This window comes from Phoca vitulina, unplaced genomic scaffold (genome assembly GCF_004348235.1).
Source record: "Phoca vitulina isolate PV1807 unplaced genomic scaffold, GSC_HSeal_1.0 scaffold19, whole genome shotgun sequence".
NCBI classification, from domain to species: Eukaryota; Metazoa; Chordata; class Mammalia; order Carnivora; family Phocidae; genus Phoca; species Phoca vitulina.
In genome coordinates, this window is record NW_022589722.1 from 30,204,594 (window position 1) to 30,346,580 (window position 141,987).

The 141,987-nt window shown below is 55.2% G+C and overlaps 1 protein-coding gene across 2 annotated transcripts; it reads right to left on the bottom strand.

Moving 5' to 3' along the window:
- Positions 1-12,060: 12,060 nt before the first annotated feature.
- On the bottom strand, positions 12,061-101,408 carry PHF21B (PHD finger protein 21B). 2 transcript variants are annotated; one of them, XM_032416400.1, is made up of 13 exons: positions 101,276-101,408; positions 100,304-100,369; positions 34,981-35,073; positions 32,188-32,538; positions 29,851-29,991; positions 22,438-22,489; positions 21,193-21,269; positions 20,457-20,511; positions 19,705-19,727; positions 17,471-17,629; positions 15,966-16,041; positions 15,528-15,631; positions 12,061-14,156 (listed from the first exon to the last, which is right to left on the bottom strand). In XM_032416400.1, the coding sequence occupies exons 1-13, from the start codon at positions 101,327-101,329 to the stop codon at positions 13,938-13,940; spliced, it is 1,470 nt and encodes a 489-aa protein (XP_032272291.1). In that variant the 5' UTR covers positions 101,330-101,408; the 3' UTR covers positions 12,061-13,937. The 2 variants fall into 2 exon arrangements, with proteins under 2 accessions (XP_032272291.1, XP_032272292.1); XM_032416401.1 differs by lacking the exon at positions 101,276-101,408 and adding an exon at positions 100,554-100,656.
- Positions 101,409-141,987: the final 40,579 nt, after the last annotated feature.

The following is a 141,987-nucleotide window of genomic DNA, read 5'->3' on the forward strand; positions in this document are numbered from 1 at the left end:
CAATATTTGTTCTTCCAATCCATGAGCATGGAACGTTTTTCCATTTCTTTGTGTCTTCCTCAATTTCTTTCATGAGTATTTTATAGTTTTCTGAGTACAGATCCTTTGCCTCTTTGGTTAGATTTATTCCTAGGTATCTTATGGTTTTGGGTGCAATTGTAAATGGGATCAACTCCTTAATTTCTCTTTCTTCTGACTTGTTGTTGGTGTATAGGAATGCCACTGACTTCTGTGCATTGATTTTATATCCTGCCACTTGACTGAATTCCTGTATGAGTTCTAGCAGTTTTGGGGTGGAGTCTTTGGGATTTTCCACATAAAGTATCATATCATCTGCAAAGAGTGAGAGTTTGACTTCTTCTTTGCCAATTTGGATGCCTTTGATTTCTTTTTGTTGTCTGATTGCTGTGGCTAGGACTTCCAATACTATGTTGAATAGCAGTGGTGATAGTGGACATCCCTGCCGCGTTCCTGACCTTAGGGGGAAAGCTCTCAGTTTTTCCCCATTGAGAATGATATTCGCTGTAGGTTTTTCATAGATGGCTTTTATGATATTGAGGTATGTACCCTCTATCCCTACACTCTGAAGAGTTTTGATCAAGAAAGGATGCTGTACTTTGTCAAATGCTTTTTCTGCATCTATTGAGAGGATCATGTGATTCTTGTTTTTTCTTTTGTTAATGTATTGTATCACGTTGATTGATTTGCGGATGTTGAACCAACCTTGCAGCCCAGGGATAAATCCCACTTGGTCGTGGTGAATAATCCTTTTAATGTACTGTTGGATCCTATTGGCTAGTATTTTGGTGAGAATTTTTGCATCCATGTTCATCAGGGATATTGGTCTGTAATTCTCCTTTTTGATGGGGTCTTTGTCTGGTTTTGGGATCAAGGTAATGCTGGCCTCATAAAATGAGTTTGGAAGTTTTCCTTCCATTTCTATTTTTTGGAACAGTTTCAGAAGGATAGGTATTAATTCTTCTTGAAATGTTTGGTAGAATTCCCCTGGGAAGCCATCTGGCCCTGGGCTTTTGTGTTTTGGGAGATTTTTGATGACTGCTTCTATTTCCTTAGTGGTTATAGGTCTGTTCAGGTGTTCTATTTCTTCCTGGTTCAGTTTTGGTAGTTGATACATCTCTAGGAATGCATCCATTACTTCCAGGTTATCTAATTTGCTGGCATAGAGTTGCTCATAATATGTTCTTATAATTGTTTGTATTTCTTTGGTGTTGGTTGTGATTTCTCCTCTTTCATTCATGATTTTGTTGATTTGGGTCATTTCTCTTTTCTTTTTGATAAGTCTGGCCAGGGGCTTATCAATCTTGTTAATTCTTTCAAAGAACCAGCTCCTAGTTTCGTTGATCTGTTCTACTGTTCTTTTGGTTTCTATTTCATTGATTTCTGCTCTGATCTTTATTATTTCTCTTCTCCTGCTGGGTTTAGGCTTTATTTGCTGTTCTTTCTCCAGCTCCTTTAGGTGTAGGGTTAGGTTGTGTACTTGAGACCTTTCTTGTTTCTTGAGAAAGGCTTGTATTGCTATATACTTTCCTCTTAGGACTGCCTTTGCTGTATCCCAAAGATTTTGAATAGTTGTGTTTTCATTTTCATTGGTTTCCATGAATTTTTTTAATTCTTCTTTAATTTCCTGGTTGACCCATTCATTCTTCAGTAGGATGCTCTTTAGCCTCCATGTATTTGAGTTCTTTCTGACTTTCCTCTTGTGATTGAGTTCTAGTTTCAAAGCATTGTGGTCTGAAAATAGGCAGGGGATGATCCCAATCTTCTGGTACCGGTTGAGACCTGATTTATGACCTAGGATGTGATCTATTCTGGAGAATGTTCCATGGGCACTAGAGAAGAATGTGTATTCCGTTGCTTTGGGATGGAATGTTCTGAATATGTCTGTGAAGTCCATTTGGTCCAGTGTGTCATTTAAAGTCTTTATTTCCTTGTTGATCTTTTGCTTAGACGATCTGTCCATTTCAGTGAGGGGGGTGTTAAAGTCCCCCACTATTATTGTATTGTTGTCGATGTGTTTCTTTGCTTTTGTTATTAATTGCCTTATATAATTGGCTGCTCCCATGTTAGGGGCATAGATATTTACAATTGTTAGATCTTCTTGTTGGATAGACCCTTTAAGTATGATATAGTGTCCTTCCTCATCTCTTATTACAGTCTTTGGTTTAAAATCTAATTTGTCTGATATAAGAATTGCCACCCCAGCTTTCTTTTGGTGTCCATTAGCATGGTAAATGGTTTTCCACCCCCTCACTTTCAATCTGGGGGTGTCTTTGGGTCTAAAATGAGTCTCTTGCAGACAGCATATCGATGGGTCTTGTTTTTTAATCCAATCTGATAGCCTGTGTCTTTTGATTGGGGCATTTAGCCCATTTACATTCAGGGTAACTATTGAAAGATAGGAGTTCAGTACCATTGTATTGCCTGTAAAGTGACTGTTACTGTATATTGTTTGTGTTCCTTTCTGGTCTATGTTGCTTTTAGGCTCTCTCTTTGCTTAGAGGACCCCTTTCAATATTTGTTGTAGGGCTGGTTTCGTGTTTGCAAATTCCTTTAGTTTTTGTTTGTCCTGGAAGCTTTTTATCTCTCCTTCAATTTTCAATGACAGCCTAGCTGGATATAGTATTCTTGGCTGCATATTTTTCTCATTTAGTGCTCTGAATATGTCCTGCCAGTCCTTTCTGGCCTGCCAGGTCTCTGTGGATAAGTCTGTTGCCAATCTAATGTTTCTACCATTGTAGGTTACATATCTCTTCTCCCGAGCTGCTTTCAGGATTTTCTCTTTGTCTCTGAGACTTGTAAGTTTTACTATTAGATGTCGGGGTGTTGACCTATTTTTATTGATTTTGAGAGGGGTTCTCTGTGCTTCCTGGATTTTGATGCCTGTTTCCTTCCCCAAATTAGGGAAGTTCTCTGCTATAATTTGCTCCATTATACCTTCTGCACCTCTCTCTCTTTCTTCTTCTTCTGGGATCCCAATTATTCTAATGTTGTTTTGTCTTATGGTATCGTTTATCTCTCGAATTCTGCCCTCGTGATCCAGTAGTTGTTTATCTCTCTTTTTCTCAGCTTCTTTATTTTCCATCATTTGGTCTTCTATCTCACTGATTCTTTCTTCTGCCTCATTTATCCTAGCAGTTAGTGCCCCCATATTTGATTGCACCTCATTAATAGCCTTTTTGATTTCTACTTGGTTCGATTTTAGTTCTTTTACTTCTCCAGAAAGGGTTTCTCTAATAACTTCCATGTTTTTTTCAAGCCCAGCTAGTATCTTTAAAGTGATGATTCTGAACTCTAGATCTGACATCGTACTAATGTCCGTATTGAGTAGGTCCCTGGCAGTCGGTACTACCTCTTGTTCTTTTTGTTGAGGTGATTTTTTCCGTCTTGTCATTTTGTGCAGAGGAGAATAGATTAATGAGAGAACAAAATGCTAGCAGGGTAACAACGTCCCCAGAAAATATACTCTAAACAAATCAGAAAAGACCTGAAGCAGTGGGAAAAGAAAGGGAAAGAGAAAAAAGAAAAGGAAAGAAAAAAAGAAAAAAGAAAAAGATAAAGATAAAAACAAACAAAAGCAGAACAAAACAAAACAAAACAAAAACAGAATGTGATCAGATATGATCAGGCTGGATTATAGATCAGTGCCACACACTAGATTTTGGGTGTATTTTGGTCTGTTAAAAGAAAGTCCCTCCCAAAATTTTAAAGAAAGAAAAACTTATATATGTACAAAAATAAGGGTTGATATGATGAAGGGATGGAATATGACTGTAAAGATGGAAATTATAAAAAATTTTTAAAAAGGATTTGATAAGTTGTTTGAAAAAAGAAAGAAGAGGATAAAAAAAAAAAAAAAGAAAGAAAAAAGGGAGAGAATGTGATCAGGCAGGGGAGTAGAAAAAAACCATACACTAGAGATTTAGAGTATATTTTGATCTGTTAGAAGAAACTATCTCAAGATTTTAAAGAGAGAACAACTTATATATATATGCCAAAAATACGGGTAACTACTATGAAGGGATAGAATATGACTTTAAAAATGAAAAATAAAAATGTTTTTTTTTTTTAAAAAAGGGATTGATAAGATGTTGGTTGAAAAAGGGAAAAAGAAAAATTCAAAAAAAAAAGAAAAAAGGAAAAAAGAAAAAAAGACAGTTAAAAAAAATAATTAACTTTGAAAGACTAAAGAATCATGGTAAAAAAGCCATGAATTCTATGTGCAGTGTTCCCCTAGCGCTGGAGTTCTGCCGTTCTCATTGATCGGTAAACTTGGTCTTGGCTGGCTGTTCTCGCTGATCTTCTGGGGGAGGGGCCTGTTGCCGTGGTTCCCAAATGTCTTTGCCGGAGGCAAAATTGCCCCGCCCTTGCCGGTCCGGGCTAAGTAATCTGCTCGGGTTTGCTCTCTGGAGCTTTTGTTCCCTGCAAGCTCTCCGTACAGCTTTGGAGGCGGAGAGTGAAAATGGCGGCCTCCCAGTCTCCGCCCCGGTGGAGCCGAGAACTCGGGGTCCCGCTCCTCAGCGAGCCCCCAGAGAAAAGCAGTCAGTCACTCCCGTCTCCCCGGTCTCCGGCCACACTCCGCGCTCACCCGGCCTGTGACCGAGCGTTTCTATCTGGCACCCGACCCCGGGTGGAGTCTCCAAACCCAGCAGATCCCCGCGGTGCGCTCCCGCACCTCTCCTCCCCGGGGAAGAAGGTGAGTCTCCCCGGATCTGCCACCTGTTGGGTCCCTGCTGGAGGAGCAGTGGCCCGACTGTGCCGCGGATCACGGTCTATGACAACCCCGAGCTGAGAGCCCGCGCCTGGGCTCCGTCTCTGCAGCCGGCTTCCCCGCTCCGATACCTGGGAGCTCTGCCGCACTCAGGCACCCCCGGTCTTTCTGTGACCCCGAGGGTCCTGAGACCACACTGTCCCGCGAGGTTTCCACCCCCCACTTCGCCACCAGAGTGACGTCCCTCAGCGGAGCAGACTCTAAAAGTTCCGATTTTGTGCCCCGCGGCTCTATCACTTGCCAGAAGCGGCCGTGGGAGGCCCCTCCCCCGCCGTCTATCCTCCCGAATATCGCCTCGGATTCACTTCTCCGCACGTCCTACCTTCCAGAAAGTGGTCACTTTTCTGTTCAGAGAGTTGTTGCTCTTCTTTTCTTTGATCTCCTGTTGAGTTTGTAGGTGTTCAGAATGGTTTGATCCCTATCCAGCTGAATTCCTGAGAGGAGACGAAATCCAGGTCTCCTACTCCTCCGCCATCTTGCTCCCTATGAAAAAAATTTTTAAAAGAAAGGGAGCCACACTTCTAAATAGTTCATGTGTCAAAAAATCATGATGGAAGTGAGAAGATAATTTGAACTGAAGACTAATGCAAAATATCAACATTTGGGAAACAAAATAGTAGTTGGAGGAAAATCTAAATGCTTATATTAAAAATAAAAATAAAAAACAGTCTAAAATCAACAACTAATGTTCTAACTTAAACTATATATAAATATATACACTGTGTGTATATATTATATATATGTGTGTGTGTGTATATGTGTGTGTATGTGTATTTGACCCCAACCATGGTCACAGTTGATTGTCCAGGGGGTGCTTCTCACTGTAATGAGCCAATCTGATATACATGTATATCAAAGTAACCCATTCAGTAAAAGGAATAAAATAATAACAGAAATTAAAAAAACAAAATTTAAAAAGAAAATTAAAGCCAAAAAAGTTAACTTTTTTGAAAAGAGAAATTCAAGAACTTTGAAAAGAGAAATTCAAGAACCCCTTGCTAGGCACATTAAAATAAAAGAAACTCCAAATTAAGAATGAAAAGGCAATTATCACTTCGGAGTCTACAGATAGTAAAATAAGTAAAAATGTTATGAACAGTTTTATGCCAAAAATTCAATGTAGAAGAGATGACAGATTCCTTGAATAATTCAACTTAACTGAACCTGACCAAAAAAAAAAAAAAAAAAAAATGGAGTATAAGATTCTAGTAGCCTTGTATAATATTTACATGGAAACAAAAAATACCTCCCCACAAATAAAACTCCTGGCCCTGATGTCTTAACTGGTGAATTCTAACAAATATAAAGATGCTCTTTCAAAAAATAGAGAATACTTTCCAACTTGTTTAATACCATAATCTGACAAAGACATTGCAAAGAAAAATATCTATAGATCCATATCCCTCATAAACAAATACAAAAATACTTAGCAAATATTAGTGAATCCAGTAAAGCAATATGAAAGGATACTACACAATGACCCAATAGAGTCTATTTAAGGAATTCAAAGTTGGCTTAACATTTGAAGATTACTATAACTCACTGTATTTACCGAATAAAGGAGAAAGCTCACATGGTTTTAAAGAAATGTAGTTATAAGCATTTGACAGAATTTAATCTTTCAGGATTTTTAAAAAGATTTATTTATTTTAGTGGGGGTAGGGAGCAGAGGGAGAGAGAAACTGCAGAATCCACACTAAGTGTAGAGCCCTACAAAAGGCTTGATCCTATGACTCTGAGATCATTATCTGCACTGAAACCAAGAGCTGGACGCTTAACTGACTGCGCCACCCACACACTCCTATCTTTCGGGATTTTTTTTTTATTATACGCAAACTAAGAACTACTTTTATCTACTAAATAATATACTTCATGGTCAAACTATTGACACTTCCTCTCTGGAATCAGAAACACAGGGATTCTTAGTCTCACTACTTTCGTTCAAATTCTATTGGAGGTCCTGGCTATTGAAATAAGGCAAGAAAAAATAACAGGCACGAAGATTGGAAACTGGAATAAGACCGTCTCTGCAGGGGACATAATTGTTTATGCAGAAAGCCAAATAGAATCTACAAAACAGCTGCTATAACTAATGGATTTAGCAAGGTTTCAGAATATAAGGCGTATCAGGGTTCGATCAGGGAAACAGAAACCACACAATAATTTGAAAAGTTAGTATAAACATCACTAAGTATAAGAGGGCAGGGCTGCATGAGAGTAGCCAAGGAAGGTGCAGCTTGGGAGGACTCCCCCTCCCTGTGGCTGAGATTCGAACTCCTTTGGAGAAAGTGTGGTCATAGCCCTGTGGTTGGTAACATGAGCTGGCTTGCCTGGACAGAGCCGGCCCACAGTCACTCGGCACGCAGGGAACACCCCTGTGGGCTGCAGGTGAGCCGAGGCTGGTGGAGAATCATACAGAGGGAATTGGAGCTTCAATTAAAAGTTTAAAGAAAAAGAAAGAAGGCCCTGAGGTATTCCAGGCTCACATGGACTTCGAGAGCCAGATGCTTCTTTCCTGACGTGCCAGTGCGGTTCCTGGGGAGCTCTCTGACTGCACGGTCTGCCTTGTGTGGCCTCTCCTTTCACGAATCCATGGAACTGGGGTGGGCCCAGCAATCTTGAGTTTCGGCCAGTTCCCCAGGTGATTCCAATGCTCGCTCGAGTTGGAGAAATGCTCCTCTAGAATGACATTAAAGACATGCCTTCTGTCCAAATTTTGGGTAATTTTTTTGGTCCCCCCAAAAGGCTGGTCTAATTGTGGTTTTGTGTTATTTGGCCAGATTCAATTGCCTCCATGCAGGAAGAGGTGTTAATTATCATATGTAAGCCTCCTTGTGAAATCGGTGTAATTTAGAGCCATCCGCTCCTGGTCAACTGCTAAATCCAGACAGCTTGTCTCTGGAGATTAGGTAAGGAATCTAGTGCTGCATTTGCAAACACAGCACCTTTGGCCAGTCCTGGGCACGAGCGTACTTTGGCACCACACCCCTGTATCTCTGTCATAAGCACCCACGTGCACACACGCCTTTGCACGCGAACACACACGCACACACAGCAGTGTGCTGGTGGGTTTAACTACTGGCTCTCTAGGAATGTCAGGCCCTGATTTGTAGCGTTTGCCCATTTCCGCGGTGTCAGTACTCCCGCCGCGGACAGTTTCAAGCTACCGACAACGACGTCACCGGACACGGATTTGGGAGGAGATGCGTACCAATGGTGCCCTTCCTGGCCAGGCTTCCCTTCCAGTTCTGGGCAGTGCCCCGCCAGGGCCCCACCTGGGGAGACGGTGAGGACCACTCCTGCTGACTTAACCCTGGGTGAGAGAGGAAGCTGGGAGTAGAAGCGTAGCCGCCCGCGTCCTCCTGCAGCCCGCCTTCCCTTCCACGGCCCCATTTTCTTGCACCGCAGGGAACCACCTGCTGCCACTGGAACAAACTGATCTCTGTCCCTTGACCTCAAAATGGACCTGTTTGGAGCTGCACTGTCCTGTAAGTGGGTGGGAGGCCCTCTGTTCTGTCTGCAGACCGGGGATCCTCGGGGGTGGGTGTTGGGGCCTCACCATACGGAAGGTGGCCAGGGCAATAGCCACGGCCAGCCCCCTCCGTGGCCTGGTGTGGGATCCTCCCTGCGGTCCTGTACCGGGGGAGAGACCCCTTTCCACCCAGCTGCCTGAGGTTTGGCTCTGCGGGTGGTCTCACACTCTCTGGTCTGAGACTTCTCCCCGGGATGAGCCCCAGCCCCGTGCAGACATGCTGTCACCAGAACCCACCCAGCAACACCACCCAGAAACTGTAGCATTGTTTGGGGAGCCTCGGGGGATTCTGAGAGCTGGGGTCGGGGGCAAAGCCGAGCTTAGTTTAAGAAGCGCCCTTCCCCCACTGGGGGACACACAGGGTGGGCAGGGGCTGGGTTCCGTGCCGGCCTGTGTGCTCAGCAGTGCTTAGTTGGCTTTATCGGTCCCCTTGCACCTGTGCATAGCGTCACCTGGGTCGCCATCCGCAGCCCCAGACTGGCGAGGTGGCTGGGTCAGGAGTGTGCGTGCATGCGGCTGGGCAGGGCGGCCTGCAGCGGTCCACCTGTGCCCCGAGAGGTGCCCGGGGTGCAGCGGGCGGAGTAGCAGAGGTGCTGGGAGCGCGGGCACAGGGCCACAGCCCCGGCGGAAGCCGCCTGCTGGCTGCGTGACCTTCTCGAACAGGCAGAGAATTCATTCTGTTGTTAAATCGCGTGGTCTGTGGTGCTTTGTTATGGCAGCTTCTGGAAACAAAGTGCCCCCGGGGGGAGCCCTCTGGGAAGTGGTGAATCCTCATCACCATAGCTGATGACCAGCCCCCGGGAATCTCCCACCCCTGAGCTTGCTTGGGGGGCACCGCAGAGCTATGATGGGCCCTGCTCCCCGGGGCCAGGTCAGATGGAGCCGGGGAATCGGAAGGCGCTGGGGACCGCTGTTGAACCCCAAGTTTTCCAGCATGTGGGCACAGGGCCACCTGGGCGCCAGGAGGGACTATAGGCGTCCACACGCTTTGGGGCCCCCTTTTTTTTTTTACGATTTTATTTTATTTTTTTATTTGACAGAGGGAACACAAGCAGGGGGAGCAGCAGAGGGAGAGGGCGAAGCAAGCTTCCCGCTGAGCAGGGAGCCCGATGCGGGGCTCAATCCCAGGACCCTGGGATCATGACCTGAGCCGAAGGCAGACGCTTAATGACTGAGCCACCCAGGTGCCCCGGGGCTCCATTTCTAATGGCAGAGCTAATCCATGGAGGGGCTTCCCCAGGAGGGAGGGAGTTCTCATCGCAGGGGGCGGGGGCGCATCTAGATTTGCAAGGAACTCCTGCTCTGTGTTGGGGCGCTGGAGCCCCCCAGGCCCCTGCCTCTCTTGATGGGAGCCGGGCAGGCCGTCCTGGAACCCCCTGGGGATTAGAGGACAAGGATATGGTAGAGTCTGGGTTCACCCCCTCTGCAGCAGCAGGGTCCCTGGAGATCCTACCCCTCCCCAGGCTCAGCTTCCTCACCCCCCAGCCCCCACCCTCACTGGGCAAGTGGACCTGGCAGCTGCACTGGGAACAGGGAAGCCGTGGGATAGGACCCTGAGCTGGGATGGAGGCAGCCGCAAGGCCCGGCAGCTCCGTCTCTCAAAGCCTCCTTCCTGTATTCCACGAGTCTTTACTGAGCACCTACTTCCTGTGTGCCTGGTATTCTTCTAGATGCTGGGAATTGGTGAGTAAAACTGACCAAGTTCTCTGCCTTCGTGAAGCAGGCAAAACCAAAAAGATAAGTCACAGAAAGTTGTTAGTCTGAGGAATCAGGGGCGCCTGCGTGGCTCAGTCGTTAAGCGTCTGCCTTCGGCTCAGGTCATGATCCCAGGGTCCTGGGATCGAGTCCCGCATCGGGCTCCCTGCTCAGCGGGAAGCCTGCTTCTCCCTCTCGCACTCCCCCTGCTTGTGTTCCCTCTCTCTGCTGTGTCTCTCTCTCTGTCAAAGAAATAAAATCTTTAAAAAAAAAAAAAAGTCTGAGGAATCAACAAGGGAGGAGAGGAGATGCTAAGTCTTAAGGAGGGTGGCTGGGGACAGCTGCACCTTGAGGGAACTGTGGTCAAATTCCCAAGCAAGTGGGGAAGCCAGTCCAAGAGACAGCAGGGCATGCCTGGTACAGACATAGCCGTGCAAAGGCCCTGTGGCAGGAGCATGCCGAGTGGGTTCCAGGTAGAGCAGGGAGGCCGTGCAGCTGGAACAGAGTGAGGAAAGTGAAGAGAGGCAGGAAGGGAAGTCAAAGGGCCAGAGAATGCAGTGACTGCAGCCTTGGAGGACTTGTTGCTGGGCAAGACGGGCAGTGACAGCAGGGGTTTAGCAGAGGCATTGTCATGCTGGCGGCAGCGGGATGGGGGAGGAGCACGTGTTAAGGCCACAGCTGCAGTCATCCAGCTGAGGTGGCGGGCTGAGACCAAGGTGATGTTGGTGTGGGTGGTGACACATGGCCACCCTCTGCTTATATTCTGAGCGCGCTGCCGATGAGCAGGTGTGGAGGGTGAGATCGCTGGGCTGCTGGCCCATGTATTAAGAAGATGGAATCTCCCGGAGATGGGACAGGTGCAGGAGGGCTGGCCTGGCGGAGACAGACGCTTTCTGATGCCCAACGGGCAGAGGCCCAGCCCTGGAGAGAACAGCTAGGGAACAGTCAGCATAGAGACAGAGAACCAGGAGGCTGGACAAGGTCAGCCTAGGAATTCAGGAAGAGAGGAGAGGTCAGAGCACAGACCCAGGGAAGAGACAAACTGGAACAACCAGGTGAGTGGGGGTCCTGGGAGTGTCCTTCAGCTGGAGGGCATGGTCAGCGTGTCCCCTACTAGATCTGGCCACAGGGAGGTCACTACTGACCTTGAATTGGGCAGCTCCAGGGGAATCATGGGCAGAGGGGCAGCCTGGTTGGAGAGGGACCCGAAAGGGTGGGAGGAAATTAGGAGACTGAGAACGACGGGAATCTGAAGGGAATATTGAGTCCTCTGAGGCAGGGCGGGCGGGGGGCTCCTCATGGGTCCCCGGGGCTGAGACTGGGCCGGCTCTCAAGGAGGCAGAGGGGCGCTGGAGGAGTCAGCCGGGGGTCAGGCAGAGGCGCCTTGAACTCTAGGCCCCACCCAAACTATGTGATTCTGGGCCCACTTGGAAACAGGACAGGACTGTCAGAGACCCCGCCGGCTGGGCCATGCAGCCCCGCCCAACCCTCCCCTGTCTCTGGGTGCATCCCTCAGTCCCCGGGCTCCAGTGGGCCGTCCCTTCGTATTTGACCCCACCGTTGGCCACATCTGGTGGTCCAGAGGTGGGCTCCCCACCTGACTGGGCCGACTGGAGGCCTCTGAAGTGTCTGGAGCCAGGACGCAGGGGGTCTGGCTCCCCAGTTTGACTGCTCTCTTGAAAGGCCAAGGACGAAGACCCAGGTGGGTAGGTTGTGGGAGCTCATGTGCAACAGAAAAAGCAGGTGCTGTTGATGGGCTGAAAGAAGCAGGAGTGAGTGAGGGAGCAGTGTCCACACCGCACAGCGCCTGGCCGGGTGGGTTTCTGTTGCTCCTGATCATCCACTGGGTCCCAAAAGTTGCACCTGCCACCTCAGGGTGGGGGTGGGGGGATCAGCACGTGGAGGGCGCCCATGAGCTCTCTCCTCCCTCCCTCCCTCCCATCAGGGGCAGGACCCTGATTTTCCACCTCTCCAATTTCCCCCTCCCTGCCCCTAGCGCTCCCAGAGGCCTCTCTGCTGAAGGCAAAGCAAACCACACGGCTTTGAAATCATCAATCGAGTTTAATACATCGTACAGAAGGAAAACTACATTGGCATATTTAAGACAAACACTTTTTCTCTATCCTCACTATCCACTGGACGGTCCTCCTTGGTCCAAAACACTAAGTCTTCAAGACACGTCGGCAGCTACCCCTCCCGGGTCCAACCTTCCATATCCTCCCATTACATTTTTTTTTTTTTTAATTTAATTCAATTCAATCCATCCAAGAAGAAAAACAAACCAACAAAAAGGAACCTGAAGACATTTACATCGCAAGCCACGCGGTAATGCGTAATTGGCATCTAGAGTAACCAATATAGAAGAGTGTGTCTCACAGTTCACTTTGTTCATCAATAAAAGAATATAAAAATCTTGTTCAACCCAGTGTTAAGTGTATTAAAATAGATCTGTATCGTACAGCACAGTTTCTCCCGGAGTCGAGAAGATGACAGGAGGGACCATGGCAGTCTGTGGGGTCCTGGCCAGCTTCCCTGCTCTGCACCTGTCTGCGTGCGTGTGTGTCTGGGGCCGCGTGCGCACACGCGCACCTGTGTTCAATGCAGTTCGGCACCGTGTGATATGCTGGGGTGGGAGCCCGGTGGCTTCCGGATGCTTATCCTGTTGTGCTACGTCCCTCAGGACTGGAGAAGCTGGTGGGTGGACATCCCACCCCAGGGCGCGGGAGCCCTTGTATGACGCGTGCGCGCCCTCAGCTCTCACGAACGCAAGGAGACAGCAAGAAGAGGGACTCTTGCGTCTCCGAAGGCCAAACCCTCCCGAGGCCACTGCCCCCTCTCCCTCCCCGCCCTCGCCCCCCCTTCTGAAAGAACCCTCTGGATCTCTCCAGTTTGGCAGTCCCGCAGGAGGGGTTTTCGCATTCGTACCTTGCAGCAGAGACCACTGTAAGCAGGAAAAGAAGTCGGCAAGCATCCCCCCTTCACATTAAATATCTTACAATAAAAACGCCATACAAAAATGTAAAGTTATTTTTTGGCATAAGTGTCTGTACTGGCAAGAAAAGAGGAATGGAATACTTTATCGGCTCTTCGAAAGGAGAAAAGAAAAGGCTTCAGTCGTAAGTTGAATGATTCAACCCCGAAGAGAAAACCCGCCAAAGGCCCCCCCTGCATGCTTGCAGCTCCATCTTGCCCAAAAACTCCATGAGAAAAATACATCGATGGCAAAATGAGTCCAGAAGGTCGGCAAAGGGCAGGAGGCGTACAGAGCGGGCGCTCCAAAGACTCGGGGGCACGGGGAGGCCCTGGCAGGTGGAGACTGCAGAGTCCCTCCCCGGAGGGACCCGCCTCATAGTTTCTTTCAAGTTCAACGGCTGTGACTCTTAATGCTAATAATACTGACAGACAGGGGCCCGTGTTCTGGGAAGGCGCTGGAGCGTCCCGGCCTCGAGCCCCGGGGCCCCTGAGCGGGAGGGGCGCGGAGTCCTACCTAGATTCGCTACCCACTGCTCGTCCCAACTACCGCTACTACTCAGCTAGGTCTTCGGGTTCTTGGCTCCCCTCCCAACCTCTGCCCTTCTCTCTCCCGGGGGCAGCACGAGGCCGAGGAGACAGCTGTGCCTGGAAGCCGGAGGCTGGGCAGCCCCCCAACAGCCAGGGGCTGACTGTGCGCCCGGCCGTCAGGCGCCCCCCTGCCTTCCTTGGTGTCCCATCTAAATGTGGAGGGAGAGGACTCCATCCCCACCCATCCTGGCTCTAGGACTTCCGCCCAGTTCCTTCTCCCTTCTTTCCTCTGTCTCTCTTGGTCAGGTTTTATTTTCATCTGAAATTCATAGTGTTTATGAATTAAGGCGGACAGAACCCTCAGGTCTGCTGAGCAGGGTCCCAGGAACCTTCCGTGGGTGTGAAGCGGCTCCCGCAGGGTCAGTTGTGCCCCTGGGGGTGCTGGAGGGCGGAGCGCATGGCTGCCGCTGGGGGCTTGGTCCAGGGCCCGGCCAGCAGTGGGGCGGGGCTGGTGGTCGTCATGGTGACCTGCAGCATCTGCTCGCCCTGTATCAGTCTCAGGAGGGCCCGCAGGCGGTCCAAGGATGACTGGGTGCCCCTCTGCCGGGCCAGCAGGCTCGTCTTAAGCTCTAGGCATTTCTGTCGGGGGGAGAGAGGGGCGAGGTCTCAGAATCCCACCGCGCGGGCATCCTGGGGCTGCCACCCTCTCAGCCCTCCCACAGCTCCTCCCCTCTTTCGGGCAGAGGCCTGAAAGCAACCAGCGCAAGGGCCTTCCAAAAACCAGGCAGCCGCGAAAAATGGAATTGCAGCCAGACACACAGGAGAAGTTTGTTTTAGAGTTCAGGGCTAGAAATGGCGTGCCTGGGTGGGAGTGTGGAACATTCTTCCTCCCGGCCATGACGCTACCTCGATGATCAGGTCATTTCTCCTCCTGCTGAGGAAGCTGGGAGCCAGTTCTGGCTCAACCACTGCAGCTGCTAAAGATCTGCAGATGGCCAGCCAGCTCTCCACTCTGTCTGCTGCCTGCCGTGCTCCTGTCTTCCGGTTGGCTTTATACGTATCATGGCAGGGCAGGCAGCAGTCGGGATGGGGCCCAAGCTGGAGTGTAAGCTACTTGCTGCTCAGGGAACTAATCACTTATACTCCCTGACACTGCACCCAAACTCTGATACAGGAATAATCACAGAGCCTCCTCTTGGGTTATTCTGAGGATTGAATGAGATACTATGTGTAAAGAGTTTCACTAGGGCCTGGCATTGCCCTTACCATCATCATCACCACCACCATCATCACCACTATCATCATGACCATCACCACCATCAACATTGCTACCACCATCATCACCATCACCACCACCACCATTGTCATCACCACCATCATGACCATCACCACCATCACCATTGTCATCACTACCATCATGACCATCACCACCATCACCACCATCATCACCATCACCACCATCATCACCATCATCATCACCACCACCATCATCATCACCATCACCACCATTATCATCGCAACCATCATGACCATCACCACCATCACCATCATCACCACCATCACCACTATCATCATGACCATCACCACCATCACCATCACCACCATCATTGCCATCATCACCATCAGCACCATCATCACCATCACCACCATCATCGCCATCATCACCACCATCACTACCACCACCACCATCACCATCATCACCACTGTCTTGTTTACCACCACACTACAGAAGAGAAATCATTATGTTCACTTTACACAAGAAGAAACTGAGGTTCAGAGACAGGGCTTTGCCAAAGATGAAGAGCTAGGTGGGGCAGAGCTAGAGGCTCAACTGCTTGATAACTATTTGTTGAATAGATCACAGAGCTGCAATCTCTACCTCCTGGCTCACTGAGTGATGTTGGTGAGTCTGTCTTCTCCTGTAGCCTCAGTAACAGGACAGTGAAGCTTTAGACTTACATCTTGGGGCTCTAAGGTCCCCCATTCTCCGGCCCCCCACTGCCAGTGCACCTTCACTGCCGAGGCCAGGCGCCGGTCCCGCTCCTCCAGCTGCTGATGCTCACTCTGTAGCTCACTGCCTCTCTGTAGCAGCTTCTGCTTCTCTTCTTCCTTGACTAGCAAAGAGAAGGCCAGGTAAGCAAGCAAGGTGAGCAAAAAGCCTGGGCCGTGCGCGAGCGGGAAAAGCAGAAAGAACCCGAGGTCTACGCCTCTAGGCCATTCGGGCCACATCCTCCTGCAGAAGCCATTGGCCCTGGCCGCATACACAGGGGCTGGAAATGCCATCCCCCCACAGTAACTGCCCTGCGCACAGGACCAGTCCCAGTGTCCCTCTTTGCAGAGCTCTGGCTGGGAACAGCTTCAGATGGGCCCAGAGTGAGTCCCGAGGATGGGGGTGGGGATGGAAAGAAGGGAGGAGGTGCCCTTCTCCACTCCCCGAGGCTGTCTTACCCGTCTTGTGGGTGACGTAGGAGTGCACAATGGCCAGCATCCCGGTCCAGGGCACGCCATCGTCTTTCTTTAAGGCCTAGAGGGCAGACGGGTCGATGAGCAAGCGGACAGGCCAGAACATGCCACGGCCTGGCCGTGCAACCCTGGACAGGGCGGGGGGCGGCAGACACAAGCTTTCTGTGCGGTAGGTCCCTCAACTGTGATGGCATGGGGGCTGCCCCTGGCTCACGGTCTGGCTCACAGAGCTCCTTGAGAGCAGGAACTGCTTCTTGCCAGGGCCCCACTCGGTGCTGGTGTGGAGGAGGCCCCAATTCTTGACTGAATGCATCCATGAATGACCACCTGCCTTCTTTACTTGTCCTGGGGACCCGAGAGCAGCTCCACCGAGGGCCCAGGGAGCCCCACCATCATGCTGAACTCAGGAAGACAATCCTGTGCCCTCTCTGTCTTCCCTCGAAGAGCTGTGAGCCTCAGGCAGTCACAGCTGGTGGCCCCCACAGGAGACCGTGACATAGGGCCCCCTGTACCCACCCTCTCCCTAGGTCCCCAGGATGACACGAACCCACGAGAATCAGTGTTTTCTGAAATAAAGATGATTCCCCTATGATTTTACAAGTAACACATATGCATTATATAGAAAAACATCCTTCACAAAAAAGCACTGTTACTTCCCACGTGATTCTAACATTTGGAAGTATGTCCTCCACGGTTTTTATTCTACCTGCAGCTTTTCTCAGGGGCTGATGATTAAACCATACAGCCACTATAAAGCCTGGTGTTTTCTTTTTTAAAAACTTAATTCCACATAGAGAACAAGCCCTAAAGAATCACAAACTCTTTGTAAAGATCATTTTCAATGACCACATAACATCACCTTGCGTGCACATGCCGGAATTTATCTCACTGCCTCCTATGCTGCAAGGTAGCTCTATCTCTTCCTTTATAAATACGGGGCGAGGGGCTTCTTCGTGCACAGAACTGTATCGGTATTTGGATTCTTTCCTGAGACCACATTCCCCAAAGCTAGATTCTGCATTAAAAAGATATATACATTTTTAAGGCTCTTGATAAGACTCTGCAATGCGGAGAGTGTCTGCCTCCCCGCATCATCACCAGAAGGGAGTGTTACTGTTTTTTCGAACCTGCTAGGTTTTCATTTGTGTGGCGGCAAGGAGAAGGAACGCGTTAGCTAGCACTGTGTTTGTGGTTTGCATTGCTAGTCCTGGTCTCCCCAGGGGGAATCTGGAGTTCAGAGGGGGAGTCACTGGGTCAGGTAGCTGCACGGGGACACCTCTGCTCAGTCGTCACCAGTGGGCCTCCACGGGCAGTGTCTGAGATCTCAGGCCACTATGGGGGTGCTCCTGGCATCTAGTGGGCAGAGGCTGGGGCGCTGCTGAGACCCTACAGTGCACGGGCCCAGCCCAGCAGATTATCCAGCCTCAGGTGCTGTGCCGGGGGAGGGTCCTTCGGTGCAGGGAGAGAGTCGGCAGCACAGCCTCCCATACCTTCTGCTGGCACTTGGGGCACCGCCACATGCCCTTGGGCGCCGTCTTGAGGGGCGGGTCCAGGCAGCTGAGGTGGTAGGCCCCCGGGCAGGTGCCGCAAGGCTGCAGGTTGGCCCCTCGCTTGCAGGCAGCGCAGTGCTCGGCGTGGGTGACCTCACTCTGGAAGAGAAGGGAGGGCGGGAGGCGGGTCAGCGGGGCTGGGACGGAGCTGGGGGCCCCCGGGCAGCTGCCGTCCTGAACTGCTTGTGACCCACTGTTTCTCAGCAGCTCCGAGAGAGAGAGGGACAAGCCTTGGAACCGGGAGGACGAGCAGCTGCCTGTCACGTGGACTCTAGGGCACCACCTGGGCCACGTTTACTAGGGACACGGCCACCGAGTCAGAGTCAGGCGGGGTGTGGCCCCGGCACCCTGATTCATCCCGGCTGAGACCTGGACACCAGGTGTGGGTAGCGGGGCAGGCAGTCCTGCTGTGGCTTAGGAAACCGTCCCCCTGGGCCCCCAATGTCCCACAGACCAATATCCTGGGGAGAGGGCAGGCAAGTGCTCACAAAGCCTCCCCCGTGCGTTCTTCGCGCGTGGCCTCGGGAGGTGCGCGGCCACGGTTCTCCCCAGTGCTCCTGACAACACCTCGGTCTAATCTGGCCTCTCCCAACATCCCGGGTGGGTTCCTGTGCTCTTCTGTTTCCACATCTGTAACGTGGGCTAGTGACACCTGCCCCACAGGATGCTGGGAGGGCTCAACAGGACTCGGCGCACAAAACACAACCCATGTAGGAGCCTGGTAAGGGGCGGCTTCCTCTTTCCCTGGGATAAAGGAACTTCAAATGTCTCTTCCAGAGTCACCCCCATTTGGTGGTTCAGCCTCTGCTTACACAGCTGTGGGAACAGGGAGCTCACTACCTGCCCAGCCAGCCTGCTGCTCTGTGGACAGCCCTGGCAGAGAGAGGAGCCTTTCACAACCCCACGCCTCCCGTGACCTGCAAAGTCGGAACGGTTTTCCACCACCCGCTAGAAAATCTTCTCCACGCGCGGGACGTCTGTTCTCCACCCACGTGGCAGCAGCCTTCTGACTTCGTGGCTGTGAAGGACCAGAGGGCTCTCATCTGGAACGGCCCACGCCACGAGGACCCTGGGCCCCAGGCTGCCCGACGGAGGGGGCAGCAGACAGAGATGAGGCCTCAGAGACGCGCTGTCACCTCTCATCTCAGTGCAGGAGCTCAGGGAAGGCGAGCCCCGCGCCCGGGATGGCTCAGTGAGCTGCAGCTGGACGCGGGACCAGCAGCGGGGTCTCCCGCCTCGAAGCCACGGCCCCCCAGGACTGGGGCCTGCGGGAGCGGAGCTCAGGCTCCAGGCACGTCCTGTGTCCGCGCTGCTTAGACAAGCCACCAGCACCCGTCTGTGACACTACACGGTTCTGGCGGCAAAAAGCCCGGTATCACCCGAGGGCAGACCTGTCACCTGCTGCTTAGTGGCCCGACCGTTACAGGCATGTAGGGGCGACAAATTCTCCTAGCATTAGATCCAAAACTTAGTTAAAAAAGGAGGTCACAGGGCGCCTGGGTGGCTCAGTCGGCTGAACACCTGCCTTCGGCTCAGGTCATGATCTCAGGGTCCTGGGATCGAGCCCCGTGTCGGGCTCCCTGTTCAGTGCTGAGTCTGCTTCTCCCTCTCCCTCTGCCACTCCCCCTGCTTGTGCTCTCTCTCTCTCTCAAATAAATAAAATCTTAAAAAAAACCACAAGGTCACGACCAGCTTGTGTCCTGGGAAGCAGGGACGCACTGTGTGCTCGGGGAATTGGGGTCTCACAAGATCACAGAAAGGGGAGTCCTGAGGGGTGAGACCCTGGGGATTACCGGGTCTAGACCCTCGCAAGGCGGGCAACGGGGACCTGAGAGAGGCAGCTCCCCCTGGGGTCACACAGCAGGGCCGAGCAGAGCCCCGTAGAGCCCGGCCGGCAGCCAGCGTCAGCTGCCTGCACCTGGGCCTTCTTGGCTCCCAGGGTCCCTGCGTCCTCAGCCGTGGGTGGAGAGAGCTCGTGTTTGAGCAGCCTGTGGGCTGACCCTGTGGGGACGCCCGACTCTGCCAGGCAGGCTGGACAACGGCCTGGCTGGGGTTGCAAAGCTCTCGGTATCGAGCACGGAGCCCGAAGGCCCTCCGCTCCCTCGCTCGCCCCTGCCTGGAGCGCCCACGCCTGCGCCCGCCCCGCCCAGGTGTGCCGGCGAGGGGACACCTACCTTCCAGCAGGGGTCCTCATTGGCTAGCACGGGGAAGAAGGGCGGAGAACATGTTAGTGGGCGTTGAGGAACACCAATCAGGACCGGAGGCCACGAGGCCCGTGGGGCAGGGGTTCCCACCCCAGGGCAGGACGGGAGCATCACGGGCCCCGGGACACCGTGTTCTCACCCGGGGCACGGCGGAAGCAAGGGTCTCTGCCCTGGTCGGGGCCGGGACCCACCATGGGGCGGGCAGTGGGCTGCCCTGCGGGGGAGCCAGCATTCCAGGGACCTCTCAGAGTGACTTATTTTCAATTGTGGTTTTTGGGTTTTTTGTTTTTTTGTTTGTCCATAACCCACTCTCCTTCCAGTAAGTGATGCCAAACCACACATTTAATGATCACAAAACATGGTTTTCCTTTTAGTCGCTGGCTCAGAGCAGTCCGCAGATGACACCGTCCGAGGGAACACGCGAGCATTTACCACGGGCCGTCACATCCAGGCCTCGCGTCATCGTCCCGGCTCGGAGCCCCGGTTCTGACACCGGTCAGAGGGCAGCAGGCTCCGCCGGCCCACCTCCTCCCCAGAGAGGATATCGGGGCGAAGGAGGCCGTGGTGTGGAGGGCCCGGGAGCCGGAGTGCACCATCCACCAGAAAGCAGCTCTGTCCCGCTGTGGACGGGCCGGGCCAGCCCCACGCAGGCCAAGAGCGGAGGGCCACCCACGCCGACTCGGCCTCAGGCCCCAGGGCAGCCACGGCCCGCGGGCACCTACCTCTCGCTGTGAGGAACAGGGGGGTGTTGAGATAGTTGGACGCCAGCCGTTTCCTCTGCAGGGGACCGAAAACAAAACAAAAGCAGCTCACGTGGAGCCCTCCTCGGTGACACTGCTCCTGCCCGGGACGCACCCGGGACAGGCACCCCACCCAGGGCTCCGGAGGTCGCAACGGGGACGGACGCGCAGGGCAGAGGAGCGGCCGGTGAGTCAGCAAAGGCGCTGCCCTGAGGGAAGCACGGCCTCCACCCCTGAGCGAGCTCAGGAAATCAAGGAGGAAGGGAGGGGTATAAAGATGGACCCTTCGGGGGCGCCTGGGTGGCTCAGTTGGTTAAGCGACTGCCTTCGGCTCAGGTCATGATCCTGGAGTCCCTGGATCGAGTCCCGCATCGGGCTCCCTGCTCGGCAGGGAGTCTGCTTCTCCCTCTGACCCTCCTCCCTCTCATGTACTCGCTCTCTCTCATTCTCTCTGTCTCAAATAAATAAATAAAATCTTTAAAAAAAAAAAAAAAAAAAGATGGACCCTTCGGGAGTGTTCTCTGAGCAGGGGCTGGGGGTATAAGCAGAGGGCAGGGGCGGCCAATGACATTCTGATCTCCTGCGTCTGTTTATCAACTGACTCTGAACTCAGGAGGGGAAGAAGGACATCATTTATTGTCGTGCCCTGAACTCTAATGCCCAGAGGGGCAGGGGAGGGAAGCAGCCGCAGGGCAGGTGCGCGAGGGCGGGGCCCCACCTCCGTCTCCAGGAGGCCACTGTACGCAGGATTAGCTGTGCTTCTTCTCTTCCGCTCTTGGCGTTTGCTCTGGATTTCTGGAAAGGCACAGACACAGCCGTTACTGGATCCTTCCTGGCCTGGGAACCCCGAACTCTTCCTCTGCAAGCCCCGGGCGTCCCTGTCCCCTCCTGCCCTACGGCTTCTGTCTGCCCAGCATCCCCGCCCCAGAGTGGCCCCCCGAATTGCTCCCTCCGAGGCAGATGGATGGGCTGGCTTCGGGCTGGAGAGTGGCAGGTACCCGCTCTCAGCACGGGGTCCCCCATGTGCCATGATCCACCCCAGGGACGTGTCTCGTGGGATGTCTGCCGGCCAGATACTGGCCCGGCCCAGCTGCACAGTGAGGCTCAGGGCTCCCGCAGGAACCCATCCACCTGCCGCTCAGGTAGGCTCTGCCCACATAAAGCGTCCAGCACGAATCCTTCTGGGGCCCCCAGTGTGGTGTGCTTCACATAGTGACAGTGACCACCCCACAGGAATGGTCCCCGCCTTTCCTTCCTTCTGTTTTGCCTGCCGGGTGGAACCTGGGACCTGTTTCTCTGAAAACAGCTGTTTTTGACATTTTTTCCTAACTTGTCTTTTGGACCCCCAATTTTTCCTTTTAAATCTTCGCAGTATCATTCATGTGTTTCCCGTAAGGCACCCCAGACCCTCTGTGGAAGACAGGGTCCAAATACATAAATATTTAGGGTATCAGGGTTAGAGAATTTTTACAAGGAGGGCTATTTATAAAAATCCTAACAGTCACGAGAGTATCAGGAAAGCTTTTTCATCCCAGTCCTCATGACAACGCTGCAAAATTTCACGGTGCAGTCTTCCTCGTGTTACAGAAGAGGAGACTGAGGTTCAGAGTGGAGGGAGCTTGCCCAAGGTCACCCAGCAGACCTTCGGACATGACCGGGAGGGCCCAAGCCTGAGTGGTTAGCAAGTGGCAGGACTGGGCAGTCTGGCTCCGGCAGCCACTCCCCTGGGCTGCGTGCAACGTGGGAGCAGGGGGCCCACACGACTCCTTTGCCAAAACGAGGAAGTGGGTCTCTGCAGACTGCCATGGAGCCAGGAAGAGCAGTGAGGCTTTCCTGGTCTTTGTGCTGACAAGCCTCGGCACTTGGGACAGACCTCCTAGAAGGCAGTTCACTCATGTGCGGCCCTCCCACCAGCCAGCACCCCATGGCCACCACCCCAGCCTGCCACCATGCAGGTCCTTACCTTCCAAGTGTTCCGTTGTGACCAGGCCTAGAGCTACCATGAAGGCGATTTTCTGAGGGGAGGAAACAGAGAAGCGTTAACACAGCCTTCCCCGTTCGTTGACTCAGTAAACATTGGCTGAGCACCGCCGTGATGGGCCTGGCTTCTCTGTTTCGGGTTTCCCTCGTTTTTACCTACTGTCCGTTCTCTGTCCCAGGACCCCATCCAGGATCCCACACTGCATCTAGTTGCTGTGTCTCCTTAGCTCCTCTGGGCTGTGCCAGATTCTCAGGCTTTCCTTGTTGATGGTGACCTTGACCATTTATTTGGAGCTTGGGCTGGTCAGGCAGGACGCCCTTCAGTTGGGACTGGTCTGACAGTTTTCTCATGATTAGACTGGGTTATGGGCTTGGGGGCGGGAGACTACAGAGGTGAGGTGCCCTTCCCGTATCCGGGGTACATGTTATCAGCGCGACTTCTCACTTGGCCGCTGCCCTCGATCACCTGGCTGGGGCACCGCCAGGCTCAGCCTTCTCCATGGCAAAACCCCTCTCTTTCCGCCGTCCACACTGTCCTCGTCGGGAGGAAGTGGCTGTGCACCACTCACACTTCAGGAGGTGGGAATGATGCTTTTTTTGGCCATTTAAACGAAAAAAACTTGTATGTAGTAGAAATTACCAGTGTTCTCTTTCTCATTGTTTGGGTTTTTGAATCTTAGCTACAGACTCAAGTTATAAAGCAAGTTGCTTATGTTCAATTGTAGTACCTATAATTTCACTCTTTACATTTATTTTCTTATTATTTTTAAGTAGACTCCACGCCCAACGTGGGGCTCAGACTCACGACCCTGAGACCTGGAGTCCCATGCACCACCGACTGAGCCCCTCACTGTTCACATTCAAATTTTGGGTCCATTTGGAATTTACCCTGGTGTAGATGGTGTGAAGGATGGATTCCTTTTATTTCGTATGGCTACTACTCGTTTGTTCCAATCCCACCTATTGAAAATTCCATCGTTCCACTTTTCACTGGTTTAAGGAGCCCCTTTAATCATATACTGAATGATCAGGGGTCTACGTGGTCTCTTTCTGTGCTCCCTATCCCATTCCTCCAGCGTTTCCTTGGCTCTTCTTGCTTATGTTTTCACGTGAAACTTAGAAACCATGAAGGAGACCGAGGTCTATTTCCTGGGATGTAAAAGTTTCCTTTCCAGAACCATGGTGCGCCTCTCTGTTCTTCTGCCTTTAGGGGTTTCAAACTTCCCCTCCAGTGGGTATTGACTGTTAGTGTGCTTATCCTAGATTTTTATTTTTCTTTTAATTTTTTTTATAGCTTTTAAAAAAGATTTTATTTATTTATTTGACACAGAGAGACACAGTGAGAGAGGGAACACAAGCCGGGGGAGTGGGAGAGGGAGAAGCAGGCTTCCCGCGGAGCAGGGAGCCCGACGCGGGGCTCGATCCCAGGACCCTGGGACCACGACCTGAGCCGAAGGCAGATGTGCAACCAGCTGAGCCACCCAGGTGCCCTAGGTTTTTCTTTTCTTTTTTTTTTTTTAAAGAAAGGTAGAAAGAGATACCTCTAGAGAGAGAGGCAGAGGGAGAGAGAATCTCAAGCAGACTCCCTGCTGAGCACGGAGATGACACAGGGCTCGATCTCTTGACCCCAAGATCATGACCTGATGAAATCAAGAGTCTGGACACTCAACCGACTGAGCCACCCAGGTGCCCCTATTCCTAGATATTTAATCTGTTTGTTGCTACCGTAAGTAGGGCTATCTGTAAGGCTTCTAGCAGGATGCTCTGCGTTTCTGTGACGATTATCAATGGCTTGCATTCGTATTAACCCTGCCGTGCCAGATTCTGTCTGCAGTTTTGTTTTTATTTTTTAATTGATTCTCTTGGGTTTTCTACACCATTTCAAATAGTGACTGCCCACTGTTTCTTTGCATTTTTTTTTTTTACTTCTACGCTGTTAAAAATAGTTCTCCTCCTCAATCTGTCAGCTTTCTGTGATCTTCTTTGAGTCACTGAAAACCTCGGCTACTACAGAGGAGACTGGCCGAGAGCTCACGCTGCCTCCCACCTTCTCCCGCACTCTCCCTGCGGAGTTAGAGGTGAAGCCTTTGGATGTTGTTGGAGAACTTAGTATCTACGTTCTCAGCTGACGTGGGGGGGAGCCAGGCCCACGGAGCCGCATTTCCAGAGTTCTTGGGCAGATTTAAACCCTCCTATGTGCAGCCTTTCAGTTTGAAGGCCAGCTGGGCTGGACATAAAATCCTCGGCTCCTCCCTTCTTTCCTCAGGATGGTGTAGATAATGCTCTACTGTATTCTGGACTTGAATCCTGCATGGAAAAGCCAGAAGCCGGCTGTTTTCCCTGCAGAGTGACGTGATCGCTTCTGCCTGGATGACTTCTGGATGCTTCTGTGCTGCGTTATGTGTCAGTATTGACCCTTCTCCCCTGGTGCACACGTTCATTTTCCCTGGTGCCCAGTACCGGGGACACAGTCCATTAACACGCACACAGTCTCCTTTGGTTTCAGTAAACTTTTCTCGAATCATATTCAAAAAATCAGGAAGCACAACCACACTATGAAAAGTGGGGCCCATTAATTCTATCCTGGAAGGTGTGTGCTCACACGAATGCAAGACTAACAAAGTGGTTAACGTGCCCACAGAGGGGATTCTGGGGCCCGGCAGATTCGGCCGATAGCTGTCCAGGCTGCGGTTTGGGGCCACCTGGCTTCAGCGTTGTTTCTGAGCCCCAGGGCTGACTGCATGGTGGCAGGGACTCTGGGGGACCCCCCAGTACTGGCATCTGCCTCGCTGACCCCACCTGGAAAGACTAGGCTGAGCAAATACCAGCAACGTGGAGACCAAGCTCCCCCTTCCTGCCACCCCTTCTTCCACAGGAGATAACCTGAGCCCACATTCACTTGAGGACAAGAAATGGGACCCAACCGCCTACACAGTAGAGTCAAACCCACATCGCCACGGGCAATGCAAAGTATCACTTCCTCTACTTGGCTCCGTAATTCTGGGATCCGTTCCAGAAGCCTCAGCTTACACATCGGCTGTGTCCTCTTTGCTTGTCTTTGTCGGGATCACTCTTGACTATTTAAAAACTCATTCTTCCTTTTTTATTGTGTGTACTTTGCTCGCTCGCTCCCGCCTCCTCTGTGCCTGCGTCCCCTGTCCTCGGCTGTGTCTAGGGCCCCCTGAGCTCATCCACTTACAGATTTATTTCCGGGAATGATTCCAGCTCACGCTTCGTTCTCTCTGGTATGGTGGCCACTCAGCCATCTCCTCCCCTAAGCCTTGTAACTTCTTCCTTGGTGGTGACTATTTTACTGTTCTCTCTCTTTGAATTCATAGTAAGGTGTTGATTTTTTTTTTAATCTAATGAATATTATCTTCTGGTAAAAAAATGCTTCTCTTTTCCCTATTTTTCCTTAGGGTGGCTTTGCAATGATGTTATGCCCCATGCCTCCTTTTATTAAAGGTCACTGAAGGAGCTGAATGTCCCTGGACCAGCTCGGTGCAGAGGATGGTGGGAAGCGGTTCAAAAGCATCTGCCCAGTGAACTGACTCCATTCCATATAGATTATAAATTACTGCTTCTTTGTATCTCTGTGCTATATCCGTGGGTGTATTCTTTTTTTTTTTTTTTTTTTTTTTTGGTGGCATGGGTAGAACAGAGGAAGAGGGAAAGAGAAAATCTTAAGCAGGCTCCACGCCCAGCGCACAGACTGATGTGGGACTCGATCTCATGACCCTCGGATCATGACCTGAGCTGTAATCAAGAGCTGGATGCTTAACCGAATGAGCCACCCAGGCGCCCCTGTGGTGGTGTATTCTAAAGCACTAATTATGCCTGTTCGTTCTGTCTAGTACCTTTTTAAATTTCAACCAATTACCATGTTTTTCATTCCCAGTATTTTCAATTTTTATGTTCACCTGATCTTACTTTACTTTTCATATTTTTTACTTCCTTATTCCTTATTGAATTCAAGTGGATGTTATTCCTTTCTGAAAAAAACTTGCCTGATACCCCAAACGTACTTATGTGTCAGTCGTTGCTAGAGTATGCCACAAAATTAACTTCCTCTTGAATCAACTCAAGTTCCAGATGCTGACTCTGACTGCCATCCTTAGGGGTTGCTGCATGGATTCCGGAATTCTGTCCACAGGGTCATTTTGGGTACAACTCCTTTTTCTCTTTATTCTGCATTTTTATTTTCTCTGCCTCCTGCTCACACCTCCCTTTGGGCAGGACTGCCATCACCCTGGCCTTGCCCCCCACCCGGGGGCAGCTGTGGCCTCAAGCTCAGATTGGCGCCTTTCTTTCTTGGAGAACTTCTGGGACCTCTGGCCACATGTGAGCCATGCCCTTCCTGGTCACCCTCACTCGACTCTGTCTCTGGAGCCCGGTGGCCTGGGCATCGGTCCTGCTCACTGCTTGTGTTTCTGGGACACAGCAATGCATAGCTGCATCTCTGTGGTCTCTTCCTGTCGCCAGCTAGACCCCAACACTTGACCTTGACTCCGTCTCCGTCTTACATTCTTCCTGAAGCTCTTCTTTCGGACTTAGCTCTTAACTCAGGCAAACGAAACCCGAAACCACCCCTCAGGGGATGGCCCCTGCCCAGACCACTCGGACCATCTGAACTAAACCTGGCTCGTGCTTGCACAGATGGGCCACGGAGCAACAGGACTCCGTTACAGAACTAAAATCATTACAGTGCTAAAATCTCTGCTCACGGAGGGACCTCACCTGCGTTTACATAACATACAATGTAGGCACAGGTGTGTTTCCCTAACGCGCATGCGCGACCTTATGCCCACCACTATGAAGGATGACAAGGCTTCCCCATCTAAATATTCATCCTAACCCTAATCAAAAGGTACCCATTCACCCCATCTTGGGGAGTCAGAGCGTTGGGAGCGATTCCCTGTGATCTCCTTATTTGCCGCAAATAACGTTTACGTTGTGCGATCACTCCGCCTGGCGTATCTGACTCGCCAAGAAGCGAACTCACGTTCGTTCGGTTACGTTCCTACATTTTATCTGCTGTTCTTGTGCATTTGCAGCGGAGCGCTACATCAGAAGCCCGCCCAGGCCGCTCTTGATGGGTTTCAAGAAGGGGGGTGACTCGGTTATTTCTGAATTTTAGAAAGATCCTTCTAGCTGCCGGGAGAATACACAGGGGGGAACCCATCCAGGGGCAGGGAGGGATGGGGCAGGAATGGGGGCCGTGGTAACAGGGGTGGCGTGGAGAGAAGGAGCATCTGTGCACACAAGTCTTGCCCAGGGAGGTGGCTGGGCCTGGGGTTGCAGTCAGCGCTCATACGGGGCTGGGACCCTTGCTCTGGATGCCCCCCTGCAAGGCACATGCTGGTCTCAGGGTGGCCAGGCTCAGTCAGATGCTGCCCGAGGCCAGGATAATGGGTGGCACAGAAAAGGCCACAGTTCTGTCCTAAAGAAGGCCACGAGCCTTCAAACAGGGAAGAGCGGGCAGAGCCTTGGAGTGGTCCCGGGGTGCTGGTAAACCGGAGGCTCCTTTCCACCACCAGGCTGGCCCGCCACGGGCAGCTTGAGCTGCCAGCTGCGGGCGCTCAGGGCTTGCTCGCACAGCCCCGGGAGCCACCGATTGTCACCAGCCACCCCAGGGCTCCAACGGGCTCATCTGATGAAGTTTCTGGGGCAGCTGCCGCTCTGGCCTCAAGTGCTCCTAACTCGGGCTCTTCGTGAACACGTTCCAAAGGGCGCACAAAGCCCCGCGTCTGCACCACACAATGCTCCCAGACCTCTTTAAAAAGAAAGTTTAATAAGGATTTTTACACCAGGACATGTTGTAATTACAAGTTCTATTTAAGTCATTACACGTATTTACACTAATTATGTAGTTAAACGTAATTATACTAATTGTATAAACGCACAATAACTGGCTATGATATACTTTGAGAGAACACAGAGAATCCACCCAGAAAACCCGCGAGGACACGACGGGTGCAACGTAACCGCACGGGAGGACAGAGGGGTGAGTGTGGGAGCCTCAGGCTGCGAGCCGGCCCGGGGCTCACCGTGCATACAGCAGGTGCTCCCACGGCACCAAGGAATGGAACTGAGCGCCTCTTGAAACAAACAGGGCCCGGGGCTACACACCAGACTTGGTTCCATCTCAGCCTCAGCGAGTAGTGGACTCTGACTCTCTGCAGGCTTTCTGGACACCTCAAAGCACAATAATCAAGTCACTCTCCTGCTCAAAGATATTCTGTGGTTCCCCACTGCCCAGGGAATAAAGGTCCACCTTGGCGGCCTGCATGCAGGTCCTCCAGGATGAGGCTCCAGCGTCCCTCTAACCCCGTGCTCAGAATTTCTCAGGCATCCATGCTGCCTGCGATCCAAGTAGACCAGCCGACTCTCCTGGGCCTGCCAAGTGCCTTCCCACCTTCCATGCGTCGGTCCAGGCAGGGCCCTCTGCACCACACGCCATCCCACCCCACCCCCCCGCCTCTGCCCCTCTGTTGAAGCCCCACCTGCTCCCCCAGGCCCTGCTGATCCCACCCCTCCTCTGCAAAGCCTTCCCCAGTCCTTCTGCGTGCAAACATGCTCTCTCCTTCTCCCTGCACCTCCCACAGCTCTGGATTTGTAATTCTCTGCTGATGCTTGAGATTTTTTTAGCCGAAGTTGAAGTCTTAGTGGTTGTGCCAAGAGCAGTGGGGTCCCCTAGGGCTAGGACTCCATCTGCCCCAGCTCGGCATCCCGACCCTCGGCACAGAGCCAACTCTAAGATATGTCTGATGAATAATGAATGGATGAAAGACTGACTTCTTTCGATACTGACAGCATGTTGATAAAAAGAATCCTAAGGAGCTCTAGGAGCCCCGAGGGGCCTCTTCTGCCCACCGAGGTGAGGTGGTCAGGGAAGGCTGCCTGGAGGAGAGGATGTCTGAAGTGAATCTTATAGGATGAATGAGAATTGGCAGCTGTGTGGGAAAAGGCCCAAAGTGTTGACTGTGGCCCGGGATGGCAGAGGACGCAAGCAGTAACATAAGAGGGGTCACCTGCTGGGACCAGAAGTTAACAAAGAATGACTTTGCATTAGCTGCTGGCCTCTTACGCCCCCACAGAGCAGGTGGTTCTGTGTTAGCCACGGATTAGGATGGCACCATGAGGGGGATGGTGGGGGGTGGCACTAATGTGCAATTTCTGCAAGGTTCTACCCATCACCCTGCTAGAGCACTGGCCGCACGCGGTGCAAAGCCAGGCTCCCTGGTCCTAGAATCCGTGCTAACCCCTGCCCCACACCACCACGCCGTGGGCAAAGTAGACCAGGACGCGGCTCCCGGGCAAGTCCCCACCAGGAGCTCCCACTGCACAGGGTGGCTCCCGGCCTCCTACAGCGACCCCCAGAGCCCAGCCATCCTACCTCGGGGTTCTCCTGGCTCAGGGGCCGGTCCTCCTTCTTCTTTTTGGTCGCCTGAGCTCCCTGAGATGGTTCCTCCGTGGGCGGCCGCGACTCTGCCGTGCTCTCAGGCTGCGTCTGCACTTGAGGCTGGATGATGATGACCTGGAAGGTGTGGCAGAGGGGTGGGGGTGAGGGGTAGCAACTGCGGAGGGGGAGGGGAGCCAGGGGGGCCAGAGTGGCGAGGGGCCTGGGAAGTTGGGATTACAGAGGAACGAGGAAGCCTGCACCCAGCTCTCTGGTCCATGGGGCGCCTGCACCCAGGGTGTGCGCCTCCGGACAGCCCCTTATACCATGAGGGCTGCCTGAGTACGAGCCTGGTTTAGGAACCAGAAGAGCCTGGGTTCAATCCTGTGCTACCACGTCACAGCTGGGTGGCCTCAGGGAGGTCACTTTGCCTCTCTGAGCCTCAGCTTCCTTGCAATCCTACCTCCAGGGAGGTGGTGAAGATTCGGGAAGCAAAGACTCAAAAGACATTGGTTTCTTTATCTCCAGCTCAAGTGCAGGGAAACTGAGGTCAAGAGGGCTCAGATTTGCCACCTGAGCTCATCAGGGGTTTGTCTGAGTGCACTGCCCAGCCTGTCCCCTCCCCAGCCTGTCCCTTGGGCCCCCAGGACACTATGTCCGAGGCTTTCAAACCTGGTCTGGGCAGGGTAGGGGTGGAGAAGGGGAAGGTGGGTTCTGGACCCTGCTCAGCAAGGCCCAGAGCGGCCCTACTTCAGCCAGCTGTCATCGGGGTTCACGGCTACCATTTGGTTTGATTGAAGGGTCTGAGGCTGAGAAGTCTGAAAGCAATTTACGAAGCCCAGCCCCTCCCTGGGTGGGAGTCCCCTCCATCTGTGGCTCAACTACTTTATTAATTTTTTGGATGGGATATTGGGAAAGAATCATTATCTTTCACAGATCCAGGGGAAGGAATTCACCAGGAGCAGTCAGCCAGGGTCTCGACCAAGCCAGGAATAACTTGAACTTGTATTTTTCCCCCTAAGAACGTGACTATCTTGTGAATTTGACGCTCCTAAACAGGAAGAAAAAAATGCATGTTTTTCTGCTGGCTTAAGGGAGGGCTCTTTGTTCTCCTTTGTATCACAATTTTAAAACCCCAGAATTCTCTGGATGGAAAAAAAAATGCCCCTCTTTATATTCATGGGAAGAAAAACATTAAGATCCCCAGTAGAAAACAGGGCAAAAAACATTCTCAAACGAATCACACAGAAGGAGACAGAATTCTTGAAAAGTATGGGGGAAACATTCAAGCTTCATAATAACCAAAGGAATTCAACTTTCAACAGCGAGCATCTGTTTGTACCGATTAAATGAGCAAAAAGTGTTTAAAATGACAGTACTGAATGCTGGTGAGCTTGCAGTGAAAAGGGTACACACATCCCACAAAGGCATCCCACAAACACCTGCGAAGCACCGCCTGGGGACCGGGTGTGGTCCTGAGGAACACGTCTCCCCATCCGACCACATCCTGTGATGACTGAGCATCCCCGGGGCTCCCGTCCACGGGTGGGAGGGCCCAGAAGCATAACGCTCCCAGACATATGCTATGTGCAGTAAAATCCAGGTGCACGAAAGTGGAGCACCAGTTTTCAGGCTGGAAATTAGGAGGGACGCTGGCCCCAGATAAGAGCGGGGCAGCCTGGCAGGCCCCAAACTGGGCACAGAGGAAAGGAGGCTGAAGAGATGAAGCGGTACCTTTCACGCAGCCCTGCAGCCCCAAAGGCCTCAAACCTCCCAATCCCCAAGGGGCTCGGAGGGGGACAGGGAGAGGACCTCAGTTTCAGTTTTAAATCTCGGCAAGAAATCACAGATTTTCCATTCCGGCACCGGGCATCCCCCAAAGTCCTCAACCACCCAACTATACCAGCCAGAGACCGACCACCAGGACGGGCCTCTTCTGGGAATTCATCCGGCCACACATCTTACTGGTTAATTCATGATTCCAAAGAGGGAAGTAATTCACTCATTGACCACTCATTCTTTGTCCACCGATACCAATCCATCCAGCCATGTGTTCGCTCAATCGCACACCCATCCATCCGCACCGCGTCATTCACGCGCTGATCCATTCACTTCCCCTCCCGCTCACACCGCCAGCCCTCCTACCGTGGGGTCGCTCGCTCGCGGGGTCACTCCTCCGCAGCCCACCCCCTCCAGCGCGGACGCACTCACGTGACCGCTCATCCACGCCTCGCTTCGCACCCCACTCATTCGAGGGGCTCCTGGGTCCTCCCGCCAACCACCCACCCGCTCTGCTCGGGCTACCGCCTCCAGCGTGAGCGGGCGCACACCCACCTTCTTGTCGGCACTGATGAGGAGGGGCTGGACCTTGACGCTGTCGCTGACCACAGACACGGCAGTGCTGGGGGCCACGGCGGCGGCATTGCTGGGGGCGGTGGTGAGGATGGCGTAGGCCACCCCGGCACTGCTCAGGGGAGAGGCGATGGCGGCGGGCTCAGCGAGGGCCTGGGGCTGGCTGCCGGGAGCTGGCGCATGGCTCACGGTGTTGTTGGCGGTGGGGAGGGCTGGGCTGGGGTTCTTGATACTGACCACGGTGGCCTTCTGGAAGGTCGGGGGCTGCTTGGGCGGCCGGTCCCGGCCCGGGGCGACGGGGAGGCTGTCTGGAATCAGAGTCTTTGGCCTAACCTGGGGAGGGAGGGACAGGTGCATGGTCAGACAGATGCCCGAGCAGGTGGATGGGCGGCCCTGAACACAGCGGGGACTGGAGCACTGACGTGGCCGGGCTCTGAGACCTCCCATGTTAGACGTGAGGGGACAGCAGCGGAGAGGCCCTGGGGCTCAACTCTGGGCCCGAGCCCCTTCCAGCCGAACTCAGATAAGACGGTGAAGAACAGGGAAGGAGGGGTGGGAGAGCGGCACGTGGACCAGTGAGGTCCCTCTGACGTCGGAAGTCCGCAGAGCGCTGTCGCTGGGGCAGGGACCGGGAGGGCCGTGGGGGCTCCTGGCCCCGCTCAGTCGGCTTCCTGACCTGGAGGGGGCTGCCGCTGCGCTCCCCGTGAAAGCCACCGTGCTGTGAGCAGGAGATGGCGCACGTCACCCCTGAGAGGCCCACACGCAGGGAGTTAAGGCAGGCGCAGGTGGCTAGGACGTGGTTCTGGCCAGGGCTCCGGACGGCTCGTCTGCGGCCCATCCTGCCCCTCTGGGGCCCGTGCGGTCTCGGGCACGCACCTCATCTGGGCGCTGGGGGCGGGGAGAATGCACAAAGTGATGCGTGCATCCCATCTGTCAGCTGGCCCCAGCATCCCAGCATTCCTGCAACCAGAAAGGAGCCTCACGCCAACCCCGCGAGATCTGCGCTGGCGCCACCTTCTTAGGGACGAGGAGGCAGAAGAGGACGCGCCCTCTCTTACCTTATTTGAGCCCCACTGTGACTGCATTGTGAAGTAGGTATTTGGCCTATTCTACAGATGAGCAAATCGAGGTCTGGAGAGGAAGGGACTTAGCCCAGGAGAAAAACGACGCCCCAGACGTCACTGTTGGGGGAGCGGAACTCGCACTCAGGACTTCCAGAAGCCTGCCTCGGTACCCAGCACCCCCACCACGGCCAGTGGCCCTCGCGGAGGGAGGGGCTCAGGGTGGCTCCCACGGGGCTCTGTGACCTCGCATAGGTCACCTCAGTGCCGCGTGCCCCTCAGTCAAGCTGGTATCATGTCTGTCTTCTCCTCCCCAGCGTCTGCCGCGGAGCCGGCCTCAATTCTAGTGATTCTAGTGTCCTTCCCTGGGCCCCGCCAAGTGGGCCCTCCACCACGAGGGCCTCCCCCCATCAGGGGACCCGCCAAGTCGTATGATCTTGGCACGTGGGGTCAGGATCAGAGCCTGACACCAACACCAATACTGAACGTGGGAACCTCAGATGGCCACCAGCTTGGGGACTGCTGCGCTCTGCCTCTGCGGAGGACGGGTGAGGACAGATGGGGCGAGTGGTGGTTAATGAGGATCCCCCGCTACGAGGTCAAGGGAAGCCGTTCTGTGCTGTCGGCAGCACCCCCCCGCCCCGCCCCCGATCAGTTTGGTTCACACTGGCCGGGCAACACCATGTAAGCCCAGCTCTGCATGTGGGGGAGCCGTGCCCAGACCGCAGGGGCTGGGCTCTGAGCATGGGGGCCTCCAACCCAGAGAAAACCTATTCGGGGGACCCCAGAGCTCATGACTTTCAGCCGGTGCCACTTGGAGACGAGACGTGTGCAGACCCAGGCCGGGCCTCCTCCCACAGGGGCCTACAGAGCGCTGTCGCTGGGGCAGGGACCGGGAGGGCCGCGGGGGCTCCTGGCCTTCCCCACCCTCTACGCTCTCTCCTTTCTCCAGGCCTGTTGGGATTCAGCACGGGTGGGCGCTCAGGAAAGGTTGTCACCAGGACAAGAGCTGCCCTTCATCATCCTCGAGCGAGGGGCATCCGTCGGGCACTGTCCTCCCCCCGAGCCACCAGGGCATGCACAACCCTCGCTCGAGGCTGAGCACTGGTTAACCACTCGCAGGCATGGACAAAAAGGCGCTGTGCCATCGGATCCAGCCTCGCGGCCACCAAGCACACACCCACATCAGCCCCTCTGCAGGAGGGGAGCCTCGGTCAGGTTAAGAGGCCAGGGGAGTTGTCCGAAGTGCAGAGCCCAGTCAAGGATGCCGTGGACCGAAGCCAGGGCGCCTGGCTCAGCATCTTGCTGCCTCCCCGAATGAATCGTCTTATGCAGAGTTTCTCGCACTGTCTTGACCCACGGTTTAAAATCTTTATTACCTCATGACCCAGTCCAGAAACCAGCTATTCAAGAAACCACATTTAAGGTGCATCTTGATACTTTCTGTCCTACTCTAGTTCAGCTTCGTTTATTGCATTAAAGAAAAAAAAAAAAAACCCTGGTCCAGACCCACTAAAATGATTTTGCAATTCCTCATCATAAAAACTGGGTCTTGTCGGAAAGTCTGCCTCCTCCCGACAGGCAGACGAGGCAGGAGGGGAAGGGGCATGCCCCAGCGGGTCCTTGCCCAGCGCAGTGCTGCCCTAAAACCTCAGTGCTTGAGGGGCTGGGGATGCCCAGACAGACCCCCCGGGGCCCACCACGGGCTGCTTACCTGAGGTAGCACCGTCACTCCTTGCCCGGCCAACCTCTGCAAGGAGCTGACCTGAGGACCCGTGACAGGCACTGCAGTGATGGCTCCCAAAGCCTGAAAGACAGGAGGGGGCGCTGAGCCGGGACCGGGGACACTGCGCTGAGGTCACCGGGGCCGCCCAGCAGGTGCGCGGCTCTCACCACCTGGCGGAGCAGGGGGACGGCAAACTCGGCTCTTCCCTTTCTCCATCAGGAGTTCACAACCACAAAAGTATGTTTTCATCACGCAAGACATTTTGGATACCAGAGAAAGAAACAGGATGGCATCGTCCAGAAGACAGTCCTGGGCTTCCTTTTTTACAAGTAAGGTTTTTTTATATTGATACCCATCTACTAAAAGCCAACAAAAATCAACATGAATCCATACTTTGCACAATTATTTTTATAAACAATAAAATGAATCCAAGACCTAAAGGTAAAGCCTAAAACTAGAAAACTAGGAAAAAACCACAGGAGAAAAATCTGTGGGACCCTTGGTTAGGCAAAGAGCCTTAGATATAACACCAAAACCTGATCCATAGAAGAACAGTTTAACATACTGGACTACAAAAGAATTTAAAAGCTCCTGAAGCTTAAGTGTGAACAGAGTGAAAAGCCCCAGACTGAGAACACACACTTGCAAGTCACCTCTCTGATAAAAGACTGGCATCTGGACTATATAGAAGAACTCTCAAAATGCCATCATCAGAGCGGCGCCTCGGTGGCTCAGTTGGTTAAGTGTCTGCCTTTGGCTCAGGTCATGGTCCCAGGATCCTGGGTTAGAGCCCCACATCTGGTTCTCTGCTCAGCGGGGGCCTGTTTCTCCCTCTCCCTCTGCCCTCCCCCCCCCCCCGCCCCCAAGCTTCTTCTCCCCCCCTCCCTCCCTCTCTCAAATGAATAAATTAAAAAAAAAAAAAACCACAATCATCAGAGAACAATCCAATTAAATAAAGGAACATAAGATTTGAACAGATACTTCACGAAAGAAGATAGGCAAATGGCAAATAAGCACATGAAAAGATGCTAAGCAGCATTAGTTGTTAGGGAAATGCAAATTAAAACCACAATGAGCTACCAGGCCACCCGCCTACTGGATGGCTGCATTTGAAAAGATGGATCAAATCAGGAGCTGGTGATCCTATGGGGCAGCTCATCCACTGCTCCTGGGAACATAAAATGGGACAAGAACACTGCAAAACAGCTTGGCCCTTTCTCATAAAGTTCAACATACATTTAGTGCTATGGACTGAATGCTTATGTCCCCCCACCCCAATTCCTGTGTTGAAACTAAGGCCCAGGGTGACGGGGTGTGGACAAGGAGCCCTGACAGGTGATGGGTCATGGGGGCGTGTTTCCTCTCTCTCTCTGTCTCTCTCTCTCTCTCTGTCTCTCTCTCTCTCTCTCTCTCTTTCTCTCTCGCAGCAGGAGGATGGAGTAAGAATAAGAAGGTAACTGCTGTGCTCTCCTTCCTTGTGTCTCCCTAAAATCACATGTTGGGGGGCTCAGATGGTTAAGCGTCTGCCTTCCGCTCAGGTCATGATCCCAGGGTCCTGGGATAGAGCCCCACATAGGGCTCCTGGCTCAGCGAGAAGTCTGCTTCTCCCTCTCCCTCTGCCTCTCCCTCTGCTCATTCTCTCTCTCTCTCTCTGTATCTCTGCGTCTCAAATGAATAAATAAAATCTTAAAAAAAAAAAAAAATCACATGTTGGAATCCAGGCTCTCGATGTGGGGGTGTTAGGAGTGTGGAGTCTTATGAATGGAATGGTATTAGTATCTTGTAAAAAAAGGCTCCAGAGGGACCACGAGCCCTGACCCCATGTGAGGATGCGGCGAGAAGTCCCCCAGCCGGAGAGGGCCCTCGTCCGTGCAGAGCGGCGCAGTGATCTGGGCCTCGCAGCCTCCAGAACGGCGGGCAGTGAATGTCTGTGGGTGCTCTGCTGTCCCGACTTGCCCGGGAATGCCGGCCGCAGCTCTGCCCACAGCGGCCCGGCTCGGGAACAGGCCACAGCCGAATGGCCAGTGCTCTCTGCACCCAGTGGACTATCGCTCAGCGATCAAAAGGAAGGAGCAGCTGATACACGCAACCACAGGGAGGCACCTCGGAACGGTTTGGCTGAATGAAAGGAGCCAGGCACCAAAAAAAAAATAAATTAAAAAAAGAGAAGGAGGACATACTGTATGATGCCATTTCTATAAAATTCCAGAAACAGTAAACTCATCTCCAGGACCAGGAAACAGGTCAGAGGTTATGTGGAGATGAGGGGATGGGAGGAAGGGATGATCAAAGACACCGGGCACTTTGAAGGGGGAAGGATGTGTTCACCATCTTGATTCTGGTGCTGGTTTCGTCCGTCCCCGGAAGACATGGCGGAGGGTCCACGAACCACAGAGCTGCTACTCCTGATTGTGGGACGGCTCCTCCCGCCTCTCGAATTTGCCACCTGCCCCCGTAGGTTCACGTCCTTAAGACAGCTGCCTGCCTCTCTGCGCAGAGCCAAATCCCCCACATTTAACTGGAAATCCACTGTGGACAATTGTCAGAACAGAGCTTTACGTGCAAAGCAGAGAGCATTAAAGACAGACGTGGTCCATTTGTGAGGAAGGTTCTCGATCCATCGCACCATCTTCCGTCTCTCGCCAGCACGGTTCGGTAAGCAGTGCTAGAAGAACATCCCAAGCACGCCCGATGCCCACATTTTAAAAGATTCTGCCCCACCTTCTGCAAGGGAATGAGTGTACAAGGTTCTGCCCTCCCCAGCCCAGGCCTGCAGGCAATCAGCAACACCATCGGATCCCTGCGCCGGCCCGGGCGGGGACAGGTGGGGGCAGGCACGGAGCCCCATCTGATTAACAAGCTTCCAGGGGATTCTGCCAACCTGGAGACCACAGGCTGAGAGGAAGCCGGCCTGTCCCTTCGCAGGTTCTGCATCAGAGACCCACATGGGCGCTTGATGTCACCAATGAGTGAAGCTGTGTGGTCCCCGGACTGCAGGGATTCCTGCGTAGATGGGGGCCGGCCAGAAGATCCTAGGGCCGCAGAAACACATGCCCAACACCTATGGGAGCCAGAGAACAGGCGTCAACCGACTTTCCCTGGGAATTCCCTGCTGGCTTAGATGCCCCCATACAAGCCCTCCGGATGCCGCCAGCCTGTGGGGAGGGGCTGGGCAGCCCTTCCAGATGAGGGGTGTGCACCCCCTGCGTGTGCATCCAGTCTTCGTGCGTCTTTGAGCCCATCAGTGCACAGGTGTGAGGGCTGCCATGTGTGTCCACTTTGGGGGTATTCCTATGCACCAGCCATTCGTTTCTCTGGGTGTCCACTTTGGTGCATGTGTCTCTGTTCTGGGCACTTTCCTGATTCTCTGTCCATGTGCCTTGTGGGCTCGAAGCCTTCATTCCTGGTCGGCACTTGGCTCTCTCTCATGCGTTGTCGGACTTCCGTCCATGTGCCTTAGGAATTTACTGTCCGGGAGGGGAAGGGCGGGGACCCAGAGAGACTCAGGTGGATGGAAGCTGCTGGAGGCAGAGACCCTGAGGTCGGGGCGGGGGGGGGGGGGGAGGGAAGGACAGGGGGAGCTTCGCTGACCTCATTCTCCACACTCAGTTACCAAGAAAGAGACACAACGTGCCACAGGGCAGTGACCGGACGCCTGCAGGCCGCCCACAGAACAAACAGCATTCACCTGCTTACGCCATCAGCGAGAACACTCCAATAGTCAGGGGCGCCTGACCGTGCTACGGTGTGTCGGGATCCCTCTGTGCCAGGGCATCGGGAGGAGCCCCGAAGACAGGATGGCTCCTGGGTCAAAGCCCGAAGTCCCGGGCTTTTAGGAGGAGTCTGCTGCCAATGGGGCTGCCAAGCTGGGCCCCCCACCTCCCGCTTCCGGGGACGGTGGATTTCGTCCCAGGACACCCGCGTCACCTGCCACCACCGCCCACTCCCCATCTGCGCGAGGCAGGCTTCGGGGGCCCCTCCAAGCCCCAGCTACTTGCTTCTCTCTGAGGCCTGCCCCCAGAGTGTGTGCTTCCACGTCCTTATAAAGCTTTAATTAACAAGCTGAAAAGGCATTTTATTTGGCAGGGGCTGACCTTCCTGCTCCGTGTCAGAATTTATCGATACCAGCAGAGAATCATCTTGGTGGCTCCTTCACGAGGACCACGTAGTTTATAGCCACACTTTCGTCAAGATAAATGAGCTCCTTATGACTACGCTTACAGCTCTAAGCAGCTTAATAGGAAGAAAAAGGGTCATAAAAGTCAAAGATAACTTCAAATTTTTCCTGCATCGGCGGAGTCCCTGGGGCAGCCTCGGAGAAGCTCAGGTGTCAAGTGTCACTGCCCGTCCACGTGCTGGGGACAGACCGGCTCTGACACCAGCGGCGTGGGGCCCCCTGGCTCTCTGTGCCCAGTCTCCTCATCCGCAACAGGAAGAGATCCCGCTGCACGGGGCACGCGAGGGGCAGAGGGAGTGGGCGCCGTGCGGTCCGCATGCTGAGCACTGGGTGGTGGGGCAGGGGAGGGTGCATCCCATCCAGCCTGCCCAGAATGAGGGAGGGACAGGACTTGTGGCATCAGCCTGTCCGGGTACCAATCCTGGCATGGCCCGTTTCTTGTTGGGCAAACCTGGGGAAGCCTCATCCGCATCCCCTGACTCTGAGATGGGATGTGCGTACTTGGCTCCACCCTCCATCAGAGAAGAACACCCGGGGGCCCGGCCGTGCGAGTAAGTAGTAAAGGAAACCAGCACTACTGTGACTCGGGCTTCCAGCCTGCGCTCCCATCAGCGGTGTTTCCTTCTGTGTCAGAGGACAGACAGCGGAGCAGGTCTGCCTGCTGGGCTCCCCTGAACCCCAGGCTGGGGTGAGCCACGGGGCCACGCCCCTACAGGGTGGAGGTGCTTTCAACCTGCCTTGTGGCGGGTCCCGCGACCGTTGCCAAGACCCCCCTGGTGGCCTCCCTGGACCTCTGGGCAGCACCGGACGCCCCACCCCCACGGGGACCCCCTTGACTCCCTCGGTCGTTCAGCAAACGTCCTGGAGCACCCACTGGGTAGCTGGCCGGCAAGCTGCTTGGCCCCGGGAACTGGGTGGTGGGCCCGGCCTCACAACGGCTGCTCCCATCCCAGCCCCTGACCTGATGGATCAGAACCGGCTTGCACCTCTCTGCTCCCCTGCGGGACTGCAGCTCCCGGAGTCGCCAGCCCAGGTCCTGGCCCGAGCAGGAGCCTGGTGAAGGTGTGTGATGTCTGCCATCAAACAAGGAGGGTCTCAGGCCTCCAGCGTCCAACCCGGGGACCCTTCCCGCGGTGCTCAGGAAGCTGCCGAGGGACAGGGGGCTCTTCCTTCACACCTGCAAACACGGGCGGCAGACCTGAACCCGGTCTCCACACACGTGCAAACCTGCTCCCCGACCTCCGGGCCTTGGTTCTGGTTCCTGCGCCCAGAACGACTCCAGACCTCACAGAGCTGCCCTCTCAGTGGGACCAAGGGGGTTTCTGAGGTGGCCCCGTCCAGGCCATGTCAATGTGTTCCCGAAGCAGACAGAAACCCAGCGGTGGGGGCTGGCCCACCTCCAGGATGGGAGGGCATCTCCCTTGCAGCACCTTGAGCCAGGCCCCGTCCTGCCCGGCTCCAGCCCACCTGACCCCGCAGGTCAGCCCCGAACGCTCAACAATGGGAAGAGTGACCGTCACACCTTCTACCACATCCGGGCACCGTCCATGGACAGGTGTCCACCTGTGCTTTCCTCACGGCCCCCCAGCAGGGGCCTGGCCCGCGGACAGCCGGGAGGGAGACCGGCAGCCACGGCCAGCAGCACAAAAGCACCAGAACTGATGGCGAATTCAGTGCCACCAGCTTGCAGGGCCTCGGTGGCCGTCTGCCTCCCCCATGCACGCCACAGCCCCAGGACAGGCGGCAAGTCAGTGGAACTGTGTCCAGACCCCTCCTCTTTCCTCTCCCTCGACGCAGGAATGGTGCAAGGGGCCGTGGGCACGGGGTCACGGTGAGCCCCTCCCCCAGGCCACTTCAGGGACAGGATGGCAGGGAGGAGGACGGACAGCCAGCACGAGTACTGGCCGGGTGGCGGGGTTGGGTGCCCATGGTGTGGTCAGTGACCAGAACAGAAAGTGACCCTGTAAAGGCGACCGAGACGAGGCCAGGTCACAGGCTGACCCTTAATGACCTCGGAATTCATCACAGGAACGGTGGCCTCTCGGAAGGAGGCTACGTCACCGAGAGACAAGTGTTTCTAAAGTGCGTGACTGTCCCTCTCCTTATTTGACCCTATGTGTTCCGAAGGGGGGAACGGGCCCAGTGGGGCTGTGGTTCACTGGGCACCTGGGTCAGTGAACGGCAGAGCCGGGGTCCGGATGGGGCCCCCTCCATAGCCCTGCACCCCGTGGTGGCTGGGCGCTGGCCAGCACTGCGGACCCAGAAGATGGTCCGGAGCCCTCCTGCCCCGGAGCCCTCCTGCCTGTATCCAGGCACGTCCCCTGTGACCTTCGCTCACCTCGTCTGGGAGGGCGCTGTCCAGGAGGGGACATGGGTCTGAGACCCTCTCTGCTGGTCCGGAGTGCCGAGCACAGCTTTGAGGACAGCAGGGAAGGGCACGTTCCTGTTTCTCAGGCCTCTCCAGCAGCTGGGAAAGCGCTGAGCTGACCGGAGCTGGGCCTCCTGCTTCCTGCCCCCCACGTGGCTCCCACCTGCCCCCAGCTGGGTGACAAAGTGGGGCAGCCGCCCTGGGCCTCCAGAGCCACCCAACAGCCCCCGGGAAGGTGGCCTGGCCTCCCGTCCCTCCACACGAGCCGCGCAGTTGTGTGGCTTCTCGGGTTGTGATTTTCGTCCCATCTTCAGAGAATGGCCGCGAAGTGGGGCAAACGTAACAAGGAAGCTCCAACGTCAGGAAGTGCCAATAAATATTAATATAACAGAAGCACCACTTTGCTGTTGTGTGAAACCAGTTTATTACTCACCGATGAAATCCGCCTGCCACCTTTACCACTGCGGGGAAGGACAGGTAGCTCCACGTGCGGCCAGCGAGCTCCCGCTCGGCCCGGCCACAACCACTCACCCAGCCCGGTGCCCGCACGCCGGCTCCCGCTGACCCCAAGCTCGTCCACGCGGGACCATCGGGGGCCACTGGGGGTTCGGGTGAAACCCAGGGAAATGCACACCTGTTTTTGCTGTCCCGTCCAGGGAGTCCCTGCTCCTCCCAGACCACGTTGTCTGTGTCTACACCTGTGACCGGGCACCCACCCAGAGCCATGGTCCCCAGTCGGGGCCAGCCAACCTGCATGCAAATATCATTCCCCTGCTGGCCTGGGTCCTGACGAGTGTCGCTCTCACCTCCTGTCTGAAGCAGGGGAAGCGGGAACCGCCCTCCCTGCTCAAAGGACCCGAGAGGAGCAGAGGAGGCGTGAATCATTCCAAGGGCTCCTCCATTCACAAATCTGTGTCAAGGACCAACCGAGGCAAGAAGGAAGAGAGGGAGAGGCCAGAGGGTTGCCCGATGAAGCGAAGACACGCATGCCCAGGTCTGCAGGTCCCCTTCCGGACACATACCCCAGGGCCACGCGTGCCGGGGACACAGATGGGAGTGGCTGCAGGACAGCACCTGCCTCGGGGAAAACGAACTGTGCATCGGCAGGGGATGGGTCAGCTATAATGTCCTTACGATGGAGAGAACATTCCGGCTCCCAGCAGCCAGAGTGATAAGCCAGATGTACACGTGTCACCACTGAGCGTGGGGACACGCCCCGGGTAACACCCACAAGTGCTACACGACACCTAACACCATTCACATCTAGCAAGCACCGCCCGACTGTGGTTTGCTGATGTATAATAAGCACACAAAACCGATTTATGATTGTGGTTGCCCTCGGGGAGGGGAAGGGAAGGGAGGGGAGGGATGGAGGGAGGGGCGTGGAGGACACCTCCTTCTGCCTGTTTTACCTCTTCACAAAACGATCAGAGCAAATGTGACAAAATGCCTGTTTATTCATTTGGGCAGAAAACATATAGAGATTTATTAAAGTTCCCTTCGTGTATCTGTAATTAAAAAATAAGCATAAAAGGAGGCAGAGAGGGCTCTGTACAGAGAGGAAGTGGGAAGCCTTCCTGGAGGAGGTGGTGTCTGAGCTGGGCCTTGAAGGATGGACCAGAATATTCAAGTGGGCAGCCAGGTAAGTGCATGGTAATTAGGAGGGACAGGTGGGTGGTAGGAGGGGCGAGGGCACCAGAAACAGGGGCATCAAGGGGCTCTAAGCATGGGGGACTGGACCACAAAGCCAAAGGTGGGTAGTGAAGGAGGAGTAGAAGGTCAGGCAGGGCCCTGAATGCCACATCCAGGAGCTTGGCCATCCCCTGTGGGTGATGGGGAGCCATCGGTCTTTGTTAGGCTCTTGGATGGTGTAGCCAGGAAGGAAGCGGGCTTTTGTGTGGAGGTCGGACCTGAGGCCAGGTGGTAAGGTGTGGACTGTGAGCCATGGCAGAGCCCTCTGGGGCAGACAAGAGGCTGTAGGTGGTTCTCATCTCTTCTGACATGATGGATTGCTGGCTGGCCGCTTCCCTAAACGGGCAGAACTCCTGAGCAGCCCACAGCGGTGCGGAGGCCTGTTTAGCTCTCCCCCCAGGACTGGCTGTGTTGTGAGGTTCTTGCCCAGGGGCACCCACACCTGCCGACCCTGCCCTGGGCATCCTGCTCTCTCCTGGGGTCTGGGAGGTGGTCGGTCCCCAGTGCGGAACAGCTCCAGGGAGACGGGCGCTACGCCCAAGGGGGCTCTCAGGAGACTAATGCTGGGTCTTTACAACAAGAATGCTCTTCCGAAACCAGCTTCTCCAAACCCCGCAGGGAGACATTTTCTGAAGCTCAGACCCGGGGATGCTGCACACAATGCACCTCCGAGCAAACCCATTTACTGAGTGCGCCGTGGGGGGAACCGTACTGGGTCCCGGTGACCCTGACCGAGCGGGCCAGCCGAGGCAGGCTGCCCAGGGCCACTTAACCAATGCAGAGGTCCTTCCAGGGGAGGCCGTTCTTAATCGGAAAGCCCCAGAAAACACAAGCGGCTACTCGGCGCTGACATTTAAAACCCCCCTCTCAGCAGCCCATGTTGCAAAGTGGTTGCATTAACTTGAAAGGGTGTAATTTTATGCTATTTAGCAGGAAATATACACTCTAAATGGCATTGTGGACTGAGGATTGGGGGCTGTGATCTTGAGGGTAAGCCAAAAAAAGCCGGCCACAAGTCCCTGGCAACCACAGGTGGGGGCGGGGGCGTGCTGGAAGCTTCCTCACAGCAGACAGCCTTGGGAAGCCGCGCCCGCGCTGCGGTTGGGGCTGTCCGTGGGACCAGCTAAAGCAGCCGCATCACACCCACAAAACTGGGAAAGAAGTGCCATTTCTGAGAGAGCACCAGACTCAGAAGCACAGAAGCCAGCCAGGACCCCGGCCCAGGACCACCTGCCTGGCCCGCCGGGTGGCCCTGTTCCCTGAAGGGGGCTGCCGGAATGGAAGCCCCTGGCTAGAAGGCCCGAGAGCAGGCTGCCCCCCCACACACACTGCAGGGGTCCCCTCAGGGAGGAGCCCGGCCCCCGTGAAGATGTGGCCTCGCAGCCCTGGAGAGGGCCTGGTTTTGGCCTGTGGCACAGAGGACCCAGGGACAGCGGCTGGAGCCTCGCGGCCATAGGCAAGAGCCCGGGGCTACTTTTCCTTCCTCTCATCAGTCCCCCGGACCCTGCCGTGATAGAGAACATGCAGTAGGGAAGGCGGGAGGTGGGAGGGGGGGAGGGGGGGACAAGGGCCCCAGGCCAGAGGGAAACATGGAATGGTTGGTGCCTGCCCTTCCCCGGGCCTTGGTCCCCACAGACCACCTGTCCCCTGGCCTCAGGCCCCCTGCTTTCTGGGACATGGAGCATTTGTGTCTGCTCCTTGGCAGGAGGCCTGGGAGCAGCTACCTGGGCCCTCGGATCCGGAGGCCGTCTTCAAACAAATCACAGTGACTGCCGAATGCAATCGATGGGGGTGCTTCCAATGGGGAGTGTTCTCCCCACTGGCCTGCAGACCTCGGGAAAATAATAATTTCCACACGCGACTGGCGGACGCACACTCCCTCCTCATCCTGCCACCTCCAACAGCCCGGAATCTAATTTAGGGGAGGCCCATCTGCACGGAGCCCCGGGTTAGCGCTCCTCCACCTCTCCGAGAATGAGTCCGCCCTGGACAGTGACCCAGACACTCTTGCCTTCCAAAAGGGGGCCCCAATGTGCAAAACAGAGACACAGTCTACTTACTGCGGTGAATGGTGTAGAGCTCAGCATGCAACTCCATGGATTGTGACCAATGTCTACATCCAAGTAACCCAGACCAAGATACAGAACCTTCCAGCAACCCAGGGGCTCCTGAGTCCCCCTCAAGGCAGGACCATGCATTTCCACAAGGGTTCTAGCTGGGGAAGCAGCATCCCGTGTGGACAGGTGTAAACAAGGCAAGGTTCCCACCCAGTCTGTGGGGGCACAGGCTGTAAGCAGGTGCTGGGCTAGGCTGTTAACTCAGAACTGGACGTGCCAGCCAGTGAGCCTGTCCCCGCTCGGCCCCCACTCAGCCAGCAGACGGAGGTGGATGGGAGGTTCCTGCCCACAGGGAAGGGAGGCCATGGGGGTTGACGTTGACACAGCACCTCTGTGCGCCCCAATTCTGGGAGATGAGTATCAGGACCCCGATGGATATATAGCTGACAAAAATGTAGGGAGTGAAGTGACCTGCCCCAGGTGGCAGCTGGTGAGAGATGGTTGGGAGAGGACCTGGCGTGGACCCTGGGAGGGGACCCTGGCCCTCAGGCTTCAAGTTCACAGTCCCCCCACCACCCTGTCCCTACCCCTCCCTCTCTTCCTCCTGACCCTGTCCTGCAGGATGAGACCAGGCTGTGGACGGCGGGGGGAGGACACACAGAGAGAGGAGCTCAGCGTCCCCCAAGGGCTCAGCATGGCCATCTCAGACACACAGGGGGACTGGGGAAGACAGAGGAACACAGTGCCTGGCACACGGGAGGTGCTTAATAAAGGCACAAGCCAAACCCCTTCCCCCTCAGAGGTACGTCCCAGCACCAGCCTGTCCAGAGCAGGGCAGAGTGGGACTGTGACACTTGGTGGCCGCACCTGGGAGGTGACAGCCATGGTGGGGATTCTAGCATGGGGCCCTGTGTGGTGGGAAGGGAGGGGTCCCAGGGTCTCTCATGCCAAATGGAAACAATCCCGGTGCCGCCTCCCCCTCAGAGTGACTTGAGACCATTGCCTCACCTCCTGACTCAGTTTCCCCATCTCTAGGATGGGGTCACCAGCATCTAGGGGAGATGGTCAGGCAGAGCACTAGAAGATATCTTCTGAACTTGACATTGATGAGCCCAGCCTCGGGCAGGACATGTGGTGGGAGCGGTGACAGCCTGGCCACAGAGCATTCCATGTGCCAGGTGCCACAACGGCCCCTGCAGCGCCATCGCAAGGCCAGCCCTGGGCCGGCACGCTCACTTGGCAGGAAAGAAACCCCCTGTGTGATCCTCACTCTTTCCCGGACAGGTTTCTGGATGCCAGACCCACTGTACGCTGAGCGGGCTCTACCAGGTCACGTCTGGGGACTGCCCCCAGCCTCGCCGAGACACGCCGCAGGTAAGGGCGAGCACGCAGGAGGAAGGCTGGCTACAGCCCACCAGAGCCCCCTTCTGGCCTCCCCACCTCCCCAGGATGATCCGTCGGCTTAGGGGATGGGGGTGGGTTTGTCAGGAGGCCCCAAGCACAGGGCCACGCAGAAGGAGATTCAGCATGATTGTCCATCCTCTCAGCAAGCTCAGCTGGGGCCGAGGCTCCCTTACGCCGTTCCCTCCGGGTACCGTTCAGCCCAAAGGACTTTTCTCGGGAGCCCAAGCATCTCCTGCGAGGCTGCAGGCAACAGGAAGGGGCCAAAGCCATCTCCGGGCACTTCTGTGCCACACAGACGTCTAACCTTCACACCCCACAGGATGGAGGCCTGGCAGCAGCTTTGAGACTTCATGGGGGCAGATGCCTCAGGCAAGAGCCTCTTCTTATATGAGAACATGAACTGACGGGGGCGCCTGGGTGGTGCAATTGGTTAAGAGATTTATGACCTGATTTTGGCTCAGGTCATGACCTCAAGGTCGTGAGATCGAGTCCCACGTGGAGCTCCACACTGAGTGTGGAGCCTGCTTAAGATTCTCTCTCTCTCCCTCTGCCCCTCTCCCTGCTTGCGTGCTCTCTCTCACTCTCTCTCAAAATAAATAAAATCTTTAAAAAAAAAAAGAGAGAGAGAGAACAGGAACCAACAGTTGCTGAGTGTTTTAAGCTGCCAGGCTGACTTTCAACGGATATGACCTCATAGAATCTCACTACACTTCCCTTTTACAAGTAGGGAAACTGAGTCCTGGAAGAAATAATTCTGACAGCCCTGAAAGAGAAAGAGAAGGGAACCGACAGCAAATGCGTCCAGTCTTTACACGGCAGCCTGAGTCCTGCACTAGTCCGACAGGACTGTACGACGCAGGTTTACTGTCCACCCACCGCCTGCCGGGCACCACGCCGGGTGCTTTATACGCGCTCTCTCAGCCACTCCTCCCACTGCTCTGTGAGGCACAGACGACCGCCCGTTTTTCAGAGGAGAAAACCGAGGCCCCAAAACTCGACGCTGTACCGGAAGAGCTCTTGCCAACCAGCTTTCTTACGGGGCTCCTCCCTTCACCCCTGGGTGAACGGTTGAGCAGACTTTTGGGGTCCTTTCCTCTGAAATGCATGCCCCTCCTGGATGCACCCTGGTCAGGCTCCGCCAGTGTCCCCAGGAATGGTGGTCTGCAAGTCCCACCCCCCAGCCCACTCCACAGGAAGGACAGGGATGAGAGAACAGTAGGAGATCGGGCCAGCGGACTCGCGGACACGCTCTTCAAGCTTCCACGCCTTTGCACGCGCAAGTGTTGGCGCACGCGCACATGCACGCACACGCTGTGCCCCCTGCCTGGAATGCCCTTCCCGGTTCCCATGCCAGGCCATCAGCCCTTCTTCACCCTCACTCAACGACAGTGGGTGATGCTACCCACCGTCCACGCTGCAGAAGGAAGCTCCCCTGGCCCCCCATGAGCTCACTGGGTGGGTGGTGGGCTAGGACACATGACTCAACCTGGCCAATCACAGCCCTGGATGACCTGGGAATTATTATTGGCCTAGAGGACGGGCACGTGACCCAGCGACCAATCAGAGTCCTTTCCTGGGACTGCTTCTTCACTAACGAAAGAGCAGCTGGCCTGTCGGGGCTGCGGGCAGTCGTGGTCCTTGCTCAGGGGCTGCAGGTCGTTCGCCCCCCGCCCCGCCCAAACCTGGGACCCCAGAGTATCACCGCTGGGCTGGCTCACGTTGCCACCCCGGGCTGTCATCCTCACCTCGTGAGTCCTGGGGAGAACACGGCCTGGGAGCCACGCAGCCTTATGCTTCTCCAAAAATGCCACGCCGACCAAATGTCCACACGTGTAAGCTGCCAGTGATGGTTCCAAGGAGTCGTGGTGACCAGTCTGGCTGTCACTCCTGCCCCTGCCCTCACCCCCGAGCTCCCGGGTGACTCGCCCGGAGCTGCAGGAAAGTGGCCCAGAGACTTGGACTCAAACCCCAGCCCTGCCGCCGATGGGCCGTAACCCCTGCACAACTCACGCAAACTCCCTGGGCCTCAAGTTTTCTCATTTGCAAAACAGGGACACTTAACTGGTCCACACTGGGCTGCTCAGACTGTCCAAAGAGAAGCACGTGACACATACCCGGACCCTAGGATCCCTGGAAAAAAGGGAGACATGAGAGGGAGGACAACACGGCCTCAGGCAGCTGTGACTTTGGGGAGGCCACCCAACCAACGGGAGCCTCAGCTGCTCTACAAAATGGGGATGCTGCTATCAGCTTCAGGGGGCAGTGAAGGATCAGTGATGCTCCGCTCTAGAAGGTGTGGCCCTGCCCCGTCTCCTCCCCCGTCAAGGACACCCAGGCCTCAAGCAGAGCCTGCGCTGAGCTGGACCCAGTGACGTGGGGTGCGGTGCGTGGTGACGGTGTGACCATGGCCCGCTGCCCTCGGGAGACACTCAACATTCTGTTCTCTCTGCTGTGGTAGTTTTAGAAGAAACAGCACTTCTGGCTGGAAATGAATAATGGGTTGAAAATAAGTTTTAGATTTTGAGTTAAATGTACTGAGGGGGAAAATCCTTATAGGCTAAATATAGGGGAGAACACCTCTCAGGAGTGAAGAAGCATGCTGCCGTCTTCACTGCTGAGATGCACGGGCCAGAGTCTCCACCAGGACAGCGGTGGCCCACTTCGTCACCCCCACCCTGCCCCTGGAGGGCTCCTCCCGGCAGAGTCTTTGGGGACAGGGAAGGTGCTAGCAGCCAACCCGGTTGGAGGCTGCTCCCTGCAGGGGCCTCTGCTGTGCCAACCATGCTCCAGGGCATGGCACCCCACTTCTCAATACTCGGATGGTCCCTTGTCCCCCCACAACCCTTCCACCCCAGGTCCCTGAGACGTCCTGCCAAGAAGTAAGCCCCAAGAGAAGAACAACGTCAGGGAGAAGCTCCACAGGCACGTCTTGTCCACCACAATTTAGAGATGAGTCCCATTTCACAGAGGAGGAAACCAAGGCACACAGAGGCAGAGTGGCTTGTTCAAATCACACAGCGAGTCCGAGGCAGAGCTGGGATCTGGACTCAGCTCTCCACAGCTCCAAAGCCACCTCTGAGTGCTGGACCGACCACCAGCCACCTGCTGCTGGTGAGCAGGTGAAATGTGGCCCGTGTCACCTGAGATTCGCTGTCAGTGTAAGACACCCATGGGATTTCAAAGGCTTAGTATGAAAAAGGTAAAACATCTCATTGATATTTGAAAAAATTAGTTACATGTCAAAATGATAATGTTTTGGTTATCCTGGTTACTAGGCTTCTAGGAGATACGAGATCACACACGTGGCTCCCATTATACTTCTAGTGGATAGAGCTGTTCTATGGGATTGTTCAAGTTCAAGACAAAAGCCGCGGATGTCCACTTCTAACACAGAAGCAAAAGCATAAATGACCTTGTGCTCCATGGTAACAAGAGGACACACTCAGAATAAAAACCATACTTTTCCATGGGACTAGAGACAAGTGGTGGATACAAGGGAACCTTGAAAGACCAAGTTCCAGGGAGGAAGGATGTGCAGGGAGGGGAACATCCGCACTTGGGGTGGGCACCCGGTCTGAGCACAGGTGCACAGAGGGGCAAGGCTGCCAAGGACCGAGGCACCGACGCACGGGCGCCGGGCAGTCAGCCGAGCGTGCCGGGGCAGCCGGGGAGCGGGAGATGGGGCGACAGCCCTGGGAAAGAGTTTGGCGAGTTCTTATGAAATTAAACACAGCTGTGCCCTAGGTGCTGGCAATTTCACTCCTAGGTACGGACACGAGAAATGAAAACATGTCCTCAGAACGACGTGCACACAAATGTGCAGAGCAGCTTTCTTCATAATTGCCAGGATGTGGGACCAACTCACATGTCCATCAATTGGGGAATGGGCAAACCGGTGGTGGCAGATCCACACCATGGGCTGTCACTCGGCCGCACCCGGGAGTCAACGGCAGGTACACCTGTAGTGTGAAGGGGGCTCAACAACAGCGCTGAGCGAAGAGAACAAGACGGGAGGCCACTTACTGAATGGGCACGATGCTCAGGAACGGGCAGACGCATCAGGCGAGGGCAATCGGGGTGGGGGGAGACTCAGCGGGCAGGTGCACCAGGGAGCTTTCTGAGGTGCTGGGAATGTTCTGGATCTTGACGGGGCTGTGAGTTACTCGGGTGTACGCCACTGTCAAAACTCGTCACGCGGTACAATTAAGATCTGAATTTCAATGTATGTAAATTATACTTCAAAGGAGAAAGCTGTATGTCTAAAACAGGGCAAGGACTGCAGCTCCAAACCCCCAGAGAGCAAGGAAGAGGGGGGCAGCTGGGGTGCAGGACCCCCTAAGCCCCATTTTGGAGGCTTCATAGCTGCGTTTGGACTGGAATCGATGTTTGTAGTTACGTCAGTGAGGGCCTGAAAAGCAAGGTGCCATCTCCAGGAAGGAACCTGCGCCCTGCGAACAGGATCAGGAACAGGTCAGAGGGAATCTCTAGGAGCTGTTCATATAGATAAAACACACACTGGCCTCACTGATTACCAACAGAGCTTTGAAGACTTCTGATCCCACATCTCTGATCAGCATGGGAAGCACCTGAAGCTGCAGAGACAGGGGGCTTCCCCCCCGACCCCACAGTGGCTCTGGGCTGGGTGCATGTGGCCCCTGCAGTGAGCGGACCCACAGGCCGGGCCCTGACCCACGGGGGCGTCCCGCCTTCCCCCAGACCTCTGAGCGGCTCAGATGGGGCTGGCGCACAGAACTCGGTGGGGCCCAGAGGGGAAGGTGATGGAGACGCTGGGGCAGCATTTCACAATGGGGACACAGAGGGATGTCCAGGAGACTAGGAGATGACAGGGCCAGGGGACTCACTGAGATGCAGTGGGGGCTGAGGCTGGGGAGACTGAGGAGGCGGACAGAGACTTGGGGGGATGTGAGCGGGGCCGTCACAGTACAGCTCAGGGATGCAAGATGGGCCACAGGTCGTACTACCAGAGGCAGGGGCGGGGGGTGGGGGTGGGGATACATGTGACATGAGCAAGAAGCCATGGAGATCTGCTGGGGCTCTGGGAGGGTTTAAGCAGGAGACTGACTTGAGTCATAGAAACCCAGCAAGCCCAGAGTTAGACAGTGGGGACAAAGACATGAAGAAGATGAAGTCCCTGTCCTCACGAAACTGACAGCCAGGGTTACAGGGGTGGGATGGTGGGCAAGTCACTGCCCCTGAGCCTCAGCTTCCCCATGTGTAAAAGGGAACAGTTAAGGTAAAAGGTAGATGTGCTTAAAACACCACGGACCCCTGCCAGGCACGGAGTGTTGAGATCAGTAGGAAATCATCCACCCCTGCTCTTGGCAAGGGGGCTCGATCTGGGCAGGCGTGCTCCTCACCCTCTGGTCAACTTAATTATTTCCACACCCGAAACCCAAAACCCAGCCCCGAATTGCACCATGAGCCTTGCACGGAGCCTGCACACATCTGCCCCGGCCACAGTTCTAATCCTCGGCATTAACATTTCTCATCCGCCCACCCGCCGTGTGACTTCAGAGGCGTGTGGTCCAGCGCTGCGTCCTCAGTTAATAAGCCCGAATAATGAGGCTGCGCTGAGCGGCAGAGTCCAACAGGATGGAGGGATATTTTAATTTCAGGTTTTCGGGTCACACATTATGTGGGACCACCAGAAGGAGTAGGGAGGAGGCCGAGGTGCGGCCCAGGCCAGTGGGCTGCCTGAAGACGGTGTGGACGAGGCTGGGGTGCCAGGGCTGGGCTCTCTGGGTGGAGTGAGGACGGAACCTTCTGTCACACCGTTCCTGCACACACCTGGGGCCCAGGACACACCGTGTGGACAGAGGGAGCCCATCCCATCGGTCCTCACTGAGGGCCCCAAGGGGAAAGGAGGGTTCCCCTTGGCCAGAGACCCCTGAGTGTACCCAAGTCTGTCCCTGGTGCAGAAGTGGGGTGCCCTGGAGTCCCCCAAAGTGCTGAGAGTAAAATGAGGACTAAGCAGTGTTCAAGGAGGGAGAGGGTTGGGCAGGAGACCTGGGCAAGGACAGATGGACCCCCACGCACAGCCTCAGGGCTAGGGGGCACAGAGCAGCCCGGGACCCCCCATGGAGGAGCTGGTTCAGCAGTGGCCACAGCAGACCCATGGATGCTTCCTTGCCTCGGGGTCCCAGGCCTCCCCCTACCACCGGGATCTCCCCCTCCAGCTCACTAGCTCCAGCCAGGCGGGACTAACCAGTGCCGTCTCCCCCAGGGTTTGGGACACAGGTGGACTCGAGGTCTACGGTGGGCAGAAGGGGGCAAGCATGGGGCTGGGGGCAGGGGCACCCCAACCCAGCCTGCGAAGCACGGGCGGTGGCCAACTAATTGTCATGTCATGGAATTTAATTTCTAATTAATATACCAACTTTGAAACATTCCAGCTTGTTCAAGTTTTAAAGGTTCGACAAATATTTGTTGAATAAGTAGAGAGATTAGAGAATGATGACAACACTCCCAGGATGTACCGACCCCTGCCGTGCGTCACGCAGCCCCGACTTGACTTCATCCTTCAGGAACCCCGAGTGCTCACAAGTACTGCTCCTTTCACTCAAGGAAACCGAGGTTCAGAGGGTTGAGTGACTTGCCCGAGGTCACCCAGCTTCCAGCCCCTCCTGGGCCCCCACCGCCAAGCCACCCCCGCCTCCCAGGGGCTGCGCAGCGCAGGGCATGTGCCGAGGGCCCAGGAGTGGGTAAGGCAGCCCCTCTGGGGCCCCTCAGGCCCTGCTCCTGCACCTCCACTCCCTCAGCTCTGGTCTCACCTCTACTGCCGAGAATAAGCAGGACCTCTCTGTCCCCCTCCCCCACCCCGGCTGCATTTTGTTCCAGGCTCACAGAAGCTGGGGTGAATCAGAAGCAGCTCCCATCCTCCAGGGGCTCATAGTTCAGTGGGGTACAGACCCATCCGCCCTCAGTCTGTGAGGGCAGAGGGAGCATGTCACCTTCCCAGAGGAGGTGAGTGAGCTGGACCAGGAACGAGGGCACAGCAGGGGCAAAGCCTGGCTAGGAGGGGGTGCCCTTGGAGGGCTAGGGCACAGCAAGTCTGGGGCATGAGGCCCAGGACCCGCACCCGTGCCAGCAACGCCTGAGGGCACATCCCCCTTCTCCCAGCTGGACTCAGGAAAGAGGCCGCTGACCCAGGGCCTGGATCGTTTCAAACCTGGCCACGGGGGTGGGGGACACACAGGCCCCCAGGCAGTATTCCATGGGCCGCAGATGGACCCCGTGGGCTTCCTGAGCCATGGCAGGACCTGGGGGGGCACCCTAAGCCCCAGTATCCTGAAACACAGACCCCGGGGCAAGAGAACAGCTACCAGAGTACCAGGCACACTGGCCACGCTGGCCTAGGCCCCTGATGGGCATGGCTGAGTCCCCATCACTTAAATGACCTGCCCAAGCCGGGAGGTGGAGGGGGCTGGGTCAGAACCAGGCAGCCTGGCCACAGAGACTGTGCATGCTCAAGACTATTTTAAGAGGCACAGGGCCCAGAGAAGGAAGGGCAAAGGCTCAGGGTCACAGCAGGGCACCCGCAGCTCGAGCAAGGCCTGGCTGCTGAGCTGAGACCCAAAGGACGCAGGGAAGCCACATGGAGGGCAGGACCACCCACGCATCCCAGGAAGTCGCAGTACATCTCTGGAGAACACCCAGGAGGTGGGTATGCAGGGGCCTGGTTCAGGTCCAGCAAACCCCCTTTGGCCCAGCTGGACCTCAGTTTCCCCATTTGCATGATGGGAGTGGGGCTGCAGTGGCTGATCCCCAAGGTCCAGGATGGTGGGTGTGACTCAGAGAGGAAGGAAGAATCTGAGAACCTTAGGACACAAGCCCAAGGCAGAGGCCCCTAGAAGGGGTGGGGCAGGGGGTCCAGGAGCCACAGCCCAGGCCTGCCAAAGCCAGAGGAAAGATCCGGAGCAAGCTTCTGTTCAGTGAGGCCCTGGCCACGCAGCAGCTGGGCCCTCACACCCACCCCATCCCTCCACCTCTCCTTCCCCCACAGGTGCAATCCTGCCCGCAGACCTCCATCCCAGCATGCTCTCTGCCTGGACACCGGGGCTGAACCAGACAGGTCCCTGTGTCTGTCCCCCAGCAGTGCACAGTGAGGGGGTGGGGGGGCACCTCCACCCAGAAGTATACCTGGGTTGACTGCAACAGTAGCATGAGAATCCCTGGGACAGATTAAGCCCGGGCTCTTGGCAGGACAGACAGACGTACACTCCCGTTTTGTTTCACGCAGGACCAGGTCTGTGCAAGCACCTGGGGATGTATTCGGGGAGGTTCAGGACTTGGATGCTAAGAGGAAGTGTGTGTGGGGCTCTGGGAAGGCGCCACTAGAGGTCAGGAGGCCTGGCTCCCCAGCAGGCTGGTGTGTGCCTCTATTTCCTCCCTGGGACGCAGCCAGCTCCCGTGTTCCTGCAGCACCCCTCCCCCCGCCGCCCCGTGCTGTCTGCAGTCCCCGGCATGCACCATGTGATCACTGTGCCCACTCCAAGCCCCCTTCTTTGGAAACCTAACATTCAATCAGGTGACAGGGTTCGGTCCCCATGTGCAGGGACACAGGTGACAGCGGCCATCTGGGGCGGCGAGAGGCTCAGCACTGGGTTCCGCATCCAGGCCGGCCGCGCACCTGCTCCGAGAAGGCTCCCGGGCGCCAAGGACATCCGCCCCGTGCATTCCAGCCCACGTCTCAGCACCTGGGGGGCCAGCTCCATCTCACATGGATGCAAAACCCTCAGAGCCCAGCGCACAGCAGGTGCTCGAGAAAATGTCTTCGGCCCTTTGGCCTTCACAGCTCCAGAAGACGGTACACTTGAACCTGAGAGAAGGAAGAGCACTGGGCTTGGAGTCAGGAAACTCGGCTTCGCCCAGCTGCCCAGTCCTCTGCCTCCTTACTCGCCATTCACCATCCGTAGCATGCTGAGCCCCGTGAGCCTCAGTTTCTGATCTGCGAAATGGGAATTATAGCGCCACCCGCTGGTCAGACTCAAGTGGGACACGGGTTGGGGGGATGGCTTGTACACAGTGGAGGGACGGTTGTCCTTCTGCAGCAGTGGGCAGCTCCCACCTACCCCTTGCATAATTAGGCTGTTAAAACTTTTTTTTAATTTTTTTTTTTAAGATTTATTTATTTGAGAGAGAACACACACAAGCTGGGGGGGGCGGTGCAGAGGGAGAGGGAGAATCTCCAGCAGATTCCCTGCTAAGCGCAGAGCCCAGTGTGGGGCTCTATTTCACGACCCTGAGATCATGACCTGGGCTGAAACCAAGAGTCGGACGCTCAACAGGCTGAGCCCCCCAGGCGCCCCCAGGCAGTTAAATGTACTCTGTGCAGAAGCTGAAAACCACATCCCTTCAAGAGAAGGTGAGGGAGGAAACAAGCTTCATTCCCGTGTGCATCTCATTTCCAGGTTTGGTGGCATGAGGCACGGGCTCCTAGGGGCTGAACGCTCACACCGGAAGGGCCACGACTCCAGCCCACCTGCCATGTGCCTCTCACGTCCACTTCCTCCTGTTCTTCCTCCCCCGTCACTTCCTCCCCCTGGGCCACCAACAGCACGCTTGGACAGGGACAAGCTGGGGACTCAAAGGCAGTCAACAGCAGAGCCAGGAAGTGCACTGACCGTCACAGAAGACGGACGCCCTGCCAAACCCAGCCCGCCAACCAGCAGGCTGACGCGACACTGGGCTCGGCTGGCACACGCTGGTTCCACCATCCAGAGCCACGTGGCACAGAACAGCAGGACCTTGAATGGGGACGTGTGCTCCTGATGAGTGAGCGAATGACGCCGGAAACGACAAATGCCTCGCACAGCCCACCCCACAGGTGTGCTCTAAAATGAAAAAATAGAGCCATGGACATGGGAGGAGGAACGTGGGGGAAAGGGGGCATCCAGGCTCCGCAGTCAGGCAGAGAGCAGGGCTCGGCGTGGCCCTCACTTGGTCAGGGGTCCGCCTGAGCCTCAGTCTCCTCCGTCGCCTGGGGAGGGAGACCCTTACCTCGCAGGATCACAGGAGACTCATGCATGAGGGGCCGACAGCAGGTCTAGAGGGTGGTTAGTATCAGCCCACTCCCCTCCCCTCTCCTGCTTTAATTTCTTGTAAATTGCTGGTGATGACGCTTACATAACATAAGGAGGGAGTAGGGAAAGCCCTCGTGCCTGTGGGGTGCCACAGAAACACTGGGTTTTATTAAGCTCTGGTTCACGTGGAAATTATTTTACAATTTTTAAGCAGTCTCCACCCCCAACGTGGGGTCTGAACTCACGACTCAGAGATCAAGAGTCAATGCTCTACGGACTGAGCCAGCCAGGCTCCTCCCTATTTTATGCTGTTTCTGACTCAGGTCCCTCCAGGTCCTCTGTGAAATGCGGCAACTTAACTCTGGCCGAATGACATGAGGTCTGGGGGCTTCCCAGGCAGACGCAAGCCTTGAATCTCAGCTCCTCCCTCCCCCGAGTAGGGAGACAGAGTTCGATGGCTCCGTGAGTGAATGTGGCAGTCCCCAGGCCAGCAGCCAGCAGCCTGGGGCTTGTCTTCCTGCCCCTGCCCCTGGGCCTCTGGGCAGGCTTGAGGTGGGGGGACAGGCAGCAATGGGGGCGTCCTGGGATCCCCTCATCTCCTAGCTCCTGACGAGGCTCCCCCCAAATACGGACGGCAGGATGGGGGGGTAAGCAGTCCCTGCTATCTCAACCTCAGCAGGCAGCCGTGGGCATGCACCAGGTGGGGCAGCCTGGACACACCAGAATCTTGGGGCTCCATGGAGGGCTGATGGTCCCACTGGAAGCAGAGCCCTCCGGGTCTCAGCAACAAGATGGGGAAGATGCGGCAACCTCTCTGGAGGGTGGACTCAGAGTCACCTGTGCTGTGCCCTCTCCTGGGATCCCTCTCTCCCTCCCTCGGCCCAAGTCACTCATTTGTTCATTCCACGAGGGGCTCCCCTTAGTCAGCCCACATAAAAGTTGAGCAGTGGGTGCTCAACCCTACTGACCTAGCTCCTCCCATTCCAGAGCTCCTAGGGTTTCTTCTACTGCAGCCCAGGGAGGGGAGGGGGTGGGTGGGCCTGGCTCAGCCCTGAGCTGCCCCTTCCCTGCTCCCAGCACACTGGAGCCAGAGGAGAAAGTCTCCAGTGCACCTTCCACGCAGACACAGAAGCCCCCGGCCAGGGCAGAGACGCTCTCAGGACCTGATCCTGCACCTGGGACAGAAGGCACTTGCCAGTCTGAGTGTGGCTTCCCAGCTTGTTATGTTTGAAGCAGAAGTTCAACCCATTTGGAACGTCAAACTGGAAATGTAACCTGCAACCATTCCGAAGGTCTTTGCAGCTCCCGTGAGCACCCCCCCATTATCCCTCAGTCTCGCACAAACCCAACAGGTCACAGGCTCCATAGGGTTTTCCTGCTGTGATCACTTCTCATTCCCCATGTTCTCTTTCACTTTATTTTTCCTGTTCTAATTCATTAATTAGTCTCTCTGTTCGTGACATCATCCCAGCTCTGGCATGGATCTTTTAACACAGCCAACATCTCTGAGTGTTTCCTCTTCTACCGCTTGTGGTAGGGAGCCAAGAGGGGGCTCCCTGTTTACATGGAGACCCCCTCCCACCGGGAGGCCCCCAGCCCTCCTCCTGAGACCCGCAGCTTTCAGGTGTGTGGGTCTGGGGCCCGCAGCTGCGAGCCCTATTTGATTTGGAACCAAGGCTGTGAAGGTGCCCCCTCTCCCATCAGCTGGGGCGGCCCCCCGGAGCCTCCCTCTCTGCATCCTGCACACCCTCGCGGGGGTCAGGCTGAGTCCTTCAGCTCTCAGGGAACCTCCTCCAGCTCAGGACCCCACTGCTGTGGGGTGTGACCACCAGCGCTCCTCGGCCCATGAAGGCGTCCATGTGTATGGGTCACAGCCCACTGCAGTGGGGTCCTGAGCTGGGGGAGGCCCCCTGAGTGCATTGAGCAGCTATAGTTCCTTTTTTTTTTTTTTTTTTTTTTCCAAATCCACTCAGAAAATACTTTTGCAAGCACCCAGTGCTTGTCCAATACTTTCCAGCCCCCTGAAGGAATCCATGGCCACCAGGACACATGGCTCCCTCCCTCCTCTGGGCTCACACATCTTTATCTCAGACACGCTAGGCGACTTTTATCTGAGCCACTTCCTGAATTCTCTCTCGTCGGGGTGCCCACATCGGGAAGGCACAGGGCAGCCATCTGCCCCTCCCCCAGCCCAGCTTCTGTGGCCAGGACCGCCTTGTGCCAACCCAGCCAACCTGAGCCACGGGGGATGGATTTCTGCGTGAAGACCTGCCTCGACTTTACCATCTTCCACCCCATCTCCCCCTGCTTCTCTGCGAACATCCATCTGGCCTCCCTTGTGCAATGCAGTTCTACAGAGTAACTGAGAAGTATCCACATCGTGGAATCTGGCTCTGAAGAATGGGGCAAATCTTGACAGATGGCACAGGGCTCTCCCCGCAGGGAGAGGAGAAGGGAAGTCCAAGGCAAGCAGGTGTGAGACGGGGGGCAAATGGGGACAGCAGTGCTGTGGGGTGGGCAGGATGGAGCTACCAGCCCAGCAGCCGCGGGCAAGCCAAGCCCAGAGCGACCACGGTGCGGTCACCGCCCAGCCATCCAGCGGGGGGGCAGGCCCGAGTGGGCAAAGGTGACAGTCCCGGGTCAGGAGCACTGGCCATGGGCTCAGAATCCCGGTCACCACTCCTGTGTGACCTTGACCTCAGGGAGGTCCCTGAACCTCTGTGGGCCTCAGTTCCACATCTGGGTGATCACGACGATGCTCAAGGTCACTGCTTGTGACCATTAAGTGGGCTGATCCAGGAACGGTGCTCAGAATGGAGCGTGGCCCCCGCGGTCAGCGCTCAGCTCTACTTGTTAACTTGCAGCCAAGGAGAGTGACCGAAGTTCGTGCAGTTACATGAGAACTACGTGATCAGCCCCGCCCATGCCGGGCAGACATTGTGCTGCTTGGCGCTTGGCATCCCCTCCGTCCCCAGGGAGCCCAGCCATCAGCCTGCAAGGAAGGGCACTGAGCATTCTCAGCCCTCAGGGCATGAAGCCGAGGCTCCCAGTCCCCACAGACCGGCCTCCAGTGGGAGATCCCGGCTTCACCCCGGAACAAAGTGAAGGCAGGTCTCAGGGAGGAAGACGGGGTTTCAATCCTACCTGGGAGAGGAGGTACGGCTGCTAGGGTTGGGCCCCCGCCACTCGGGCTCCAGATTTACCGGGCAGAGGCCTGAGCGTCCGGACTTGCTCACCCGGACGAGTACATCGTTTCCTCATCACTCAGCTCTTAACGGGGATGACAGCCGGGATTAAATAGTAAGTCATCTCCAGCCCCATTACGGCCACAGTAAGATGGCTCCAAATTAAATCTAACAGTCAATGAAATCGTCAATATTTAATTTACTCATTGCAGGTGGCAATTCAGCCCTCGTGACGCTATTGTTTAATGGCAGAAATATTGGGATTTATCACACATTATGGCGCTCAGAATTGCTGGGCTTTCTCCACGAGGCAGCCACTGCCCCCGAGAATGAGGGGGGGTGGAGACCTCGGGGGACCTCCCAGCACTGGTCCAGGAGCACGGAGGCCCATGGGGAGCTTTCCCCCTGGGACCACGGCTGTGCCCACCTGGGGCAGTGGTTCCCATTGCTGGAATCCACTGGCCCCCCCGAAAACTGGAAACAGGCAGAGGGAGGGGATGGGTGGTCCTTCCAGGTCCCCTGATCTCCCTCACCTGGTGTCACTAAGAGCTGGGGCAGGGGAAGGGCTCTGGGAGAGCAGCATCCCACACACTTTGGGGCATTCTAGAGTGTCAGCCCATGCCCTCCCTCCGCCATTGCTCCCACGGTGGTCCCACAGCCACGGCTTCCTGAGCACACCCCTCCTCTCTGAGATCACCACCGCCCCGTCCACATGACCTTCCACCCTCGCTCCCTGCAACCCCACATGCCCATCCCCAAGGACGCTTCCTGTTGGCCATGGCCACCGCCTGGCCTGGCCCTTGACCTTCTGCAGAGGGACATTTCCCCACGCCAGGTTGAGAACACAGCACTTTCATGGGTCAAGCATTGGACTGTGTACCTTACAGGGATTAACTGTCTTTGGAAAGTTTCTTTTCCCTGATTCTGTGCATGAAAAACTTTATGAAGGTGCAAGAGCAGGTTCACCCAGTCGGCGGTTAGCCCGGGAAGGGCTGGTGCAAGAGGTCCCGTGTTTCAGGCTGCTCCTCCTCCGGGACGGTTTCCAAATTCACTTTATTTGTATTTAAATAATGCACTTCCCTAATCAATAGTCAGCCTTCCCACAGAACTGCTTCTTCTCTCTGCTCTGACGTTTCATTCGTTTGGCTTCCTATGATCCTCTTGCTCATTTTTCCAGAATTCCCTGATTGAATTTTAAGTCATTTTTCTGTACAACCAACCAGGTGTCAATTCCTTTTTTTTTTTTTCTTTTTCTGGAAGCTTCCATCTCCTGCTCCAACCTAAATGTGTTTCTCTCAAGGCTACTGGGCCCCTCTCCTGCACTTAGATCCCATTTTTCTGGGTTTAATTCCTTGATTTTGGTAGAGCACCGCACCTCGGGAGTTTACTGAAAAAGGCAACATGCCAGGCCCTGGCCTGTCCTTCGCAGAGTTCTAGCTTGGAGATCATGGCCCCTCAGCATTTGAGCAAGCTGCCCGGCTGCTTCTGGCCTCAGGGGCCACTCTCCTCTTCCTGATCCTCTCTGTGACCCTGTAGTCCGGCCCCCTGCATTCAAACCCCATGTTCTGGAATCTTGTGGTCTTGTACTACCGTGCGGATCCCTATTTTGTGCTAAGAACTCTGAGGGCTGGAAAGGTGTGCCCTTTAATGATGGAGAATGTTTGTATTTCTTTGACCTTCTGTCAAACTCCCATTTTATCTGGAATGCACTGTGGTCAGATAGAGGTCCTCCGGTTTCCTTAATTTCTCTTATCCATTCCCATCCATTTATCATTTTATTCCACTTTTTGAGGGATCGCTCCTCCCTCCTGTTGATTATTTAATCCCACGGTCATATACTTGATTTCCAGTGGCTCTTGCTGGGTCTGTGGCGGTTCCTCTTTTTAATGCCTGTTCTGATCCCACGGATGCTGCATTTTGCCGGATTTCTTGGAGAACTTATTTACACTTAAGGTTTTGGAAGCTTCGAATGTGCTATGATCCCTGACTATATGCTCCCACTTTAGGACAAGGCACCAAAAGTCTCTGGAGGGTCTGCGCTGGGTCTCTGAAGTCTTCTACGAATGACGGCATTTTGTCCTGATCCATCTTTTCGCGCTCCTACTTTGGGCTTCCTGCTTCCTCTACTGCACTTCTCCCAATTCCTGGGCCCCTTGCACCTCCGCGCCTTTACTCCCGCCCGAGCCCTCTCTCCTCCAACTGTGGTCTAGAAGAGTGCGAGGCCCCCAAGCCCTCCGGCAAAGTGCTCACTCACTCAGCAGCATCTGGAACACCTGGCTGCAGCAGGCTCTGGCCGAGAGGACGGCGGGCAGGTAATGAGAGGCGTGCGCGGCGGTGGCCCAGGGCTGGAGGATGTCTGTTGGGGGACGCTGTGCGGGCATCGATGCAGGAAAGCCAGTGCCTCCCCGGGGCAGGGAGAGCCCGAGCCTTCACGGAAGAGCCAAGAGACCCCCTTCCCGGATGTATTTTTCCATTTCCTGCTGTTTATTTAGAGTTAACTTGGCCGTGCAGAGACCGCAGCTACCTAAGTTCGCTGTCAAATGTTGGCTTTAAAAGATAACATCGAGACATCTTTTTTATCCTCACTGCCCCCAAAATTAGACATTCACTGGCACAATGCAGCTCTGCGTCATGCAGACAGTCAGCCCTCCTGTGTCTCCAGGCCCAAGGCCTTCCCGTGCCTGCCCCCATCCTTCCTCGGCCAGCAGGCGTCACTTCTGGCTCCTCCATGCTTCCGGGCCCCGGATTAGGAAATGTGCCCGCGCTGCCTGGAGCTGCTGATTCCCCAGAAGGTCTGGTCTCCAGAGGAGCCAGGTGATGGTTCATCTTCTGTGTCAGCTAGATGGGCACGCAGGGTGCCCAGACATTCGACCCGGCATTATTCTGGGTGTGGCTGGGAGGGTGTTTCTGGGTGACTTGAACCTTCGGGTCGGCAGACTCAGTCAGGCAGATGGCCCTCTCTGATGAGGGTGGGCCTCATCCAACCTACTGAAGGTCTGAATACAACGAGAAGGCTGATAAGAAGGAATTGCTCCTGCCTGACCGGAAGCTGAGACAATGGTCTTACCCTGCCTTCCAACTCAGAGTGAAACAGTGGCCTTTCCAGGGTCCCGTGCCTGTTGGCTTTGGGGCTAGAACTTGTACCATCGGCTCTCCCGGGCCTCCACTCTGCAAACTGCAGATCCTGGGACTTCTCAGCCTCCCGAAGTGCATGAGCCAATACAAATCTCTTGTATACACACACTTGTGTGCATGGATGCATATACATGTGTATACACATACATGTACTCAATAGATGTAAATACATATCATGAACATATAATATATATACATGCATACATCCTAGGGGCGCCTGGGTGGCTCAGTCAGTTGGGCGACTGCCTTTGGCTCCGGTCATGATCCCGGAGTCCCGGGATCGAGTCCCACATTGGGCTTCCTGCTCAGCGGGGAGTCTGCTTCTCCCTCTGACTCTACCCCCTCTTGTGCTCTCTCTCTCTCTCTCTCTCTCTCAAATAAATAAAATCTTAAAAAAAAAAAAACCCTCCATCCTATTGGTTCTGCTTCTCTGGGGAACCTAGTACAAGCTGGATCACAGGCTCTGTGTCTTGCTCGCAGGGGATACCTGATGTTGATGGAACATGAACGGGCGAAAGGCCATCTGTTCCTCCTAGAACAGTGGTGGGAGTGGGGGACAGAGGAGGCCCTCCCCTACTCTCCATGTGGCCGAGGACACCGGCCTCCCAGGAACACCTCATTAGCACTGCTACTTTGTTCCAAGCACCTAGGTGAGGACTATAAAACTACTCATGACTCCCCAGAGCTGTGGTGTGTCTGATGGCCACAAATATCAGCTCGTCCATTCTCATTTGGTTCTCAGCAACCCTGAAGCAGACACTTTGCAGAGGAGGACCCTGAGCTGTCTGGGGGCGCAGGGGTTCACCCCGGCTCTCACCTCGTAACAGAATAAGGTCTTGGCTCCAAGCTGAGCGCACCGTGCAGGGGGCACTCCACCAGTGAGCCGCGGCCTGCCGGCCCCCTCGTCCTGAGTGACTGAGAAGGGAACTCTCCTGGGAGCCTAGGCACAGGGGCTATTTTCAGGCTAGCTGTCAGTGGGGAGGGAGTGAGACCACACGCTGGCAAGCAGAGGGTGGGCGTCACACTGGCCCGTCCTGCAGGACACGCTCGTGCCGAGGATGGAGCCGGCTCTCGCTGCTCCAGGGCCAACAGATCTGTTTTGCTTTTACCCAGAAAGTAGCTGCTATGGGGACTTCTCCAGAGAGCTGGGTCCTGAGGATCCAAGATGGCCCGCCCCACGCGGTGTCACCAAGCCTCTGCTGGCCCTCGATACCCTTGTCATGGTCATTGCCACCATCACCCTGAGTGGAAAGTACTGCTCAGCTACAGAATGAAGAGAACAGAGGTGCTTTCTAGGCCGCAAGGAAGCGTTCAGACACGAACCGAAGACTTCATTTTAACTCCAAGAACCTTCGAGAATCTTTCCCTGACCTAAACCCGGTGGGGGGTGCCTGTTGATGCCCCTGCAGGCCTGGCCCCTGGGGCAGAGCCAGAAAACAGCAGGGCAAACACCACCAGACTTCAGAGAAGGGGGCCACGAGGCATTTTTAAATACCAATTTTGTGGACACAGACCACTGAATCCCTCGTAATGAAGAAAAGCCTGGAGAACAGAGGGCACTCAGAAGTTACCCTTTGGAAGGGCTTCGGCTCCAGAGCCAGACGGCATCCTGGCCCTGTCCAGCTGTGTGTGGTGGGGGAAAGGGTCCCGCAAGCCCCAGCTTCCCTTCCACACAAGGGGACCCATGAGAACGGGCCAACACGCTTGTTACTATTACTACCAATCTGGGTCCTGGCCTCTGTTCTGCCTGGATGGAGGTTTACCATTAGTCCTCAAAACACAGAGCCCGGAGCACACTAGACAGACTGGTCACTCTTCTGACCCAGCTCTGAGAGAGGGCAGGAGCTCGTGCGGCTTACCTCGGGGTCCCCCATTCCCGGCCTACCTCACCCCCAGGCCCCACTGGGCTCCTGCACCCCTGGACCCGACCCCTCCCACTCGGAGCTCAGGCCTGACCCCTGGGCAGTCCCTCCGCACCCCGACCTCCAGCAGTAAGACGATGCCCCCCCACTTCACAGGAGGAGAGTCTCACTGCGCTCTGCATTTAAACCAACAGATTATGCTAATTTCAGCTACACTGATTAATAACTACATTTTAAAGGGAGATACCTCCCAGGGTGAGGTCTTTGGGGGAAAGTTTTTGCCTGCAGCAAATGTTCTAATGTGACTTTAGACAAGAAACAGGTCTCCTCCGTTTATTTATTTGGGTGAGTGGATAAAGGCCTGAGCCACCAACAGCCTGAACGGGAAAGACCTGCTTCCTGGGCCTCCTGGAACTTGCGCCAAGCACTGGGCTTGAAGCTGCCCCTCTGGAGGGTCCTTGGAGTGGAGGGTGTGGCCCAAACCTGCTCTCACTGCTTTTGGCTGTGTGAGCCTGGGCAGGCACCCTAACCTCTCTGATCCTTAGCTTCCTGTCCACGTGCTAGAGAGAAGATGACTGGGAAGCGAAACGCCCTGTGGTCTCCCAGCTGGGCTGCCTGCCTGTGGTGTGGGTGACCCAGCCACTCGGAGTCTCAGCCTTGGACTCCATCAGCCTGAACCACCAGCCTGGGGATGGGCTTTGCTGGCTGTCCCCACCTGGGCCACCACTGTCCGGAGCAGCTGCTCTCGGTCCAACGACCCTGCCCAGCCTCAGGCTCACAGCTATCTGCACAAGGCTGGCCACTCTCCTCCTCCCTCGAGATCCCCTCCCGTTGGGATCCTGTGGCCTGGCACCACGGCCCTGGACAGCACACTCCCTCCCATGCCCCCATCCTCACCACGGTAGCCACCGCTGTCCAAGGTCTCCAGTGCCAAGTGTCCCTGCCCTTCTGGGGGTGGGGGAGCCAAACAGGAGGCTCAGTGGAGCTCAGCACCTGTTCCAGCCAGGACCTCAGTGCCACCCCCCCCATTCACCCACAGGTCCTGCTTCTTCTGGCTTTTTCCACTCTCTGTGGTCCTGCTTGGTCTTGGCCTGACAAGTCCCCATCTATCCTTAAAGATGCAGTACAGAGTCTCCTCCCCAACTCCCTTCCTGGCACCCTGGGCCCGGTCCATGCCTGACTCTGGGGCTCCTCTCCATCTCAGAGCCATGCTGCTGGCAGCATGTCCGGCTCTTCCCCCTCCAGACAAGAGCCCAGTGGCCCTGCCTGCCCTGGGAGCCAGTGGGCAGGGTCTCAGGCCTGGCAAGGCCAGCAGAGGGTGACAGGGAACACTTTGGAGCCACTGCCCATGCTCAGCGGAGATGCAGCAGGGCGGCGAGGGGGCTGCTGGGCCCCGGAGCAGTGTGGCCCTGCCCAGTCTCCTGGAGGCAGCCCCTCCACCACAGCCCTGCTCAGCTCCGACTCGGTCCCGTGGGAGCTGAGGGCCACCCTGCCCGACAGCTGCAGTGGGTGGATGAGCCATCCCAGGAGCCTGGGCACAAGCACCAGCCATTTACCCACAGGCGCCCTGAGCAGAATACCAAGGCCTTCCTTCACTCTGACCACCCACCCCACAGTGACCCGCGCCCCACGCACAGAAGGTGGCCCCATCCCAAACTCCAAAGGCCAAAGGCCTCGATTCCTCGTGCCCGCTCACCCACCCATCACGAAGGCAGGGCTGTGTCTCCACGTGGAATGAAGAGATGCAGGAAGGCAGAGGGCTGGCTCGGGATGATTCTAGAGACAGCCACTCATATCCGTCTTGCTGGCCCTTCACGCATATCCTTCCCACTGTCCCTTCAGCCTGGACAGCCCTCTCCTCCCACTAGCCGCATCAAAGACCCAACTCCTCGGAACCCCACCCCATCCAAAGCCGGCCAGTCACCCCAGGCTTCCCTGCACCCCTCCACCCACTGAAGGCAAGAGTGCCTGTCTCCTCCTGCTGGGGTTAGGAGCTGCCAGGACAGGGCTCAGAGCTGGAAACCTGCCCGCCCAGTAAGCACCCTTCTGGAAAAACGAGAGGCAAAAAAGTCCAAGCCCGTGCGTCCGACCTGCGCTCTCCGCTGGTGTACCCGGGCCACCGGCTTTCCAGCACACGCAGAGATGTGAGTTGAAGAGCGGGCCCAGAGCCCAGAGCACGCCCAGCCTGGCCCTTGGCAGCCCTCACGTGGCCTCAGAGAAACCTCAGAAGCTCGGTATTTCAGCTCCTTTCCCAGAGAAGCCTGAGCCTCGGGCAGAGGCACTCACTCGCCCATGGCCTCGCAACCTGACTGGCCAGGCAGAAGAAGCAGCGAGCCCACCCGGCCCCATGCCCGGCCTCGCTGGAAGCTCTGGGTCATGCTGCACTGAAGACGTGGGGGGGTCGGGCCCGGCCACTGTCCACAGGGAGTCCCCAGGCAGGTGGGGGGACAAGAGGTCCAAGGCCATTCTGTCCCGGGGGCCCCAAGCTGAGGTCAGCGGGAAGGAGCTGGCTCTGCCAGGCTCCGTGTGAGCGTCGAGGACGCAGCATAGGAGTGGTGGTACGTACCCACCGTAACCACAGCGATGTGGTAAAGGCCGACCGAATGACGGAGGCGCCGGCTGCAAGGGCCGGGGAGGGACGCCAGAAGCTTCTCAACGGACTCCCCGGGCCCCAGTGCCCTCGCCTCCCCCGAGCACATTCAGACAGTTCCCTGTGTGCATAGGAGAAAAGCCCCAGCCCAGAGGTGAGCGCGTCCCAGTGCCCTCCCGAGGACACGCGATTCCCCGTGGGGGGCCGTGTGTGGCTGAATCGGGAACTTTTTCTGGCCACTGAGTCCCCTACAATGGGAGGGTCCCCTTGCTTGGGGGGAGCCATCGACACCGTGCACAGGGACCAGCAGGACAGGGGGCTGGGGCCACCGCCCAAGCAGCAAAAGAGCCGGCTCCTGAATACTTTTTAATTCTAATTAAAAAAAAATAACCTTTTAATTGTAGAATAGTTTCCAATATACAGGAAAGTTGCCAAGACAGTACGGAGTCCCAGCTGAGTTACATTCTCGGGGGTTGGACTGGGGTCGTGGGGTTGGGAGGAAGCCCACAGGGGCAGCGCCCTCTCATCCCTGTCAGCCTCACTGACCCCCACGGTGTCGACCGTGGTCGTGGGGCTGAGACCCATCAGTCAGTCTTCTCCACCGCGAAGCCCCCTCTCCCCGTCCACGCTGCCCTCTGAGGGGAGTCCGTGTGCACGGTGCACGCCGAGGGGGGTCCTGCCCCAGCTCCTCCAGGGCGGAGTTTCTTCCTACTTTATTTGGAATTCTTCTGTGTGGGAGTCTTGTCTCTTCTTTGTTTAATTGCCTATTTCTATCAGTACGGACTAGTTGATGCTTACTTTATACTTGGGATTATAACCCAATACTATGCTTTGGGGCTCCAACTGTCCCAGCTGTGGCCATGGGGTGCTCTGAGTTGGCCTCTGTCATAGTCCCATTGTTGTGATTTTGTTGTTTCTTTCCAGCACGACAAGATGCTCAGCTCCTGGAGACCCTTCATCCATTGCAGCGGAGGACACACACCCTCGATGGCCAGAGCCACCCCTCGCGTCCTGGCGCTGACACAGGGGCAGAGTGATGTGGGCTCCATGTGGTGCCAAGGCTGCCGGGCCCCCGCTCACATCAGTTAGCAGGAGATCCCCCAGACAAAGGGTGTTTCCATCACAAATGACAGCCCGCCACCAGCAACTACTAACCACCAGGGGTCCCTGCCCCTCACGTTCCCCCACTGCCTGCGGCGCCCGCTCCTGGTCAGAGGCCGGCAAGGCGCAGGAGCTGAGGAGTCAGGAGGATCTGGGGCTCAACAGAAAAACGGAGCTGCTTGAGGATAACAGATTAGGTGTGAGAGGCTGAAAACCCAGCTCGTGCTTAAGAATAAAGTCTAACCCTTGTTGAAGACTTGCTATTTTAGGCATGGCCACAAGTGCAGAATTTCTACTGTCTCACTTGGTCCTCGCCACAGTCCCACAGGAGTTTTACTGTCCCCATTTTACAGATGAGGAAATGGGAGGCACAGAGAGGTTAAGTAACCGGCCCAAGGACACCCAGCTACCAAGTGCTGGAGCAGAGACTGAAACCCTGGAAAGCCTTCAGGGCCACTGCTCTGTTGTCCTCACGCCCTCGGGCAGCACCACCCTCTCATGAAAGGCCCAGAGACCACAGCCCCACCCCAGTATTGGCACCATATGACACCAGAGCCCAGAGAGGCTGCGCGGCCAGCCCAAGGCCACACGGCTAGCTCATCAGAGAGCTGGGAAGACATCCCTGCCTCCCAGCCCAGTATGCCTACTTCCAGAAAGATTACAACGTCCTGAGATGGCAAACGTGCTGGCAAGTCCTGACCCTCCCCTGCCCAAGCCCATGGGCAATGTGATTCCGTGGTGTTGCCCCAGCCCTTCTAGCTGGGCTGACCACGCGACCTGCTCTACTGGGAAGGCCAGGGGAATCCTGTTTTTGCAGGATACCCTCCAGCAATCCCAGGTCCATCCTACAAAGCCACAGGGCTGACGCTCATCAACCAGAGCCGTAATGCCAAAGGCACAGCTGTGCCAGGTGAGGGTGGGGCTGGGCGGGGGTGGGGGGGCGCTGCTCATCCCCTCTGCACACAGCTAGTGCGTCACCCGCACTGCTCCCTGCAGATCTGCTGCTGCACAGTCACCCCGCAGGCCAGCTCACTGTGTCACCAAGGCTGGCGTGCCCCCAGCCACACCTGCAGGCTTACCCCTCCGCCCCGGGCAGGGCGGGGCGAGCCATCTCTCGCTGCACCTGCCACAGCAGCAGCTTCCGGGCCTGACTCTCTAACCCCCCAGAGCTGTGAGCTCAGCGAGCAAAGCTGGGCCAGGGCACCTGGGTGGCCACAGCTCCCTTGGCCACTCTGATGCAACCCATCCTCAGACCAGCTCTGAGGAATGATGGCCTCGGCACACGTCCAAATAGCATTCTGGAACTTGAGGCCCCTGCACCTGGGTCCTGAAACCCCTTCCTGCCTCCAGGGCCTGACTGGACACAGAGGAGCTTCTAATACACCTCAGGGCATCTCCTCATTCGTGGCTGGACGCAGCAAGTCACCATCAGTGACCCCCCCCCCCACCACCACCACTAGGTGCCGACAAAGCCTGTTCAGTGGGGAGGCCCTTGATTGATGTCCCCACCTGTACTTCTCGCCTGGCGAGATCACTCTGTCCCCCTTGAGTTTTCTGCCACATTCCAGACGATGACAGAAGGCTTTCGTGCCTGGTAAGCAGCCCTGCTCGGCAGGCTGTCAGGCTCTTTCAGGAGCCCACCAGGGCCAGCAGCAGAGGCCGTGTGCCCCGGGCTGATGCTCCAGAGTCAGGAGGATGGGCGGAACGGGCTTTACTTTTCCACTCTGCACCTGGTAGACTTTGGTGGAAGTGAAGCAATTGTGTGCCTCCACCCACCATGTCCCCGGGTCCCTGCAGATATCTGGAGGCCCCCGCACGGCTCTGATGGACTCCAGGCAGCCCGGACAGGGCCTGGCCCTGAGGTGGCTCTACCCTCCCGCTGCTGTTCCATCCCCTGGAGAATGAAGACCTGCTAGGACGTCCATGTCAGGATCCCCAACCCTGCAGCCCAGATGCTCCCAGTGGACACTGTCCTCCGCGGAGAGCCCCCTGAGGGCACGCTGCAAATCACAGACCTGGCACCCCACCCGGCTCAGTGCACAGTGGGGCAGGCAACATGTGCCCACGGCTTCTGACAAACAAGTGAGAATAAGGGAGCCCTTTAGGGAGGCCATGCAGCTCTGCACCCGAGTCCCCGGCCTGGGGTGGGAAGTGGGGGTGGTCATGTGGGCTACCCACACCGCCAGCACCGAACGCTTTAAAGTGAGCAAAGATTCCACGTTTGCACAGATTCACCAGCTCCCCTAATGGATGACACGGCTGGGTCTTGGGGGAGCCCTCACAGCAGAAAGCATTAATGAGAGATAAAGGCTTGGCTTTGAAATTCAAATTCCTTCGCGTTCTTCATGCACTTCTTCCGAGATGACTATGATTTCAGACTGGTTTTTCCAGAGCTAATCACTTTGATGTTGTTAATGAAAATATGAAAGGTGATTAAGGGGGACTCTTTTTCTTTTTTCTTTTTCTTTTTTTAACTTTGGGAGAATGTACAATGCGTTATGGATTTGGGCATTTCGGCCGACTGTGCATTTTCATCATTGTGGTAAGGGGGTGGGGGCAAAGAAGCCCAGAAGTCGTGGCTGAGACAGCTTCCCGAGAGGATGGGGTGCGCGGAGGAAGCTGGTGGGTGCTCTCGGCACAAACTGCCGAGTGCAGACTCCTCTGTGAGGGTCAGCTCAGGGGTGCTCCTGGCAGAGCGACGCACAGGGCCAGCACCCACAGACCCTCAGTCCATCAACACACACTGAAGGAGCACTCCTCCATGCCTGGGCCTAGTGGAGCTGACCTTGTCCTGGGACCAGTTCGATCCCAGCCCTTTCTCTCCGCACAGAAGTGTGCACCAGAGCTGTGCGTGTCTGCCCCCCAGACAGGTGTTTGCTGCCAGGCTCAGCCCTGGCACAGGCCTGGTATCTGGTAAGCTGAGGGAGGGAGGCCGGAGGCTGCCTGGAGACAAGCAGCTACACAATCACAGCCCCCTGTGAGCAGAAGCTGCCGGCCAGGAACTGGCAGAACACTTAGAAGGTAACTTCAAAGACCACTGGAGACTGAATGTGGACAAACTCGAGAGTTAAAATCTCCTAAGGGCTCAGTCTAGTCTAAGGGGGCCCCTCAGATTCTTGTGGGTTTACCTCCAGGAACCCCATCAGGTTCTCGCAGTAAATACCGGAGAAAAATCCCCTCGTGCTTGACTGAAAAGAGGGGAAAAGTAACCACTGTGAAATACAATGAACATATATTAATCACCTACTGTTTTCCCAGCTTGGGCGAGGCACCAAGAGCTGTGCAACCAGCTGAGGAAGACCGAGCCCAGCACTGTGAAGTCAGGGAAGACTTCTTGGAGGAGGAGGTACCAGGTCAGTTCTTAAAGAATTGGCAGGAATAAACCAGGAGCAGAGGCAAGAAAAGACAGCATGGAATTAACAGAAACAATACTAACTCCATATGTTTTGGACACCGGTGAGCCATCCAAGTCTAGAACCTGGGGGGTGGGGTTGTGTCCTGAGACCCCTGGACTAGGTTAAACCCTCGTCCTTGCTTAGGACCACTAACAACTTTGGGCTGGGGCCAGAGCAGTTATGACAACAGACAGGAGTGAAGCACCAGTGCCACTCTCGGCCCTGGAGTGTTGGTGTGTGCGGTCGTAATGGGCTTGAGGACAGAATGGTCCACATAAACACGCCCCGATGTGTGATACACGCTTACACGTTCACAGACACAGCCCACATACTCAAATGAGCTGGTGCTCCACAGCACCAAGTCCTATGTCCGTGCAGCTTACGGCGAGTTTTCACACTAGACAAATGCACTGTGCCAACAGCAGATCACTTCTGGGACCCTGCCACCACCTCATGGGCTCTCACAGGCACGGCCTGATGCTGCACAGCGTATGTTGAATCAAGCCAGAAATCAGAGGAGAAAGAAAGATCGCTCTTCAAACAGCAGGTATCCTTCTACCACGCTGGGTTTACAGTTCAAATCAGAGCTGCCGAGTGCGAGTATGATTTAGATTTAATAAGATCAGGGTAGTATATGGAGATACAGATGCCAACCAATTCGTTCCAATTAATGGTGTAACGTTCTTGCTGTTACCAAAAGTTTAGATCCTATAATACTGCTCAGTGCCCAATCGCTGAATAAATAAATCAAAAAGAAATGTGATTTAACAAATGAGTGGTGGTGTGCTGAAAACAAATGGCCTAGAATTTAAAGTTGAGAGAATCCTGATATCTTCCCTCAGCCTTTGCCTTTCCTCCAGCACAGAGCCTTTTCCTCTCTTCTCACACCTCTCCTCCACCTGTTCCCCCATCCCCCCTGTATCCCCACACTCAGCTGAGGGCCTTGCTTCTCATTTCACTGAGAAAAGAGAACAGAGCAAAGGACTTTCCAGAAGCCACCACCTCCATCTCACTACCCTCCCCAAGTGCATCAAGCCACCTCCTCTCCAGGGCCTGAGCGCCAAGGGTCCAAGCTCCTGGCCGAGATCCCTCTGCTCCCTCCACCTGCTTCACCACTAAGACAAACCCAAGGCAATGCCTGCACCTGCCTGGCCTCACTCCTCCTCTGGCCGCCTTGAGGCTGGTCCTGAGCAGAAGTGCAGGTGGTGGATGGGCAGGTGCCCACAGAGCCACAGTGGAGCTCCTGTCCACTCCCCATCCCCTACCAGCCAGCCTAGAAGCATGTGCAGAGCCTGGTTACACGAGTCACCACTCATGGTGGTGACTGGGAAGTCCCTCACAAGTCACATGGTTCCAACCAGCAGGACTGATCTGGCACCTCCTGCCCTGGCCTGCCCATCCCAGCCCCTTGACCACCCTTCAGTCCTTTCCCATTCAACAGCACAAAGGGTTTTCTAACCAGGATGGCCGTTTCTGGAGCACAGAGCCCATGCTGGGTGCCATGGCAGTAGCTTCCCTCACCTGATGCTCCCTGAGGAAGGGAGCCCCTCCAGCCTCCTAAGAGACTTGCCCAAGGCCACACAACTAACAACTGCAAGAAGCAGGATTTCAACCCCTTATGTCCAGTCTCGTCATCATGCCCCACCGGGCTAGAAAGCTGCTGGCGCTGTCCGTGGTGCTGAACCCATGGGGGCCCAGCAGTCCTACCACCCGGGACACCACGGTTCCACCTGGCCTTGCCCAGGAGAGGGCGCTAAGCGGTTTCGCTGCATTTCCAGAATTTATCTGGGTTAAAAACAAAACTTTTAAAATGCGGCCTTTACACCGCCTTAGGGGGAGAAAAAAAAAGCTGACTTAGGACTTACATTTCACAATTTCCACATCTGGCATTATGCCATTTTGAGCATTCGGTCTTCCAAAGGTTACACAACTTTGCTCCTGGGAAGCTGGAAATGCCCTGTCCCTGGGGGCTGTATGGCCAAGGACAGCCCTGCCCCCCATCTGCCTTCTCTAAAGCACATAATCTCACCGTGCATGAGGCAGGACCCTCCACACCTGCAGGTTCACTTTTTAAATGTACACGCGTTATTACTAGGTAATGAAGACACACCAGAAATGATAAAATGTGTATCGTTTAAAGAATAACAAACCACTGGGGCGCCTGGGTGGTTCAGTCCTTAAGCATCTGCCTTCAGCTCAGGTCATGATCCCAGGGTCCTGGGATCGAGCCCCGCATCGGGCTCCCTGCTCCGCGGGAAGCCTGCTTCTCCCTCTCCCAACTCCCCCTGCTTGTGTTCCCTCTCTCACTGTCTCTCTCTCTGTGTCAAATAAATAAAATCTTTAAAAAGAAAAAAAATAACAAACCATCTGTGTACCCAGTACCCAGCTTAACAAAGTAAAACGAATACTAGCTTTGAAATACCCCTAGTGCCCTCCCCACTCCCGCCCATGTACAGGTAACAATGATTTTATACTTATCACTCCCTGAATTTTCAATTTTTGTATTAAAATAGATGTATCAAAAGATAGGTTTTGTTTTGCACATTTTTGAACTTTATATAGATGGACTCATACCAAAGTGCTCTGCAACATCCATTCTGGACTCAACTCCACATTCCTAAGACTCGCTGCTGTTGCATGTGGCCCGGCTGGTCCTCCTCCTCACTGCCCCATGGCGCATGCGTGTACTTACTGACCCATCGAGGGTCAGCACACGTCTGTTTGTTTTGTTTGGACTGCTAGGAATGTGCTGAAGTCCTAGTTCACCTGCGTCAGACTTTCTCCGAGACACACATCCAGAAGTAGGACTTCTGGTTACAGGATGTGTGTATCTATCTTTAGGTTTACTGGATGACTCCAAATTGTCTTCCAAATCCCCCAATTTCTGGCCCTCGAGCACTGCGTAGGAGGTTGGGCTGGTCTGTGTGCTCACCGGCCCTGGGCACCGTCAGCATCCTAAGGAGGAATCAATCTCTATGGTTTTCATGGGCATTATTTCCTGGACATGGGTAGGGCTGAGCATCTTTTTGGCACCCCTGGGTGCTGGGTTCCAGCTTCTGTCAAAAGGCTCTGGACCATGGGTGCATTTCGAGGGACCAGATACATATCCCTTAGGGGACTGGACAGGCTGATGTGCTGTGCGGGGTCTGCCCAGAGCCCCCGAGTGAGGCCCCCGAGTGAGGCAGGCCCGGGGTCCTCACCTCACAAGAGAGCCCGTGTTCCCACTACCCAGCTCAATGCTTTCTTGATGCCCGCCCCCCGCCGATAATAATAGTCCCTAAACTCTAATCACACTTAGAGTTCAGAAAGCATTTCCTCGAGCTGTATGCCTCTCCAGCTCCCCCGGACAGCACACCACCCAGGCTCGGGTGGCTCTAGGCCAACAGCCCCCGTGGGCAGACCATGCCTGTCTCACCCTGCTGCACCTGCCATGCCTGCTCCAGACCTGGAACAGATCCGGAACCCAGAGGATCCTCCTGACGGTAGGGGCTGGGGGGGATGGGAAGGAGTTGCCGTCTGGGGCCACCTCTCCAAGCAGGCCTGGCAGATGCCACCGCTGAGGCCAAGTCCACCTTGAGGCCAGGGAGGCTGCTGTGGTCTCTAACGAGCACAAGAGCCACTGGCGGCAACTAAGGCAGGTGGGGCTGCCTCCTCCCGCATCACAGAGGCATACTGCTCCTTCCTGCAGCCCCTGGAGGGTAGCCAGAGGCGGAAACTTGATATGGTCGCACGTGGGCTCACTTTTCTTTTACCTCTTCCTCACTCTTGCCCAAAGGATTACACCTCCTGCACTGGGTCTTCACCATGCCCCTGGGGCCTCAGCGAGGTGGAGAGGGGTGCCCCTCTCCCCTCCTCACTCCTGCACTCCCTCCATCCCAGAGGCAACTCAGTATCCATGATCATCTCCAATACCAGCTCTGTGTTTTCAGAAGCTTCATCTCCCTAAAGCCTCTGAGATGTGCTCTGTTTACAGGGTTCGGGCTTTCAAAATATACCTCTTAGCAATTTGCAGTTTTAAAAAATTCAGGTGAAATTCACATAACATAAAAATAACTATTTTAAAGTGAACAATTCATCGGCATTCAATATGCTCACAAAGTCGGGCAACCCCCACACCCATCTAGCTCCAAAACGTTCTCTTCTCCCCACAAGAAGCACTTGGCTTTTTTCTGCAGGATGCTGTCAGGTCTGCGGCCCCCACCGGAAGTTGGGGAACTCCTGCCCCACCCCACATCCTAGGTCAAAGTCACTGACAACATGGGGTGGAGGGTAAACTAACTTGTCAAGATGTGGGCATGTGGTCCCGGTGTCTCCGAAGTCTACGCCCAGCACCTTCCCAGTGTTCCCACGCGCCCACCACGCGTTGGCCAATGTAACCACGGGCATCTTCTGCAGCCCGGGCTGGGCCTGTGACACTGCACGGACCCCGCTCTCAGGGAGAGAGCCCACAGGGAACCCCAAGGGAGTGGGGCGCTCGGGGTTGGGCCAACGATAAAATCGTGTAGAGAGAGGAGTAGGGCATGAAGGAATCCGCTGCTCTTGTTACCGATGGTGCCAAAGCAAAGCAGCCTGGAAGGTTCCGGTTCCCCAAAAGTAAGGCCAACTGCCCCCCACAAACATTTTACACAATGCAAGTGGGCCCGGCACACATGTCCTGTGAAGTGACTAATTAGCTGCGACTCCGACGTGCGGACGACGGGGCCGGGGTCCTGTGTCTCCAGGGAGCTGAGTCCCTTCACAAGGGTAAAGTGCCCTCCTAGTCTAACCCGGGACCAGGAAGCAACAACTGTCACCCTGCACTGCCACCCAGAGTCATCAGCACAGCTAATTACCACTAATTGTAATATCGTTTCTGTCTTGCTGCTAATACATTTAGACTTGCTAATCAAATCAAACCATTCCACCTTGCCGTGCCGCTTCCAAATAAACATTTCTGCAAAGCGAGAAATAAATAAATAACTCCCAAGCTTTGTTCTCTCTTCTCTGCAGCCGCCGTCTGCAGCGACATGGGGTGGGCTGGGGGGGTCCATTTATTTGTCTCTGGGACCCAAGGCATAGAGGAAATCTGATGAGGAACTGGCCCTTACAACCCAAAGCTTCCAAAGAGACAGGGAGAGAGAGGGCTAAGAGATACCCAGGGGCTGGGAGAGAAGGAGGGGGGAGGTGAGCCTGAGCAGAGGGAGCAAAGGAGGTAAGACACTGTCCTGACAGCCTGCACGATCTGTGAAGCCCTTTCCCTGTCACCTCCACCCTCTGAGGGATGCTGTCTCCTGTGGCCCCTGGCTGGGACCCCCTCAGACCTCTGAGTTCCCCCTTTAACCCACCAAGACAGGGTGTCCTGACGTGTCCCCAGACCTGGCTATGAGCTTGTTGTAGAGGGCAGGGGCCCCGTGCACTTGGTCTGTTTTCCCAGCACTTGCCCAAGGTCAGGCACACAGCAGGCGCTCAGGAAACGCCACCCGCCTCCCCAGTAAACACGTGAACAAACAGGACAACAGCTAGGGTAGTGTTACTCTCCTGTCTGCAGATGAGGAAACCAAGGTGCTAAGAGACACTAAGTAAGCTGCCCAGCACCTGTAATCAGCAGAGTAGTTCCTAAGAACCAGTCCTGGGTAGGTCTGGCCCTGAACCTGTGCTCCTTCAGGAAGTGGGACAGGGGAGGTGGCACCGGATCCTCTGTGGCCCTAAACAATAGCCACCCAGGGATCAATAAGGAACTGTGAAGGGCTACAGGGCTCTGTGCTCAAGGACACACTGGAGTGATTCTGAGAACTCTGGAATGGAAACCGACAAAAGGTTGACCGTGAATGCAAGCTAACATAAATGCACCTGTTACTAGCAACGCTGCTGTACTCACCCCTACACATCCCCTCCGCTGCTGAGAAAGGGGCTTATGTTACTCTGGGGGCAGGGTGGGCAAGGGAATCACAGAGCTGGGGCCCCCGGTGGCTCCTTCCGCCTTGGCCATGGCCAATTCCCGATGACCCCGCCAGCCTCCCGAGGCCAGCAGTGTGGTAGCGTGGAAGGTTCACGCCTGGCCTCGATCAAGTTGCTTCCCCACCCTCAGCACCAGAGTTTTTGTCCAGAGGAGGGGATCTCTGCCTGGCTGGCCCCCCCAGCCATGTGTTTTCATCAGCTTCCGTTTATCTCACGGCACAAGTTAAGCGAGTGAATGAACCAACAATATGACCCCAACAACTGATGTGTGGGTTAAAATTTCCAGGGCTGGTCAGCGGCAGGGAGAGTGGGGAGGACAGAAGGCTGAGACTAAGCACTGACCACAGCCTCTGAGCAGGCACGTGCTCGCTGTCACCTTCCACCAGCCATCTGTAAGGCCAACATTAGTAAACCCATTTCACAGATGCGGAACTGGAGGTGTGGAAAGTCAGCCAACTACTATAAAGGGGAGGCAGGGCTGCCAGCTGGGACTGGGTGAACCCAGACCTGGGGACAGGCAGCTGAGCTGCTCCTCCAGCAAATCCCCCCGCCCACCTGGCATCTAGCGGCCACTGCTTCTGCCTGAGCACTATCCACGAGGCTCACAGACATAACTAAAAAATGAGAAGCACATCTCGCATCAAATGAGGCTGTCGATTTTAATTAATTTCAGACTTTGTGTGTTTCTGGCAATTATTTGTAACAAGGTTTACAGAGGACATTTAAAATTAATTGTGATTTTTATCTAGAAATCAATACTTATTTTTTAAGTAGCTCATTAGGGCTGAGTATGTATTACAGGAGCATCAGGCCCCGTGTCAGGAAGGAGGCACCTGGGGCTAAGAGGAAAAGTCAGCAAGGGAAGATGTCTAAACTGATGACGAGATCAAAGCCAGCAGAATTATGAAATGAAGCTCTAGTAGATAAAACAAAATCTGATTTGGATTGAGCAAAGGCAAAGGCACCTAAAATGGGAAAAGAGAGCTTCTCAGCCTCAGCCGGTGGCTCTCAGGAAGTCCAGCCGTCCAAGCCACTTGGCGTGGGCAGCTCCCTGACTGGGGCAGAGCCTGCGGCGGCAGCACACGACATGGCAGGGGGGCCCTGCGGGGAGACCGGAGCGAAGACAAAGCTACAAGAGCTGGGGTGTGTGACGTGGGACCCCAGCCTCTCCCCAACACCACGCCAAGGGGCAGGTAATGGAGGCTGTGTCGCTGATCCTTTGCACTTTCTGTGTTTGTTTTTTTAAATAAATTTTTAAGGAAAGAGGTTTTAAAATCCATCCTAAGAAAGGTGAGTGCAAGCGGAAATGTCTAAATACCAATGACATAAAAGTGAAAACAGTCTAACATCGCAAACCATTCTCACTGACAGTCCTCTTTCCTCCTCTACCCCTTTACATAAAATTGAGTGCAATCCTCTAGTTATAATAAAACCATGAACAGTTGCACACGCTTCGATAGCTTATAAAGATATGGCTACTTCCATTTTATAAGCAGGGAAACTGAGGTTCAGGAAATTTCCATACCTTATTCAAGAGTGCAAGGTGAGTACTCTGAGGCATATGGAAACTTCCATGCCCTAATCTCCTCAACCTTTCCCTGACGGTAGCAAGGCAGGACACCCATCAGCACTATCATCTTGACAAAAATCCCCATCACCCCCCATCACCACTCTCATCAACATTATCACAATAGTCGCCACCATCGTCTTCATCATTTTCATCACCACCACATCACCGCTATTACAGAAATCACCACCATCACCTTCATCATTACCGTACCATCACCACCATCACCTTCATTATCATCATCACCACCATCACCACCACCACTACCATCACCACCATCATCACCACCACCATCACCATCATTACCGTACCATCACCACCATCACCTTCATCATTACCATACCATCACCACCATCACCATCACCACCACCATCATCACGATCATCACCATCACCACCACCACTACCATCACAATGATCATTACCACCACCAACATCATCATCATCACCATCATCACCACTACCACCATCACCACCACCACCATCATCACCATCACCATTATCATTACTGTACCATCACCACCATCACCTTCATCATCATCATCACCACCATCATCACCATCACCATTATCACAACAATCACCATCATCATCTTCATCATTCTCATCACCAGGTCGTCACCACCACCGTATCACAGAATCACCATCATCATTACTATACTATCACCACATCACCAGGATCACCATCATCACCACCACCACCTCATCACCATCACCATCATTACCACCATCACCTTCATTACCACCACCACCATCACCACCACCACCTTCATCACCACCATCAATTTCATCATCACCACCACCATCACCATGATCACAGTCATCTCCACCACCATCACCACCACTACCACCATCATCATCACCATCACTATCATCACCATGATCACAATTATCATCACCATCACCACCATTATTATATCATCACCATCATCACCATTACCACCACCAGCAACACCACCATCATCACAAAAGAGGAAAAGGACTGAAGAAGCATGCTGTCCACACCTTTCTATTTGTCAGGTGGCCAGCGGAAGGGTTATCCTCACTTAGAGGCCTGGTTCTCACACTTCAGGGGCTCCAGAATCTCATAGGGGGGCATGTCACACATACTTCTGGGCTCAGTGGTGGAGCTTCTGGTTCCGCAAGTATGGAGGACCACCAAGCACCTGCTGGCAGATGGAGTTCCCAGGAGATTGAGATGCAGACAGACGGTCAAGGGGCCAGGATCTAGGTGACCCTGAACAAAGGTCCAATCAGGGCCTGAGTTTTTGCAAAGCATGAAAACACTGTAGTGGAGAGGAAAGGGTCATCCGAGAGTTAAAAAACTCTATGTTAAGTATGAGAAGTAGCAATTATGTCAGTGAATGACATGTATGCTCATTTTTATTTAAATCTCTCTCCATAATCCATCAATTAAATTTGTAGGGTGGTAGGATTGCTTATCTTGTTCTTTTTCATTTAAAGTTTTAATTTTCAAGGGGTGCCTGGCTGGCTCAGTCGGTGGAGTGTGCAACTCTTGATCTCGGGGTTGTGGGTTCGGGCCCCACGTTGGGTGTAGAGAAGACTTAAATAAATAACTAAATCTTTTTTTAAAAAGTTGTAGCTTTCAAGAAAGATCACATATTATTTTCTATTCTTGGGACTTCCTTCCAGAGCCTCAGCATTACCCACTGGCAGCCAACGGAACCACAGGCTTGGTCAGAAGAGGGACAGCTCACAAGGAGACCTACTAAGTGACACCAGGTGTCCCAAAAGTAACTGCAAAACCACAGAATAGACTTGCCCCGGAAAATGCTATCTGAGCCTCACAGTCTTTAAAAATAATGTCGGTAACGTTTCATGTTTTATGTCATCTTGTTCTTGACTCTGGGCGGGGGTTCCCGGGAGGGCCTACAAGGTGCATGAGGGACTTTGTTGCTTGGCTGTTGACTTCGGTCATGTTAGAACTATTTCCAAAGCTTTTTGTTTCCACTTTACACACACACAGCATGCTGTCTGTAGGGACGCGCTGTAACAGCAAAAACATTTCTATCCCATTTACAGTCTATAAGGCACATGCGCATCCACTACGCACTGATTAAAATTTCACTGTCGTGCACCAACGTGTCAGACACAGACAACACCCCTCACGGTCTTGGTTTTACTGAGGAGTCTGATCGGCCCCAGAGAAGCAAAGCCAAGACTGGCCGCACTGGCCCCTGATGCCAGCAGTGTTTCCTGCAGCGTATGGTGGGGACAAGATTCCTCCACTGGGGCTTGTGGTGATGACAGGTCAGGTAGCTCGGAAAACACTCCCACCCTCGCGGTAGTGGCTCCATCATCCCTGACGTCATCCTCAGCATCCTCACCATCCCCAGGGACCCTGTATCACCATCCTCACCATCCCCGGTATCAGCATGGCCATCACCATCCTCACCACCAACCCCCCACCACCACCACCGTGACCGTCAGTACCACCCCCGTGATCTGATCCAAATGAATCCAGAGGTGCCTCCCTCGAGGGTGGGGAGATGATCTTGACCTTGGGGGATGAGCAGGATCTTGCTACAGAGAAAAGGGCAATCCACAGGTATTTTGTGTGTCTGAGACACATGGTCAACAGCTCCGTGTGGGGAGATGAGGCTGAAGACGTGATCTGAGGTCAGACAACGAGAGGCTTGTCATCAAAGAATTTCTGAATCTTCTTCCTCAAGTCATTGGTCTCCACACCGTGTTCCCTGGAGTCCCAGGTGGCCCCCGCTGGCCAGCGGCCCTGCGGCAGGGGCAGAGGGCAGTCCAGCCCCAGCCCTGCTCCGGGCAGAGCAGCCCCTCCGAGGACTCACACCCATGTGAGCTCTGGAGCTCTGTTATGGGCTGTAAATGGAGGCTTCAGGATGGCCAATACCTTGCTCAAGGTCACAAGACTTACAGAGGTCAGAGATGGGATCTGAGGGTTGAACCCATGGAGAGTTGTTGAGGGTCAGGGTCCAGAGCCAGAAGTGTCCCCATCCTCCGATCGCCCAGAGCATCGACGGCTGCCGTCTCTGGCCACCACACCACACCCCAGGCTGCTCCACAGCTGTTGTTGGGGTGACGTGGAGCTCCTGGGGGGCAGTTAGCTCATAATTCCACGGAGCGCCACCCCCAGCACCGCATTGCCAATCGGTCCACGGGTCACAAAGGTCTCCCCCAGGGGGTGGATGGAGGGATGGAAGAATGGGATCAGGAGGCACTGGAACCGATTCAGGGGGCCCCAGATCTGAACCAAAAACCAAACCCTCCCTGTCAAATCCCTCCTTTCCTCCTCCAACAGCATATGCATGACGAATACTGAGCCAGGGGTTGTCATACGAGGGGTCAGCCCTCTACAAGTGCATTTTGGCTCAGCCACTGGGGGACTTGGTGCACCTAGTGGGGACAGGGCAGCAAGAGCGCCCGCCAGCCAAGTGATCTCGAGTCTGGGGCTGCATGCCATGTCCTTCTACCCCCAGGTCTCTAGGAGCCACACAGCCCAGGGAAAGGGGAGACCTGGGTGCCAATCTGAGCACCACCATCTAGAAGGTGGGTGACTGGGGAAAGTCACTGACCTCTCGGGGCTCAGTTTCTTCATCTGTAAAATGGGGATACGAGTGCCTGCTGGGGTCAAGTAGATGCTTCTGGAATCCTGGCGCGGCCCCTCACTCACCATGGGCCTCAGGCAGGTCACTTATCTCTCTAGCCCTTAATTTCCTCATCTGCAAAATGGGGAGAATCACATCGTGATGCTTCCCAAAGAGAACTGAGCACCCCGTCCCTGGAGCTGCCGTGGTCAGCGGGAGGTTGAAGCACAGCACCTGTGACAAGCGGACGCAGACGCTGACAGAGCGTCCTCTCGTTGTCTCTCTGCCTCCCCCTCGGAGGCTGTGTCTTGTTTACAGCCACAAGCCGCCCTCTGCCACGTGGCCGGGACCCAGCGAACTGGGAGGGATGGATTGTGGGGGGGGTGTCAAAGGCCATACAGGGGAGAAGAAGACTTTTAGGGACGATGACCATGACACCAACCCCAGCCACCTCCTCCTCCACAGGCCGGTCACGCGCCCCGGCCAGAGCACGCGAGGGTACAGGTGAATACCGACGGAACGGCAGATGTTTACTGTAGGCCCCAGAGGAAAAACTTAATTAAAAAAGACCTTAAAATGCTCGCAGCCCCTGGGTTGCAAGAGGATTCCTTTACAAACTGCAGAGAGCTGTGTCCCCTGCCGGTCAGGCCAGCCTGTCCGCCGTGCGCCGCCCTGCCTCCCGCAGCAACCCCCCCCAAGTAATCCCAGAGCTGCCCACACAAAACAGGGCTCAGGGCAGTGGGGTGTCACGGAGCCACTGCATGAAGGACACACGGGTTACACCTGGCCCGACGGGCGAGCCGGATTTGGGAGCTGGGAGAGCACACGTATGCACGGGCACAGGGAGCAAGCTGGGGAAGGCTTCCAGAGGGGCAAGACATGGACCCAGGTCTGTGGGCTCCAGAGGCCGCTCTCTTCCAGCACCTCCCCTGCCTCTTATCCTGGGCCCCGCAGCTCACAGGGAAGTGGGTGTGCAGAGGGGCCACGGGAGCAGGAGCCTGTCTGGCAGCCAGCTGCCCAACTGGCTGGGACGACACCCCTGCCCCCTGTCCTGTACCCTCAGGGCCTCTCCACTGGCAAGGGGGGTCACGTGGCATGCTTTGGCCAATGGAACGGGGGCAAGAGCGACACGGGACACAGCCCAAGGGCTGGAGGCCCCCAAAGGAAAGTGCTGAGCAAGAGCAGAGACCTGGGGCTTGACCAACAGAGCCTCACAGGCTCCAAGCGTCCCCGGGGCACAGCCCATGCCGCTCGGGGCAGCCGGAACCGTGTGGGAACACAGTGGGTCTTTCCATTGCAGCATGAAAGAGCAGCCCCTTCTGGACCCGCTTTGTGAGGGGACAATTCCGGATTCTGTTTACCTACCAACTAGCCGCTGACACACGGCAGCCTTGCGGAATCTTCCGACACAGTATACGGTAACAACAGGGGGCGAAATAAAAGGAGCAGAACGGTGGTCCATGGCGGCCTCTTTCTTCGCTTCTTTGTGCCTTCAGGCGGCAGGAGCTGGAGCACGACAGGGCTCCCTGCCGAACCCTGGCCAGGGGGACTGACCCCGGGAGGGAGCCCCTCGGCGTGGTCTCAGGGGCCGACAGACCTGAGCCCCCCAGCTGGCGCTTGGGAGCCGGGGAGATGGCCACCCCACAGCCTTTCCCACCAGCCACGCCTTCCAGTCCTGCTCCACCATGGGCAGCAGCAGAGCAAGGGTGATGACTGACCGCATCCCCCGCTGAGCCCCAGAAGCCTCGGAAGGCACAGGGATCACTGTCAAGTGTAACCCGCACACGAGGAACGAAGCCTCCGCATGGGGAGGCGTGGGAGGGTTCCAGGGTTCTCCCCGAGCTCCGTCCGAGCCTGGCTCTGGGCCGCTCACCACACCCCCTACTGAAGGGCTCCTGCGTCACTTCCTGTTCCCGTAAACAGGGATCACAGCTTTGTTCCAAGGAGTGACACGGCACTATGGCGTGGAAGACGGCTGGCATACAGTAGGCGCAAAATAAGTGGCGGTGGTGGGGATGGGGAAGACAGTGGACACTCCAGCCCACCCACGTGGCCCCAGCAGCCCCATGCGCAGCCCTCCGAGTCTCCCGATTTCCCCTCGTGTTTCCATTTTGCTCTTGCAATGACCCTGCGAAGTGCACAGTGACCTCTCATCCCCACTTTACAGATGCAGAGAATGACGCAGAAAGATCAAAGCCTGACCCAGCAGGGCCCTGGGGACACAGCAGGGACTCCAGTTCCTCACTCAGTCCCACGGGAACCCCCTTCCACCCGCCACTCCCTGAGATGCCGAGAAGCGCAGGGCATCAGGTACAGGGGAGACCCATGTGAACCCCTAATGCCACACACACGTGCAGTGTCCCCAGCCCCTGGGACGGCTGGCGGGCAGCGTGGCACACAGACGTGCAGGTGCTTGAGTTCGCACCCGGGGAACAACTGAGTTCAGGTGCAGCTCCAGAGCTAAGCCCGTGGATGAGTAGCTGTGCCCCTCCGAGCCTCGGTTTCCTCGCCTGGCAGATGGGAGCGAGAGCAGGAGTCGAGGTCGTTGGAAGCAGTCCGGGTGGCAGGGGCCTGTCACAGGGCAGTATGGCTCCACCCTCCAGCCTGTGACGACAGTTCTCGAGCAGACCAGAGAGGATGTGGCCTCCCAGTCATCCAGGAGAGCCAACCACAGCCACGGGACAGAAAACCCAAACCAACACGTGGCAATTTGCAGTTTACAGATGGGCTCTGCATAGTGAATTTCATCCCCACCACGGGCCTTGGAGGCAGTGTCCTTCCTCACAGCCATTTCACAGATGTGGAAGTTGAGGCCCGTGGAGACATGTGCCTGGAACAAGATCCCTAAAGCTCCTGGGAGGTAGGAGCCCGGCGGAGGAGAGCCTCGGACTCCAGCCAGCGCCCTCCGCCTTCCTACAAGGCAAGTGGGAGCTTCCATGCCGCCCAGCAGGTGCGCGTTCCTGCTCACCATCTACTGTGTTCTAGAGCACCTCTCCCTGCTAGTGAATGAGAACCAATCAGGGCAAAACCATCGACTGGCTGGTTTTCATGTCAAACTCTCCACTTCTGGTGAGCACCAGCTATAATAAACGACACACCCAGGTTTTCTGGGGATGGTCCTGATGTCCAATATTCACACCAACTGCTGGGTAACACATTGAGAAAATACGGCCACCCTCTTGCTCATGATGGAGGATCATTTCGGCAGCTCCTCTCTCAGCTCCCAACTGTAAGGAAAGGTTGGGAAAGGCAAACACAGTGGGGGCCCAAGGCATTCCTGGCATTGGGCTAACATCAAGAGGCCACCATCGATTCTGATCCCCCAACCCTCAGTGTGATTACCTTCAACTGGCAGGTGCACTGGGTTGAATAGTCACCCCCAGATTCAGGTCCACCCAAAATGTCAGAGTGTGACCTTATGTGGAACTAGGATGTCTGCAGATGTGATCAGTTAAGCTGAAGTCACACTGGGTTAGGGCAGGCCCTAAATCCAACAACTGGGATCCTTATGGGAAGAGGAGAGGACAGAGACACGGGGATGATGGCCACGTGAAGCCAGAGGCAGAGACTGGAGGGAGGCAGTCACAAACCCAGGAGCACCAGGAGCCCCCAGGAGCTGGAAGAGGCAGGAGGGATCCTCCTCTCGAGCCTCAGGAGGGAGCACAGCCCTGCCCACACCTTGATTTCAGACTGCTCAGTCCGGACTGGGAGACAGTGAATTTATGTCGTTGTGAGCCCCCCGCTTTGTGGTCATCTGCCCCAAGACACTCACGCAGCCGCCAACAAAGTGAAGCTCGGAGAAGGTCAGTAACCGGCTGAGCTCCCTGGGCTTCCGAGCAGCGGAGCCAGGCCCAGTGTCCCAGTCCTCCTTCCGCTCCTGCAGCGCCCTCCCCACCATGTCCACTTCATCTAGAACACTCCTCCATCCCCGCTTACAGGCTGCTGATTACCATGAAAGATTTGCAAACGTCCCCACTTCCACCACATCCAAATTAGTCATTACAGGAAAGAAATCCAGATAAAAATACCCAAACCCGGGGAGCGCCCGGGAGAGAATCAGCACATCCACGAGCAGCCCGCAGCACCAGCATCTGGACTCGCAGGCAGCCCAGCTGCGCGAGGGCCGCCCACCTTCCAGGCCCGGGCCAGGGTCCCCTCCGTGCCAGCTCCAGCCAGCCTGCAAGGTCCCCACTCCCGGCGCCGTGTTTGCCTTCTTCATCAACCAAACAAAGCAGGAGAGACGCACACAGAGCCTTGGGAAAGCGGGTCGGTACATTCTTCCCGCCGTCGCCAAAGAGCGCCGGGCGCGGGGGCAGCGGGGGAGGGGACAAGTTACTGTGCACGCGTCCAGCTGCATCAGGATGTAATAAAATGTGTTGCTAAGATACAAGTACCAAAGAAGTTCATTAAAGGACACTTTAAGCCAAGCTGCCAGACTCTTCTCCCTTTAAAGGCTACTTATTTGGTCCTGTCCCTCGTGTTTATAATTAGATCGACAATATGAGAGCGGCGGTCCCCATTCGAGCCCACTCAGCAGAACTTGTTAATAAAATAACTTCAACAAGGCGCCGACTTCGGCCGGGGCGGCTGCAGGCCCGTTTTATTTACAGAAATATCTTTGAGTTCCACTTACTTACCTAAATGAGAGCTGAATGTTCCTGAAGAACCTCAACGGCCCTCCAGCCGGGCAATCGACCGCTTTCCCCTGACAGGGGCTGCGGGGAGGGGGTTGTCTAGAGCCCAGAACCACCGACTCTCAGGGCTCGCTCTCAGACGCTCGTGTCTTAGCACCTGAAGGTTATAGAATCTGAGTGCTCAGTCCGTGGACGCCACGTGAGACGCTGACTGGGGGAGATAGGGGCAGGATGTTACTAGATCAGGACCCAGTGCGACGGAGCTGTGCAGGGGCACTGGCCCGGAGGAGGGACACCACCCCACCTCAGCTAGGCCTGGATGATGAAGAGGAAGGAAGTGGGGCTCGGGGAGGGAACTCGGAAAGGCGATCAGAGGACGCACCGCGAAGGACACAGCTTGGATCTGGCTGCAGGGGTGTCCCCCTGGGCCAGCAGCATTTAGAAAAGGCCTTAATGCATGCACTACCCAAATCCACACCTCACAAGATCTCACAGATGCAGCACTTTCTGGTTTCTCCTGAAGTATCAAAGGAGAAGGCTGCATGGGGCCCAGGCCACGGGGTGACGGGTGACAGGTGGTGCCAGGCCATGTTGCCCCCGCCCCACTGCAGGGCATGGTCTCTCCAGAGGGCCCGGCCCTCAGCAGGACCACGCACTGGCCCACAGGGTCAAAGTTTGCGATTCTGCATTAGTGAGCACATCTCAGATTGTAATTAGGCAGTTACAGAATCCTTGATGAGCCTTAGCATTTCTGAACAGGATCTCAGCATAGGGAGAACCAGCCTGGTCTCCCATCCAATTGCCGTTGGTTGCTGCTTCCCCTTGGCTGATTAGATGCTGGTTTGGTGGACAAAGGATTCAGAACAACCAGTTCTATCCTGGGACAGCTCATCAGGGAATTTCTCCAGACTTGGGAGTTAAAATTGCCCATCCGGTAGCTTCCAGCCTCTATTCAAAATTCTGCGCCATGGAAGGGCTGCTCCCTCTTATACGTTATAGCCAGTTGATGATTTAAGGGCAGGGGTCAGTCGTGCTGGAGAGGACAGCCCCCCCCGCCCCGTCCCATCAGCTCCCCGACCTCCCTCACGTTCACGTGTCACTCTCTCCCAGCCACACTGGCCTCCGCTGGAAATGCCAGGCGCGCCCCGCCTCAGGGCCTTTGCACAGGCTGTTACCTCTGGATGGAACACTCTTCCTGCAGAGAGCCACGAGGCTCACTCCTCCAGCCTCCGCAGGCCTTCGCTCCACAACTGCCTTCTCAAGGAAGGGCTTACGTCACAGAGACCTCTGTCACCCTGTTCCCTTCCAGCCCCCTCCCTACACTTAACACCCCAGGTCCCCCAGGTCCCCCAGGTCCCAGCTCCTGCTTTAGATGCAGGCCATAGGTAGCTCCTCGCAACCTCCCTGTGACATGCCCACCGGCTGGTGCTGCAGCCGTGGCCGCGTTCAGGACCTCTCTGATCTCTGCCCACGATGATGCCCGCAACTGTCGTGTCACCTCTGTCAAGCCAGGACGAGCCCCTGGAGGGGCCTTCTTGAGCACGTGCCCCCTTGGCGGTGGCAGCTGGGAGGAGGCTAGCGACGTGGGCAAAGAAAACTCTGCATTCAGTGGGGCTGTCAAACGGTAGTTTAAGAAATAATTCTGGCATTTATCTGTGGTGCTTTTATTACCACTGAGACGAGACGCATTAATCACAGAGAAGAGTTGGTATCACTGATTGTAGGAAATGCTGCTTGTCACTTTGTAACCTGCATCTCACGTTAAATTCTGGATCACAGTCTCTAATATGTATATATTTTTAATTGCATTTTCAAGTTCATTTACATGTGCAGATTGGCTTTCCGCCTGAATGACATCAAAGAGAAACACATCTCCCTCTCTTTCTCTCTCTCCCCTGCCCCATCCCTGCCTTTTTCTCTTTTGTGGGGCAAAAAGCTTCTCCCCAGATGGATTACAGTATCACCCAGGGGCAGCCTGCTGGCACCCCCCAGGGAGACCCCAATGGACCTCTCCCAACAGGTGTTTCAAGTAACTTTTTGCTGCTTCCACGCAAGAGATGAAAAGGCAGTCATGATTTCCCCTAAAGATGACTGCTCCCCTCATATTACAATCTCTTAGCACCTTTTCCGTTTAGGAGGGTGACTCTCCCCACGCAAGCCCGCAGTCAGTCTCTGAAGGCAGGAGTGCACGTGGGCAAGCTGGGTCACAAACACCCCTGCAGGGACTCTTTCTGAAGCAGCTTTTTGAAACTTACCTGCACCTAGAGAGCTGCAATCTGGTTCAGTGAGTCTCATAAAATGGGCAATTCCAGAATGTGCTGGGTCCTGCCAACGTTGCCAGTCCCCTATTTGTGCCAATCAGGGGGTCAACTGCTCTTAAAGTCTAAGGATGGCTCTGAAAACCACCCCCCCGGGTGTTGCCCTGGGGTCCATTCTTGGCGGTCCTGTTGTCATAGAGGACATCCTGTGCAAGACCGCAGCACGTCACACAGCGAACCCCCACCAGGATGCTTCCCAAAAACACCCTCCGATGAATGAAATGTAACTATTTGAACAAAAATGACAGGCAATTCTCACACAACTGTGGTGTGCGATCAGGAAGACTGGTGTCCCCCAGGGCTCCATTCTGGTTTCTGGGTGCCATCCCCATCCCCCGTGCAGGGCCTCAGTTTCCCATGGGTGACATGGGGCTTGGCAGAGGCGCCCCACAACACTCCCCCCTCCGTCGCTCTCCCATCTTGTGCTTTGAGCCGTCATGCCAAGTCTGGGGGGACACCCACCCTCAATTTCCACCAAATCCCAAATTCATGACTCAGTGCCAGCGGGGGCCACACCAATCCATGGACACAACAGCAACCCAGGGGTTTCTGCCCCGACTGAAAGCCATCTACTTCTCCAGGGCAGTAACCTCTTTGGGTGCTGCCCGCTTCCTGCGTCGCCCACTACGGCTGATAAAGTGATTCTGCGAACCGCTCCCTCTGACCCCACTGCCCTGCTGCATGCTGGGAATTACGCCAGGCACTTGGTCCGTGCATCCTCACTAATCCTCAGGACAACCTGGCCTGGGAAACAGCATTATCCCCACTTTGAGATAAAGATCCAGCCACCTGCCCCTCCTATTTTAAGTACTTGGAGGCTGAGGAGCCACTCAGCCTTGGACAAAAAAACAACCCCGAATATCCCCCAAGGAAGCACTTCTTTCTGCTGTTTTAAAACGACTGACACAGGTGCCAAGCAAAAAGAAAAAAAAAAGTAAAGTGCGGCCCAGCTGAGACCGCACGGGATGCCCGCTGTCGGCAGGCGGAGGCTGAAACCAGAACGGAGCTGGATCAGCAGTTTCTCACCACGCTCTGGAAACTGCTACCACAGAACAATAAGTAACCACCAATAAAAAAAAAAAATCTTAAGGAAGCATGTTTGTTCCTTTGGAAAACAGAGGCCATTTCAAAATGAGAAGATGCCTCCACACTGCAGTGTGAAATAACACTAAAAACAAGAAGAATCCCAGTAGCAGAGCCAGAGGGGGCCAAGGGAGGGCCAGCAAAGCGGAGGGTGGAGGGCGCGGACCCAGGGGCTCTTCACCCGAGGGTGGGGAGGAGAGTGTGCTTTGGGGCCAGTCCGAACCTCAGCTTCCATGCTGCAGAGACCCCTCCCTGCACCCAGCCTGCCGCCCACTCCCCACCCTGGTGCCCCATGCAGAGACTGGATGCAGACCCAAGGTCTCCGCCAAAGTTCTATGACCTTGTACTCCACAGTAAAGGTCCCACTCATCATCACGGACCAGCTACCTCGAATTCACCAGGGCTTGTCTCTGACACGCTAACTCCACTTAACTTTTATCTTAATGCATGTCCTGGACCCTTTTCTAACTCGTGGCATGAAGTGCTATCATCCCCGCCCCCCTGCCCCCCCCCCCACTCCAGCAGAGGGGCGAGGACCATGAGGCCCGGAACTGGATTACAGCCCCTCCACTCACTGCTTGTGTCATGTCAACAAGGCCCTCGATCTCTCTGGGCTTCAGCCTGTCCTCAATAAAATAGAAATTAGGAGTAGGCCTTCTCCAAAGGGTTATGTGAACAGTGAATGGGTTGGGGTCCAAGAGAGCCCGAGGAAGGGCTTGGCTCAGGCTAGCCTCGAACAAGGAAGCTGGGACTGAGGATGGAGAATCAGAAGATGACCACCAGGTCCCACCTGCTGAGGACCCGGGGCTTAATGCATCGTCCTGTAGAACCCTCCGAGCGCCTCTCTCATGTCATTTCTTGAGCACTTACCGCATGCCACTCTCTGCTACCTGATTTGCAAGGGGCTGTGATTCCCATTTTACAGCCACTGAATGTGGGACAGACACAGGAGGATGGCGCTGGGTCTACAACTCCTCTCTGTCCAGTTATAAAGCCTGTGCTTAACCTCTTTGTTACATGCCTCTCGGAGACAGAAGTTAAAAACCTTCTTGGCGGCCCTCTTCTGGTAGAGAAATCAAATCCAGAGTCCTAGTTCCTTAAACAATGTACATTCCAAACAGCGTAGCCATGCTGCACCCTCCTCCAGAAACCTGCCTCTTCCCCCGAAGTCCTCCCGTGTCTGGGGTAAGGGCCTCCTTGAGTCCCCCGTGTGTCACCATGCCAAAATGCTGCTCGGCAGCAAGAGCCCATGTGGCTGGAGAAGGCAGGCGCTTGCTTGGGCCCAGCGGCCAGCTCCGGCGGGCGACCGGGCAGCGGCGCGTTCAGTATGGGCTCATCCAAGTGATGTGAAAACGGCAGCACGCCCGTGACTCGCTTCCCGGACAGACAAAGGTATCGGAGGAAAAACTTGCTAAATCACAGGGCTAATCATCATAGCCAGCAGCTCTAATGAGGCATCGTGGGATTACCAAAGTTATTATCAGAGTCATCTCATTGAAAAAATTCAAAGCTAATTGAAATCAATTGTACAGCTCCGTCAGCAGCTGTTTTAAGAGGCTAAATATCAAAGCGAACCCTGGACTAGCTGGAGAAGAAGGTTCTATCACGAGCCACGGGGCAACAGGACACCCTCACTTGGAAAAGGACGTGGGGAAGAGTCCTGAGCAGCAATGCAAAGGTGGTGGCCCCCCAGGCGCAGGGCGGGGCTCAGCAGGTGTCTTCTGTGGTCACGGATGCAGGGACCACAATTCCCTTCAATCTACCCCTTCGCTTCCTGGTTGAGATAGGTCCTATTACTACACCCACTTCACAGAGAGGAAGCTCAAGGCAGCAAAATGACTTGTCCAAGGCTACCCAGCCAGATGTGGGGCGCTGGGATATGAACTGCGGTGTGTGACTTTAGGGTCTCTGCTCTTGTGGCTACATCACGTTTGACTCTACAATGCGGGGCCCATCGGAGATGAGGCAGTGGCTATAACAGAAGGCCCATCTCAGCGGTCCCAAGCTGTTTGACCTTGGGAAGCTGCCCTTCTCCGATCTGTCCAGCAGGAAAGATTCCCCTGCCCGGCCTGCCCCCAAGTCATGGGATTATCCTGACAATCAAATAAAAAGACAGCATCAAAGAGGTGATGGAACAGACAGACCCGTCGAAGAGTATGATGCTGCCGACAGCCGAGGCATGCGTCTCTATGCAATTTGTCTCTCTGCTTCTCTACAGGTGGAAGCGTCACCTCCTTGGAGCGATCCCCCCAGCACCCCATCAGAGCACACCCTCCCACCTGCTGCCCAAGTGAGCCCGGTGGTTGAACAGCTCATGCAGACGCCTCACTGAGCTTCAAGGGATAGGAAACGGTGGATACACCTGTCTCCCCAGCTATATGTGAAAATGTTTGCAGAGACCGGTGAAAGCATTTTGTAAGTGTAAAAAGCCTTATAAAATGAGACGTCACTGTTGCTAATAGCACACCACCCGCCATCACGTCCATATGCCCAGTACTCAGTGGATGCTCATTCAATGCTTGTGGAATTCAACCAAGTTCTTCCCAAGACAGATGTGCACAACAGGATGTCAAGTGTAAAAAGCAAGCTGAGACATGGCATGCTTGGTGCCTGCACTGCGCGTGTTTATCTGTGTTACAGGTGTTTGTGTGTGCACAGAACATGCCCTGCTCTCATCCCCAAGCAAGGACGGGGTGGAAAGAAGGGGGCTTGTGTTTTCGCGCCTTCAGATTCGTACTTTTTCCGAGCAAGCATGTGTTGCTTTTACAATCAAAACTTTTTTTGAAAGCAGAATTCCTCTTTATCTCCTCATTGTTAAGAGAAATAATAAAAAGAACATTGATCACCGTCTTCCTTAGTTAAGATTTTACTTCAGGAGAATGGTAATTATTTTCTTAGTTCAAAAACAAATCCTCTCATTTTCAGTACGTAATCCTGAAAAGTTATTAACTGACCTATATTATGTACGTATTACACGCACTTCATATATATATTTATTGGTACATATTGACACATTTGTTACTTATTTCATTTATCATATACTTTATAGTCAAAATAAAAGCAATAATATAGACATAACTGATAAATACGTGTATATGTATATGTACATACACACACCTATATTTTTTTAAACCAACTGACCAGAGTTGCTAACTAGATTTCTAGAAGCTCCACCCCTCAGCTCTAAGCTCTGGTGAAGGTAGGAGGAAGAGGATCACCAAGTGGTGCCCCTGTCCTCGCAGCCTGTTAGTTCTGGTCACCCAGGGCTACGGGGCCAGCAGCCTCCCAGCCTCCTCCCCCACGTCATGCACAGGTCCCATCGTCCATACAAGAGCCTCCCTATGCAGGGGACAAACATCTAAAGAGCTCATATGGCCTGGCTGGGCCAAGCAGGGAGGGAGTTCAAGGCTCCTTTTCTCTCCTCCCTTCCCACCTGCTCCCAGCACCATTCCTGCCCCTTCTTGATCTGTGAGCACTTTCCAAGCCTACGGTGTAAAATCCAGGCCTTCCATCCAGGCGAGTGATGCCTTCCTTGCTCTGGCCCCAGCTCGCCTTCTCTGATGTCCCTCTTCTGCTCTCTCCCATGGTCTTACTGCCAGAAAGCTCACAGCACCTGCGGGTTTCTTCAGGCCATTGTCCCTTAGCGGGCTTGGCCACCAGTTTCTCCCGTCCACAACCCCAGGTGTCCTCGAGGACCCCTCCCCCAACCCCCTCCAGGAAACTATCCTCAGTCTCCAGGCCAGGAACAACGCTGGTGTTCCCGCAGTGTGATTTTCCCAGCACTTTTCTGGAAACATGGTTATCTATGCCTTACTCTTTGGTGAGGTTTCCAAGGGCAGGGAATTGTGGGTCTTACTCATTTCTATGTCTGCTCATTTCGAACATATGAGAACCTGCCATTTATCGCGTGCCTACTATAGGCTAGGGATTTGGCGAGGACCATTTGGTAAATCACTGCTAATCCTCATGCCCATCTTGTGACAAGGTCATCCACTCGCTCAACAAATGTGCATTCAGTCCCTACAAAGCACTGCCTTGAGAATATAGGGGCAGAGGTAAAGCAGATGGAGCCACCGCCCTTCACGGAGCTTACAGTCTAGCACAAAGCAGACAGGAAAAGATCCCAGAGAGACAATAGCCAGCACTCTCTAGAGGCAAGGAAATGCTCAAGGTGCCAGAGAAGCTGCTGGAAGCAACCATAGAGACAGCGCTGCCATGTGCAGGAGGGAGATGGAGAGTGCCCTGAGCGGAGACCAAGCAGAACCGAGCAGAGTGCCCTGAAGTGGAGACCAAGCAGGGCAAGCAGAACATACCAGAAGGGGCAAGAGGAGATCCAGTACGTTATTCGTGTGGCCAAGAGAAGGAAACAACCCAAATGCCCATCAGCTGGTGAACAGCCAAGCAAACTGTGGTCTACCTGTACGATGGAATATTATTCAGACACAAAAAGGAATGAAGGGCCACCACCTGCCACCACTGGGATGAGCCTTGAAAACATTATGCTCAGTGAAAGAAGCTGGTCATAAACAGCACATCGTGTGATTCCATTCACAGGAAAGCCAAAATAGGCAACTCTCTAGAGACAGAAGGCAGATCAGTGGTTGCTTAGGGCTGGGCGGGGGTGGGCAGCGAGGGAGAGCCGGGGGGTTTCTTTCTGAGGGATGAAAATGTTCTAAAATTGATGGTGGTGACAGTTGCAAATCTCTGTGAATAGACACAAAAAACCCACTTAATTGTGCATTTTAAACGGATGAGTGATAGGATAGGTGAACTGTACTTCAATAAAGCTGTTCTGGGTTTTGTTGGTGGTGGGGTTTTTTTGTTTGTTTGTTTGTTTGTTTTTACAGGGGATGCAGTGAGGAGGCTACTGCAATCTTCCAACTAAGAGGTGATGGAGGAGGGGCCAGAGTGGTGAGGGGGGTGGGGAGAGGAAGAGGGACTCCAGGAACAGGGTTCAGGTGAGTGTGGGAGGGACATGGGCTGTTGGGGGGTAAGGGTGGTGGTGGGCCAAGCCAGGGCTGGGGGTTGCTGTCCTAGTCCATACTCTTCCCTGCAGGGGATGGAACGTGGAACTTTGGGACACTTTTCTCTTTAGCACATAATGATGCTATCAGAAGCATGACAACTTCCACTCAGAGTCAGGAAGATGAAAATTTACCCTCCTGGATAGGGACAGACTTGAAGGAAAGCTTGGAAAATGGCATGTCCTTTTACCAAAGGACTGCAAACAATCGGGAGCTTTCGGAATAAAACCCAGCCTGCAATTTCGTTCGGTGGATACTTCCAAGGCAAAGTCCCTCTGGTGTCCACCACGGCTAGTGAATCACAGTGAAGACATGATTCAGCGCCCGGGTGCATGCCACATACATAATACCTTTCAAGAAGACATATTTTTATGGCTGCACTTAAGGACAGCCCCTCGGAATCCAGAGTCCATCAAATCGATGGATCGAGCAGCACAAAAGGCCCCAAGTTCACCTCCGGGGGGGGGGGGTCTCTCTCTCACAAGGCCACACCAGCCCAGGCTGCAGTTAACACACAAGGCTCTTCTCCCTCTGTGGTGAAGCTGAACTTCATCAAGTTCAGGTCTGGAAATGCCCACTACATGTGACACCTAAATGTCGTGCTGAGAACTCCAAAGAGGGAAGGAAAACAAACAAACAAACAAACAAAAAAACACAGTATTTATGATGGGTCTGTTATTTACACGGAAGCGCTTGTTGCTTGACAATTTAGATAAAAATGTTACTGCCTCTCTGCATGTGCTGCAAATTCATGGCGTAAAACCATCGGAGCAACTAATGGAGTCTTCACACATCATATGTCGTTAAAGACGAGGGGTCCGTCCTCCACTGGAATTCAAAACCTGGCAGCCAGGCGCGGCGGCCACACCTGAGAATGCAGCCTGGCCAAAACTCAGCTCTGACCAACTCCCCACACCTCCTTTCTTTTCTTTTTTTTTAAAGGAAAAAATATGAACTCTGTTTTCAAACAGCGAGGTCCTATGGAAGCTGGTTTCCTGTTTATCCCCTAGTCCACCAATGGTGGGAGACACACTGGAGAGTTACACAGGATTTGTATCTCTCTACTTCTGACCGGCAACCAACCTATTTACTTCTGTGAGTCCTTGATAAACATCTTTAAACACTTGTCCATGTTTCTAGAAATCACTGAAAAAATTCCAGTGTCAAGGGTGTGAATGGGAAATTGATGGCTGGGCACCAAAAGATATTACTCAGCTGCTATTGTATTTCTAACAGATGCGGATAATGGGGTCATCCGTTCGCTTTACTATCTAGTTCATCATCCACGTATGCACTTTTAATTGAAACTTAACCTTTACATCCCACATTCCAGGCAGGAGCAGCACAAAAACACATCTCCGGAAGTGTAAATGGTATGAATTTCTTCCCGAGCAAATCTATAAATGAGCACTACCTTTAATTTTATGTTGAGTCAAAAACAAACTCTAAAATACTGGCCTTTTCATACCTGCTCCCACATCTCTGCTACTCCAGGGCAGGCTCCGAGGTGACCAAGCAGAGCCCCCGCTGCTCCTCTTCCAGACCCTGGGTGCAGCCCGGTATCACCTCTAAAGAGCCTGTTCATGGACCTTTCCCCAGCCGAGCTGCCAATCACCACCAAACTCTCCCAAGGAGGGAGAGACGAGTAAATGTTAAGTCTACCCAACTCATTTCATAGGTGACCTCTGAAAGATTTCACCGCGAAGCTCGGGAGAGACAAGGCAGCTTTATTAGCATGCTGCACCACGGCCTCGGCCCCCTCCCCTCCCTCTTTTATGAGCCCTTGTTATATAAAATGCCACAAAGGGAAAAGGAAAAACAACAGACAGTTCCAAACACAAGTTCCGATGGCCAGGCCCAAGGCTGGCTGCTTACCATATGTTATATTTAGTCATTTAAAAGAGAAACATTTTTAAAAGGCCAGAGAACAAAAGTTTTCCTTGTTTCCTTTCTTTCTGAACACACACTCAACACACACAAAAAGATGGAGGTACATTCCATTCGCAAGCATCTCTCCTTCCCCGAGTTCAAATTTAAAGGCAAAGACAGCCTGGAGTAGGAAAGCTCCTTCCCTGAAGCTGCACTGGAACCTCCAAACACAATTTCAAATGTTTCTCTCAGCCTCATCGAAATTCCGGCATGACAGATAATAAATAGCTACTCATTTACTATCATCATAAAATTTTAAACAGCCTTGAAACAGTTGCTACAACACAGAAGAAATGATCAAACCCAAGCCCTGAAAAGCCACTCCAAATAGTAAAACTATTGCCATGTAGAAGCACACATAAAGACATTGTTGCAATAAATGCTGTGGATTACTGGATTCTCTCCCTCTCCCTCCCTCCCTCTCTCTCTTAAATCTTCCACTCAGAGCATAAGAGTCAACAACTTGTCGTTCTACCCAGTGAAAAAGGGCTTAGCATCCCTCGCTATCACACTGTACGGGATTTGGTGATGCGGTTTTTTTTCTAAAAAAAAAAATAATAATAATAAAGTATCTGATTTGATTCTACACAGCGATTAAACATCTTTGTGCTCAGCGAAGGGTCTTCCAACCCCTCCCCCTCCAAAAATGGCATCAAAGCAATCAAAATGGTAATGCCGGGCCTGGGTCCCCTCCCCCCGCGAACTCCCCGACTTCGCCGGGGCCGCGCGCCGGACCCCCCTCCGGCGGGAATGGAAGCTTCCACGCCTGGACGGGGGCGCGGGCCGGGCGGGCGGGCGCGCGCGGCCGGGGGGGGGGGGGGGCCGCGGCACCGACAGAAAGGGGTTAATGCATTCGTCCCAACCCTCCCGTCCAGCCGGGCGCCCCCGACCAGGCGCGGACCCGCGGGGACAGCCATCTTTCTTTCCGCAGTCCCCGGCCCCCTCCTCTTCCGCACGCCCCCTCCCACCACTTTTCAACTTTAAAGACTCGAAATTTACACCCGGCCTCCGAGTTCTCCCGCTCCGCGGTCGCCGCCACCCCCGCCGATCTCGTCCCTGTCTCTCCCTCCACCGAAAACCCCTCCGGGGAGGGGGCATCGGATCCGCGGCCAGGAGTTGGGGGAGGACGGCGGGGGCCACCGCGGCGGCCGCGGCGGGGGCGGGGGCGGGGGCGGCGCTGTCCAAGTTTGGTGCTGGCGGCGGCGGCCGGCATTCCGAAGGAAGCGCGATCGATGGCCAGGGGGCGCGGCGGGGCGGGGGCGGGCCCGCGGAGGGGAGGGGCCGCGGGGAGGGGCGCCGGCGCCCCCGCCCCCGCCAGCCTCGGAGCCCCGGGAGCGCCATTGGCTGCGCCGCTCAAAGTTCTCGGCTCCGGGCGGCGCGGGGAAGGGGCGGGAGCGCGTGTGCGGGGAGCGGGGCGCGCAGGGGGAGGAGCGGAGGGGGAGGGGCGCGAGCGGCGGGGAGGGAGGGGGCGGGGGCGCGCGGCCGGCCGCGCTCTGGCGGCGGCATCTGTTCGTGGTGCTGAAACCCCGAGCGCTGAGCTCAGCGTAACTAAGTCACAATGGACAACTTTTCCTCCCCGGAGGGGCCGGGAGGGGGGGTCGGCGGCCGTGCCCCCCACCGCGAGGCGCTCGTCGGGTGTCCCAATCCACGCCTGCAGGCCCGAGACCAAAGTTGGGGCAGAACTGGGGGGTCCTGGGGGCGCCTTTCTTTTGTTCCCCGGGAGCTGGCGTCAGGTTCCGAGAATAAAAAGTGATGCTGGAGAAGTGGAGGGGAGGGGGGAGCCCAGAGGAACGATTCTTTAAATCAGATTTGCAATGGAATCCAGAAATCGCTTCCAAGGAGTTTGGTGTCCAGGCCCGAAATACCGCCCCCCGCCACCCCTACCCTCACACCGGCGTGAAGTGGGGGACACCGAGCCGGGAGAAATTGCCACATTCCAAAAACATGTCCACCAACTCAAAATGGACGCCGGGCTGCTCGCCGCCTTTTGAGTGCAGCTTCTCTCTTTCGGCCACTGCGGGAGCCTTGCTCTCCCCCCTCGGCCTCCAAGAACCCGGCTCTTTCTTTCCAGAAAAAGGGGGGGCGGGTAACTTTGAGGGCTGCAGACAGACTCCTTTGGGAGTCTGAGCGTGCGGCGCCGAGGCCGGCACTTTTTAGGGTGCTGCCAAAGTGCCGGGCGACCCCTCCTCCCCACCGCGGGCGGAGTTGGGGGGCGCAGGCTCCAGCTCGCTTACTTGTTTGTCGTTGAGCGCGGCGATCCGCGGCTGCCTTTCGTGGAGCTGCTTCTTGAGGTCGCCGTTCTGCGGAAACACGGAGGAGCGGGCTCAGGCCGGCCGCCCCGGGGGGTCGAGTGCGCCCGGGGCCCCGCGGGCCGCAGCCCCCCACCCGGCAGCTCGCGGGCCGGGCTGTCCGCAGCGCGCCCCAAGTTCCCGGGCTGCGTCCCGCACGCGCGGCGGCCGGGCAGTGCCGCGCGGGGCCGCTTACCTGTGGCTGCCGCCTCATCGGGGCAGCTCGCGGGGCGGGGCGGGGGCCGCGGCCACCCGGCGGCGCGCCCCGAGCCGTGCAAGTTTGCAGGCAGGGGTGCGTGTGCGAGTGAGTGTGAGTGTGACTGTGTGCCGGGGGAGGGGGGAGGAACAAAGAGCCAAGTAAACACGGCGAGTCCGTGTCGAGCAAAGCTCATAAATATTCAAGTCGCGTCCTAATCTCCCCAACACACACACGCGCACGCCGCAATTCCGCTCGGGCTCCGGCCGCCACGCCGCTGCCAGCCCGAGCAACAATCGCCAAAACTACTTTTGCAAACTGTGCGGGGTTGCACGGGGGTGGGGGCCGGGTGGGGGGTCGGTCCACACTCTCACACAAACACCCGGGGCAGGCTCACGAAGGGGCCCCCTCCTGGCACCCTCAGTCCTGCAGACCCTGCGTGGAGAAAGAGAAGATGCGGGGCTCAGGTCCCGCGGGCTCCGGACCCCACACCCCCAAACTGTACAGGACTGCAAGAGAGGAGGGAGGAGGAGGAGCCCGGGGGGCGGGGGTCCGGGCACGTAAAAACTCCCCCCAGCCCCGGGGCAGGCTCGAGGAGGAGCCCTTTCCGGGCACCTTCAGCCGTGCAGACCCTGCGACGACGAGGAAGAGGACGCCGGGCTCGGGTCCCTGAAGCCCCCCCCAGCCCCCCCACTCCTGGCCCGGGGCCCCGGGTCGCCTACCTGGTGGCGCGCGAGTTCCACGGCGAGCGCCTCGGGCCGGCTCTGCAGCTCCATCCCGGCAACTTGGGCAGCACTTTGCGCTCACTTTGGCCCCGGCTCCCGGGAAGTTGCGCGACTCCACGGGGGCGGGAGCGGGCGGGGCGGACCGGGCCTCCGGGGAGGGAGGGGGCACAGGAGCCCCCTCCCCCAAGGCCGAACGGGAGGGAGGGAGGGGGGTCTGGCGAGGGGGAAGAAAGGCGGCTGGGCGCCGCGGCGCCGAGCCCGCGGCCGCTCCAACTCCTCAGGCTGCCCGGCAAGTTGCGCCGGGTCCCCGGGCCGCCCGCGCTGGCCGGCGCATGGCCCCCAGGCGCCGGGAGCCCCGCGCAGCCCCGCGCAGCCCCGCGCAGCCCCGCGCGCGTCCGCCCCGCCGCCACCGCCTCCCGCGCGAGCCGCCGGCCGGCAGGGACTATATTTCCTCCGGCGCGCGCCTGGATCTCGTTGGGCCTCGGCAAAGTTGTGCCTCGGCACGATGCTAATTCGGCAGTGCCCGGATGGAGCGGGCCGGGGCGGCGGGGGGCGGTGCCGGAGCCCGCCGCCCGCCCCGCCCCCGCCCCGCCCGCGCGTGCGCACTGCAGCCCCGCCGCGGCCCGGTACCCCGACCCGAGAACAAAAGTGGCGGTGCGGAGGGGCGCAAACTCGCCGGCCCGCGGCTTGGGGCTGGCGGCCCCGGGACCGTTCCGGCCGGACGCCCCTCCACCTCTCCGCCCCCGCGCCCAGCCAGACGCGAGGAAAACGGGCCGCGCTGCCCAAGGCCGGGGTTGGAGATACTTTCCGGTGGGAGGAAAAAAAATGTCCATGTTTTTTCGTTTCTTTTCTGCTCTGGCTCTCGGTGCTCCCTCTCTTCCTCTACTCCCTCTTCCCTGCCTCGGGCAGCCTCCCTCTCCTACTTTATTTACATTGTCTGCCATGCCCTCCCGCCGCCCTGCACACCGGCGCGGCTTCTTGGGAGATTGCGTTAGTCCTGTCGCCAGATTCCCCCACCGCCTGATGGCCACCGTGTTGCTGAAACAGTATGAAAATTGATCTCTTGACTCTTCCTTTAATAATCTTTTTTTTTTTTTTACACTCACAATTAAACTCTCAACAGATGTCACTGGACTTTTTAAGGTTGTTGTTAAAAATCGTAAACACGCCCGGTCAATGTGACATAAAACAGTTATAAGTACAGCTTGCCGAGGTCGTATTCCAAAACTCGCAGCCCACAGCCAGGAGGTTAATGTCTCCGAGTCGATATCACCATGGTGGAGTTACCATCCTCATCAATTATCGGCCAAGTGCTTTGTGCCCTCTCCATAGCATCCTGGTATGTTTGGAAGACGCTGGGGGCCGGGGGGGGGGGGGGGGGAGGGACGGTGCAGTCGTCTCTCAAAGGAAACGTTTAAACCAATAAATCATTATAACTTCATATTCCTGCACAGCACAAGATACACGCAGGCGCACACAATCCACAGATGCCCCTTCCGACACGTGCCCACCTGCCACACGGCCCTTCTGCAAGAAGTTGTTGGAATGTTTTTTCAGGTCAGGACCCCAGTGTGGCTCTGGCCTCCGTTTGGGCTTTTGCCACAGTGACTTACGTGTTTGTCCCTTGGGCACCCAGATACCAGGGGCCTCTCATCTCTGACCCCAGCACCAGCCTTTAGAAAAAAACTCAGTAACGGATCCCTGGTTAATTTGTGAGCTTTGTTATCCCACGCAAAACTAACACATGTCCTAAGTGGTCATGATCCATTTGGTCTAGCACCAACCAGGGACAAGCATGGTTCACCGAATGCAAAACAAAAGGGCTGACACTGGGCATCCTGAAGAGGCTCTGGCTCCTTCCACTCTGGGTTCAGCCCAACTCAGGATGGCATCCTCCCTCCTCAGTGCTTTCGCTGGCCTGGGCACCAGCCTGGTAAAGTGGACCGCCCTGTGGGGAACAGTGGTCCGAGAGCCAGGGAGAGCTGGTGTGTGAGAGCCTTCCTACTGTCATCTCTGTAAATGTCCCTGGCTTTTTGGTAAAAATTCATAATAATCTCGTTGGCCAGGTATGTAATTAAATCAACAGAGAGGACTCTCGGGTCGTCTGTGACCCTCTCACGCTCGAAATGCCGGCTGGAGGAGACTGCTTTCTGCTGTGGAGACTTCGAAGTGCTGTCTGCAAGTTTCTGTTAATTAATTCAGGGCACAGTGATGATCTTCTGCTTGGCCCTCTGTTGTTTTTGTAGCTACCTAATTCCTGAGCAAGCAACAAAGGCCCAGGGCTGGGGCGCTCTCTGACAGTGAGGGAGCTGAAGCTGAGGTTCTCACGAGCAAACTTGCAGAGTCTGGCGTTATCACTGCGGAGATACTGTTCTCTGACTCTGTCCTGCTCTCCCGGCCGCCCTCCCTTTGCCCATGCTGTGCCCTCCGTGTGCAGTGTCTTTTCCCTCACAACCTACCTTTTTAAAAATCCTCTTCATCTTCCCGTGTTCACCTCAAATACCCCCTTTTCTGGGAAACTTCCTCTAGTTTCTACACATGAATTCTTCACTCCTCCCCCCGGGAGACCCACCATGCGGAGCTCTTTAGCATGGGGCGCATTCTGTCCCATAATAAAGGTGATTGTTTTCTTCCCCATGGGCGCCCGAGCCAACTCTGAGTCTGGTCTGGGAGCAGAGCCCGGCATCAGTATGTTGATGGATGGTCCCGTATGCCTGGAACAAAGTAGGTGCTTAATAGAGGAGCAGGTGAGTGAGGGGTGGGTGGATAAATGGATGGATGGATGCTAAGAGAAATACCATCCGTTTCTGGAAAGGTGGGCTATTAATAATGGCCATAGGAGTGAGCAGTGTCTGCAACCCATCCCAGAGTCCATTATTTCTCTTCACCTGCATTGTGATCAAGTGGACAGGGGGCCTGGATTAGAGCTTGAATACCTGAGTTTGAGACTGGGGCCCACCCCTTAACAGCCTCATGACCTTGGGCAAGTCACTCCACATCTCCTAGCCTTCGTTTCTTCAGATGTCAAAGGGGAATGGGAATTATCCAACCAAAGGTACCCCCAGATCCACTCAGGTGCTCGCAGCCTCAGACCTTGGCTACTTGCTCTGTGGGGAGCCCCAGTCACAGTCCATCGCTGGCTTAACCAGTCAGAGGTGAGGGCCAGCCTGCAGCATGGTCTCCCGCACACGGCTGCCACAGCGGGGGCGGGGCAGCTCTGGCACCTCCTCCAACCCTGTGAACCGTGGGGGCCTGGCTGCTCCCTGCCTCCCCTGCTGGTTTCGGAGTGAAGCTTTGCACCTTGGACGTGGATCTGGCCCCCACGATGACCGACAAAGGATGGAGTAACACAAACTTGGAAGTCCAGGGGAGTTGGCTAGTACCTCATCAAACGAACTTAAAGCAACCAGAAACAGGATTCAGGAAGGAGCCAGCAAATCAATATCGCTCCCTTCCTTGGCTGGTTGGATGCTCTGGGTTGGATCCACTTTGTGTGAAGCGGCGGGCTTTGCAAGAACCCATCACCTTGACTTTGCTTTCCTTCTTTCCCTCGCTTTCCCCTCATCTTGCTGCCCTAGGATTGCACCCCAAAAATAGACTTTAAGGTTTGTTTTGCCTCTGTTTTCAAAGGACCCCCCGCTAAGAAGGGGGAGAGCTACAGGGTTCTGGTGAGGATTAATGAGATCACATCTAAGAAAGCCCTTAGTACACTGGAAAGAACAGAGAATGTTGGTGATAATTCTCAGACTAAAGAACTGGTCTTCAGTTTCTCCCCTGCATGAAAGGTTCCTATAAAAAGCCAAGGTGAATCTTGAAAGAGGACCTCAAAAGCAGCTCAATAAGCATTTAATATGCACCCACACTGTACAGGGCCCTACCCCAGGCGCTATGTGATAGACATCCGATTAGATGGATCCCTGGCTCCTGGGGGGACTCTGGTGTGGTGAGGCTCCAAGAGAGAAAACACAGACATAAGAAATGACAATCCCAGGGGCCCCGCATTAAAAATAGCACAGAATGAGGGGAATGGGGAGTGGGGGAGGGAAGGGTTAATTCTGGGAAGGGTGGTCAGAAAGGGGCTGTCAAGAAGTCATTTGAGCAGGGCCTTGAAAGGGTAAGAACAGCATTTGTTCTGGGTTTTACCATTCATGAAGCATTCTCCATATCTGTGATCTCACTGACCCTCAGAGGAGTTCCAGGATGTAGGTTGGGTACCCCTAATTTTGAAGGTTGAAGGACCAATGCGGAGGGCCCTGGCTTCACTGGGAGGGATGCACAGACTGAGGCAAAGGAGACCCGGGCTCTTCCACTTAGGAGCTGCGTGATCTTGGGCAAGTTGGCTGAGGACAGATTGGTTTGCAATGACAGGGAAGGGTACTGTAGCAGAGGAAGCAGCGTAAGCCAAGGTCCTGAGGCAGAGACCTCAGAGGCCTCTAAAATTCTTACCCTTTCAAGGCTCTGCTGTAACGGTGGAGAGAAGTAGGATAGAAAAGATCGTGGGACCAGACCACATGGGTTTCAATGTAGCACGCCAGCGGGGGGACCCGCCCAAGGTTTCTGCACAGTTCTGGTCGGCTCTGTGTGCTGACATTACTGCATGGTGATGCGAAGGATGCAGGACAAGGTGGGGGGCAGCTGGGAGGTGGAGGCCAAGATCCAGGACAGAGGTGCCCATACCTGGCCTGAAGGAGAAGACAAGGAGACAGGGCCACCATGGCCCCCTGCCGAGATGAAGCGTAGGGAGTAGCAGGAAGGGACTCGAATGTCTGGTGTGGGGCACACCCATGTGAGTGAGGTCTCGGGGAGGGTACAAATTTGACTTTTCATTAGTGATCCTGTTGTAGGCACCATTTATTGAGAGCTTTCCCTCTGCCCTCTGCAGAAGGCACCCTTTATTTCATGTGATCCTGTGGAGGGGAGTACAACTATCCCCACTTTCCAGATGAGTACACTGACACTCAAAGTGGTTCTGGAACCTTCCCAAGCTGCATAGCTATGGAGGTGGTATCCACGCACATCAGAGGCCTACGACAGTTCCGCTCGTGATTACTGTCCTGGGTAATATTTAACAGTGTCCTCTTTTACTCTCCCGGCCTGGAGGACTAATTGTATGGTCAGCCCGCTATAGGGATGGGGGCAGAATTCACCCCCCCCCCAATTCTCATGGCTCCAGCGCCTGCTGTCTTCCCAATACCCCACTCTGTCTCACCCGGCATGGTGCCCCATTATCTAGAGCAGTGGCCGGAGGTCAGGGTCGAAGCCTGGGGCCCTGGTGCAGGGCACTCAGGTTCTAGCAGGGCTGAGCCACAAGACAACCTCAGCGTCACAGACTGTTACTCTGCTTCCTGCAGATGGGTGGCCAGGCCCTGTCCAGTGGCTTGCGCACCAGCTCGGAGCCTGCACAGTGTATCTGGGAGACGTCTGCCAAACACGGACAGGCTCAAGCCTGGAGCCTGCTGTCCCTGAGCATCTCCTGGAATGTCGCTGGGCACCTCCACTGGCCAAGCCCCGCTCTAAGCTCACCGGCCCCATGGGCAGCAGCACCCTCCACTGATCCTGGACTCACCCTCTCCTCTGACGTCCCATATCACACACACTTCAGGTAATTAGTTAAGTTGAGATCATACTGGATCAGGGTGGGGTCTAACTCCAATATGACTGATGTCCTTCTCAGAAGAGGAGAGGAGGGACCCAGAAACACATGGGGGCAATGCTATGTGATGACAGAGACAGAGATTGGAGTCCCTAAGTCAAGAAACGCCAAGGATTGTCAGAGCCACCAGAAGCTGGGGGAGAGGAGGCCTGGGAAGGATTCTCCTCCTTCGAAAGGACCAGGCCTATTGACATCTGGATTTAGGACTTCCGGCTTCTGGGCTGTGAGAGAATACATTCCTGTTCCTTTAAGCCCCCAGTGTGTGGTACCTCATTACAGCAGCCCAGGAAACCCACACCCAGCCAAGCCTCCCTTCCAATGAGCAGACAGGCTCAGGTCCCCGTCTCACTGCCCCACAGTCCTACGGGCACACAGGCCTTTCCCAGACCCTCACTCCTGTGTCTCCTGGGGAGAAGAGGGGAGCACAGGGCCGAGTATGTTCTGATCCACAGTGACCCAGAACCTCTCAGGTTTTAGAAGTCATAGGATGTGTGTGCCAAGCATTTTCAGACATCTGCAGTGGACCAGTGCATCACCCAGTAATCACATACCTCCATATTTCCACTGCCAAATGTGCAAATACCCACCAGAAGGGAAACGAGAACCACCGACTGACCTCCTGTCAGCTCACATCAGGGTTTGCTGCCAAGCAGGGGTGAGCACCAAACTTATCAGCGTAACACCGAGCATGTTTTGGATTTCAGAACTGCACATAGGGGATTGTGCACACAGTCGGCCAATGAGAACTCATTGATTTCCCTTTATCACCACCCTGGCCCTGGCCCCACTGCGTCTTTAACTGATTCCATCTACACAGCAGTTCCCAGGCCTGGGAGGACAGGAATTATTGCTGTCCTGCTACCAGGGGGTAAACTGAGGCAAGGAGACGCTCACGGGACACACTCAGAGTCACCGGGAGCCCAGGATGTGTGCCCATCACAGCACAGACTCCATACCTTGGACCCCCGCCAATGCTCTCGCCCCCTCCAGGCACCAGACAGCATCTGCTCACCTGCAGGGCCCCTGTGTATTCATTCTGAGGCTGTTACAAAGCACTGCGCGCTGGGGGGCTCAATCCACAGAGATCTGTTCTCTCAAGACTGGAGGCTGGAAGCTAAGAGCAGGGGGGCGGCAGGGTCTGTTCCTTCCGAGGCTGTGGGGGACACTCTGTTCCAGGCCTCTTTCAGCTTCTGGGGGTTTGCCGGCATCTTTAGCATCACCCTAATCTCTGCCTCCATTTCCAAATGACAGGCTCCCTGTGGATGTGCCCCTGTGTCCAAAGTTCCCCCGTTTATAAGGGCACCAGTCATGTTGGATTAGGGGCCACCCTCATGACATCATTTTAACTTGGTGACTTCTCTAAAAACCCTATTTCCAAATAAAGTCCCATGCTGAGGTACTGGGGTTAGGACTCCAACATGGGAATATTGGGAACACAGTCCAACACAACAATTTATCAGGAGATTTCTTTCTGAGATGGCCAACTGCATATGGAGGTGTGGGGAACACTGAGTTTCCATTCACTCCCTATGCATTTATTAAGCATGGACCCTGTGCCCATCCCTGCGCTCCTATGAGTTCTTAGTCCTTGCTGCTGATTTGCATATCTAGTCCCACGTAGCAGGCATGCACAGGGACTATGACTGTGCTTTAGCTTGGACGTTTTGCTAATTTGGGATGGACTCTGCTCCTTTACTCCCCACCCCACCTCCCTATCCTCTCTTCAGGAGCCATGCATTTCACCTGATTTATAAATGGAAGAGAGAGGATGCCCATCCATGTGCTCTGGGAACCCTCTACCAGCCAGAGAAGGAGATGTGGAACTGAGGCCAGGGGGGAGGCCTTGGCTGGCCCTCCTTTGGCCGACCGCTCCCAAGGTCCCTGGGCGACACTTGCCGTCTCTGACCCATGAGAGTCCTTCCTGTACTCAGTGAAAGCTTTTACTTGAGCTCAGGAGGCAGCTGGGACTGGAGCTCCAGGCTCCTGGCTCTCTTCATTTATATCAGCTACACGTCAGTTGACTATAGTTTGGCAATTTTTTAAAAAGATTTTATATGGGGCACCTGGGTGTCTCAGTTGGTTAAGCGTCCGACTCTTGGTCTCGGCTCAGGTCATGATCTCAGAGTCCTCAGATTGAACCCTACGTCATCAGGTTCTGCTTGAGATTTTCCTCTCCCCCTCCCTCTCCCCCTCCCCTGCTCGCTCTCACTCTCTCAAATAAACAAATCTTTTTTAAAAAAGATTTTATTTTAAAGTAATCTCTACTCCCAACGCAAGGCTGGAACCCATGACCCCAAGATCAAGAGTCACATGCTCTACCAACTGAGCCAGCCAGGCACCCCTACAGTTTGACTTTTTTTTTCAAATATAGTTATTCCCAGAAGTCTCAAAGGTTACATTGCTTTACAGGGCATTTCTAAGCTATATACCTATTGCTAAGTCAGCTAGAGCTGAAAGACAAGTCACCATGTTAATGGATTATATGTTGACAATGAACTGAAGACCAGCTTGTTTCTGCCATCCAAAATCCCTTCCAACACGAACAGGACTGTTCTGGAGGCTGAATGAATCCCCCCAGGGCAGGGTGGTGCCCCTTTCCAGGCTGGGGAAGGTTCTGTGGGTCTTGTTCAAGGCTGAGGCTCCTTGGGTATTTGGAAAGGTAGAGGATGAGGAAGGAGCCAGCATGGACGGGTCACCCATCACTGTATGTGCCTACCCCAGGCTAACTGGACCGTTTCGCCATATCATCATTTACATCAACCTTGTGCCCTCCCCCCCCCCCCGCATGGCAGATGTAATTGCTCGATGTTTGAAAGGGAAGCCCTGGGAAGCTAAAAAGTCGTCCCAGATCTTGGCCAGTGTGGGCTGGGGTGAGGATTCAAACTCGGAGCTGTCTGATTCCAAACCCAGGACGGTTCCACCGCTCTGGTCACCTCCCCTGCTAGCTGGGTCTCCATCCTGGTGCCATTACAAGTTGGGGTCTAAAAGCCATTTGGGGGAGTTGTTTTTCTATTTCCCAATACATTTTCTTAGCTCCCCTGCAAACAACAGTACAATTTTCAAAGGCAGAATTCAAAACCCAGAGAAACCACGTTACTGAGGCATGGCTGATCCCCAGAAAGCTGTGTATCCTCAAAGTGCACGACTTGGTGAGCCGGGAGGTAAGTGATGAGACCATCACCACAGTCAAGGCCATGAACTTATCCATCCTCTCTAAACGTTGCCTGCTGCCCTTTTTATTTAAGACTTTTTAAATGTTTCCTTTTTTTCTTTTACGGTAAGGGCACATCACATAAGATCTAGCATCTTGGCAGCATGTCTGAGTACACTGCCCGGGCCTGCTGGCCAGGCCTACGGGCTACAGCGGACCTCCAGCTCCGATCCTCTGCCTCAGCCCCCATGAACGTCTCCACTCCTCCATGCGATCAGCCCTAAAACGGGGAACAGAGATGTGGACTGGGCTGAGAGAGAGGGTCAGAACTGGCGAGGTAGCTGCTGGACAGGGGAAGAGACGAGAATTAGCCCTTGCAGAGAACTTCCAAGGGGCAGCACTAAGCATATCCACACACGCTCTTTGATTGATGATTCCATAATAGTCCCCGGGAAGTGTTAACATCCTGCCCCGTTTACAGAGGAGAGAACTGAGGTGCAGCCATGGGAATCAACAGCCCAGAGTCACCAAGCCTATAAGTCAGGGGGGAGCCCTACATTTGAATCTGGGTCTGCCGGATCCCAAAATGGCAGCTCTCGATTCCAGAGGAGCACCTGCCAAAGGAAAGCTCTCTGGGCCCCCGGGTTGGGAGTGGCAGCGGCAGATCAGGAGAATGGGGGAGCCCAGCATTTGAAATCTTCAGCCTTTCTTCTGGGAGGTGTGGCCACCATGCTGACAGCCTCGGGGAACCACCCTCACCACCTCCTAGTAGGAGCTTCTCTGGGGGGAAGGAGGGAGTGGGGACACAGGTACCTGATCATCCTTGGAGTCAGAAACTGTGGGCTGGAGGCTTGGCAGGTGCCCGTGGGCTCCTGGCTTCACCTCTGGGAGTTTGGGTTCCTCCTGGTGAAAGTGGTTGATGTGGACATCAAGTGAGAAAACAGCCAGGGAAGGACAGGAGGTTCCCAGGTGCAGCCGGACCGCCTGGCCCCCCACGGCAGGAGCCGCAGAGACAAAGGTAGTCCCCCACAGGAGCCAAGCCCCGGCACCACCAGAAATGTTTCTGTCCCAAAGCTTCTATTATTAGCAGAACCATCCTAATTAGTACTTTTACACCCACATCATAGACTCTAAGTCAGAGGTTCAATTCTCTTCTGAGAATGAGTCAATGTGTTGCACATATATGTAGGATGCCCTTTAGAAGGAGAAGTAAAATTCCTCCGGAACACACTGTGGGCTAAGCCTTATTTCTCTCTCACCTTTACGCCTGGAAGGCTCAAGAAGTCACAAGAGTGGAATTGCTTCTCTGATTTTCTTTCTCACATTTGGTGGTGTTTTTACTTCCAGGCTTCTGGCCAAGCAGTGACTCTGACCCTGGGACCTCTCTGTAGAGTCATCGCAAAAGTTATGTTTCATTATCTGTCCCTGAGCCTGGTTCTTCTCTCCACGGACAAAGCCAAAGTGCATCTGGGGGAGTAATTATTGGGGAACAGAGTGAGGAAAAATGGGATTTCATTCCTAGGCATCATGTGTGGGTCCTACAACATTTCGGCCATCGTGCTGGAGGCTATGGGGACATGGGATCCTGCTAGGGGCTCCCAGTCTGTTGGGGGTAACAGGTTCCTGCCCACCACCTCACAGGTGGGCCCAGAACAGATGCTGGTGAGAGGTACAAACAGGGACTGGAAAGCACGCAGGATGGAGTCCCCATTCTCGCTGGCAGGCTTCACATGCCATCATTCCCCTGGCCCCTGTGACACTCGGGGGAGGAGGTGCGGTACTGCTGTCACCTCCACTTTTCCTGGTTGAAACTGAGGCTCAAGGCAGGTTACTTGCAAGTCACTTAGTTGGTGGATGTCAGTGAGGATTTAGATGCAGAGGCGTGAATGCACAGGTGGGCTTGGGCACGGGCGTGCCGAGAGAGGAGAGAGGTGGTGGCTCAGCTTGGATCTAAGCCTGCAGCTGGCCCCGAGTAGGATTTGAATGGAAGAGTTTAGCTGGGCAGTGATCCAGGGAGGTGATCCCAGGAAGCACCTGCAAGTATGGGAAGTGGCCCAGGGAAAGGAAGGAAGCCCAAACAAAGTGAGTTAAGGAGCAGGTCACCAGGGTGGGCCACAGGGCTCTAACTGGGAAAGCATGTGGACCTCACCTCTGACTCGTCCTACTCAAGGGGAGAGAGCTGGGGTAGTTCTCCCCCAACTCCCTGCCCATCATTGATCAAGGACTGCTCCTGGGGGACATTCTCCTCACACCTGCTCCCGAGGCTGCAGAGTTGCAGATGATCACAGTAGAAGCTTCGGCGTGCATGGAAGGAAGGCAGGAGAGTGCGAGGAATGGGACAGGGCATGGCAGCATCTGCCCAGCAAGAGAGGATTAGAGATACGCCAGCAATGGAGACAGAAGCCAAAAGCAGTTAGGACAGTCGGCAGGCACGGGGAGGTGGGGAAAGGCTCCAACTGCGCTGTTGTCTGCGGGATTCAGACGCGGGGTGGGGCGGGCAGCGGTCTAGACCTGGCCTTGCTCTGGTGGTACGAGCAGGAGAGGCAGGTGTGGTGAGGAGCTGCGAGGTGAGGCCGAGTAGACATGAGCCCTGAGATGAGAGGCTCCGAAATGTTTCTGCCTGTCGGGCCTGTGAAACCAAGTGGGTAATGAGGTTGCCCCACACCAACGGGGGCAGGCTGAGAGGCCGCTCTGGGAGGGGCTGTGGCCTCGGCAGATGCTGATGGCTAGGGCCATCGGACAGCTGCAAGCTTGGTCCAGAGCGCCAAGGGATGAGCTCGGTGGCTCTCAGCTGTCCCTGCCATGCTGCCCTGAATCTGCCCCGGACTTTGCCTCTCCAGGGGTTGATGATGGTGCTCCCGTGATGTCCCTCGGGGGCCCTGCACTTGTCTTTTCTGAGAGGTAAAAGGAGCGGGACAGCCAGTGGGCTCCAGTGGGGGGTGGTTTCTGAAGCCTGGCTGTCACCCTGGCTGAATGGCGTGCAGGCAGCTGTTTACCCTGAGTGTCCATTTCTCCCCCGATACAGTGGGGGGGCCACCCATCCCGGAGACAGTTGCAAAGTGTGCACCACGTGCCAGTGCGGACATAAAATGAGTCAATGGAGTGCCTGGTTCTTGGCGACAGGAGACTGCTTGTACGGGGCTCAGCTGGCCCCCAAAGTGCAGATGGCACACCTGGGAGTCAGCCACCTGGCAGAGCACCTGGCATCAGAGGCCAAGAAGACGGGCCTTGAAGGTTTGGGGCCAGGACCTGCCAGTCATGGGCTGTCTCGATGAAGGGGTGGTCCCCGCCCCTGGTAGCTGGAACAGGACAGTATCCAAGACAGAAGGAAGCAGTGCGACCCATGGAGTAGGACGGGTGAGGGTGACACAGGTGGGCGGGTGGGGTGGGAGAACAGGGAGAGGAGGGTGTCCAGGGCAGCGTCCGGTTTCTGGCCTGGGCGACTGGACGATGGAGTGGGATTGCGGGGGTAGGGGAGGGGAGGTTGGGGAGATGATGAAGCTGGGGTGTTAAGGCCCTGCCCTCCCCCAGGCTTGTCTAGGGGATGCGCTGTGACCCACAAAAGGCCAAGTTCCAGTGCAGGGGTAGGCAGGCAGGGGGAAGTGAGGTTTGTGGTTATTTTCCTCCCTGTATAGGGTTGGATAGGTCCTCACAAAATTCACATCTTTCCCAGAACCCCAGAATGTGGGCTTGATATGGAAATAGGGTCTTTGAAGATGTGCCCAAGCTAAGATGAGGTCATTCTGGAAGAGGGTGGGGCCCCGAGTCCAATGTCTGGTGTCTTTACTATTGCTATTATTATTATTTTTAAAATAATTATTAAAAAGTGTCCTACAGCTCTTCAGCCACAGCTACAGATGCGGCCCTGGAGAGACACGGCGAGGCCAGCCTGGGAGCCCCTTCACCTCAGCAAAGCCCAGCTCACATGCCTGGCTGCACCCGAGTGGGCATCCCCCGACAGCGGGGCAGGTGACAGAGCAACTGGGGGTGGGTGGCACTGTTCTCTCAAGAGTCACAGAACACAGCCGACCCACCTGATGACATGGTAGTAAATCCTCTACACAGCTTTGTTTTCTTAAAAAAAAAAAAAAAAATTGCATCCCAGTGAAGTTCAAGTCCAAGAGCGGAAGAGTCCCTGAATGCAAAGGTTGGGGGCCTCACCCACGGCCTCCTGCGACCCGGCCTGTTTGAGCTCTGCCTTCATCCGGTCACCTGGGTGGGTCGGGGTTCCACAGTGGAGCAAATGGGACAGAGACACACGACCACATGGTGACAGATGCAGGGGACAGCTAGGACGGCCAGCAACCCCAGAAGCTGAGAGAGGCTGAGCAGATTCCGCCCTGGAGCCTGCAGAGAATGCACAGCGCGGCTAACACCTGGGGTTCGGACTCCAGACTTGCTGTTGTTTAAGCCGCCCGCCGGCCAGCCGCAACCTTGGGGCTCCATTGTTCTCAGCCCCTGCCAGTTCTTGCTTCCGCGGCCTGTGTTTGCAACCATAGAAAGGCGAGTTCAGTTATTCATGCACATCGTCAGCATATTTTTTCCCCATAGTTCATGGGAAACTTTCAAGGACTTTCAAAAAAAAAAAAACAAAACGAAACGAAACTCTTTTATTCTCTCCCCGTTTTAGTTAGCCGAATGCCAAAACAGCAGAACAGAACAGCATCCTGCTTCCTGTCCCCCCGCCACCAGCTCCCTGCTTCACATCTGAGCGTGCAGATTCCAAATTAAAGAACACTTACGAGGCACGCATCGTGCGTCAGGTACCACAGTAGACGCTGTAAGTTATAATAATCATAATAATCATAATAGGCAAGTTTATTGAAAGCGTGCGTATTTAAATGCCAGGCATTATGCTGAGGGCTTTCATCAAATGAAGCCCTCAACCATTCATGAAATGATTCATGAAGAATCATCTTGATCCTTCACCAAGACGCTGTGAGGGAGGTATTATTAGCCCCATTGTACAGATGTGGAAACTTGAGGCCAGCATACATCGAGTCTAAGGAAGCATGGCTGGTAAGTCCTTGTTTCCGACCGAAACTGCCCTGGTGCAAGCCTGTGAGCTACCCGCTTCATTGCCGCTATGCTGGGCTTGCGAAGGATGCTCGGCAAACCCTGGGCAGCGTGCTGACTGCTGCGACCGGTGGACAACCCAGCCCGGGAGGCTGAAATACGGGCTTCTAGCTCCAGTTTATCACCCGCTGGGGAGGACATAGGTAAAAATCTTTCAACGGCCACGTGGCAGTCCCCGGCAAGAATGGTAGCTAAGGAGTTAAGAGTTATTACTAACATTTATAACAATGAAATGAAGACAATTATTAAAACCATGAGAGGTGCCCTGAACCAGTGTTAATTGCAATAATTACTCATTTATTGGGGAATTAGAAGATGAGTCGAGGTTTGTAAATCAGGGAGGAATGAGAAAGGTAACGATTCGTGAAAATGTGTGAACTTGGAAGTTCTGGAGATCTGCCTGACAGCGGTCAGAGAATTTCAAAACTGTTGTTTATCCGAGGATATTCCCCCCCAGGGATGGCTGCCGATATATCACATCTCCTAAAAGTGCAAAAAGAAAGAAAAAAAGAAAAATAGATGGTTACCTTGAACCCTAGGATCTTTCTATCCACGCTAAGGTGACAGTAAACCATGGAGCATACGGGGCGCGCCGAGGGTCAGGGGCGTTGTGCATCACCCCCTCTGCCTACCGCCAGTACCAGCCCAGGGCCCACATCGGGGCGGGCGATCACCGACGTCGTGGTGACTGTGATTTCTGTGAGTCGTGCGACCACGAACGGGCACCAAGTCGTGGGGGGTTCCATCCAGCTAACGGCTGGCTTGGCCGCCCCTCGTCCTGGGTAAGGCCAGTGCAAGGTGCAGTTTGTACCCTTGCAGCTGTGAGTGTGCGTGTGTGGGTATTTATTTGTGTGCCTGTGTCCCAGTGGATCCAACTTGGTGCTAAATAAATAGTTAAAAGGGGCACCTGGGTGGCTCAGTCGTTAAGCGTCTGCCTTCGGCTCAGGTCATGATCCCAGGATCCTGGGATCGAGCCCCGCATCGGGCTCCCTGCTCCGCGGGAAGCCTGCTTCTCCCTCTCCCGCTCCTCCTGCTTGTGTTCCCTCTCTCACTGTGTCTCTCTCTGTCAAATAAATAAATAAAATCTTTAAAATAAATAAATAAATAAATATGTTAAAAATTGGAAATCTGTGTAAACTTGTGGTTTGTCGTTAAATTTCCCATTGGAAACCACGCACTAGAAAAGATTCATGTTGCAAAATCTCGTGGATGCTTCGTTGTTTGTGGATGTGAAGGTTGTGGCCTCGGCCCGCCCCGGCTCGCAAAGCTAAGAGGATGGATCCAGAACCAGAGACAGGGAGAATGCGGAAATATGCCAAATAGCTCCTCACCGCAGCATCCTTAATCCAACTTCCCCCATGTCCACCGGACCCTACGGGCTGCGGGATTGACCTTGACCAGCTCAAGAAGCAACAAACCTGGGCCTGTGTAGGATGGAGCCCTGGATCCTAATCTCCCTTGCACATCACAGGGAAAGGGTCCTGCACGCACGAGAACCAGCCCCAGAGAAGGGCCCTCCGTGGTTCTGAATGTCCAGCGTGTCCTGACGCCTCTGCCTGAACCAGCCGTGTCTGCCCAGAAGTCAACACGCACCGCTGGGCGGGGCCACCAGACGTTCCTGCACCGATTTCTCTTGTCAGGGAGACGTGTGATGAGGCAAGACCACGAGCCTTCATCAGGGTATCTCTGGCTGAAAACAAAGACGGAGTTTTCAGATAGAATATTTTAAAACTTAATCATCCCCGGCTTTCAAAATCAGAAGCTAGTTCAAGTGAGCAAAAATTCATACCAAAAGGAGAAGAGCCAACACGTCCGAATTAATTCAGTTCTGGCCAACTGAGGCTTCCTGATGTCGGGTCATAGGAAACGTGATGCAGAAGGAAGGGGTCTGTAAGGCAAGTGATTTCCACACATGACCTCAGGTTTACCTGGAGCAGTCCAAGCACAGACTTCAGAGCCCCCACCTGAGGGGCCTCAGTCTCCCTCACTTCAGAGTGGGGCGGGGGAGGGAATAACAGTACTTACCTCAGGGGGCTGTTGGGAGAATGATGTCTTTAAACCTATGTCCCTGGCACTTGGTGGGTAGAGCTGTGTCCCCCAGATACCCTCATGTCCTAACCCCTGGGTCCTGTGCTTGTGACCTTATTTGAAAGTAGGGTCTTTGCAGGTGTGACCAAGTGAAGTGAGGGGGGATTGGATTAGGGTCTGGAGTCTTTAGGAGAGAGGGGAATGTAGACACACGTGGCGGGAAGGTCATGTAGAGACAAGGTGGAGACTGGAGGGAACGCCAGGGATTGGCAGCAACACCAGACGCTAGGATAGGGGCATGGGATGGATGGATTCTCCCTCGGAGGTTCCAGAAGGAGCCAGCCCCGCCGACTTTATCTCAGATCCCGTGGGCAGGGCGGGGGCGGGGGGGGGGGTAGCTGGTGCCTGTGTTCCAGGAACCCATAGTGTCCCCCGAACTTCCTCCTAAAAAGAGTTTCATAGTAAACAAGAGCGAAATGGGAGCTCTGCAATATGCACTGAGCGTTCACATCCAGGGTTGCTGAGGGCACCAGTTCGAGGCCAGAGGCTTCACCATTTGAGTTGCAAAATGAATAATGTCTCATAGTCAACCAATTTAGCAAGAAGTTGGAATGAATAGCCGCTGGGTGAGGTTTCCTGTTGTGAGGTCCCAGGTAGGTTGATGAAGTCCCCTGTGGGGATTGTCATGCTGGCGTCCTGACCTCTACCATAGAGAAGAGCCGGCAGAAGCCCAGCCTGGCCACTGGGCCCTCAGTGCTGCCGGGAGTCCCAGTAGCTCCTTGCTGCCCCGGGCTACTCCGTCCAGACCCTCCCCAGTTGGTCCCCACCAGCCCCTGGGCACGGGCCCAGCCCCTCCACCCCAGTGCGGGCCTCCTAGCCATCCCCGGGATGGGCTCTTTCCCCTCTGGGAATGCTCAGCCCCACTCTCCACTCCAGATCATTGTGGGCGGGGGGCAGGGGAGGGCTGTTTGCAGGGTTCATGGTCTGACTCAAAGCCCCCTTCTATGAAGCTGCAGGTCATTGCTCCCCCATTCCTCCTAGCCTTGATGGACAGGTATGATATCTACATACTTGACTGATCGATCGATTGATTTTTTGATCCAAATATATATATATATGTTCAGTGCCTCCCATGAGCTGAGCCAGGGGAAGCAAGTCTCCTGACATAAATCTGGGGTAAGAGACAATGGACGTGGAAGCAGGTGCCCCGAGCAGGTGAGGGAGTGCTGAGCTCGGGCTGCCATAACAGAACGCCACAGACCGGGGCGCATACACACGGACATTCACTTCTCTCAGTTCCCAGTGGAGGCTGGGCAGCTCGAGATCAAAGTGCCAGAAAATTCGGTTCACGGTGAGAGCCTTCTCCCAGGTTTGCAGAGGGCCACCTTCCCACTGGGTCCTCACATTCCTGAGTGTGTGTGCACGGAGGGAGGGAGACTCTTCTTCTTCCTCTTAGAAGGCCACCAACCCTACGCGATTAGGAGCCCACCCTCATGACTGCATTTAGACTGACTTACCTCCTAAAAGCCCCATCTCCAGGTACAGTCACACCGGGCGGTAGGGCTTTGACATACTAATTTGGGGGGAATGCATTTCAGTCCACAGCCAGCTCTATGCAGGGGAACACAGCTGGGATGGGGTGGGGGGGCGGTGCGGGGCAAGATGACAGCAGCGGCCATTTCTGCTTTGCAGGTCAGAGGCTCTTTGAAGAGCTGACATCGGAGCAGAGGCCTAGCTGATGGGAGGAAGGCAGCCAGGTAAAGAATGGGGACAGGGCAGTACAGTTGGAGGGACAGCCTGTGCAAAGGCCCTGGGGCAGGGACCACAGGGAGGCCAGTGTCCCAGGAGGTGAATGAGTGAGTAGGATAGGAGGGAGGTAGGGGATTAGGTCAGAGAGGTCACCAAGCCTAAAATTCATCAAGCCTGGATTTGATTCTGCAGGTGACAGAGGCTGTGTTGGGGACACCATCCTCAGACTAGGCAGAGAGGGTGGGGTGGAAGCAGGGGGCCCAGATGGGTGGCCAAACGGTCTAAGAAAGAGAGGACCGGTCTTGGCTGGGGCAGGAGGTGGTGAGACCCAGATCCAGGATAGAGTGGGGAGGTGGTGGGGGGCTGCTGGGACAGCTCCTACCACAGTTAGAGCAGAACCCCTGGGCATCTGGCCTGGGCCCTGGGGTCTGCGGGTGGTTCTCAAGTGCAGCCTGGTGGATACCTGCTTCCTGCTTCCATCCACCCAAACCTTCGATTTTCTGTGGGCAAACGCCTATTTATTTATTTATTTATTTATTTAATATTTTTTTTTTAAAGATTTTTATTTATTTATTTGACAGAGAGAGAGAGACAGCGAGAGAGGGAACACAAGCCGGGGGAGTGGGAGAGGGAGAAGCAGGCTTCCCGCCAAGCAGGGAGCCCGACATGGGGCTCGATCCCAGGACCCTAGGATCATGACCTGAGCCGAAGGCAGACGCTTAACCGACTGAGCCACCCAGGCGCCCCGCAAACGCCTATTTAAATATACTCCTCTCCTACCTATAGCCCAGGCCTTGTTTGTACCTGCTCTTTTACAATTTACAAAACCCTTTCACTAACCTGAGGTCTCCATAGTCCTGTCTCTGGATATTTCAGTTTCTGCAATGTTGAATTTTTTTTGTAGTAACAGTTGGAAGGATTATTGATTATTTATTATCTGTGTCCCTGTGTTGGGACAAGCATTTGCTGAAGTGAGTCATATCATCATCCCGGTGATACTGTGAGCAGAAGACTGCCTGACCCCGAGCTGTGGGCTGCGTGTTTGTGTCCCCCACCCCGTTCACGGGTAGAAGCCCTAACCCCGGATGTGGCTGTAACTGGAGGGGGCCTTTAAGGAGGTCATTAAGGTTAAATGAGGTCATGAGTCTGGGGCCCTGATACCACAGGACTGGTGCCCTCATAAGGAGAGAGAGAGAGACACCAGAGAGCGCTCACTCGCTCCCTTCCTCCTTCCTTCCCTCTCCCCTCCCCCCTCCTTCCCTCCCTCTCTCCCCCCTCTATCTCCTTGCACACACAGAGGAAAGGTCACGTGAGGACACAGTGAGAAGGTGTTGTCTACAGCCAGGAAGAGAGGCTTTGCCAGAAATCCACACTGAGGGGACCTCTGGCTTCTAGAGCTGAGAGAAGATAAAGTGCTGTTGTTTGAGCCCCCATCTGTGATACTTTGCTGGGCCAGCCCAAGCTGATGGCTCCACCCAATTTTGGATAGGAAAACTGAGGCACAGAGCACAGGAGGTCAGAGGACTCCTCCAAGGGTGTTCTGACTTCTCCGATATGAGAGAAGCCCTTCCAGGCCCCCCCACCCAGGGGTGGCTTCCTGGGCCCCGGCCCCCCCCCAGTGCTGGAGCCACCCTCCCAGTGCCAGGCAGCAGGCCACCCTTGGCGGCCTCTCTTACAGCCCTGGCCCCCCATTCAATGCTTGTTGGACTGGCCGTCCCAGGAGTAACCAGGCCTCCCCCTCCCCTTCTCTGAGCCCCACAGCGGTTGGGTTTGCTTTCCCTGCCTTGTGCCCCCGTCGTCATCTGGGTGCATGTCTGTCTGTCTGTCCCAGCACAGAAAGCTCCCGGGCGTCAAGGATGGCACCCCGCCCATGTCTGTCAGGAGCTCAGCCCAGGTCCCCGCCGCTGAGGACCCTCTCAGCCCTGTAGGAGGGGCTGGGGCGAGAGGAGGGTGCAGGGGCACTAGGTGTGGGCATGTTTGCAGCTCTGGGCGCAGAACTAGCACCTGGCAGTTATAAATAGAGGCTGAGGGGTAAAAATATACCTGAGAAGAACACGAGGCCCACGGAATATAAGCAGTTTATTTTCCCTTGTGGGGGTGACCAAGGGTGACGGACCCGAACTGCGTCACTGGGCCACCTGGATGTGTGAGCCACATTCGGCTGGAGCGATCTACCCTGGGCCCCAGCCACACCGCGCCCACGCCAGACCTTCTCTGCTCCGTGGCCTTCCACGGGGGCTCGTCAAGTCGTTCGGGCAGGTGTACTAAGCAGGTGTCCCAGGTATACAGCAGGCATTCAATAAATGCTGGTCCGGACTTGACCGCAGGGAGCTCTCTGGGGAGAAGCACGGCGGGGAGTGTGGAGCCTGCCCTCTCTGTCGGCTCCCTGCTCTCTGAGTCCCCTGCCTGAAGCGTCCTGCCTCCGAGCCCAAGGGAACCGTCCACTGTGTCCGGAGCAACAGGGACTCCGCTCCCGGTCCCCTGGTACAGCAGGTGTGTGCACGCACATGCACGCACGCACACACACTCACGCGCACACGCACGCGGGCGCACACACACACTCACGCACACGCACGCACACAACCTCCTGACTCTACACATGGAGACAGATCCTGCCAATTTAATCCAATAAACTCTCAAAGCTAAAAGAGACTTCCAAGTTCATCTCAGATAAAGAAAAAATGGTCCGAGAACTTTGAGGACACCTGGGTCCCCGCCACAGGCGGGGGTGAGGCAGGTCTTTTTCAGGAGGAGGGGCTCTCCTGGTGCTCAGGTCCTACCTCGCGGGCGTTTATCCACAGTAGAGCCAAACTCTGAGGTTTGTGCTCAAAATTTGAGGAGTAGCCCAGAGTACAAGCTGCAACATTTCATCATATTACAGGATTGTTTTCTTGGGCCGGACTCAAGATGAACAGGAGTGGATATAGGCTGCGCTGTATTTAGCAGAGAGGGAGGAACTTTTGTTTATTAAAAGAAATGAGAGCAGAGATGTTTGGTCGTTCTTAAGTTATTTAAAGTCCTTTCTTGTGCTGAAGATTCTCCGTATGATACCGGACACGTGACCACGCGCATCCAGACAAGAGAAGAGACCCGCGACGTGGAAGTCCGTGTGTTCCACACTTACCCGAGGGGAGCGCCGGCGCCGGGAGGCGGCAGGGGGTGCTCGCGCTCACGGGCTCCCGCGGAGAGGCCCGGACGAGGAGGGAGGCGCGCAAGACGCATCCCGGGGTCGAAGGTCTGCCAAGCAGCCCCGGATCTTCGAGGTGTTCCCACCCGTACCTGATCCACAGGAAGGGGCAGCTGGACCTCAAGGCAGGTGCTCCTGGTGGAGCCTTCTCCCCCGGGGGCACCTGCACACTCTAAGACCTGCTCCAACAACCCTTCTCATTTAGTTCACGGAACAAGCCCAAGGAGGAGACAGAGGAAGCATTGCTTGTGTTTTACAGGGAAACCCCGACTCCCCACTGAGGTATGAGTTAGGTGTGGTTTGCCGACGTCTGAGGCTACCTGGAGGCCGGTGGGAAGCGGGGCGTGGATGAGATCGGAACTCCAGCCCGGAGAGTGGCCGGGAGAGCTCGTCCCCGCGAACAGCCGTGGACACACCCGCACCCACTAACCGTGACCTGACACTGTGTTCTCTAGACGTAACACTGTAGTTGGCACCGGAGCAGACCCCCCTGGACGCCACCCCCCACCCCAAGAAATCATGCTCTCTCAATGTCGCCGCCTGCCCGTGGGACTCAGCTTCCCATGTGGAAACAGAAGGGTGGACTGGGTGCCTGAGAGTCTCCCAGCCCCGGAACTTGACCCCGTGCAGCCCCTTCGGCAGATTCGCCTTGGGACCTGGCTTCCCGGGTGTAGACACAGCGTGCGCCCAGAGACTACTAGCCATGCCTCTCGAGGTCCTTCACAGGAGAAGGCAGCACTGCTCACCAGCCCCCTCCCGGGGACACCTGACTTCTTCCTTCCGGTTTAGCAGTTATGTTATATTCGTTTTGTTAAAGGCCACCTTGACTCCCTTCACAGGTCGGCACCGTATAATTCCAAATACACGCGTGGAAAGGGGGAAGGAAAGAGGCCAGGGAGGGAGGGCAGCAGGGCAAGGAGGCAGGGGTGGGGGGAGCGAGGGCGGGGAGGGCACGCACAAGGTGGCAGACATCCTTTGAGTTGCCCTGAGACTGGACCGTCCCCTGGACCTGGCCAGCTGACCACCTCCACCTGCGAAGAGGATGACCATTCCTGCCCCTCCCACCCATAAACCGTAGTGGGCGTTGCAATAAGTGCCTGGATGCAAGAGGCCCTGAGACAGCAGCAGCTTCCTTTCTCCAGGAGGGCTCAGTACCTCTGTGAGGTGGGGGGGTCAGGAATTTTCTTTCCCCTCTTCCTACTAAGGGCGCCAAGACCCCGGGATGCTGGTGCTCTCTGCAGGTGAGCTGAGGGAGGGGCCGGGGCTGTGGGCAGGAGGACAGCAATGCGCAGCAGTGGGCCGGGCGTTCCTGAATCCCTGACCTAAAAACCGCTCTGTGTTCCCTGGCGTTAGGAAGGCCTCTATCCTTACCAACCCTCTCTCCTGAGCAGGCTTTGTGGTTCTCACTTGGCGCTTGGGGAGCGGGGTCCCCCACCTGCCCAGGATCACACAGGCACGGGGACGGGCACCTTCTAATGTTCTTTCTGCTCAGCCCACAGAAGAAAAGGTATTTGCTCTGGAAAGCTGGTTCTCCTGCCCACAGTCTGCAAATTTCCCGAATGGTCCTGACACATCAAGCCACCAGGTCCTTCCGTGGTCTCAGTGTACCCAAGTCGGGTCTGAGGCTGCCCCAAAGAACACTTCAAACAGGTGCACACCGGCCCCTGCTCCAGGCCTTCCAATACAGCCTTGATCTTGGGCAGCACTTAGATGCTGTTTTCCTCGTTGGCCACGGAGGCCTTGTCATACCACCACTCGCTGGCGGCTCCTCCTGGGTCTCTGTGACCTGGCACGGGGTGAAAGCAGAAGAGAACGCTCCAGTCTGCCAGGGAGACCCGTCTCCCTTGGGAACAGACGTCTGCATCTGCTCTTCCTGTCCTCTCTAGTTCGGTGGCTTCTAGCGGACGAAGCGGCGGGTCCCCGTGTTCCGTCCGGGTGGACCAGACCGTGAGTCGGCCCCAGCGGGAGGCCCGTGCAGGTGTGGGTCTGGAAAGCGCGATACCGCCCAGGAGCCTTGTGGCTTGGTTCTCACGTGGAGTGACATGAGGGGTGCCTACCCGCCCCCCACCCCGCTCTCCAGGTGAGAACGCTGTGCATTTACCAAGGCCCCGGCAGGGAAGAGGTGCGGGGTGGAACCACGTCTGGCTTCTGCTGCCTCCAGGCCACGCACACTGTCCACCCTGGGATGTGGCTGGGGACATAGGGGCTCTCTCTGGTGCCTGCACCCACCTTGCTGAGTGACATTAGAGACCCTCCTTGCCTTGGCCCCAGCTCAGGCTCCTCACCTGTAAAATGAGGGGGGTCCTGGCCACCGGCAGAGATGCGCTATCACCCCTCCCTTTGGCCATGGCCACGCCTGCCTCGCTTTCCCAGACCGGACCTTATTTCCCCCAAACCCACGTGCTGTCCCCACCCCAGCCCCACAGGCCAATGCTGATTTCTCTCCTCCTCTGGCTAAATGGGGAAATGGAGCTTGGGAGCAGACAAGGGAGGGACACATTTGCAGGCCCAGTGTGGACACGGAGTCAGCATTTTTGAGTGGAAAAGAGAAGAAACAGCACCCACCATAAGTGTTCCCCAGGACTATGGAAGGTAACGATGCTCTGGCCCTTCAGAGTCTCTGATGACCCAGACATGGTTCTGCTGACCCAGGTGAAGAGAAGTCGCTGCTTGTCCCCCGGCATCTGGGCAGCTCTGGTCACACAGAACTCTGGTTGGAGGAAAGAGCATCACCCACCAGAAATAAAATGTACACTGTCCTGACCCACTGAAGTGTTCCTCCTGCTTGTGGCCCTAAAATGAGGCTCTCTGTGACACTGGGGACACAGTTTCTCCCCGAGAGCGGTCTCTGGCCAAGGCCCATCTGGATCTGCGACGCCTCTCCCTCTTGCCCCAATCCTGGGATATGAATGGAAGGGGCAGCACGTGTGGTCTTCCTTCGCTTCCACAGGTCCTGACCCCAGGACCCTCTGGGTTCGGTCATCAGTGGGTCTTTCTTGCAGAGCAGCTTCAAAGAAGGACAGGTCGAGGCCCCTGCCTCCGGGGTTTAACCCCCACACTGGGTGGACCTGTGTCCCTCAAACCTGCCCGGGCACCCAGAGCCTGAGAATGGCACTTACTTAAAAGCAGGCTTTGCAGCGGCAAGCAAGTCCAGAGGAGGTCACACTGGACCAGGGTCGGCCCGAGTCCCTTGACTGGTTTCCCTCCTCTCCTGACTTCCCTTCTCTCCCTCCCCACACCAGGAACTCCCAGCAGAATAAGCCCTGAGACGCCGCCCTGTGCCAGGCCCTCGTGTCCCCACGGGATTGCTGTCTCATGCCTTCACGCCCACGCTCATCCCTTTGCTCCAGCTTTGGCCTGAGTTAGGAAACGGTTGGTTGTCCTCAACTCCACCTGCCTCGCCCCCGAGTTCTGGGCCTCAGTCACCTGTCTGGGGCCGCCTCGGAGATGATTCTCAGAGTGGTCCCCATCCCTGACGCCCAGCACCTCTGCCCCAGATGGGTCACACACTGCTCTCCAGGTCATCACAGCCGGCCAGCAACCCCAGGCTGGGGGGGTCCTGATCTGTCTTCCGGCTGCAGCCGATGATCTGCCTGGACCCTGGCTCGGGGGTGACACTCCCCTGCCCCCCACAGCCCGGATGGCCTTGCCCCTCAGATGAGCACAAAGGCCCTTGCTCCCTGCCACCAACAGAGCTTCTCCTGACACATCCCTCTGGCAATCCAGGCCACACAACATGACCTCCTCCCGGGGTCCCCATCCGTCCCTGGAGCTCCTACTCATACGGCTTCCTGCTGGGCAGGCTCCATCGGCCTGCTGGGGGAAAACATCCCCCACTCCCTCGGCTCCATCCCCACTGCCCCTCTTGCTCACGGCAAGGCGGGTGACCCCTCCCCAGGTGACACTCCTCTGGGAGGGCCCACGTTTCCAGAGTGCGATCCCTCCAGGTGGGGGCTCGGCACGCGGGGGCTGAGGGGACAGACCTGAGAAGACAGCATGTAAATAATTTCTAATATGTTGAAGCACATTAAAAATGCATCGGGGAAGCAGGCTATTTAAAGGAATGCCATAAGGAATCATTTCCTAAAAATGAGAGCCTCTTCTTAGTGGGAATAATCACTCCCAAATTCATCCGGTGCCCATGTTTGACTCTTCATTGACAATATCGCCTCTCTTAATAAAAAGAACATCTTACAAGGACATTCTTTGTTGCCAGAAACTTTATTCCCAGGGGCAGTCATAACGCCAGTGAGCGGCTGGGCCAGAAAATACAATGAAATATTAACTAAAATTATGTCTGAGGAACTCTGAAGTGCATCTGTAGGTGTCTTTATTGGAGGGAAGGGGTTACGGCCGGGCCAGGATGGGATACATACGTTGCAGGCTCGGGGCAAGATGAAAATGCAGGCCCTCGTTCAAAAATGATGAAGGATGTCAAGGCAGTGATAAGCAGAGCGTTAAGCCAAGGGCAGGCCGTTCTGAGCCCCAGATGAGGAGCCAGCTCCTCAGGGGGCACATGCACTGAGCAAGCCCTCCACTGGGGCCCGGGGACTCGTAGCAAGCAACGCCTCAGGGCCCCGCAGAGGGGAGCCCTGGCTTGGCTGGGAGGCGGCCCATGGCAGGATTCTGCGGCTCTCGGCGCTGGATCGTGGAGCAGATGATGAATGTCGTTGGCATTGGGGTGAGAGAGAGGTCCGAGGGGACCCAAGCACTTGGGGAAGATTGGTGATGGCTCTCAGTCCATCCTCCAAAACACGGCTTGAATGTCACTGCTCCGGGCGTGGCATTGGTCGTCCCGTCCCCGGCCCCCCTCAGAGTCACGCACTCACACCGTCACTGCAGCCCCAGCACCCAGAGGGCTCCTGCACGGGGCAGCATCCTTGACACAGGGCCTGGCGCTGGAGGGGGCTCGGGGGTCCTTGAGCACAGGGTGAAGGAGCAAATGAAGGAGCAGGCAGAGCATGTAAGCGTGAGCACGGGCGGACTCGGGGGACTCTCTTTCTCACCCTCCTCACCCCACCTTCCTTCCTGCACAACTCTGAGCCTGTCTGGACTCCTCCCCACATCACTGGGGGCTCTGGTCCCTTCCGCTGGTGTCCCCTTGCTCCTCTGAGCTGGATTCGCTCTGGATGGCTTGCAGTGGGTCCAGTGTCTCGGGGCCCCCAACTCTCTTCGCATCCAGCTCCCCTGACCGCAGGCGGTGGAGGGGGTGGAGGTGGTGATGGCTCCCGATAAAGCACAGGGTTAGGGGGCTGTTACTGGTGGGGCAGCATGTCACAGGGACAACAGGGTCCTCCTTCCCTGCTCATTCTGGCCTGTGCCTTCCTTCACAGACCAGGGCAAACAAGGGGCGGGGGAGCCCTCTCTGGGACCCTCCAAGGTGCTGACGGGGTGTGCCCCAGCACCGGGAGCTCCCTCTAAAGGTCGATGAGATTTTCCAGCCAGGGTCCCAGAGCTGGTGCCCTCAGCAAGGACGGGGGACTTCAGCATGGAACCTGGCCTGTCTGCCCCCACGGGACAGGAATGGAGGAAGGATGGAAGCCTTGGAAGCACAGGGAGCAGCTGCGGGGGGGCGGGGGGGGTCTGCTCTAAGACTCCACGGAAGTTCAGGTGGGGACAGAGCACCCTGCCCTGGGAGATTTGTGACTCTATGGCCTGCGCTCCCTTAGAGGGAGAATGGCTTGACCAGTCCCTCCCAGAATCCTTAGACCTTTTGCCAGCCTAGGGCCAGGATGAACTCTGGGGCTGGGATCCAAAGGGACGTGGGGCCCAGGGCCACTCTGTCCTGCTTCTTCCAAAGAGCCCCCCCTCTGCCCACACAACTGGTTGACCCCAGACGTGGGCTCAAAGGGGCTTGGGTGGGAGTGGGGTGTCCCATCCCAAGAGGTCAGGGCACTTGGAAACTCCCTGCCAGGTTCCCATGTGGCCTGCATGCTCCAAGCATCTAGATCTTTTCCAACTAGTGAGCGGGTGGGCGAGCCCAGGCATGGAGAAGGCGAGTGAGCCCAGGAAACAGGCCCCTGGCAGCACCCCCGAAGCCTGCTTCCGAGGATCCCACTCGACTCCTATCAGAAGGGCAAGCCTGGGGGGGGGGCAGCGAGGGTGGGTGAGGGACTTACTCAGCGACGGGGTGCTGCCCCTTTGTCCACACCAGCTGGGCTGAGCCCCGGGGTGTCCCTCATGTGCTTCAGTGATCCTGCTCTCCTCTGGCACTTGCCATCACAGACAATGGCAATCAGGTGGTCCCAAGCCCCCCAGGAGGGCTGAGAGACCCCCACTTGCAGAGACGGTGCTGATGGCCTCCTTGCTGGCTCTGTCCCGGGCTCCGGGCTCCTGAGGGCTCACGTTGTCCCCCATCACTTCCCTCCAGCAGTGAACAAAGCCACCCCCATCCTGCCATGAAAACTCCAGGAAAGAGCTTCGAGGAAATTTGGTGCAATCCCCAGCAAAACCAAAGAAAGACAATTTTAGGATTCTAGGAAAGAGATTTTTATTTTTCCACTTTCTACTACGTGTCCATGCGTATCAGAAGAGCCATTGAGTTGGCTTTTTTTTTTTTTTTTACTCTGTGTTGTCCCAGTGATTTTCCAGAATCGATGTTCACATCCCTTTGTGTGTACAAACCGAACCTCCGTCCAAACCGAACCTCCGTCCCGGAGTTTCCCTTGCTAATTGATGCAAGATACTTTGTATCTTTGGAAAGTAGGTGAGCTCCTGGTGGTGAGCTCCCCAGCTCTTCTCCTGTCACCTTTGGACTTTCATTCCAGGTTGCCCTGGACCAGGTCTCCCCCGCCCCCCCCCCCCACTGCACCATAACTGACACCCAGCCAGGGCTGTGCTTTACCCTTGGCTCTTCCCTCCGCAGCCTGGCCACCTGCAGGGGGTTGAATGGTGGCCCCCCAAAAGATATGCCCACATCCTAACCCCCGGAACCTGTGAATGTGACCTTATTTGGAAAGGGTCTTTGCAGATGTAACTAAGTTAATGATCTCGAGATGAGATCAGCTGAGGGGGCCCTAGATGCAATGACAGAGAGCCCTTAGAAGGGACACAGAGGAGAGACAAAACAAAAACACCTCTCAACAGGAGGTGTTCTTACGGAGTCTTGTATTGGCACTACTCTGCCTAATCTGATGCTATTTGTTTAATCCTAGGCCTGATTTATTACTTGTTATTATTATTTTTATTTGAGTACTGCTTGAGTACAGTGGTTCAAACTCCGTCAGAACACCTCCTGTTGAGAGCGTGCCTGAGCATTGGTGGGCTTCTTTGGCTTGCAGAACCTTAGCTGCCCTGCACAGCGACACAGCCCGGTGGGTATTATCATTCCCAGCTGCCAGGTGAGGGAATGGAGCCCAAAGTCAGTACCGCCCTCAGAGCCTTCGGGCAAGTGGGGCCCCTGCCTCGGGGGGCCCTGCATTTCTTAGCATTCCCCTCCACATTTCCTAATGCCTGGGACTGACCATGTCGGCTGTGCGTCTGGCCGGGGCACCCACCCCAGTCCCGCGTGGGCAGGGTGGCGCTCCCTCTGAAGGCTCTGGGGGGTGGGGTGGGGTCCTTCCTTGTCTCTTCCCGCCTCCGGTGGCTGCCAGTGCTCAGTCTCTGCCTCTGCCACCACACCTCCTCCCCCCTTCACCCCTGCTTTGTCTCTCCTCTGTGTCCCTTCTAAGGGCTCTCTGTCATTGCATCTAGGGCCCCCTCAGCTGATCTCATCTCGAGATCATTAACTTAGTTACATCTGCAAAGACCCTTTCCAAATAAGGTCACATTCACAGGTTCCGGGGGTTAGGATGTGGGCATATCTTTGGGGGGGCCACCATTCAACCCCCTGCAGGTGGCCAGGCTGCGGAGGGAAGAGCCAAGGGTAAAGCACAGCCCTGGATGGGTGTCAGTTGCTGTGCAGTGGGGGGGTGGGGCGGGGGGGACCTGGTCCAGGGCAACCTGGAATGAAAGTCCAAAGGTGACAGGAGAAGAGCTGGGGAGCTCACCACCAGGAGCTCACCTACTTTCCAAAGATACAAAGTATCTTGCATCAATTAGCATCAACGGGCAAGCACGCTAAGTGGAAGGACAGAGGAAACTTCCATCAGCTGGAGGAAGTGGGTCCCCATCTGCTCTGAGTGAGTCAAAGCGGGACGAGGCCCCTAGCATGGAATGAGGACAAGACAAGCGAGTTGAAGTGAACTGGGAGGGGCGATGGGCAGAACGGGGGAAGGGAGCCTGGTCCAGGCTTCCAGCGATGGAATGACTAAGTCACGGAGGGGAAAGGCATAGTAGAAGGAGTAGAACTGATGGCATCGTGATAGAGATGCACGGTGACGGATGGGAGCTGCGCTCGGGGAGATGCACGGTGACGGATGGGAGCTGCGCTCGGGGAGATGCACGGTGACGGATGGGAGCTGCGCTCGGGGCCAGCATCATGTGACGTCTAGACTCGCCGGATGCTGTACACCTCACACTCTTGCAACATTGTGTGTCAGCAGTACTCAAGTAAAAATAATAATAACAAGTAATAAATCAGGCCTAGGATTAAACAAATAGCGTCAGATTAGGCAGAGTAGTGCCAACCCAAGACTCAGGGCAAAGGAACCAAATTGTGTCCAGAGGTTTTTAAAAAATATTGTTTTAGGGACACCTGGGTGGCTCAGTCGTTAAGCGTCTGCCTTTGGCTTGGGTCATGATCCCGGGGTCCTGGGATCGAGCCCTTTCGTCAGGCTCCCTGCTCAGCGGGGAGTTAGCTTCTCCCTCTGCTTCTGCCCCTCCCCCCACTTGTGTGTTCTCTCTCTCTCAAATAAATAAAATCTTTAAAAAAATATATTGTTTTTGTTTTTTTAAATATATTGTTTTAAATTTTAATTTTTAATATTAATATTTATATACTTATAATATGTATTAATATAAAATATATGATATGTTAAATATAAATACTTCTAAATAAATATCTTAAACTATACATATTTTAAATATATTGATATATTTAATCTTTTTATTTATTTATTTTTTAAAGATTTTATTTATTTATTTATTTATTTATTTATTTATTTGTAAGAGAGCGTGTGTGAGTGGAGGGGAGGGGCAGAGGGAGAGAGAGAGAGGGAATCTCAAGTAGACTCCAAGCTGAGTGCAGAGCTGGACGTGGGGCTCGACCTCACAACCCTGACATCATGACCCGAGCCAAAACCAGGAGTCAGATGCTCAACGGACTGAACCACCCAGGTGCCCCTATTTATTTAATCTTTTTAATACTGCTCTCAGTGTTATGATGCTTCGCTGTTAGGATTTTGCCTGAATTGGGGGAGGGAAATGACCATTTGCTACCGTATCTCTATGGCAGAGAACTCTCTCTCCGGAACTCTCTAGGTATTAGTCTGCGGGGACCACCCCCAGGTGAAGCAAACAGAATTCCCTGCTTCTCCCCAAGCCCCCTCCTCCTCCTGCATCTGGACCTGGGTGAACGGCCTAGCACCCACGGTGGTCAGAAGGCTGGGACCATCCCTGAGCTGGCTCTCACCCCCACGGACGATCTGTCCCCAGGTCCCACTCCAAAATGGCTCTTCAGGTGTCAGTTGCTATCTGCAATACTTTTCTCACCTCAGTAACTCCTTTGGCCCCGCTGCCCCTAGCCTTTGCCTCCATCCCCTCATTCAGCACGAGGCCACAGATCTGCACATATGCCTCCCCAGCTCAGACTCATCAGCCCCAGGATGGAGAACTTCTGTGAGCTCGCGCCCTCCCCTGCTGGCCTCACCAGTCACTCCAGCCACACCGGACCCTAGCAGTCCCTCAAATTCCCCAAGCTCACGCTCACCCCCGGGCTACAAGCACCTGTAACATCAAGGCAAGTGAAACCAGCAGGAACCTGGAAGGGGCGTGGTACGGGGCAGAAGCTGTTGGGACAGTACCTGGTGGCCCCCGCCAGCCTGCTCTTTCTGCTGCTCTGAGCCTGGCAGCAACCTGTCCCCTTCCAGGCACGCTCCTTTTCCTTGGCACCCCCTGCACACGGGTCTCTGGTCCATCTGGGTCTAGCCTGACCCCAGCCTCCCTCCTCTCTGCCTCCACCCTCCAAGCACAGACATTCCCATCCCCTCAGTCATCCTGCACAGCTTGGGAGGGAAATGAACCCTCACTTCCCTTCCTAGAACTCTGCAACTGTCCCCATCTCCCCTTGGAGGGCGGGTGTGCTCACCCACAAAGCCAGAGGGGTGGGGGACAAGATTAAAGTCTTCCCTGGCTCCCACATCCTTGAATCAGAGCCTCCGTGGGCAGTGAGGGAAGCATAGGCAGACAGGCCTGATTCAAATCTTAGGTCAGATCTGGCCGGCTGGGTGAACTTGAGTAAGTTATTTAACCTCTCTGAGATATACTTCCCTAATGAAGATATCTCTCTCTCTCTCTCATAATTCCTGGCTTGCAGACGTTTTCTGGGAAGCAGACAGGATGGATGTGAAAAGTCCAGAATGTCATTGGCACTAACTAAACCGCAGCTGTAATTACAATCATTATAAGGATTCTGAGCTGTTTCAACTCCACAGTTAAAGGGGGATGTTTTAAAAGTTCAAAGCCATTTAAGGTAAATCAGGTACAATTCAAACTGCCACTGTCTCCCAGAGCGACTTATTTGCCCTGAAAGGGGTGATTGATCGAGATTATTAACTTGCAGAGGGAAATAAGTTTCAAAGAACGGCAAAAGCACATCTAATCTTAATTAGGTGCCATTTTTCTTCACGCGGAAGGAACGAGTTTCTGGGTGTGCAGGGGCGGGGTCCAGTGCAAGGGGAAAACAGCCTAGAGGCTTCCTGCCGGTTAGGATCGCGGGGAAACTGTAAGCGGGAAAAGACCCCAAGCGAAGATACTGCTCTCCCCCGACGTGTGAACGTCCAGCGTTCACAAGGAAGCCAGCGCCTTCCTCCCAAGTTCCCATGTTCGGAGGCTCCTCCCTGCAGGACAGCCACAGGTCTCAGGCGCCGTGACACCCTCTGTCCACGAGGTGCACAGGTGGCAAGCCCGCGTGTCACCTGTGGCCTGGAATCCTGAGCTCCGGCGGTGTGCTCCCAGCACGAGCTGGTGCGGCCCCGCGTGCACCCCCCACCCCGGCCTCTTCTCGGCAGGGGCTTGTTCCTTCTGGACCTCGGCCGAGCACTGTGTGGACTCAGGAGACCGTGCCTCTGTGTTCTGGTCCTGCCTCCACCAAGGCCTGCTATGTGGCTTCGGGACAGCCCCCCAGCTTCTCGATGACTCGGTTTTGTCATCTGTAAAATGGCCCAATGAGCATATTTGCACCGCCTGCCTCTGGGAGGCTGTCAGGGGGGGAAAGCAGCTAGGACAGTGCCAGGAGCGGACATAATTAGTTATTACTGCTGTCCCCTCATATGTATGGGTGTCTACCCACCCCACAAAAAAATCCTTCCTGTCCGGGAATGTATTGAGGGAAAGTTGGGGAAGATCCAGGAACCATGACATCATGGAAGACAAAGAGGGTGTTTCAGGGCCGCTGAGGCCCTGGTCCCCATTCCTCTCCCGGCTCTGGGGCCCCAGCCTCCCTGCTTGGCTCCATGGGTGGGCTCCCTCTGCCAGCCCGGCCTGAGCCTCTCCTCTCTGCCAGCCTGGCCAGCCTGTGGCCTCCCCATGGCTCTAACACCCAGCAGCCCCGAACTGTCCCTAAGCTCCATGCACAGCCATCGACCACCTCCTCTGGCCAGCCCTCCCCAGCAGGCACCTCGGGCTCACATCACAGTCCCGGTGCACTCCCTCCAAACTGCCCCTCCCCAGACCATCCTGGCCTGGTTTTTTAAGGCAAAGCCCCGGGTGGCCAGGACCCTGGCTCCTCCCCAGCCCCCACATGCAGCCCATCCTGTCTCTAGTAGGACCGTCTCCAAGTTTCTGGGCGCCAGCTCATCCTCCAGCCTCCTGGGAGGTGTCTCCAGCACCCTGCGCCAGCCGGCCTGTCTCCCCTCCCCCGATGTGCATCACTCTGCAGGGGGGGCCCAGGGATGCTGTCTGCCCTCTGCACCCACCCGCACCCTCGGGATTCGAGGCTAACCCGGATAGGAGTTGGCGTGTCAAAGGCTCTCCATAATGGCTTATTGAATGAACCCTGGTCCCATCAGACCCACCCAGCCCTTTGTCATCTCCCTCTGCTCCCCACCAAGCACCCTGAAGTCAGCCCCTAAATCGAGAGACCCTTGCTTACTATCTGCTCGCCCTATGCCCTCTGCCTCTAACATCCTCCTTCTCTCCTGTTTGGTTGACTCAGAGCCACTCTTCAGGCACCAGCCCCCATGTCCACCTCCTCGGGCCACCTTCGCGGCCTCCAGGAAGGGGCTGCCCGTCCTTCTCAGCACTCGGGTACGCCCTGTGCCTCCTTGTCATCGCCCACCTGTGGCTCAGTTGGCCATACCAACTGTGGCCAGTGTGGCCCACTGGAGGCCAGGCTCCGTAACCCTGGCCGGGGCTGGCGCGGGGGCTCACTATCTTCCAGGGATCACGGAGGGGCTCCCCATGGAAGTGTCATTTAAAATTGAGATTTGAAATATGAGAAGATGGGGAGAGTAGTTCTGAGCAAAAGGAGGAAAAGGCCCATAGGCAATCGAGAGTGAGGTTTAGGGTTTGGGAGCTCAGCACAGAAGACATTGAGGCTGTGGGGTGTGCAGTGGGAGGCGCTGGGATCCCAGGAAAGGGAGATCCTGGACTGTCACGGTCAGGGTGGTGGACTGCCAGGTGTACTGGGAGAGAAGTGTGCTCAGAGTGTCCCTGGGGAGGGATAAAGCTGGTTCCAAGTCTTGCAAGCACCTAAGGCCCTGCAGGGGGCTGGCTTTCAAGTGGGCGTGAGACAGGACTGGCTCTGACTTCTGAGTCTAGGATTCAAAGATCCTGCAAGTCCAAATCACTCTCTGTGCCTGGCTGTGACCCAGACTCCATCCTGGCCCCTCCCCACCGTGAAGTAAGCATTAGAGGAGGCCCGGGGAGCATTTACTGGATTGGGAATGTGTAGATGGGGCTCCTGCAGTAATTCCCAGGGAACTCTGGAGCCTGTACTCCCCACCACACGGCTCTGGTCTAGTGGGAGGCTTTGCTCGAAGGGTAAAATCAGAAATGGTGGGCGCCTGGGTGGCTCAGATGGTTAAGCGTCTGCCTTCGGCTCAGGTCATGATCTCAGGGTCCTGGGATCAAGTCCCGCTCGGGTTCCCTGCTCAGTGCAGAGCCTGCTTCTCCCTCTCCCTCTGCCACTCCCTCTGCTTGTGCTCTTCTGTCTATCTCTCTGTCAAATAAATAAATAAAATCTTAAAAAAAAAAAAAAAAGAAGAAATGGTTCCTTAACTTGAAACTGACCCTGGAATCCCTCAGTGCTCCCCCCTACCCACCAGGTGTCTCCCTGTGGGTCTCAATACCCAAATGGCATTTTGCCTTTCCCTTCCTTTCTTTCCCTGTGACCCATGTGCCACACCAAACCTCAGATGCTGGAGTCCTTGAATTCAGACCAGTGACTTTGCCATGTTTAAAAGGAAATGAAATTGGTTTTTAAATAACACACTTATGGGTTTTCTGAAGATCACCCACTAAAGTACATAGCACACATTAGTTTTCTCGGCTTCCAGGAAATAAAAACACCCCAGGGGCCTCTGCTTTGCCGACTCCCCAACAGAGAGATACAAAGGGAGAGCAAAGGACGTACATTCAGTGTAAAATGCAGGGAGACACAGAGCTGACTGCAACTTTCTGGACGCTGGAGAGGCAGGTGCGCAGTGCGAGGCGGGGGGGCCTCCTGAATCCAGACCTGTGGTCCACTCGAGCTGCTCCGTTGCTCAGGGTGCAAAGGGCGTTGGTCAGTGGCTGGATGAGATGCTGCTGGTCTCGGGGGATGTCAGACCCCACCCTATGCTGAGCCCACCAGCAGGGGCCCTGAGTTGAGTCTGGCTTTTGGCACCTCTCCAACCTCTTGGCCCCCGAATATGCCTCCTGGCTTTCCCCAACTGCCCCTAATTTGCCAGGTCTCTGCGCTTTCTCCCCAGTGCTCCATGGTGCTCATTCCTTTTACCCTCCCCTTCTTCTGCCCAGACAACCCCTACCTGCTTTTAAGGCCCGGGTCAGACATCACAGCTCGGTGGCCAGCCCCCACCTTCCTGTATCCATGGGGGACTGGGAAGGGAGGGACAGTGGTGACCACGTAATCCTCCTAGCCCTGGAGAGAAGGCAGGTAACTGGGGTGAGTGGTCACCCTGTGGACCAGCCCACCATGGTCAGGGAGGCAGGTCACAGAACACACTTCCAGGCCCAGGGACCATCCCTGGGTGTCAGGGCTGTGGCAAGAAGGCCGTCCCTGTGAGCCAGGAAAGCCACGTAGTCTACCCATGCACGCACGGGCGAAGCCATCACCCGGCCAAGAGCCTGGAGTAGCAGCTATATTGACTCGTTCCCGGCCTCTTTGCCCGAAGTCCCTCAGAGTTACATGTGGAGCACTTGGGGGGATCTGCGTGTGCACTTACACATTTCCCAGCTCGTCCTCAATTTTCCACCGTACCTTAAACACATAAGCAAGATGGGAAAGGACCAGCGATATTTTCTCTGCAAATCCTTTCAGCCTTCACCTTTGCAACCAGTCACGGGAAACTTGTAACGGTTTGAACACCTGGGATTTTCTTCAGCAGACCCTAGCCATTGGTAGACGCACAGGTATCGACCTAGAAGGAAGGATTCCGGGCTATCCAGGCCTACAAGGGTTCAGCCTCAGGGCTGGTGTGTGCCTGGCCTGAGCCACCTGTTCAGGTTGCATAGAATGACTCATGGTGACATACTGAGCACGCTGACAATCCAATGGAGGAGGCTCCCCCGAAGTCTAGTCTCACTGTGCCAAGGGCTGATTCAGGACTATTCACAACAATCGTCATAGTGGCCGCCTTGTGTAAAGACTTTCGTCTATCCCAGGGGCGCCTGGGTGGCTCTGTTGGTTAAGCATCTGACTCTTGATTTTGGCTCAGGTCATGATCTCAGTGTGGTGGGATCGAGCCCTGCTTCAGGCTCCATGCTCAGAGCAGAGTCTCTCTCTCCTCTGCCTCTCCCTCCCCTCCACCTGCTTGCACACTCACTGTCTCTCTCTCAAATAAATAAATAAAATCATTTATTTATTTATTTATTTATTTGACAGAGAGAGACACAACGAGAGAGGGAACACAAGCAGGGGGAGTGGGAGAGGGAGAAGCAGGCTTCCCTCCGAGCAGGGAGCCCAGTGCGGGGCTCGATCCCAGAACCCCGGGATCACGACCTGAGCCAAAGGCAGACGCTTAACGACTGAGCCACCCAGGCGCCTCAATAAATAAAATCTTTAAAAAAAAAGATTTCATCTATCCCAGCAATGCTATGCAGGTGTAGAGGTGATCCCATTGATAGTGAGGAACCTAAGCATCAGAGAGGTTTACTAACTACCCAAGGACACACAGCTAACGAGAGAGTGGCAAACCCAGAAGTGAAATTTTGGTGTGGACCCCTCTGCTCTGCCACCCTTATAAGCATTATTCGAGACACCCCACCAGAGGAAGGGGAAGGGAGAGAGAAGAGGAATAAAATGAAAACCACATAGGTGGGGACGGGGACGATGTAAGAAGGATACTTCGCTGTTGGGAGACACATAAAACAATGGAAATTTCTGCAGGGGCATCTGGGCGCGAGAGTACTCCTAGCAGGAACACAGGTCTCCTACCTCCTGAAGAGGTTGTTTGGAGAGCTGTCTCCTCAGGAAAAGCAGACCAAAAAAAGAAAAGAAAAAGCATAAAGACCTAAGCTGTGGATTTTATCATAGCATCACCCTGGAAGCTGAGGGAAATGCCATCTTCATATGCCTGATTTATAAACCGTGGTTTTTATTAACTAAAGAAAAACACCCTGAGATCAGAAATGGTTCCTATGAGACGATCCTTGCATATGGCCTTCCAAAAATAATCTAATGACATATAGAAACTCAAGAACCTGCTGATGAAACCCAACTCCTATATGTAAAATAACAAGGTTAGAAACGTCTCCATCTTCGTTGGATACGTAAAGTCCTTTTTAAAGAACATTTTTTTTAATCAAAGGAGACTCAGGAATGAGAGGAGGGACAGGAGTAGGTGCTAAGGCATAGAATGTCAATTACAAAGGTCAACTCAAGGAAGTGTCCAGAACGTAAAGGAGCCTCCTCCCGGTCTGACTGTTGGGCGTTAACCGCAGGTTATAACGTTTGGAGCCTGTCGAGCTCTGACGGGGGGTTTAGCCAGCACTCATGGCATGCCCGGTGAGGCTCCCGCCACCACACGTCCCCAGCGTCCGGAGTGGCTCCTGCCCTCCCGGCAGCAAGAGCGGCTTTCTGGGCACCTCCCGCTTCGCTGCCCTGTGAGACCCGGCCGAAGGGGGCCGAGCAGGGAAGGGCTCAGGCCCGGAGCCCAGCGTGTTCGCCCGCATCCCAGCTCTGGGGGGGGGGGGGGGGCGGTCCGTGAGCCCAAGCACACTGAGTATGGAAGTGTATGGGCCTCAGTTTCCCTGTCTGTCCAATGCAAGGGATAGCAGCCCCACCTCCCGGGGGGGGGGGGCGGTAAAGGTTAACCGAGTTGTTTCATACATGGTGCCTGAAATAGTCCTCAGTAACTGTCACCTTCTGAGTAGGATTCAACATTTATATGTTTCGAAACCGCAGAGCGAGGAGAGGTACAGAGACAGCCCCGGCTATCGCCAGCCCACCCTCAGGGCAGGACCCTCTTACTAGCTCCCTGTGTGTCCTCCAGGAGTCTCCATGCATACAGACTCGGAGAGGAGTCCCAGTTCCCCCTGGTATAACGTGGCAAAGCACTCACACCAGCTTTCTCTTCCTGTGTAGCGAATCCCCACAAACTCAGCAGGAATAACACCCGACTTAGTCTCACGGCTCCCGAGGCCCAGCTGCCCTCTGCTCAGGGCTCACTGGCCTCCATCAGCCTGTCCACTGGGCTGGGGTCTCATGGGAGCCCGGCGTCCCCTTCCAGGCTCCTTTGGTGCTTTGCACTTACGACTAGGGATTGGCCTCCTTGCTGGGTGTCAGCTGGGGGGCCGCTCTGAGCTCCCAGAGGCCCCTGCAGTTCTGAACACAGGCCCCCTGCACATCCCTATCCCTCAAAGTCAGGATCTCTTGCTGCCATCTGCTAAAACAGAGTCTGCTGTAAACATGTAAACGCCAAATGACGTCACCTGATCACAGGAGTGACTCCTGTCACCACTGCCACGTTCTGTTGGTAAGAAGCAAGACACAGGGCCTGCGACACCCAAGGAGAGGGAATTACACAGACGAGGCCCGCGGCGGGGCGGGGGGGGGGGTCATCTCGGGTGTGTCCATCTGCCGTCACACTGTGGACACTGCTTTACACGCTGAGGCTTTTCTCCTCTACGTGTTTTTTTTTTTTTTTTAAAGATTTTTTTATTTATTTGACAGAGAGACACAGCGAGAGAGAGAACACAAGCAGGGGGAGTGGGAGATGGAGAAGCGGGCTTCCCGCGGAGCAGGGAGCCCGATGTGGGGCTCGATCCCAGGACCCTGGGATCATGACCTGAGCCGAAGGCAGACGCTTAACGACTGAGCCACCCAGGCGCCCTTCCTCTACGTGTTTTTGGTTGTTCCCCAAACCACACCTACCCTCCAAAGAAAAAGTCTGTGATTGCTGAAGAGAGCCACCAAATACGCCTCATCCTGTGCATGGTCCCTCCAGAGCAAGAATAGAGGTCAGCGTGTGTGTGAGTGTGTGTGCACGGTCGTGTGTGTGTTTTGTGGGGGAAGCTCCGCAGTCCCTGAACTTCCAACTTAGAAACTCCAGGACTCTGAACTGCTGGTTCCTGGTCTGGGTTGTAAACACCAGGCCTGTCAGCCCACCTTCTCTCCCCATTTGCAGAGCGTTTTTTAATGCCCTCCTTTGTGTTCTAAAGATACTGACAGATTTAAGTAGAAGGGATGAATCACCGCACGGAAGACATCAGCAACCTATAAATAGTGCAAGCTGTTGACAGCGAGAGTCCTACATGGGAGCTTCACTCCCCCCACCCCGAGCCCCGGTCACCTGTCCGTCACAGTGTTAGCCCTTCGGCCGCCCTGCAGCCCTGGGTCACCGGCCCCTGGAAGACTGGACGGGTGGTGGCAGCAAAGGAGAAGCCGGCCAGGCCCCCTTGGGAACATACCAGAGGGGTCCTCCTGCTGTCCCCAGGCTGTGTCTTACGAAGCAGGCACTGGGTTCCCCTTCATGGGACATGTTTACACAGAGGGGAGGGGGGTCCTTGGAGCTGTTCTTCTTTATCTTTTAAATACAAGTTATCAACATGCAGTGAAAGACACAGACCGTAAGAGAACAGGTCTCTGAGTTTTGACAGGTGTATATACCCATGTGATCAATCTAGAACATTCCTGGCACTCCAGAAGATTCCCTCCTGCTTCTTCAATCCCCTCACCCCACCACTCCTGCAGAGGCAACCACTGCTCTGATTTCTATCCCTAAAGATTAGTTTTCTGGGGGCACCTGGGTGGCTCAGGCGGTTAAGCCTCCCACTCTTGATCTCGGCTCAGGTCATGATCTTGGGGTCGTGAGATCAAGCCCTGTGTTGGGTTCCACGCTGGGCATGGAGCTTACTTAAAAAAAAGAGATTACTTTAGCTGTTCTGGGAACTTTACATCAATGACACAGTACAGTCCAGACTCGTTTGCGCCTGGTTTTTTTCACTTGACATAATTTCTGGGAGATTCATCCATGTTGTTTCGAGTATATTTAGAGCTCTTTGGAATTACATGAAGATTTTATCATCGACTGCGTATAAAGTTCTATCATCTCCTGGTTCTATAAGTCTAACACCACCAGAGACTTCTGAATCTAAGATTTGAAAGCACCTGAATGCTATGCCAACAGTCAACAGAAAATTTCACACTGGAGTGCTCCCAGACCTTCAAAATCCAGGTGTCCAGATGGAATTTGTCCTTGTGAAAGAGTCCTGCACCTAAGAATGGCGGTGCCATCTGCCCACCTGGTTCTCAGAGTCAGAGACCCGCACCCGAGTGGCCCCCGCCTCCCCCTCTCCCCCATCCACATGGGTGCCAAGTCCTGGGGGGGGGTGGCATGGGCGGGGGGGGGCGAGTCAAATATTCTACAAATCTCTCTCTGTATCTCATGTCATCCCCAGGACCCCGACCAGGTGCAGAGACAGAGACAGCCCAGAGGATGAGCCTGAAACCCCAGCCTAGTGGGGAGGGTGGGCTGGGGAGCGCTTCACGAAGGTGGGGACATGTATAGTGAGGCTTGAGGAACTCTCCCAGCTTCGAGAGGTGGATGGACTCGAGAGAACCACGGAGAAGCAGATGCCGCTGGATGGAGGACGTGGTGGGAGGACAGAGGAGGGGAAGAAGGGGGGAGAGAGAAGTGTGGAGTGTGACGCTGGGGTGTCCATCAAGGGCAATCAGGTCACATGGGAGCCACAGGATGAGGGGACACTTTTGGGTGGGGAGTCACTGTTTGTGTGGGGCTGGAGCCCAGGGGATGACCTCGTGAGGGTCTCTCGCATGAATGCATGGAGAGGTCTGAGTGACAGGGATGGATTTAGGATAGATTTAGGCGTCATCAGCAATGGACCAGACAGCAGTTTCTACAGAGGAGGGGCGGGTCAGTGGTGAGGAGTGCGAGAGGGGCAGTGGGGGGTCCCCCAGGGAGGTCACAGAAGAGCTGCCGGGGGGTCTAGCTCTGGCTGGGCCACGGGCTGGCCTTGCCACCTCCCCTCCTTCCTGCTGGCCTCCCCAGCTTCCCCAAGCTGCAAGTGAGGGAGGCACTGGGCAAGATGCTTTCCCAAGTTACTACCAAATCAGACCCTGAATCTCTAGGGCTGGATTTGGTGTT

Bases quoted from the DNA above. Each gene is read 5' to 3' on its own strand.
- PHF21B (XM_032416400.1), bottom strand. From the start codon at position 101,329: ATGGAGCTGCAGAGCCGGCCCGAGGCGCTCGCCGTGGAACTCGCGCGC. The intron at 32,539-34,980 runs GTAAGCAGCCCG...CTCCCTCCCCAG, and splicing joins GAGTGACGGTGCTACCTCAG to GTTAGGCCAAAGACTCTGAT. The intron at 19,728-20,456 runs GTAGGTGCCCGC...TCCCCGTGCTAG, and splicing joins CCTGTTCCTCACAGCGAGAG to CCAATGAGGACCCCTGCTGG.